The 129,452-nt window shown below is 40.1% G+C and overlaps 10 protein-coding genes across 19 annotated transcripts; 7 read left to right on the top strand and 3 right to left on the bottom strand.

Annotated features, from left to right (window-relative positions):
- The first annotated feature begins 7,901 nt into the window (after positions 1-7,901).
- Positions 7,902-8,723, top strand: LOC103701050 (cytosolic sulfotransferase 12-like). The gene has a single exon (XM_089926787.1). The coding sequence runs from the start codon at positions 7,902-7,904 to the stop codon at positions 8,721-8,723; it is 822 nt and encodes a 273-aa protein (XP_089782913.1).
- Positions 8,724-12,405: 3,682 nt separating this feature from the next.
- Positions 12,406-17,913, top strand: LOC103701042 (14-3-3-like protein). The gene is made up of 6 exons (XM_008782982.5): positions 12,406-12,546; positions 13,210-13,637; positions 13,742-13,820; positions 14,182-14,304; positions 17,456-17,572; positions 17,664-17,913. The coding sequence occupies exons 2-6, from the start codon at positions 13,231-13,233 to the stop codon at positions 17,721-17,723; spliced, it is 786 nt and encodes a 261-aa protein (XP_008781204.1). The 5' UTR covers positions 12,406-12,546; positions 13,210-13,230; the 3' UTR covers positions 17,724-17,913.
- Positions 17,914-19,280: 1,367 nt separating this feature from the next.
- Positions 19,281-37,875, top strand: LOC103701032 (protein CASP-like). The gene is made up of 19 exons (XM_008782970.6): positions 19,281-19,579; positions 24,191-24,301; positions 24,457-24,635; positions 24,911-25,060; positions 27,050-27,138; positions 27,278-27,387; positions 27,524-27,618; positions 29,129-29,181; positions 29,451-29,616; positions 30,510-30,602; positions 31,493-31,621; positions 31,865-31,984; positions 32,251-32,331; positions 34,002-34,106; positions 34,195-34,338; positions 34,425-34,526; positions 35,445-35,524; positions 37,383-37,475; positions 37,566-37,875. The coding sequence occupies exons 1-19, from the start codon at positions 19,498-19,500 to the stop codon at positions 37,630-37,632; spliced, it is 2,049 nt and encodes a 682-aa protein (XP_008781192.3). The 5' UTR covers positions 19,281-19,497; the 3' UTR covers positions 37,633-37,875.
- Positions 37,876-42,805: 4,930 nt separating this feature from the next.
- On the top strand, positions 42,806-51,427 carry LOC103701081 (uncharacterized). 2 transcript variants are annotated; one of them, XM_039130168.3, is made up of 7 exons: positions 42,806-43,304; positions 46,907-47,065; positions 47,217-47,283; positions 47,364-47,444; positions 47,571-47,689; positions 50,165-50,244; positions 50,405-51,427. In XM_039130168.3, the coding sequence occupies exons 1-7, from the start codon at positions 43,171-43,173 to the stop codon at positions 51,142-51,144; spliced, it is 1,380 nt and encodes a 459-aa protein (XP_038986096.3). In that variant the 5' UTR covers positions 42,806-43,170; the 3' UTR covers positions 51,145-51,427. The 2 variants fall into 2 exon arrangements, with proteins under 2 accessions (XP_038986096.3, XP_088565302.2); XM_088709176.2 differs by having other exon boundaries at positions 43,041-43,304; positions 50,486-51,427.
- A 3,777-nt stretch (positions 51,428-55,204) lies between these two features.
- LOC103701057 (ubiquitin receptor RAD23d-like) lies at positions 55,205-72,329 on the bottom strand. 7 transcript variants are annotated; one of them, XM_008783030.6, is made up of 13 exons: positions 72,138-72,329; positions 71,483-72,006; positions 68,937-69,098; positions 66,423-66,479; positions 65,986-66,086; positions 65,748-65,858; positions 65,082-65,253; positions 61,438-61,587; positions 61,284-61,349; positions 61,161-61,208; positions 60,975-61,084; positions 60,804-60,882; positions 55,205-55,672 (listed from the first exon to the last, which is right to left on the bottom strand). In XM_008783030.6, exons 2-13 carry the CDS (start codon positions 71,546-71,548, stop codon positions 55,556-55,558), a joined length of 1,239 nt encoding a protein of 412 aa, XP_008781252.3. In that variant the 5' UTR covers positions 71,549-72,006; positions 72,138-72,329; the 3' UTR covers positions 55,205-55,555. The 7 variants fall into 7 exon arrangements, with proteins under 7 accessions (XP_008781252.3, XP_089782925.1, XP_088565299.2 ...); XM_089926799.1 differs by having other exon boundaries at positions 71,483-72,171; XM_088709173.2 differs by lacking the exon at positions 72,138-72,329 and having other exon boundaries at positions 55,205-58,252; positions 71,483-71,962.
- Positions 72,330-75,943: 3,614 nt separating this feature from the next.
- LOC103716278 (uncharacterized) lies at positions 75,944-80,454 on the top strand. Of its 2 annotated transcripts, XM_088709172.2 has the most exons (3): positions 75,944-76,128; positions 79,789-80,023; positions 80,185-80,454. In XM_088709172.2, exons 1-3 carry the CDS (start codon positions 76,114-76,116, stop codon positions 80,238-80,240), a joined length of 306 nt encoding a protein of 101 aa, XP_088565298.1. In that variant the 5' UTR covers positions 75,944-76,113; the 3' UTR covers positions 80,241-80,454. The 2 variants fall into 2 exon arrangements, 1 of the variants encoding a protein (XP_088565298.1); XR_015972267.2 differs by having other exon boundaries at positions 79,435-80,454.
- Positions 80,455-82,294: 1,840 nt separating this feature from the next.
- Positions 82,295-84,525, bottom strand: LOC103716279 (zinc finger protein CONSTANS-LIKE 16-like). The gene is made up of 2 exons (XM_008804214.4): positions 83,000-84,525; positions 82,295-82,879 (listed from the first exon to the last, which is right to left on the bottom strand). The coding sequence occupies exons 1-2, from the start codon at positions 84,365-84,367 to the stop codon at positions 82,580-82,582; spliced, it is 1,668 nt and encodes a 555-aa protein (XP_008802436.4). The 5' UTR covers positions 84,368-84,525; the 3' UTR covers positions 82,295-82,579.
- Positions 84,526-91,246: 6,721 nt separating this feature from the next.
- LOC103716280 (3-ketoacyl-CoA synthase 6-like) lies at positions 91,247-93,280 on the bottom strand. The gene has a single exon (XM_008804216.6). The coding sequence runs from the start codon at positions 93,056-93,058 to the stop codon at positions 91,565-91,567; it is 1,494 nt and encodes a 497-aa protein (XP_008802438.3). The 5' UTR covers positions 93,059-93,280; the 3' UTR covers positions 91,247-91,564.
- Positions 93,281-104,395: 11,115 nt separating this feature from the next.
- Positions 104,396-113,875, top strand: HMT-1 (Homocysteine S-methyltransferase family protein). Of its 2 annotated transcripts, none has more exons than XM_008804217.6 (7): positions 104,396-104,698; positions 111,129-111,185; positions 111,470-111,675; positions 112,000-112,129; positions 112,585-112,788; positions 112,930-113,001; positions 113,328-113,875. In XM_008804217.6, exons 1-7 carry the CDS (start codon positions 104,399-104,401, stop codon positions 113,469-113,471), a joined length of 1,113 nt encoding a protein of 370 aa, XP_008802439.4. In that variant the 5' UTR covers positions 104,396-104,398; the 3' UTR covers positions 113,472-113,875. The 2 variants fall into 2 exon arrangements, with proteins under 2 accessions (XP_008802439.4, XP_088565297.2); XM_088709171.2 differs by having other exon boundaries at positions 104,420-104,698; positions 112,570-112,788.
- Positions 113,876-116,098: 2,223 nt separating this feature from the next.
- LOC103716282 (HMG-Y-related protein A-like) lies at positions 116,099-117,235 on the top strand. The gene is made up of 2 exons (XM_008804218.6): positions 116,099-116,283; positions 116,382-117,235. Exons 1-2 carry the CDS (start codon positions 116,233-116,235, stop codon positions 116,835-116,837), a joined length of 507 nt encoding a protein of 168 aa, XP_008802440.3. The 5' UTR covers positions 116,099-116,232; the 3' UTR covers positions 116,838-117,235.
- Positions 117,236-129,452: the final 12,217 nt, after the last annotated feature.

Raw genomic sequence — 129,452 nt, 5'->3', positions numbered from 1 at the left:
GCTTGTTTTAATCCATATAAGGATTTTACTAATTTACAAACTTTGTGCTCATTACCAGGAACAACACAACCTTCAGGTTGTTCCATGTAAATTTCTTCATCTAATTCTCCATTCAAGAATGCAGTTTTTACATCCATTTGGTGAATTACTAAATTATGAATGGATGCTAATGCAATGAGTACTCTAATAGATGAAATTCTAGAAACTGGTGCAAAGGTGTCAAAATAATCAATATCTTTTCTTTGTGAGTATCCTTTTGCTACTAATCTTGCTTTAAACTTATCAATTGAATTATCTGGTTTTAACTTTCTTTTAAAAATCCACTTACAACCAATTGATTTAGCACCTGGAGGCAAATCAACTAAGGTCCATGTATGATTAGACATAATAGACTCTATTTCATTATTAATAGCCTCCTTCCAAAAAGGTGCATCAGCTGAAGTTATTGCTTCTTTATAAGTTTGAGGTTCATTATCAACAAGAAAGGTGTAAAAATCATTTCCAAAATTTTTCTCTTTTCTAGTTCTTTTACTTCTTCTTAAATCAATTTCATAATTTTCATGTGCCTCCTTTTCTTGTTTATTATGAGACTGAGAGTCAATTTTTTCTTTACCTAGTTTCATAGGAAAGATATGTTCAAAGAAATCAGCATTTTTAGATTCTACTATAGTGTTGGGTTCCATAATATTAGATTCACATTTTAATACCAAGAATCTATAAGCAGCACTATTTAATGCATAACCAATAAATAAGCAATCAAAGGTTTTAGGTCCCAACTTTCTTTTCTTTGGTTCAGGTAATAGAACTTTGGCCAAACACCCCCACACTTTAAGATATGTAAGGTTAGGTACATGACCTTCCCAAAACTCATAGGGTGTCTTACCAGATTTTTTATATGGTATTCTATTTTGAATGTGACAAGCAGAAAGAATAGCTTCCCCCCACAAATAAAGAGGTACTCCTGAGCTTATTAACATAGCATTCATCATTTCTTTTAGAGTTCTATTTTTACGTTCAGCAACTCCATTAGATTCAGGAGAATATGGTGGGGTAATCTCATGGATTATACCTTTATCTTCACAAAATTTATTGAAGAGATTATACTCATATTCTCCTCCTCTATCAGTCCTTATTCTTTTAATTTTCTTATTAAATTTATTTTCTACTTCAGTAACATATTGCTGAAATTTTTCAAAAGTTTCATCTTTAGTCCTAAGTAGATATACCTTAGTGTATCTAGAATAATCATCAATAAAAGTTATGTAAAATCTTTTTCCTCCTCTAGTTGGAGTGTTTTTCAAATCTCCTAAATCAGAATGTATTAATCCAAGTAATTCAGTTTCTCTTTCTATTGACTTATGACTCTTTTTAGTAGATTTAGATTCTACACATACTTCACATTTATCATTCACATTTCCAAAGGTAATATTATTTAACAAGCCTAGGTCTTTCATTTTCTTGATATAAGAAAAATTAACATGTCCTAATCTACCATGCCATACATCAACAGAATCAATCAAATAAGCAAAAGATGATGCATTTTCATTCATAGTTTCGGTTACATTCAAGACAAATAAACCCTGGTTACAATAACCCTTCCCAATGAAAACATTGTTCTTAGTCATTACAATTTTATCAGACTCAAAATACACTTTAACTCCAGCCTTTCCTAATAAAGAAACAGATACTAAGTTCCAACGGATATTAGGAACATGCAGCACATCATTCAGGGAAAGGACTTTTCCTGATGTTAGCTTGAGGAGTACTTTTCCTTTGCCAACCACTGGCGAGGGTCTCGAATCACCCATGAACACTTGTTCCTCGCCTTCATTCAATGGAGTGTAGGAAGTAAACGCACTTCTATTTCCACAAATATGTCTGGTAGCCCCAGAGTCTACCACCCAGTCCTTTGCTCCCATAACCATGTTGGTTTCAAACACAACTGCTGCAATAATATCTGTCTCCACCAAGTTAGCATTTGGTTTAGCAGATATATCATTCCTTTTTCTAAACCTGCATTGATTAGCATAATGTCCAGGTTTTCCACAAACAAAACAAGTTCCTTTTCTTTTAAAACCTGGACCTTGGAACTTAGGTTTCTTATCATTTTTGAGATAAGGCTTCTTGGACTTTGAACGAGACCCACCTGGTTTGCTGACTATAACATTGGCTTTTGAAGTCATTTCCTTGGCCAATTGTTCTCGGTCTCTGACTTGATTTTGTTCTTCTATTCTAATATGAACAATAACATCTTCAAGACTCATATGTTTCCTTTTGTGCTTCATGCTATTTTTATAATGTTTCCAAGACTCAGGTAATTTTTCAATCAAACAGCCGGCTAGGAAAACTTCTTGAAGCATTATATCTTCATTTTTAAGATCAGTGACTAATCTATGAAAATCATGTATTTGGGATGACACATCCCTATCCTCGGACATTTGAAAGTGCAGAAAATTTCCTATAGCATATTTCTGTACTCCAGCATCTTCTAACACATATTTTTTATTCAGATTTTCCCAAATTTCTGCAGCTTCTTTGTATGAACAGTAGACATCAAAAAGTTTATTGGACAGTGTACTCAGAATTGTGTGTCTACAGATTTTATTTCCATGTTCCCACTCTTTGAATTTAGTGTCAAAATCTTCAGACCCTTCTATCGGTTTTGACTGATTTAAATACTGAGCAAAATTAAGCATATCCAATGCAGAATAAACACGTTCTTGCCATCTCTTAAAATACATACCATTGAAACTCTCAATTTTAGAAGTATCAGGAATTGATCTAGCAGTAATCATAGCAGAATCCATGCCGAACTATTCTTAAGATTGTAAGAAAAATAATAGATGAGAAGAAAACAGGGAGACTCTTCTCGGGAACAAGAAACAGAGAGAGGATAGGTTAGATTACTCTATCGGATCTGATAGGGTTTAAAAAGAAATGAAGAGGCGTATTTAAAAGACACGACCAAAGAGCTGTTTTAAAGACGCGACGCGACGTTTTATTCAAAACAATTCAAAAAATAAAACGGCAAAAAGAAACCTGGCTCAAGCCCACACCCGCGCGTGATAATCGCAACGCGCCCGGTTAAACGTTTCCGGATCGGATTCGCCAATTTTGGCTTGGACCTCCATTGGGTTCATGCGCGCGTGGGCTACTTTCTTTCTTTGCTTCACCAAGTTAAAATGTTGAATACTATATAAAGAACTTTTGAGTTTTGTTCCTTTCCAATGTGGGACTAAAGAAAGTACACTAGACAAAAAGACAAAAGAGAGAGAAGGGCAGACTCGGAATTTTGAAATATTCCAACACGATGCACTCAGTCATTTAATGAACACGACCCAAGACGATCTCCGGATCACTGAACCATCAGAACGTATGGCTCTCCCTGACCGCCGGTTCATTCGGTAATAAATGCACTTACCATCCACGGACCCCAGGCCCACCACAGCCGGCGGTTCAACCACTCCAACAGGTCCGATCGACCGTGACAACTCCCTGATTCCGGTCTGATCCGGTCCCGTTCTCCATTACGCCATTAATGGGCCAAATCGTGCCCAATTATTACAAAACAGGACAAACCTCCTGTCACCTCCCAGGTAACAAAAATCCTCCTATAAAAGGAAACCTGGGGGGAAAAGGGAGGGGGGACCAAAAAACAAGAGGACAACAAAAACGGAAACAGATCCCCGGGACTGAACCCGCCGGAAAGCACAGACACAATTGAGGACATCATCCTCTTCGTCTTCTTTATCTTATCCAAATGTTCTTGCTGTCTTCTCCATATACTCTCTTTCCTGCTCTCTCCACATACTTGCCCCCTCTGACTTAGGCATCGGAGGGCCGGTGCCGGGGAGCCCGGCCACCGGTTTCCCTTGCAGGACTTGCACACCCCCCCCGCAGCGGAGGACATAGCCAGCCGGCGCACCGCCGTCCGCCCCCTGCAGCAGCGGAGCTCCTTCTTCCCCGGCTTCACGGCGGCCCCCGGGTCCAATTTCCAGCAACATCTCCCATCCCAGATGGGGCTCATGCCTGTGAACTTTTGTCAGATTGTCCAAAACTCCGTCTCCGCCTTCAAATGGATAGGAGAATTGGTACGGCAAGTGGTTGGTTGAATGTCAGAGTTGCTTAGTCTATAATATACGGGCCCAGATAACATTTATTGTAGCGGACACTTAGCAAGTAATAAATGTTTGTGGGGTCACAAAATCTTTCACGAGGGATGCAATATTTGCCATGCCTTGTTGTTATTTGTCACTTCAGATCGAGCTGACAGGATTGTACAGGATTAATGGCCCAATTACATTTCATGCTGCCCTGCCGTAGCCCCCGACAATTGAAAGATGAAACACCTAAGCCATAATAAGTTGTGCTCGCCGGGTAATCATGGAGTTTGTTTGAAAAATCAAATAGAATTGGACTGAATTTATTATAAAATTGTAGATTATACAGTATATTTAAGTAAGCCACGTATCAACTCAATTCTATAGGAAGAAAAAAAAAATTATAAGTTTTTTAATCCTATAATCCAATAGATCTATAGATAGAATCAGGCCAAAACTAGGACATTTCTTTAGAAGAAAATGAGCTGAGCAGACTAATATGTTCGATTTCTATAAAAAAATCTAGCCTAGTTTTACTGGATTTTTCAAATAGATACTAACTGGGATCCGCAATGGTAAGATGGTATGTTAAGTGAAAATGTAGACATTAAATTGATGAAAATTCAGACATGTGGTTAATCTAGAGGAAAAAGGAGGCCAAGGATACCCCACAAAAGGAGTCGACGATCTCATACCCTCCCTTTCAAATAGGAAGAATGCTATCTGCTAGCAGGAATGTATCAATAAAGGCTCTTGTATGCTTGATGACTTCATTCCATATGTGATTATCATCCAAGACCATGGAAGGATGTGTACTCCGGGCCGAGCCCCAGGGAAGGATTCATACAGCAAAGTCGAAAATAAACAAGTTGGCTAGAAAGAAGTTCTCATCTTTCCTCTTACTCGTTGCCTATCCCATCACCTATGAGATTAAATAACATAACAAGGCGGTCCATTTGATGAGCTTACCTTCAAATATGGAAAAACGCGTCAATGGTTGCCAGCCAACTCCTTTCAATATGATGCTTAGCAGATTCAATAAAAAAATATAAATGAAGCGTCAATCACGAAGTAGGGATTTGATTATGGTTAACTTGTTCCGATAGATAATTGTGAACTTTGTCTTTTCCTTAGATTCGAGCAGCTGGATCGAATATACATCAAAAATATTTTTAGAAGTTTAAAATATAAAAAAAAAATTAATGGTGTGAAACGTGTGTGGTATTTGCTAATTATAGCAATTCAGGACACTTCGAGAGAAATTTTCAAAAATGAGGACTGTCTTCCGCCATCATCAGCCCTCAGGTCCACCGCTTTCTCCTCCATTCCCGAGACTTTCTAGAGGTCGCCTACCCGTTCTTCCAAGCAGCCTTCGTCTGCTCCCCGCCGACCAAATAAAAGAGAAAAGATTAAATCAAAATAAAAGAAACGATTCAAACGTTAAGATAATAAGCTGATCGTCTTCGTTTTTGAAACTTCTAATACTCAATTTTTCAAAATTCAGGACAAATCACAACTTTTGGAGAACGGAATGGCCAATCGATCGTTTTGATTTGGATAGCATGGGCAAAGAAACTTTTAGATGGAAAGGTAAAGGGCTTGACGTCGACGATCAACCATCCTCCTCCTTAAACTTCGATAACTCATTCTTGAACTTCTGAAAGTCAACCTCGAAGACGTCGTCAATCTCTACCATGGGCTGGTATGTCATGTAGCTCTTCTTCACTGCTCCATTCTTCCTGAAATCCGATCAGAAGTAGTCAACAATCATCCATCCAGACCTCGCAGAGGGGTGGGTTGGCCTTGTGTCGACCGCCGAGAGTGAGAGAGAGAAGAGACGAGGGAGAGATCCCATCGAAGGAGGGATGCGCTACCCAAAAAATAAAAAATAAAAAATAAAAAATAAGGGTGAAAAATTCTGAAACGGAATTACATCCTATGCAAAAAAAAAAAAGGCTCGGGGACAGGCCTTGCGTCTCTCTCCATCATACTCAAAGAAAAAAAAGAAAAAAGACAAAAAAAAAGAGAGCGAACATTAACAATCAATTCCATCAAATCAGACCCCACTGATGGCGCAAGTAATAATATTCCATCCCCGGGCCATGTGTGAGGACTTACGCGGGTGTTTGTTTAGTCCTACATTCGTAATGCCTTAAGAGATCATTGGGTACATAGATTCTTTAGATAAGATCTTGATTGTTACGAATGCTATCAAAGCTAACCTATCCTATAATTCTTGCAATTATGGGATACTGAAAGTTGAGCCTCTTTAGGGTTAACTACCCACTCATCATACAAAAAGGTCATGAGGAAGTGTGGGAGATCCTATATGAGTAAGTTTTAGTAGCACGTCAATTGGGCATAAAGAAGATCTTAGATACATGAGTCATGATCCTCAATAATATTTTTTGACTAGTCTTTTTTCGATGAGATCCTAAATCGTTACAACTTGAGTTAGAGGTATAATTGTACCTTCAAAACTCTATCCACAACCTTTCAGACCTACTAGAGTAAATAATAAGCATAAGCAAGACAAATTTGATATGGCAGGAGAGAGATTAGGCCAAACCTCATTAGTAGAGAAACTCTATATGACGAATTTATGACAAAATAGGTTCCAAAGGAAGGTAGATATATACTATTGAATGCACCTCTACTTTCTGCACCCAACAGAACTTGGTGTACAAAGTAATTATCTAGTCAATAACATCTCTTTATACCTCCTGAAGTACACTGCTCTGGCGATGATTGGGTCCCCAACACGACACTTCCTTATGAGTGTAAAGTTGCCTCACAACATATTATTACTATGATTAGTTGATTACCTATCTTTCACAAAATAATGGGTACACGAGTATCTACTTATTAGCTAAATTCTCTTTCCAATGTAGTTAGATACCCAATCCCCTTCAATATGCAGGAATCGGCTTCTTATCTAAAAGCTTTCTTAGACGGCAAGGATAATCTAGTCTGAGTTTCTTTTGCGTCCGTTGACAAATTCTCTTACCAGAATAAATATAACATGATGTAACATGCGCCACAATAGGCAAACCTGCCCCATGCTGCAGAATTTAATTAAATAGCAAAAAAAAGAGAGTAGATTATAGGTTGATAAGTTTCTTATGAGTATCTAGTAAATAAATACATAAAGATTAAAAGCAACACCAAACAAATAAAGTAATCTTCCACCCTCATCAGTCCTCACGTCCTCTGCCTCATCCTCCAATCCCACGACCTTTTTAAGGTTGTCTTCTTATTTTCCTGTGCAGCCTTCGTTTGCTCCATGCCAACCACATAAGATAGAAAAGATTAAACCAAAATAAAAGAAATGATTGAAGTGCTAAGATAATATGCTGTTCATTTTTATTTTTGAAACTTTTAGCACTCAGTTTTTCAAAGTTCAAGAAAAATCGCACCTTCGGAGAATGAAATGGTAAAAATTCTGTTCACAAAATATATTATTATCATGATTAGATAATTAACTATCTTTCGCAAAATAATGGGTGCACGAATATCCACATATTAGCTATATTTTCTTTCCAATGCAGTTAGGTAGCTATGCTCCGTCAACGGGTGGGAACCAACTTCTTATTTAAAGGCTTTCTTAGAGAGCAAGGATTATCAAGTTTGTGTCTAATGGATTTTTCTCTTCCTTCCAATCCTCAAGAGGAGAGAGGCGAAGTCTCCACCAAGGAGCACAGCGATCTGCTATCCTCGCTACCAAAACATAAAGGATTTTTTGCGCATCCCCTCAGAATGTACAAAGGGTTTTGGGTCCATGAAAATATGCTTCCACGCGTGATGGCCCTCCAAGATCACTTCAAGCCTCGTCCCTCCGACCTCATCCTCGTCACCCAGCCCAAATCCGGCACCACCTGGCTTAAAGCACTTCTGTTCGCTATCATGAACCGCACCAACTACACCTTCGCTCAACACCCTCTGCTCACCCGCAACCCCCATGCATGTGTGCTCTTCTTAGAGGTCCCCTTTCGCCATCGATTCCCCGATCTGGAGGCGATCCCTCCGCCGAGGCTCCTCGCCACCCACTTGCCTTACTCCATATTGCCGTCCTCTGTGGCCGACTGCGGTTGCCGGCTAGTTTATCTCTGCCGAGACCCCAAGGATGTGGTGGTCTCGTTGTGGCACTTCGCGCAAAAGCTCAAGCCCGACACCATGGGGCTGAGCGAAGCCTTCGAGTTGTTTTGCGACGGGTTCTCATTTTCCGGGCCGATCTGGGATCATATGCTCGAGTACTGGAGGGAGAGCCTAAGGAGGTCGGAAAAGGTGCTGTTCTTGAAGTACGAGGAGATGATGACCGAGCCGGTGGGGAACGTGAGAAGGCTAGCCGAGTTCGTGGGGCGTCCCTTCTCGGAGGAGGAGGAGAAGGATGGGGTGGTGGAGGAGATTGTACAACTGTGCAGTTTTGAGAAGCTCAGCAATATGGAGGTAAATAAAAAGGGTGTATACGAAGTAGGGGAGACAACTGTGCCGCACGAGTCGTTTTTCAGAAAAGGTAAGGTTGGAGATTGGGCAAATAATTTGAGTCGTGAAATGGGGGAGGCGTTGGACCGAATTGTCCAAGAGAAGCTGGCTGGATCCGGTCTGACCTTCCAAGCATCGTGAATTCTCAGAGACGCTTGCCTGTGCGCGCTAGGTATGCATGCAAAAAAATTCTCCAGCCTACTGATGATGGGGTGGCACCTCAATATTCATCTCTTTTTCATGTATCGCATCTAATCCCATAAAGCATTAAAGCTGTGCTTCCCTTCTGTACGTGTGCGACCATCTTCTTACTTATTCAAGATGCCTTTTCATGCGGCAAGAATCGTCTAGTTTGAGATTAATATTTAAACATGAATCTTAAAATAAGTTATTAAACTAGCTAGTTCTCAAACTGATGCGGTGAAAGGTTGCTATGATTTGTTGCATGGGGGTATTCATGAGTGACGGACTAGAGGTTTCGCCATTCATGGGTGCCGTACGATTGGAAATCTGCCTGGGTAACTAGCTTGTTTGAGCTATTCATGGAACGGATCTAAGGTAGAACCATCATCAAATTTCTTGCCTCTGTTTTCATATTTTATTTGGTTACTCTTTATCTTAATTTTAGTTAAAATTCAACTTTCTTGGATCAAGAATTCTCGTCTCCTTCTTCCTCTAAACATGCAGAGGAGCATTTGGCTGCAAGCTAAGGATTGCCCATGCCTCCCCTCTCAGATGGGGCCATGCCTGTGGACTTTTGTGAGATAGTCCAAAACTGTCCCCACCTTTGAATGGAAGGAGACTAGTTCAACTTATTAGGGGAATTGGTGCAGTATGGAGGAGGTTGAATGTCCGAGAATGGAACATACTTCGGATCCAGCTGACAGGGTTCTATAGGAATGGCCCAATTACACTTGATGCTTCCTTGGCGTAGCCCCCGACAATTACAAGACCGATCACCTAAGTCATAATAAGTTGCGCTTGCCGCGTAATTGTGGTATACTAAGAGTTTGTTTGAAAAATCTAGTAAAATTAGACTGAATTTCTTATAGAATTATAGATTACACGGTCTATTTAAGTAAGGTCTACATCAACTCAACTCTCCTCCAGCCCAAATTCTGTAGGAACAAAAACAATATCTTTATAGACTTTTTTTTTAATCCTGCAGTCCAACGTGCTTATAAATGAGGTACGGGCCAAAACTAGGACATTTTTTTAGAAGAACATGGGCCGAGCAGGCTAATACGCTCGATTGCTATTGAAAATTCAGCTTCATTCTACTGGATTTTTCAAGTAGTTCCTAACTGGGATCTACAATGTCAAGAGGGTATCTTAAATTAAAATAATAGACATCAGACTGATGAAAACTCAACATGTGGTTAATCTAGAGGAAAAAGGAGGCTAAGGGTACCGTTCCTTTCCAAATAGAAAGGATGCTATCTCCCAGCAAGAATGCATCAATAAAGGCTTTTGCATGCCTGAAGACTTCTTTCCATATGTGATGGCCATCCAAGACCATAAAAGGATGTGTACTTCTTGGCCGAGCCTCAGAGAACGATTCATACAGCAGGATCAAAAATAAACAAGCTCGTTAGAAACAAGTTCTTATTTTCCCTCTTACTCGTTGCCTGACTCATCATCCACGGGATTAAAAAAACATAACAAGGTCATCCATTTAATGAGCTTACCTTCAAATATGGAAAAATGCGAGTGGTTGGGAGGGGATACTTAAAATCAGGTTGACTCTTTTCAATATGATGCCTAGGATATTCAATAAAAAAATATAAATATAGCGACAATCACGAAGTAGGGATTTGATTACAGTTAACGTGTGCCGATAAATAATTGTGCACTTTCTCTTTTCTGTAGATTCAAGCAGCCAGAACAAATTTACATCAAAAATATTTTTAGAAATTTAAAATATAAAAAATAAAATTAATGCAAAGAAATATTTGCAGTATTTGTTAATTATTGCGGTACAGGACCGTTTGAGAGAAATTTTTGAAAATAATTAAGGACCCAAGCGATCTTATTCTGCACCGATTCCGCTTGATATAGGATGAGCTAGACGGTTCGGACAGTTCGACATACTTTGACCTCATCTTTCTACATTTGGAACTTACTATACAAAGTAATCATCCGCAACTTTATTATAGAACTTTCTATATACCTCCTAAAGTACACCCAGAAAGGAAACCATCATCCAAATTTTTTTTTGCGAATAACGATGTGCGACTAAACACACGCCCGTATAGATTCTTACATACTCCTTTCTTTTAAGTCCTGACGTCCTCGTCGGGATAAGGGTTCAAATCTATTAAAATCTAATCACAAGTATTACGATCGATCATTGGTCAGTCTTTATAAACTCAGTCTTTACATAGGCTATAAGCCGAGTTCGCTCTGATACTATTTGTCACAAATTTTTTGAGTTTTTTGGTTTTATATAGGTACTCAAAATTTTTTCGGCGAATAACCGATACGGGATTAAACACGCGTCCGCACGGGTCCTCATAAAAATAGATTGTTGGCATAGTCATGTTAATTTCTTTTAACTCTGAAAATAGGATTCAGTTATGACTTTTTCGGTCTCACTGGAATTTAATTCCTTGAATTAAAAGAGAAAGCAAATGCTTCAAATCTTATTTAATAAGACAGGGTAGTTTCTTGCGAGTAAATGAAGCCATTTCTCTTTCTTTTCCCCCCTTATCATCTCACATGGACTGCTGCTGGGAAGGTTAACAGAGAACATTGGGACCCATTTCAGCGTCCGAGAATAACCAGGTGGCTTATTCAAGTCGGGCCTGATTCGGAGCCCAGTTTAGGCCCGAAGATGGTAGTTGTCAGCCCAAAGTCAGCCCTAGGCCCACTTGGCCTGTTTGGGCCTAAAGGTTAGGCCTGACTTGAATGCCGATTGATCCAAAATTCTTAACCCCAATACTCGAGCGAGGCTAAATTAGAAAACTTTGAAGACCTATTAATTAATTGGGACCAAGAACAGATGGATTCTAAGTTTGAGGACTCGTGCGGGTGTATGTTTCGTCCCACGTCAGTTATTTGCTGGGTAGATCTTAGATACTTATACAGAATCAAAAAAACCCAAATAATACCTTTCGGCTAGTCATTTTGGGTGAGGTCTTGAGTTATTATAAATGGTATCAGAGCGAACTCGGCCCATAACCTATATGGACTAAGGGACTCTGCAGCACGGATCTACTGAGGTTGATCACAAACTGATCATAGTGTTTGTGATTAGATTTGAATATATTTGAACTCTTGGTCTGATGAGAATGTCAGTATTTAAAAAAAGGAAGGATACCAGGACTCGTGCACCTTCTTATGGGACGAGCACCAGAAGAAAAAAAAAAAAAAAAAAAAGAATAGACTTTTTATTTTACAATACCCGCCAACGCTAATATTAAAGAAGAAGCTCGAAAGTTAGAAATATTTTTTTACTAATGAAGTCCTTTTTTTTTTCCGGTAAAATCCCTTCGTCCATATGATAAAATAGAATTCCGGTCGTATCTTCTCGTGCCGGCCCATATGATTCTTGTCTAAGAAGAAGAAACAATTTAAAATTCCCATCAACCCTCGCTCTTCCTCGTCGAACAGCGATGGGTTCGATCATCCAATCGCATCTCTCGATGCAGTACCATCAGAGGCATGGACGGCTCTGATTGGAATGGACTGCGTAATCGCGCACCCGAGAATGAACCAACGCGACATTCGGGTTGCCCCGGTTGAAACGCAGCGCCAGCGTGGCTGTGTCTGAATGAGGAACACCAGATGCCGGCCTGTCGACCCACCACGTGTCTGTTGGTGATTTGACCGAAGGTTGGCGAACGTTTTAGGGCTCCACGCCCCCTCGGCCGAAGAAAACTGAAACAAAGGGAGGCCGACCGAGCGTCGAAGTAGATCGGAGAAGAAAGAAAGAGGCCGAGGGTTTTGTTTCGGAGGAAGGAAGGTGGGATTCTCGTTCTATTTATTCATTAATTTCAACGATTTATTCGATTTATTTTTGTTTCCGTGCGTGGATCGATCCGATCTGACGTTATCGAGTCTCGATTTCATCTGAGTTTTGGAAGATTCGATCTTATATTTGGTTTTCATGTTTTGTTTTTTAAAGTTTCTTTTTGATGGTGGTGTCCTCTCCGCATTTTCCAGAAAAAAAAAGAATTTATGCATCGATCGTATTAATTTTTTTAAAAAAATTCGATGATATATTGTGATCCAGTGATTCATCGGAGGAAGTTGAAAGATTATCAAACGAAAAAGGAATAAATAAAAAATAAATAAATGAAAATCGAATATTTGTTCACATACATCTCTCCTTTTCCTCTATTTTTTTTATCATTATTTTTATATTTTGGTAGATAATTTGCTATACATATTCCTTTTCCTTCTTAATTAAAATTCCATCGGAGGATCAGAACGAGATCGAACATATTTAAAACTGGGATTTTTTCCGTACATCTCTCTCACGCCCTTTTCCACCTCAATAGATTGGGATGAAAGGGGCCATGGACAAAAAAAAGAGGAAGGATCTTTTATTGGTTCCCTTCTTTTAATATTAAGAAAAAAATCGGGATGAGGACGTGAGTTTGATCTGGATCTGGTATACCTGCAGAGTTTAGGAAACAGAATTGCTATGTCGCCGGCCGAATCGTCCCGTGAAGAGAATGTCTACATGGCCAAGCTGGCCGAGCAGGCCGAACGGTACGAGGAGATGGTGGAGTTTATGGAGAAGGTAGTGAAGACGGCCGACGTGGAGGAGCTGACCGTCGAGGAGCGCAACCTCCTTTCCGTGGCTTACAAGAATGTGATCGGTGCTCGCCGGGCTTCGTGGCGCATCATCTCCTCCATCGAGCAGAAGGAGGAGAGCCGTGGGAATGAGGACCGTGTCGGCTTGATCAAGGAGTACCGCGGCAAGATCGAGGCTGAGCTTAGCAAGATCTGTGATGGGATCCTGAAACTGCTCGACTCCCACCTCATCCCCTCGGCCACTGCTGTGGAATCTAAGGTGTTCTACCTTAAGATGAAGGGGGATTACCACAGGTCTGTTGAAATCATTCGACTGAGGAAATGTGTTTGTAGAAGGAAATTGTAAGAAAGGGAATTGCTGTTCATCATTGGATTATAATCTTATTCTGTTTGTGCAGGTACCTTGCGGAATTTAAAACTGGAGCTGAGAGGAAAGAAGCAGCTGAGAGCACACTGTTGGCATACAAATCTGCTCAGGTGGGTCCTTCTGTTCAGATTTGCCATTCTAGTCCATTGATGATAATTTCGTGACTGTCACTTTCTTACTGTTTTCATGGTAGGGTATGCTATAAGAACAAAAATCCTCCTGTTGCATCAAATCCTGGGTCCTATATTTGTCCTCTTTTTCGTTGAATTTTCTTTTGATTGCTACTTCCTTTCTTTTTGCATGCTTAACGTAGCTAAAAGGTCTCTTGTGACGTTGCTGAATGAGTTTGTATACTATTGGCTTTTCCAGGGTTCTAGTTGCCCATCTTTAAGTTTGCTGTAGTTTGTGATTTTTGCTATATTGTATTTGTACGAATATTATCTCAAATTCTGACATTTGATGGATTAATAGGATATTGCATTGGCTGAATTGGCTCCAACTCATCCAATAAGGCTTGGGCTTGCACTCAATTTCTCAGTGTTTTATTATGAGATCCTGAACTCACCAGACCGTGCTTGCAGTCTTGCAAAACAGGTTTGTTCCTGTACTTCATTTGCTTTGCTTATGATTTTTCATTGTTCAATTGATAATAGACAATCTTCACTCTTATGCTTGAGTTGTTTGGCTGGTAAAATTGTGTTTTTTATTCATGCATTTTAAGCATTATCAAAGGCACCATCTTTTGGAACTTTAATTGCATGCTGTATAGAATACAACCTTAATTATACAATGTATGGAACAGATTATTCTGTGCGACTAAGCATTTAATGCATGTACAGGGATTGCACCAAAAGAACATGAATGCTGCAGTAGGCTTTGCTCTGCATATTTCTGCAGTTTGATGCGTTTTGGTCAAGTGCTTTTAGTGTACACCGAAATTATGAGAATCTCCTATAATAAACTTGATCTGGAGCGAAATTTTATGTTGTGTTTTGTGCCTAAATAGTCTGACCAGTTGATAGGTTTTGCTGTGAGTCTTGATGGAAGCAGTCTTACCACAACATCTCCAGTACATGCAGTTCTATATATTTTATGTCCATATACATTTTTCAATTGTTACTTTTAATGGAATATTTAATTGTATATGCAAGTTCACCTTGTAGAAGCACATTTGTGTGTGTGTGGCTTTGTTCACGAGTCAAGAACACACACACATATGCGCATAGCTGCATGTATTGTTTTTACAAAAAATATATATTACATACATAATTGCAATGTACACAGAATTTGAGCCATGTACTAATGTATTCACATACATCTATATCTCTTTCTATGTATATTTCTAAATGAATACCAATATGCAGTTACAGCATGGTATGATATCGTTGTAAAGAAAATATGATTGTGTTCTTTCCATACTCTTTTCTTCTAAGTTAAATCTGGTTTAAATCTGATATTTTGATTTATATATTAGATAGTCATTTGTGCAATGACATCTTAGGGTCATAGTATGATTGTATACTTTGTTCAGGAGAAAGTATTTGAAGGGAGAGAAGATAAGCAAACAATGCTTTAGAAATGAAGTCTAATGACTTCAAAATTTGGTTGCACCTTTCTTTTTAATTCCATAATAAAGTCTATCATTTTCTGACAAGTAGTTTGAATATATTAAAACTAAAATGACTGCTTTGAGTTGAGTTAACTGGCATCCATGATCCATTGGAGTTTTCGGTGCTTAGCATTTTCCGACACTTGCATATCATGATATTTCTTAGCACTTGAAAAAATATGGTATTCTAGGCACCTGAGAAAATAGTCTTGGCACATTTAGGCTTATGACACAGAAACTTGTATTGCTTCAAGTGCTAAAGAATGTTGAAATTTTGTGGATGCTAATAATGAGTTGTTGCACATTTTTTTTCCATTTACTTCAATGGAGCATATCAGCAAGAAATACCAGACTATTCAACATAATTTAATTTCTTCAATCTGGACATCCATCCTTCTCTAGAAATGTTGCCTTTTTTTTAAAAAAAAAAAAAAAATAGGTCGAACTGTTGGAAGTTGCTGGCTGTAAGATAACATTGCTGGCTACAGAAGCAAAAATTTTTTTGCTCATGATTTAGATGTTAAGATTAGAATGAGACATGAAAGGTAAACAAGAAAGTAAGGAGCAGAAAAGTATCCGTAGTCGACATTCTATGGATGTAGAATAAAATTCTTATTGTAGGCCCATGTTTCATAAGACCATGTTGGTTCTGGCAGGTTGTGGCAGTTGGCTACCACACTTGGTTTTTTTTCTTTTTTTTCTTTTTTGAATTTCATTGGCGTTTCAAAGTGGGGGTGTTAAGAGTTCTCCTGGTAGACAACGAGCATGTAGGTGGGAGGGGGGCAGTTATTTTGGCTAGAATTTCAATTTTGGGGCTAGAAATATTTGGTCAAAATGCTTAGTTCTGGTAGAGAGTGAGCGAGTATAATTTCTCCGTACACCATGCACCACGATCTGGGCCATGGTAACATTTGATCAACTTGGGCCCTGTCTGACATTTAATCTGTTTGTAGAACAGGCCTGGCCCAACCTTCTAGGTTAGAAATCCAAACATGCTCATAGATGATTATTGCGATGGCCAGTAGAGCAGATTTTGTCAGGCTCTAGTTGGGAGGTTTTGGGTGAGAACAAACTATATGGGTTTCGAAATGGGTCTGGGATGGATTGGTTGCCGAACTTAACTGATAAATCGGAGAATTAGATATCAATATCGAGAGATCAGATTTGTAACTTTGACCCTAATCAACTAAGTTAGCCAGCTCACTATAAGATTCCTACAATCAAGCGATCAGTTGATAACTCTGGCCTCATTACAATTTTAATATAGGAGGGTACATAGTTGTTTGACTAATATGTGTATTTTAATATATGAGCTGGGCCATGTACAGGTTTGAAAACCTAGACCCAACCTGAAATAGCTTCAGGCTTAGAATTCTAATTTGGCCTGATCCACTAGGCCAAAAATGACCTGCCCTGACATGTTTTTCAGGCTGGCCTGATGGGCCAGCCCTGCTCATTTTCCTCAGTCTTATTTCTGGATCCTTAATCTTTAAGTTGTGATCTAGATGGGTCTGATGGATACATCTTCACCGGGCTGGCCCAACATGGCAAATAAACTTGCCCGGTTCTTAACCAAATTGATACTATAGTCTGGGGGTGTTTATCAGACAGGGCCTAGACCTCACTTGGCTTATGCCATGCTGTATACAAAACTTAATGAAGTGCTTATTTCTACGTTATCTTGTATGTAGATCTAACTTTCTACTGTGTCACCTTGAAGATAGCTGCATACAAAATCGTCTTAGCTTCAATTATTAATCTGAAGTGGCAGATTCTTTGAGTTGATTTGCAATAATGTGCAGCAGGTGTGAAACAGAGTAAAAGATATCCATTAGTATTCCTGTTAAATTTGTGTCCATCGTCACACATATAGCAAAGGTCTTACTAACTTGACAGCTTATTTATGTTGGAAAAAACGTAAGGATTTCTATGCTGTATTTTTTCCATCAGTTGTTTCGCTTAAAGTTTGTACAGTAACAATTCTGACTGCCTCAAATCATTTATTAATGCTTCAGTCTGCTTAGAATTGGGCTGTTGGTACATTTTTCCTACCTTAAATTTAATCTTATATTCATCACAAGGGCACATCCTTTCACACTGTTGTCTGAACCATATACTTCTCCTGTTGGATCACAGGCTTTTGATGAGGCCATTTCAGAGCTTGACTCCTTGGGTGAGGAATCTTACAAGGACAGCACCTTGATCATGCAGCTTCTCCGAGACAACTTGACACTGTGGACATCCGATATCACAGTATGTCCCTCCCTCCTGAGCCGATGATATTGTAAATTATGTGGTTTTCATTTTGTTCATTTTCCCATCCTTTTTGTCTTTTGCCTATCAGGAGGACGGAGGTGATGAGATCAAGGAAGCTCCCAAACGGGAATCAGGAGAAGGGCAGTGATGAGAAATCAGATGTCTGGCCTATGCTGCTACCTTGTGCCCTAAAATTGGTGTTTTCAATCCTAGATGTAGTGAGAATTCATGTGCTTGGACATTGTTGCCCTTTTTACTGCTGTGGCGTGTGGATGAACCTCTTATCTATCTTTACAAATGTTTTAATGGCTGGATTGTTCTTGCTTGTTAGTGTTTCATTATATTTTCTTTATTTCATAGTAGTGGAAGATTTAAAGCTAGCAGATGTTAAACAAGGTACAAACTAATCAAGTCTAAGTAGCATCTCTTAGCTTGGTGCTGTTTTTTACCATTGAAGTTTGGGGAAAAATATTTCATTCAATGCATAGTATGGAACAGGCTTGTGATAGCCCTTGGGAGGAGCTTCCTGCTGTTAACGTGCAACTATATTTACTGTAAGTTATGGATGATATTGGATGTCTCATGATTCCTTTCATTTGCCATGTTAATTAGGAGGGTCCTTTTCAGTTTTGGGTTCTGAGGTTTTATGCAAGCCTAGAGGTGAAGCTAGATGATAGAGGGTTCCGGTGGCATACAAGAATTCTGCTTGTAGGCCTCATGATGTAGGCCTCGCCTGCATGGTGGGATTTGTTGTGTAGCTACCGGGTTGAGTTCCAAGTGCAACATGGTTCGATACAACCTAATGGTTTTCTAGGTACCAACCTCTTCAAAGGCTGTCTTATTGGGATTTACACTGAATTTAGCACGTAGATCCCTTGGGGTTGGCTGTGATAAGATCAAACTCCAGGAAGCGGATTACTATCTACTGTTTGAGTGTAATGGAATTTATCTAAATCTTAAATCTCATCCAAATAAGTTCGTTTTCCTTGAGTTGAATCTCAGAGCTTCAATGTCGGGTCAAAACAATAATTGTTAAATTTTGAAAATTTTATTAAAATTTTAGAAGTTCATCCATCTTAATATTTTTCAGCATTTCCAATGCCCAGAGATCCGAGAAGAGGAGTCTTATATAATGATTGGATATGTTCTCAACTAATATAAAATTAATAAGCAAATAACATTTAGAAATGCCTTTATGCTTTGTTCTTTTCAATTCTTTGTCCTCAAAAAAATCGCATCTTTCTCTCCCAAAAAAATTATATTATCTTACGGGGAAAGATTCATACAAGAAATTCTTTTAAATAGCATTCAATATTGGGTTGTCAAGCTTAATTTGAGAGAGAGAGAGAGAGGAGGTTTAGTCTAGAGCTGTATAATCCTGGATGGCCAACTTGTTATCCGATTATAGAGATGGCTGGAAAACCCAAAAATTGGTTTTGAATAACAAAATGGCTATATATATATATAATTCTAAAATTATTTAGATATAAAATAAAAAATATCTTGATGTAAATAAATTTAATAAAAATTAAATAATCTATATTTGCATATATCTAATAAAAAATAAAATTAAAATATCTGGGCTATCCATCCGTTGGCCGTGTGGAGCCATCCGCGGTCATCAACAGGACAGAAGAGGATCCGAACCCACGGTGCGCTTCCCATGCACGACTGACGTTATACAGTCCAGGCGTCCAGCCAAATTACGATATTACCAGTTATTGCACCTCAAAGACGGATGATGACTTATTAAACATAATTCTTTCTCTGCGGAAAACAAGAAATTAAAACCTAGAAGTAATCCTTCCCTCTTCTTCTTGTTCCACCATAGCGATCTCGGGCGAAGAATCCCAAAACTCGTCAAAGGAAAGAAGAGAGAGAGAGCGGGAAAGAGAGTCGCAGATCCCATTCTTCCCCCATACATGGAGGTGAACCAGCCGGGATCCGAGAGAGACAAAGGGAGCTTGCCGTCCCCCATCGCCGTCGTCTGCGGCTTCTGGAGAGGTACTTCTATCCGCCTTCCCTCCAATTCGATCTCGTTCTTTCTCTTTATTTGTTTTCTTGGATCTTTAGCGGCGATGTGTCGCCGAGAGGGCCTTCTTGGAATCGAAGGCGAGTCGGAATGTGGGAGGATTTCAACTATAGATTTCGCGAATTAAACGCAGTTTTCTATAGGCAAGGTATGGAATGAATCTGGCTTCGAGATGGGATTCGCTACAATTCTCCAAGAGCCCTTGAATTGGGGTGTCGGAGTCTTTTGAGGTTTTCTAATTGTCAGGGGCCCGGATCTTGTTCTTAGTAGGAAAACTATCAGGGATTACCCATTAGACAACCGAACTTATGTACTCCTTTAGTTGGAGCGTAAAGTTGAAATCTTTCTTTGATTCGGATGATTGTAATTGTATTTTACTGATGCAAGGATGGGCTCTGTTGAGAGGCCTTATTGTGATCCGATGATGTCCACTGCTGAGGTTTATCTGATGGCTATAGCCACTGCAGCACTAGAAGTTGGTTTTAAGAGCTACGAAGTCATGTAGCACAATTTGAAATAGAAGAGACTGAAAAGTGACTATTTTCTTTCCAAGGAAGAACATTGATATTGAAAATTTTGTTTGTGCTTTGTGCTGTCGTGCAAACTTTTTTCTCTTTATCTTTATTCTTATTTTTTTCTCGATTTATATGCTTCAACGATGAGTGCTTCAATGTCTAGTCTGTTGAATGGTACTCCAAAACTTGAACCTTATTATTGATTTCACATGGGAAATAACATTGCCAGCCGCCTTTCATATGGTAGGAGAATTCTTCAGGGTCCGATCCCTACATGGTTATTAGGAAAGCCCGTAATATCATGCATGCACGTGTGCTTACCTGTATGAGGGTATTTATGCGGTGGTGGTTATCATTGTATTATGCTTAAACTTTTATTTATGATTTGGATGTACATAATGTCTTTTTCTTGTCTCTTTCTTTCTTTCTTTCTAGGTAATGAACCAGACAACTTTGTTTAATTGGTTGAGTTGATAATCTTTCTGATTTGGCAAATTTTTTCTATGTGGCCATTCGTAAACAAATACAAAAATCGTAGTGCAGGTTTTTTTTTTTCCTCTTAATTGTTTAGTAAAAGCTAAAAGAGGGCATCCTTTTATTCCCTGAGATCTTTCTGGAGATTTTTTTTCATTGTGTAAGTGTACGGACAGAGCTAGGATTGTTCCCATGGGGGACCAAGAAACATAAGACATTCATATGATGGATTTCTCACAAGGAGAAATTTTGCATATTGCCATACTAGATCTCGAAGAGTTCTAGATGTTTGGATCTGACTTATTTCTTCTAGCACATCACTTCTCTCCTCTCCAAGTCTACTCCATCAATGTATAGGAGCTTACCATAAATTGACATATCTCCATAATATCAATAGCAAAGCATCAACTTATACTAAAGATGTGGTGAAGGAAAAAGGGAAGTCAATAAGGTTCGCCTTGGTTTCTAAATACTGCAACAATGGAGAAATTTATGAATTGTCAATAATATTGAGGCATATACCGCCCTTACCAAATACTATATTTCATTGTTGAATGAAAATTGGCGGACGCTAGATCATATCCATCACATACAGGAAAATTTAAGAAAAGGTAATCTCTTTCTCCTCCTTTTGAAAAGGTATATTCTGTGTTAACCCTTGGTCCAGCTAGTGGACGAGATACTGTTGTTTCAAATCTTTTGGAAATAGGAGCAATTTCCTTTATGGAGGTATTTTTTTATATTTTTTAGTTAGTAAGTTACAAGGCTTTCCTTGATGGTATTACTTACCATGTATAGTCGGATTCGAGGGTGATGTGAAGGAAATTGACATTGTGACTATACTGTGAAAACTGGCATCTTTGCCTTACTTTAAGGAGGGTGCCATATTTCCAGGTAAGGCCCTTGCTATTTAACCTCACCAAGATCAAAGGGTGTTTAGAAATTTGGAATGGGAACTTAGCTATGGTAACCAAGAAATATGGCATTACACAATCAGGATGATTATTTAATCATTATTGATATTGATATTAATATTATTTTTCAGGGGGCATCTGATTTTTTAAGGAGGGCTTTACGATAGAATTTCAAAAGGATTAGATGGAGGACTTGAAGTAATTCTTTACTTTATTGGGGACAATCACACCCACTGTCCCCCTTGGCTCTGCTGGGCAAGTGTGTGATTAGTCACTACTCACTATACTATTTATACCTAACAACTCATTTCGGATCTGCACTGTGAGTTGGCAATGCAATCAGCTAAGGAGATAGTGCTTCTAGACTATGGGCCATAAGTAAAGAATGATATAGGAAGGAGCAAATGTAGAAGCAAGTAATACAAAATTCAGGAGGAGATGAGTACATGAAGTCTATCAAGCAAAAGCACCTGATTCATTATTCGTTATTGTGTGTGTGAGAGAGAGAGCATGTAATGGTTCTGCATTCATCTTTTTTCATTTCCACAATAGTAATTATGTTTGGCGACTTCTATATGCCTAGGCCAAGGATACCAGAAGTCTAGAAGAAGTAATGCTAGTTCAGACCACAGCCATAAAATTGGTCTTAACGGGCAAAACGAACAACAGGAGATTAAACAGATAAAGAAAGAAATAGACCAAAAAATGCTGAGACATTTCACTGCTTTGGCTGCACAAGCCTCCCTTTTTACCCGGTGCCGTAGAATGCTTTTCTTGTTTTTCCCACACTGAACCTCCATGTGTTGCTTGGCAGCTGTATACCTCATTATTACCCTTTTCTGATAGCTCAACTTATGCTTAAGAAGCTAAGATCTAAATAAGAAGGTCCAAGAGAGGAAGCAAGTTACAGAAATGAGAAATGATTCTTTGGTTAGGTTGTCCACTCTGTGTCAATCATTCCCACATTTTTTTTAGTGAAGAGCACCATGAGATGAAGTCACTGGGGTTGGGAGTCCTTCTTTGAAGAGTTTACATCTTTCTTCAGAGCAAACGATTTCAGGAAGAAGCATGAAGAATAGATTGAAGAAGATCATTAGTCCTTGCTGATTGTCACATATAAGGCATGTAAGTTTTAGAAGTGAATGCTGGAAGGAAACCAATTTTATAGTCGTGGCAATTCTGGCAATGGGTATCTGTTAACTGATTGTGATTACAACAATCGGTGGGAAATGGTCGAAGATCTAGAGATTTTGCATTGGTTGATTCCAACAAGAAGCATCCAGTCTAGCAGAGTTCTGCCTTTCTGAGAAGCTGTCCTGACCCACGTAATTACCAATAAATTGTCCGGTAGAAGCCATAACTAAGAGACAAGTATTGGTTTCCTTTGAACTGAGGCAAGTTTTAAGTGGTTGGAGGAATTCCATCTGCTGTCCTTCCTTCTGAAAAAGAAAAAGAAAAATGGAAAAGGACATAATTGAATGCTTCAACTGATCTCTAGTTATAGTTCTGATACCACCTATATGTATATGTTGTATGCAAATTCATTATACCACATTTGTATATTCATAAATCTATGTCTACATATCATTTTTTTTGCCCATGTTTTGCTAGAATAAACAAAAGCGGTTCTCCTCTTATATTTATAACTCTACATTTGTAAAGTTGCATAGTATTATACTACCTTCTCCTTTCCTCTGAAGAAAGGACATAACAGCTATTTATTGTTATATGAGGATGGTTGCTTCTTATTTGTTATCAGTCTCAAAGCATTCATTAAGCATTATCTCATCCATTGCAATTAGCTCTAATTGCTATCCTTACTTGTTAATAATTTTTGGTGCTTTTTTTCTTGCAAATTCAAGCCCTTTAATGAGTTTTCTTCTACTCTTTGTGGGACATGGCTATACTATTTGAATCCATTGTCCATCACATAATATCTACTCATCAAACTCCTAACTTCTCATATGATGCCCACTGCTTTTACCAAATAAACACTAAAACATTGGCATGTGGTTAGGCCCATCTTCTATGCTTGCTCCACATTTATATGTCCATGGTGATCCATGCAACTTTGCTAACATTCTTGCTGTCCTGCAAGGTCCCTCTTTCGTGAAATTCTTGCAATGTACAAGGCATATATGTTTAAAATCCATTCATAACCATGCTGCATTACTCATATCCTCTATAAATATGATATTTTGGCATTTGGGGCATGTTGGGTGTTACATATCCTTGGAATGAGCAGTATCTGCATCAATGTGCACTACATATAGTAACAGAATCGCTGCTGAGATCTGACAGTATGGATGCATTATCATATTTTTCATTGCTGCTGTCAAAGTTGTTGGATGTCCAATATAATATTCTAAAATACTTAAGAACTATATATATGCTGTCAGTTCCTCATTTACTTTTTATGCTGATTATATCCACAAACTAGTGTGAATGGCATATGTTTTGTTCGTGTTTAGGCATGCGACTATTAATGATGTGAAGATGACATTCTTTCTCTTGCACTATTTTTTTCCCCCTAAATGCTTTCTTTTTATGCCCTATAGACAGCTGAACGCCGAGTTTCCTTTGCCTATTGCATTCATAGTCTATGATTGTTATAGCGATGAAGGTTCTGTCATTCTGTGACTAAGTTTTCTTTACCCTGTTTTTTTTAATGTGGTAACAGATTTTGATTTAGAAAAGGAAAGAAGTGGGCTTGATGAACAGGGACTAAAAATTGCTGAAAATCAGGAAGTTAGTCAGAAGAACAGGAGGAAGCTAGCAGAGAGTACTCGGGGTATGCTGCATGTCTTTCCATCTGCTTAGTACTATTTGCTGGTACTTTTTTTGTTCTGATACCTGCAAGTTATCGGCTAAACCAGCATCTGAAAGTTTACCAGTGGAACTTTGTTTCTGTCATTTTCTGAGACATGCATGTAAATTACTGCACAGATTTCAAGAAAGCATCAGCAGATGAGAAGCTAAATTTGTTTAACTCCTTGCTTAAGAGTTATCAAGAAGAAGTTGATAATCTTACAAAGAGAGCAAAGTTTGGAGAAAATGCATTTCTTAACATCTACCAGAAGCTTTATGAAGCTCCAGATCCTTATCCTGCTCTTGCCTCAATTGCTGTAAGTTAATTCTGAATTAAATTGGCATTTTTCCTTCAGAAATTATTGCAGTTCTCTGCATCTTCTCCCTGCTATTTTTGCTTTACGCTTATGAAGTTGTTAACCCTTGTGGTCTCTGCTGATATAAATTTTGTAGTTAGATTATCATGTCCACATTTCCTAAATTTCATCTCTCCCTGTCCTGGATTACATGTTTTGATGTGGCTCTGTGTAGTTCTTCTAGAAGTTTTGCATTTTGAATGGTTATCCTGCACTATAATTGGTTTTTATTTTAGGAGCAAGATCAAAAATTGTCTGAACTTGAATCTGAGAATCGAAAAATGAAGCTTGAGCTTGAAGAGTACCGGACTGAAGCTAGTCATCTAAAGAATCAGCAAGCTACTATTAGAAGACTTGAAGAGCGGAACCGCCAGCTTGAGCAACAGGTTAGCGTCAATGCTAGAATCATGTTATTGACAGTACTAACTTTTGTTTTCCCCTAAAATTCAATTGTCTGTGATTCATGTCAAGGCATAAGGTTTGTTGTATATTTGTCTTGTTCTCTGCATTTCCTTTTTCTCTGATATACTAGATGGTGGGAATTAAATTTGACTTTTCTTGCCCATGTGCCTACATTTGGAAAATTCGATTTCCTTTCTGCCTCTGGTTTGTTTGTCCTCATACAAGAAGTGAGATATTTATTATGCCCTTTTGCTCTCAGGATTATCTGGATGCTCATAGATCATCAATTCATTGATGTTTAGTCCTGTTTCCTGACAGTAGCTTTATATATGAATTCCTACTGGATTTGCAGTTGACTTCAAAGAACCAAATAATGGACCACCCTTACTGAAATCTTGAGGTCATGATATGCATAAAATGCATCCACAACAGCTTCTGTGCTGGTTGAGTGAAGCACTTAAACATCTTTTGCCCATGTACTGATAATGAGAAATTCTTGGACATAGAAACTTTTCGTTTTTCTTGTTTTTTTTTGGTGAGAGAGAAACCTTTCCATGAAAATTTTTGCCTTATGACACACTGAGATTTATCCTATGTTGGTTTGTTGCAGTTAAGAAGAGAAACAACAATAACAAAATAACTGGAGAGATCACGATAGATCAGTGCAATGCTATTTGCAAATATAAGTGATTAGGATGCCAAACAGAATTAAGATATGTGGAAGGTGGAATTTAGATCAATCTCAAGGGAGCTCCTATATAATTTAGGGATGTAAATTTTGGACTTGTGTATAATACATGGACATCTCAATCCAAATTTCATTTCTTAATCTGTCAGGATTTGAAAATTGAATTAACTGATTGGCTTCAACTCAGATTCAGATCTGTTATCAAAATTCAAATAGCTCTTTAATTGATCTTTGAAAAATGTTTCTTTTAATAATTTTTCCTCCATGTGTTCATTGCCTCACCGGAGTATTTCTTTCATCTTAAAATAATGTTATGTCAGTGGAGGAATTACCTATTATATATAATGCTGATGCCTGTTTGTCTGTGTCTACAGCAATGTCTGTGGGGTGTGGGGTGAAAGAAATTTGTTAAATTCCTTTGTTATTTCAGTATATGTACTCTTTCTTTGTTCTTTCTCTAGATTATCTTGAAGAAAGAAAAATAAGAAAAAATGGGAGTGTGTATCAGATGAATAGGAAACATTTTTATCAAAACAGTTAACAACTTGACACAATCACAACCATCCTTAAGATGTTTCCTTATGAGTATCCACTTGCATGACAGTTACCAACTTCCACTGAAGTCGTAATTTGAAGTTTCACGTTAGTAATAATTATTTTCCCCCATTCTTCTTCTGATTTTGAGTAATTTCTAAGATCCAGACAAATTATTGTCAATTGATACAGTCAGGCTACTGGATTTCCAGGTACTACTTATAACCTTATATACAATGTTAGGATTTAATATCCTAGGGAATTTAGCTTTGAAACTGGTTTCTGCAGTCCCTTTTATAGATGTTCGTTGCATCTACATGCAGCTGGTTGGAAGCCCCTTAAAGAAGCAAAAAATAAAGAAAAAAGGTGAGAAAATATTGTAACTTAAAACTGGTCAGAAACCTGTCTATAACATCAAAAAAGTAAATAAGTTTATAAAATTAACATACTCTTATGACAGCAATTATAATTAAACAGTAACTTTTTTAAAATCAAGATGAGAATATAGAAAGGGATAATTAGATATAGTAAAATTGGTACTGAAACATCAAGTATCAATGTTAATGTCATAGGCTTGTAGTATGTACATTTAGACCATTTCTCTACTGAATTCACATTCCTTCGTTTCTCTCCATCATGAATGCCATTGAGTTGCTATTTAGACTAAAACATGTGTCCTGTAATAGAATGTCCATCCAAACTTACGGTCTATATTTGTTTGATGCATACTTATTTTTAATGAGTTTTCCAGATGGAGGAAAAAGTGAGAGAAATTGTGGAAATGAAGCAGCGTAGCCTGGCTGAAGAAAACCAGAAAACTCTTGATGTCCTGAAAGAGAGGTAATCCGATTCAGTCTATAACTTTGATAATTGATTTCTCTTGTATTTTTCTAATAATAAATGTCTGAGACTTCAGAGACCATCATCGTAGCCATACATGCTGAAATTTGTAACTCGCGCCATGCTGGTACGGTGGCAGGGAACTTCTATTGCAGGATCAACTACGACAAGCCAAGGAAAGTGTGTCAAATACACAGAAACTACACGAGTCTGCTCAAAGCCAGTTGCTTGAGCTTCGTACTCAATCAGGTACAGTGCTTACTCTGAACCAAATGAAAATGAGATCTTCCTTTCTGTCCTACGACAGTATGAGACACTAGTAGCCTTGTAATGTTCGATAAGAACTAAAAAGGTGTATTTTGGCGCATTTTTTGAATGATTTCAGAGGAAGAAAGAGCAGCAAAGGAAGCTGAGGTCAATCTTCTAATGGATGAGGTTGAACGAGCTCAGGCACGACTACTTAGTCTTGAGAGGGAAAAAGTATGTCTTTAATTTGTGTCTAAATTCAAGAAGTTTATAATAGTTTCTGAATTATTATGTATGAGTTTGGCTTCCTCCTCTATCTTTTGATTCAGATTCATCTTATCTTAATGTATTGTGAAATTTCTCATTGCTTTTTATTATGCTTCCATTACTTGAACATGTGACCTTATACAGCGTGAAGTTCATGGTCTTCGTCATTTTGCTTTTAGATTTTAAGAGATCTTCTCATTGACTTACTCATGTTATATGACATGCCTTGATGCAGCTAATAGATTGCCAGATTTTAACTGAACCTAGGTTATATATAAGCAGCCTTGATCAACAATAGTCTAAATCTTGCCTTGTTACCTTTTTGTTGATATCTTAATCTAGTTGTTCCAAATACAGATAACCCATCAGGGGAAATATTGGTGTCATTATGGTATCAGATCAAATCCTTCCTAGTATGGTTCTTTCCTATGTCTGAAACAGATTGCTATCCTCATCAGAGCCATGCGACTAGGCCCACAGCCCAAGTGAGTTTAGCATCAAGCTACCCAAAAAAACTAGAGCACCACAAGGACATGTTTAGACATGTATCAGAAAAAAATCCTGGGCCGTAGAACCAACAGGAACCCACATAAACATGGGATTCTTCTCCACTGGATATGACTGGCCAAAATAGATTAATGACCATAACAAATGATGGCACATAGACAGTAAAAAATTTAACTGTTACATATCTTGCATATGGAAAGTCAATCATGACTGTTTAATGAATCAAGACCCACTCTCTAAAGATCCACTAGCAGAACATTCTACAGTAGGATATCTACAAGGATTCTATGACTGAAGATCTGCCTTTCAGGTTCCACAAGTTTAAATTCTTCATTTAGCAAAAAGTCAAAGAAGAAGAAATGGTATACAAGTCAAATGTTGATTCATGAGAATACCCTCTGAATGATCTTACCATTCAGGAATAGACAATTGAGATATGGTCATCTAATGGCATGTAATATGGTTAATTGCAAAACTGGATTGTTGAGTTGATGAAGATCAAGTTCAGGAGCATCCAGTTAGCTGGTTCCTTCTTTTTGTATTTAGTAAATTTTTTTTGGGAAGCTTTCTTTGAAATAGGTGCTTAGAGATAAATATGTTGCAAAAGAGGGTTATCTATGTTAGGAACGGATTCGAATAGAATATTAGCAAACAGGTCTTAAACAATGCAAGCTTCGGTTTCTAGGATTTTTAGGTATGATGTTGCAATTGATCTTTGGGGAGAATAAGGCAGATTAATAGTTAATTTCTGATCATAAGTTTATTTGGAAAACAGAGAAATAGGAAAGCTATTACAATGAGAGGGAGAGAAGAGGAAGTTTTATGGTTGTGGTGGTTATGAACTTTTATGTTTCCGAATCCTAGTCATGACTTTTGGTACTTTCATTGATGCGTCTTGTTATTGTGCTAATTCTTTTTCCTTCAAGTTGCTTGTGGACTGTTAACATTTCCCATTAATAATCCCATGCAGGGCATTTTGCGTTCTCAGTTGCAGTCAACAAATCAGGAAAATGAAAATACAAGGTCTGATTGTGCGGATTTTGCTATATCTTCCTAAGGTTTTATGCATCATCTTTTCTCCTATGTTTTTGAATCCTTTTTTAACTCATCAAGGATGTCAGGTTCACTAAGTTGTTTCTAAGTTCTTTTGTTATTAGACTGCTTGCACAAATAGCTGGGAACTAATAAATTGAGTTGCTAACAGTAATTTTAGTAGATTTTATTTTTCTAGGTTGAGTTTTTCTTGCTTTTCAGTTGGCTTCTTCTTGATCTTACCAAGTGCTTGTTTCCAGTGATTATTTGGAGTCAAGCAATGTCCTTGAGAATTCCTTGAATGCAAAGGAGAAGATAATCTCTGAGTTAAACGCGGAACTCCATAATATGGAAACTGCTTTATCTAATGAGAGAGAGCAGCACATGAATGAGATCAAGAAGTTGAATGCATTGCTCAATGAAAAGGTTCTGAACTATTACTGATTCTATTTTTCATCATAGCTTGAGTTTTACAACTATTGTTTAGGTTTGATATTCCTGAATAGTTCGAGTGTCTTTAATGCAGAACGAGTCTATTATGTTATATATGCATTTGATGAACATTGTGATGTATAGGTAAAGACAGAACTGTAAGATTTTTGGTACACCTATGCATAACCTCCAGAAAGTTCTAAGAAGAAGACCAACTGCTGACCACTACTTATTAAGTGATAACTTAGGCTGGCTGCGTTCAGTGCAGGTTAAAGGAGGCTTAAAGTGTTGATTATTGAGTCACTTGTTTTGGCAGCCTCACCTTTTGGTTCCATGAATTGTAGTCCACATGAAACATAGATCAGAAATATATGAAAAATATACTGCCACATTTTTAGCCATCAATTAGTAGATGTTGATAAATGTTCTAGATTCTCAATAAGGTTCACTGGAATCCTACATAGGATAGTACCCTGAGCATGTCACAGATGTATGTATCTGTGATGAATTTTGCACCAAAAAGTCCCCCAACCCCCCACCCCGCCCCGCCTCCCCGCTCTCTACACAAACATGACCGTGTCCCAACATATGTATATTTGTGTATATTTGTCTGCACATTCATTTTCATGATTACTAGTCTATGTATGTGTGAGCCTTGAGAGTTCTTAACTGTACATACATACACTACACGTATGTTAGTTTTATTATAGTATATGATGTCAATGAAACATTCCCATGCAATTGCAACCTGAACTTTAACACAATGTCTACTGTTTCATGTGTGCATATTAAGTTGTCAAGAAATCAGTTGGAACCTTCAACTAGCAGTGTTTGCAAACTTGCAGTTCCCTTTAATTTTTTATTTTCATTGTTTCATTTGTTGACAGGAGACTGCTCTCATGGAGATGAGAAAAGAGCTTCAAGAAAGACCAACTGTAAAACTATTGGATGATCTGCGTAAAAAAGTCAAAATTTTGCAGGTGCTTCTACTAGGTTGATATATCATCAAATTTGGTGCATCTTATTATTGATTGTATTTGGAAGCTGTAGATTGGTTGGAATTTGTTGAAACTTTAGTTCGTGCTTAGTTCTTGCTGCTGCCTTCTGACCAGGCCATTAATAGTGATGGCGTGAACCATATACCAGGGTACATATAGTGCTAATTAACTTATGCGTCATGTTAGAGAAATGCATGGAGTAGTTATAATTATGTGAGTTTATGATATGCTGCTTAAAGAAGAATAGAAAATAGAGCTTTCTTTGTATTGTATGAGCTCTGTTCAAGATGTAGTTGAATTTATCAGTCATGTATTAACCTTTTTTTTTTTAAAAAAAATATGATTCATGTATTTACCATTATCCAACTGGTTCTGATATTGTTACATTATGTTTTTCAGGATGTTCTTTGAATATATTCATTGTTATATGTTCATTTTAATGATTTATTAGAAATGTTAGCACAATCATTATTCTGAAATTCTTATTCCTCTTTCTCCTGGCCATAATTTTTTGACATGTAGGATAACTTATTGAAAACATAATGGCGGTGTTCTTGAAGGAAAATGGGAGAGGATTTAATGTGCCAAAGCTAAATATCATTATGTAAATAACTGTAGACTTTTTGAGAGGTGTTCCAAAGTTTGAGCATGGGGCTCATGGTAGCAGATAGATCTTTTTATGCGGTGTTATGTCAATGACAAATTACCTGTTTATGCTTTAAGAAATTATATGATGCCAATCTAATGCAGCTGATTCTATATTATTTCTGAAGAAGAAAACTTATAAAAAAAAGAAATAAAATAAGCTTCAAAGAAGAAGAAGGAGAAAAAGTTTTTTACACTTACTAATCTTTGAGTTCCCCATTCTGTAGGCAGTTGGTTACAACTCAATTGAGGCTGAAGACTGGGAACTGGCTCCCAATGGGGAAGAGATGAGCAAGTTGGAGTCCCTGTTACTTGATAAGAACCGAAAAATGGAGCATGAATTGACACAATTGAAGGTCTGAATTAGCGTTGATACATGAATATTGCCATCCTTTTTTTCCTCAAATTTTTGTTTTTAAGACACAGAGAGATGCCTGAATATAATATGTTGAGCTAATTGCATATGAATTTTTATATGTTCCAAAACTTTTGATATGTAATAGCAATCCTTTCAATCGCTGGTTGAAGGTTGCTGCTCTTCACCATTATCAGTTCCTAACTGCTGGCTCTATTTTAACATTTTTTACCTTATTATCAAGGTTAAAATTTCAGAGAAAACAACTTTGCTGGAAGCAGCTGTAGCCAAGGTTGCAGAACTAACTGCAAAGGTGGATGAACAACAGAAGTTAATTACGAAACTAGAAGATGACATACTAAAGGTTTTTTCTTTGTCCATTTCTGGCTACAATCACTTATAAAGTTGCTTATATATTTTTCCCTTTTTTGCAGTGTATACCTCGTCTTAACATCGCTTACGTAGTTCATCTAACTTTTTGACAAAATGTGGACATAATTTTCTTTGATACAGCTACAATGCATATGCATGGATACAATTGAAATTACATATCCAACAAGTAATTCAAAGATTCTATTTCATTCTTAATTACTATCCTTGAGTATTACCTTTTCTCCTTTTCTGATACAGGGTTACAGCTCCACTGAACGGAAGGGCTCACTTTTAAATGATTGGGATTTTCAGGAGATGGGTACAAGTGAAGTTTCTGAGGTACCAGTCATTAGCTTAAATTTAAATCGTTCCTAGCATGGTTTTTCAGACAAGTTCTAGCTTTGATACTCTGCAAATTTCCTTTTTTTCTGCATTCAAGTTTTTCTTATTCACTTTTTTTAATTATATATCTTACTCAAATTTGGTATTTGAACACTATGTTCAAAAATATGTATGATGTTTCTGAATACTGTTGTGTCATCGTAAGGCATTAATATGACATAGAGGAGGTATCAATATTGGCATTAGCAAGTAATTTGCTGTTATTTCGTCATATAAGGAAATAATCATTTAGTTTTTGAGCATGTAAATGTGTGGGGTTCCAAGCTCTTCTATATGTGCTTCTTAAGGAAAATAACTAAAGTTGGCAGACTACTGGTTTCACAATCTGAGATTTTCTTCGTGTCTTCTTAAACATTATGGCGAACCTATATTTGGCTTATCCTAGTTCCTCTATAATTTGGCATCAGTTCCTCCTTATGATGTTTCTTTCTAGGTACGTGCTCTCTCTCTCATGATCTGCCTGCTACTTTATAAGAAATCACATGGGTTAAAAGGCGTAGTTTTAAATAGTCTGTTGGACATTCAGGAAGAAAATTAGGTTATAAGATTGATATAGGTAAATATTGTACTTTTTGTATATAATTTAATAAATGTCCAACACTGTTTGTCATATCTTCATTTGATTATTTGATGATGCTAAATAAAATATATGATGTGCTAGTACATTAATCAACAAGTCGGAGCATGTATTGATTCTATTATATGGAGCTTGATTAAAATAGAGCTACTGTTGATAAATGATGCACTAATGCATTAATTGCAAATTGGGGTATGCACTGGCTTCATTTTGTGGAACATCCAGTTTTATCTCAACATGAGTGTGTGAATTCATAGGGATGATTTACCATGTTGAGAGAACTATATGTTGCACAGGAGTTGCGTCCTGCAAAGCTGGCCTAGCTAGGTGTAGAGGCTGGAAATCGGGTCCATTTTGCTTAGCTAACTTGAAGTTGACAATTTGAAGATAAAGACTAAGACCCTTACTATATATACGTATCAGTGGCCATCTGTGCCTCAGAAGCAAGCCCAAGCCTCCTGTGCAAAGTGAAATAGTCCAGAGTCATTGTTAACTGCTTTGCTACTGGAGAACTTAAGATCACAATTATACTTGCAAAGTTGAATTGTGTCAAAGTTGAAACATGAAAACTGAGAATGCTTCACTTGTAAAATGATTTCTGAAAGTAATGATATTTATGGTTAGTCTAGACTTAACTAATAAACTTTGAAGCTAACTCTCACGTGATAATCATTACTACTTGGTGTGAAGTATGAACTTCCCTTGGCCGGTCTTGGATGTATGCTAACTCTAGGCCTGGAAAACTACAGCCAGTAGGAATAATTTGCATTATTGGTATTTAATACTTATTTTCTGGTAGCATGATTGCGATATTGAACATCATCTAATGAATTCATTCCCATCAAATGCATATTCTTACTTATTTACCAAAAAGAAACTGCATATGCTTATTTTGCAGTGCATCTATGCTACATTTTTCTTTTTCTTTTTCTTTTTTTTTGAGCAGTCAATTAGAATAAGGAAATTATTGATGTTTCATTTACAGCCTTCTGTTTTATCATTTTATTTTTCTCTGTTTATTACACAACAGGGTACGGATCAGAGGCATAATTCAGATCAAGATCAAAATTCAATGCTAAAAGTAATTTGCAATCAGCGTGATCGTTTTCGAACACGCTTACGAGAAACAGAAGAGGTATGATTCTGATAATATAACAAATGCAACTATGCATTTAATTTTCTCCAGTCTGTTTTCATCCTGTTCTTAAGGCCATATATTGTAGGAAATGAGGCAATTGAAGGAGAAGATGGGGATGCTAGCTGTAGAACTGGAGAATACTAAAGCTGATAATGTGAAACTCTATGGGAAGATCCGTTATGTCCAGGATTATAGTCTTGAGAAGCTTGTCTCTAGAGGACCAAAGAAGGTTGCTTACAGCATTTTATGATCTATATGGTTTTTGTATTGTGGTATTTTCTTGTGTTAACCTTTTTGTTCCATGATCCCTTCCAGTATGCAGAAGATATTGAAAGTGGTTTCAGTTCGGATGTTGAATCCAAGTACAAGAAGATGTACGAGGATGACATAAATCCTTTTGCTGCTTTCTCAAAGAAGGTAGGGAATTGCTTCTTTTTATCTTTAATTTCATGTCTGTAGGCCAAATATAGATATTTGATACAAAGTCAAGCTACTGTTGTTATCAGAACCATCAAGCGTTGTCCCAGTTATTTGGGGACTTGGAGCCAGCTTAATGAATCCTCATTTGCCTGGCCTTCCTATTAAGGGCTACCTCTGATATTTATTGCAGATGTTTCCAAACCCTTTTTAGACTATGATGCAAGCTAGTGTCAGCTTATTCAAAATTGCCAACCATAAGAATTTGCCAGAAGAATTTCAAACTCTTTTCTGGCACAATTATCCAAATGTCTTTAGCTCTTATGCTTGTTAGAGGATTATTAGAATCTTTCCTTTCTCTTCCTTAGGAACATAAGGACAACTTATAAGTATAATTTGTTACTGTCAGTCCTCTGTTATCATCCTTAGATGTCAGTTTAGTTTGACTTGTTGCAAATCAGTTCAATCCTGAGATATCCTCTCTTCATTTTATCGAGCTTAAATATTTCTCTTGAAACTTAATTTGAAAATTAAGATTGTCCTAATATTTATGTGCTTATCATGTTCTTGGTTTATAACAGACATTATTAGTTCTTGAAGACTTATTACCAGCCCAAAGCTTATTAGTGATATGAAACAGTAGAGACCCATATTGGTTTTGGCATGTAAGAGATCATCTAGTTCATTGATTTGATATGAAGCATACAAATCATGTGTCGTATTCCGTTTACTTCTATTGCTTATTCCTTAGAATCATACCTTACTGATTCTAAGTTCCTAACGTGCAACAACGTTGGAAGTTGGTCCAGAGTATAGAACATTCTCCCATGTATTGATATCATTGTTTTTGTTTTTCCACTATTTGTGTTCACTGTTCCCTGTATCTTCTGATATACCAACTATATATAATTGATTCAGGAAAGGGACCAAAGGTACAAGGAACTTGGTTTAAGAGATAAAATTACACTAAGCAGCGGCCGTTTTCTTCTTGGCAACAAGTATGCTTTTAACATACTCCTTTCTGTGTAAATTTATTTTAATGTTTGCTCAAGTTCTCTATGCTTTGTATCTTAAACTACTTTTCAGGAGTTTCTAGTTTAATTAACTTTGCTGTTGAATTAGATTTCAGGTTGTTAAGTCTACTCCATGCCTGCATGGAAAGATGATGTCTCCATCCTATTTCATCCACTGTTTTGTCGACATCTAATCCGCCTTTGACATCTTCTTTCTTGAAAATCTTCTTACAAAATTCTGGAAAATCATAAAAAAAGAAAAATATCTTAATAATTTAATTTAGTAGGTGAACCAAGTTTGCATGAGGGGGTCAGAAATACTTTGTCTGTGCATGTGCATACACTAATATATGTCCAGTATTCATATCATGGTCTGCAAATAGCCCATGCCATCATGTCATCATAGCAAGTAGAGTGGTCTGTTTCCAAGTTGAGTGACTTGGTGCAAAGTCGATCAATATTTCATTCAACTAGATTTCATTTTTCAACTTACATTCTTGAATAAGCTAATATTTCTAACATCGCACCAGGGATATTGGGTGAATTGATTGTATGGGTGCTCATTAAGAATAAAGGACTCGTAGATAAATATTATGATTTGTATACTATACTGATAGAGAAAATATTAGTAGCAATACTGCTGTCTTAGCTCAATTGTAGAGATTGTTAAGCTTCGCTGGATGGTCCAACTTCCAAAGCCTAGGCCTCTGGTCTAGGGAACAAATGTATTTGCGGGTTCGTGGATGATATATTTCAGTCCCTTTCTAGCATTCATGCATCACTTAAGAAACAAAGCTATGGTAAAATACTTCGCAGATGCACATGTGATGTCCACAAAGTACTGCTCAGAGCTTTGGTAGCTTCCTAGGATTTTGACTTGTATCATATGTGAGAGGATCATAGCCTATTCTAATTGTACATAGGGGCTAACTGCCTCCAAAGGTTTTTGTTAATAGTGCACTTGCACAGTTGCACCACATACGACTTTACACAACTTTCATGCACAACTTGGAGCAACTAATTACATGCTTCCTTTATTATTTTGTTCCTATATTTATGTGGACATGGACAATTCTAGAAAAAGAATTTTTACTAGCTTTAGAGCAAGTATATTTAATCAAATGCCTGTTAGCTGGATCTAATCCAGTGATTTTATAGTTCAGGTTGGTCGGGGGTAGGTTTAGTATGTCCGATCTGATTTCTTGAACTAACTTATTTTTAGGTCTCATCAAGTGGTCATATCTGATCAGGTCGGTTAGACATTCATATTGGATCCAGTTGTAGTCTTGGTCTCAATTATAGACTCATGTCTCCTGCGAGTGTAGACAAGTTAAAAATTGAGTTGGGTATAGTAGGACCTGGATCCTACTAACCCACATGCAACCGTAATTATATGCATTACGTTTCTAGTCATAGACCTTAATTTTGTAACAAAGACTGGTTTTGCTTGTGGACTACATTCAGAGGGAAGGCATGACCCAGGAAAATGTAGAGTTAAAATTCAAAACATTTTCACTTTCAGAGTTTTCAATGTTTAATCGATTTCTTCATGTCATGACTTGAGATAAAGAGGCCATCTTGTTGTTACATATATTTGAATATAGTTTAGCCTGACAGGATGATCCTGTACTGCAAGTTATGAAACCACCACGTTCTGTACCTTCTGTAATGCTTTTTTCTATCTGTATCTGTGTTGTTTCTGAGATAAAATGAAATGCTCATGAAAATTGCAAGTTCCACACCTATTATCTTTCTTTCTTTTTGGTCCATGAATGTTATGATATCCTATCTATTATTGATTAAGATGTCAAAATCACTGTTGGCTTTCTCATCTCTGTCACAGATATGCCCGAACATTCATATTCTTTTACTCTATTGGGTTGCATCTTCTTGTATTTACATGTCTTTACAGAATGTCTGCATTAAGCTATCTCAGGTAATTTGAGCTTACTATAAATCTACTTATAATTTATCTTAATTGATCCATTAAAATTATGTAAATTTGAATTTTGTGTCCTGAGTGCAGCACCACCCATGGCCATGACGAAGTTGTTCTTGATGCTGGGGCTCATACACTATCTCATGCACTCTAAGCAACTAATTGGGCGGTGTGCCTGTATTTTACGAATTTAAGTTTTTCATGTAAGAGGTGCCATTCTTGTCTCCGATTTTGAAGGGGCAGCAATGTACATAAGATCAAAACAGCATTCTGATTCAGTTTCTGTGGCCAAGTAATGTGCAGCAGTTCACTTACAGGTATAGATGAGAAAGGCATCTCTGGAACATGCACATGAATTGGAAATTCTATTCCAAGCACTGATTTCGCTTGCAACAAACGTGCACCAGCCCTAAGTTTTGGTTTTGTTTTTTGTTTTCTTTCTTTCTTTTTTTTCTGTGTGCGTGTTGTGAGCGGGGTTGGATAGTGCAGCTGTTCAAACGACTATTCCCTTCTACAAATCCCCGTTGCTGCTGATCTTTTATTTTGAGAAACGGATGTAAGCTCTGTGGAAGCTCAGTGACGCCAATCAGATGTTGGGAGACGCCCGCAAACTGAAGTTACCGTAGCTGCGTGGGTTAAATCCTCGGTAATTCTGAAGAATTTTAGAAGACTTTTGATATTGGGAACCTCGAGGTTTCAACATGAAAAGCAAATACGTTGTATATTGGTTTCTCTCGGCTGACATCGAAGGCAGAAAGAAATTAATATAGATCCATGATGGCCCTGGAATGTCGCCTAAGAAAACATGATTAAGGCCGTCTTATACATACAAAAATTCCTTATTAGCACCAGTTTCCCGTCATCGTTGCTTTCTTTCTTTGTTCCTTGTACTCTTTTAGGTGTTCTTTCCATCTTTGCTTGTATATTAGGAAAAGCTCTCTAAACTTGGTGATCAACGAAGGCATTGGAGAAGTAGACGCCTCCAATGTCGAGGGATAGAGGTGGTGGAAACTGATGTGGATGAAGATAATTTGAAATCCGGCATATGACGGCATCAAGAAGCTTTACCTAGCATTGAGATCCCTCAGTTTATATCGGTCAAAGATAACATTCCGGTATTTTATAAATGTCGCATCAGTAGGCATCTGATAACCGGTAACTTGGCCGAGATAAGGTCCAACCTTCCTCTGCCTCGTAGGGGCTGCTGCCATGCTCATGTCCTCAAGTCTCTGAACCCCCCACCCCGCCCGAGCCAACTCTCAAATGCGCATCTAACAGCTAGTGTTGGTGATTAGGTGTGTGTTTCATAGAAATCATGAGGCAGCATTCATATGTTATCAAGTGCTTGTCTTGCCAAAACGTTGTGAATGTATTATGTAGGTATGTTCGAACATATCAGATATTGGAAAACACAAGTATAAACCATCAGATGTGCTTTACAAGGTCTAAAATCCCATCAAAAAATAGTTTATATTTGCATCTTATACCCTCAACATTGAGTTTTCCAGCAGGTGGAGAGTCTTTTCTTTACACTCAAGTGATAGATCAAGATATTAGGTGTGGTAAAGACCCGCTAACTTGTCCAAGCCATCCTAAATAAATAGGTTTGGGTAAGGATAAGGATTTTTCGTAGTCAGGTTGGATTTGATTTAACATAGATCAACTTGTTCATAAATGGGTCAAGTATGGCTTCACCCTCTTATTTGAATGAGCATAGATTGACAAATGTTTAAATTTATATACATAATTTTGGGATAGTGGCGATTGTGGAACAGACCATGGCCTAGCCAATGATTTGTTTGATGATTAGATATGCTATGCAATTAATGGTCAAAAGCAAGCATAAAATATAACGTTGAGAAAAAGGTGGAGGGCATAGTATATCTATGGTTTATCATGTTTTATTCTTCATTCTAAATTTTCTCCTTGCTCTCTCACTTTAATAGATGCCCCACTCCAAATCTTATGTTTCTTGGACATATTTTATTTCATTTTGCGAAGGTATGTAATTGACAAGTAAAGCATTGTTTGGTTGGTGATCAGTATGGAATTACTTATTCCAATTCGAATATTAATAGTTCATGTATGATTTTTTTGACTTGATCCAAATTTTACTCAATTGGAACCTAATTTGGCCCTAGCTGCCACCTCTATGCTAAAATAAGTATAATATAAATTTTGAGCTGCTACTCAATCAGCAGCTTGATTAGCTTGTCGAAACACATGGGATGCGTGGAAAGTGATGGCAGCATACTTCCATTGCCAAATATCCTTCAAGAGTGGATTTACATACAACCTACAAGGAGAAGACTTTAGTCAGGAGATGATAGAGGCCGAATCCCCTTCAACCCACACCTTAAGTGCTTTGTAAGTATGAAGGGCTGTATAAATGCCATATCATGCTGCAAGAAGCTCTGCATAAGCTACTGAAATTTAGGAATTAATTTACCCGATACTATGATCGGCTGGCCATCCCTACTAACATACCATGTTGTAGCCTTATCATCTGGACTGAGCCATCAAAGTTGACTTTTAAAACACCAGGGAGAGAGGGTATCCTATAAACAGTAAGAGAAGTAGAAGAAGATAGTGAAGAGGCAATACCCCAATACCCAAATTGTGCTGTAAAAGCAACTTGAGAACAACCAAAAGATTGAATAGATAAATAACCGAGTAACTATCTTACCAGCTGGTTTGGAGAGGAAACAGTAGCTTGGAACTCTATAATTACCAACAACCATACAATGCCCCGGCTATGCAAAAGTTGTTTGCAGAGTATTCTTTGCCACAAGAATTTTCAGCAAAACATTTTAACGGACATAGGAATAAGCAGCCTCCAAACGCAGTGCAAGGAAGAGAGATCACTTGGAGATGGAATGGCTGCCTGTGTAGGAGTAAAATCAGCAGCAGAGATAGAAGGTAGCCTGGATGAAGCCCATGGCAAATTGATTAGGCCAGTGTCCCTAGGCTATAGGAATAGCAAGGATTTGTGACAACATGTCAGCTGGGAAAATTGTGGCTAAACTCCCTTTTGCAAGTGCGGTCAGTATTTATGAAATCCGCCACTTTCATACCCTGCAGAGGAACATCCATATTAATAAATATGGACCATGAGTTAGGAGGAACTGAAGAACACCACTGATACTGTAAAAAATCCACTGAAGTGCCATCTTTAAGATTTCAAATAAAATTATGCTATATATGATATGTTTGAGCTACAATCCATGTGCCATGAAACTTATATTCTGCAGTGAGAATCTGTGCCCACGAAGGGTGTTGATTAAGCATTAGTTGGGATGTAAAAATTTCAATAGCTAAGCTGCCAAAGCGCTTGGGAGAGCAAATAAGATCCCAAGATAAAAGATGGCAACCTCTGCCATTGGATGAGTGGGCCCAAAGAAATACTCGAAACTCTTTTTTGAGGTGCCGGCACACTGAATTGGGAATGCATAAGGAAGACAGAGTAAATAGGGATTGAGGATAGGACCATTGAAGCAAGCTTGCTCTCCCCTCATATAAGAGAGCTTTCCATTGCCAACTGCATATTCTCTTTTCCACTTTATCAAGCAAGTATATAAAATCAGCCATTTGAAGCACAGCTCCGGAAATTGGAACACCTAAATATTGCAGTTGATGGATATGTCTTTTAGTGGATAGGATGATGGATGTGAGGATCCGTACGGGCATGTGTTTAGTCCCACATCGATTATTCGCCAAAAAGATCTTGAGTACTTGTACAGAACTAAGAAACTCGAAAAATATCTTTCGGCTAGTCATTTTGGGTAAGATTCTTTGTTGTTATAAATGGTATCAGAGTGAACTCAGATCTATAGCCTATGTGGATTAGGAGATACCGTTTGTATTATTCGCCGAGGAGATTTTGGATACTTATATAGAACTAAAAAATTTAAAAAAATATATTTTTTAATTAGCTTTTTTAGGTGAGTTCTGAATTAGTTACAATGGGATTAAACTTTAGATAAGATTTGGATAGATTAATAGCCTGAATTATTGTGTTTGACATATACATTTGTTGAATAGATAAATAACCTAGTAACTATCTTACCAGCTGGTTTGGAGAGGAAACAGTAGCTTGGAACTCTAAAATTACCAACAACCATACAGCGTAGGTTACAATATAACTAATCATCCCTTACAGTGCCCCCGCTATGCAAAAGTTGTTTGCAGAGTATTCTTTGCCACAAGAATTTTCAGCAAAACATTTTAACGGACATAGGAATAAGCAGCCTCCAAACGCAGTGCAAGGAAGAGAGATCACTTGGAGATGGAATGGCTGCCTGTGTAGGAGTAAAATCAGCAGCAGAGATAGAAGGTAGCCTGGATGAAGCCCATGGCAAATTGATTAGGCCAGTGTCCCTAGGCTATAGGAATAGCAAGGATTTGTGACAACATGTCAGCTGGGAAAATTGTGGCTAAACTCCCTTTTGCAAGTGCGGTCAGTATTTATGAAATCCGCCACTTTCATACCCTGCAGAGGAACATCCATATTAATAAATATGGACCATGAGTTAGGAGGAACTGAAGAACACCACTGATACTGTAAAAAATCCACTGAAGTGCCATCTTTAAGATTTCAAATAAAATTATGCTATATATGATATGTTTGAGCTACAATCCATGTGCCATGAAACTTATATTCTGCAGTGAGAATCTGTGCCCACGAAGGGTGTTAATTAAGCACTAGTTGGAATGTAAAAATTTCAATAGCTAAGCTGCCAAAGCGCTTGGGAGAGCAAATAAATCCCAAGATAAAAGATGGCAACATCTGCCATTGAATAGAGATGACATGTACGGGCATGTGTTTAGTTCTACATTGATTATTCGCCGTGGAGATTTTGAGTACTCATACAGAACTAAGAAACTAAAAAAATATCTTTCGACTAGTCATTTTAGATAAGATTCTGGATTGTTATCAATGGTATTAGAGTGAATTCAGATTCATAGCCTATGTGAATTAGAAGATACTGCCTGTATTATTCGTCGAGAAGATCTTGGATACTTATATAGGACTAAAAAATTTAAAAAATATATCTTTTAATTAGCTTTTTTAGGTGAGCTCCTGAATTAGTTACAATGGGATTAAACTTTAGATAAGATTTGGATAGATTAATAGCCTGAATTATTGTGTTTGACATATACATTTGTTGAATGAAAGTCATGCTTTTACATCAACAATTTCCGATCCAGACCTATTAATATATCCAAACTCGTTCAACCTAATTATAAACGGTAGGATTTGGTTTTGGCTCTCTTACTCAGTTATGGACTTATAGTCTGTCTGATCCATCTTTCGTATTGTTTGTCAGGTCAAACCCGGAGCTCCTAAGCCACAAAAAAAAACCCGGAGCTCGGATATAAACGTGGGTTGTCTCGGTTATTGGGCCTTATGGGTTAGTCATCTTTTGATGACGTAGTGCCGGGCCGTTACTCTTCCCACCCGATCAGCCGATTGCGACGTGGCGTTTCACCCGCCGTTGGATGTCACATCCCCCGCCCATCTTCGTTACCAACGAGGCATTTTTTTTATTTTTTCCTCCATGCCAGCGAGGCCCGAACAGGGAAAGGGGCGCATCAGAACGAGCGATCCCCCTCGCCCTTTTCCTTCGCTCTCTCGCTCTCCCTCGCTTTCCGACGCCTCTTCTCCGGCAAACCTTCTAGTAGAGGGCTCGCCATGGATGCGGGAAAGAAGGAATCGGAGGACGGGAAGGTCGACATCTACTCCCTCTTCTGCCACTACAACAGTCTCTACTTCGACGAAGCCCTCGGCCCCTGCGTCGTCTCCTGGACCGACTCTCAATTGAACAAGTCTGCCCCTCCCCCTTCTCTCTCTCATCTCTCTTTTTAATGCTCTTGTTCATGTTTTACTTTATTATGCCAATGTCATCTCTATTCATTTTATTATGCGCGTAAACTACTGCTTCACTACCCCAATTTATTTATGCATTAATGGATGCCATTGACAATATGTGTTGGGCTTTAGAATTCATCCTAAAACGAACAGGTGACGTGCATTGCAGTCTCAAACACGCTTCCATCTCTAGGGTTCTTGTTGTACTTCCTTTCTATATTCTAATTCCTTGCAGCATCGCTGTTGCTATCTGGCACCTAGCCTATCTGCCACAACTTCCCGAATAATGCACAACATATATTTATTAGGTGTCCGCAGTTTCCATCCTTTATCTTTACTTTTCCTTTATACACCTTACCTTAATCTTTTACTTGGAACTTGAAGATCCCTCTGTTAAGGTCCGCGCCAAGGTGCGCAGAGTGATCGATCCTCATGTTTGATGGCCACCTGACAAAGTAGGAAGGCAATAGGTGCATGCTAAGTTGTGTCGGATGCCTATGCGAGCATGGTGTCTGTAGAAGATTAACAAGTCAGTTAGGGGTTGACTTTGAGTGTGAAGGAGTGATTGAATGCTCAACTGAACAATGCCAGTTGTGCACCAATTTTACCTAAATTTGATTTACCAAAGAGGGGCAGAATCTGTGAATCTAAAACAAACTGCTCTTCATTCAATCCATCCAAAAGTGGTCAATTCCACATATTTTTATCAATCCATGCCAAATTTTTGTAGGTCTAATTTCCTAATTGTTTTCGTTTCCTTCAATCAATCTCTAAATGCGATGCATGAATCCTAGCCAAAGTAATGGACCCAAAGGCCTGCTGAGGATTTACGCTGATGATGTGGTGGATGCAGCATTGCTGGGTACATGCCATGGCATAACAAGCCAAGTCATGCCAAAACTTGGCAGGTGCTACCACAACAGCATCCCAAGTATTGGCATGCACCAGGATCCATGTCAGTGCTGCGTTCTGGTAAGGTATACATACCATGCATGGCATGTGGTGATGATTGGTATTTAAACCCATGGAGCCTACAAATAAAACCCCTTGCTTCCCTTTTTTTAAAAATTGAAAAGTTTATTCTTTGGTGTCTTTGAGCTCCTTTTTCACTAGTAAAGTTTTGATTCATCACCAATCCTATAGTACTAATTCATTAAGCATTAAAAGATGTCTTGGAAAGCTGATAGGCAATCCCTCCGCGAGCCATAGTATGATTTCACATGCCAGAAAGGGTCTTGGTGAAATCATAACAATGCTGGTTAAATTCTTTGTAGTTTGCCTGCCTCTGCATTTTTCTCTCTATCGCTTTCTCTTCCACTGAACTCCTAGTTTCTGCTATGCTGCTCTCTGTTCCATGTGACTTGTAAACCTTATTGTGCCTTGCCATATCTACTACGTGATAACTTCATTCTGATGTTGTTTTTCTGTGCAATTAATTTGCATGTACATGTATTACATATATGTTTGCATGTAAATATGCCTGCATTATTCGCCAATCAACAACTGAAAGTGAAATCTTAAAGAAAGGCATGTAACAAATATGGAGAATCTTAAGAATAACTCTGAACATGGTGCAATTCTTTGCCAAATGACAATGGTGTCCTTTTATTTCCTGCTGAATGATGCTCGAGTTGTTCAGTTGGAACATTTTAATCCTTGTCCTGTTCATTCATTATGACTACTTTCAATGCTAAAAGTCAGAGCAGCTAATCAGATAAAAGCAGCTTTAGTATTTATTAAAATGTTATAACTCTAAGTATTGCTTATTTGGGACCAGCAGAATGCTTACTTTCTTATTGTATAACTTGCAAAAAGAAATTTCCTTGGTCTTCAGTACCTTACAAAATTGTTCGAATCCTCATTAACTATATGGTCCTTAAAATGTCTAAAAGAGACTGTTTGGCTCTTTTTGTTGGGTATTAAAACTGAGTATTGAAATGCAAATTCACATCCCTTCTAGCTATTATTTCCAGAAAAGAGAAGCATCGAGAAGGTTGATAGGTTGAAATTGCCATCCCTTTCTCCTCCGGATTAGCTAAACAGAGAAGTAGAATGTCATCCCTATTTCGAAATTCAGAAGGAGACTATCATCTACAACAGTTTCTTTTTCTGCCCTTCAAAAATTTTCCATCATGACCTTTTCTGCCCAAACTCCTTTACACAATTAGCTGCAAAACCACGAGGTATAGTGGAAATGATGAGTTATTGGTCTGTAGCTGACAGTTTTGTCTACTATGATGCTGATATAAGACAGAGCAATTTTAATGCTTTATGTGATGCCTTCTAAAAATCAACCGGCAACTAGAATATGTAAATTTTGATTTTGTACACACACAGGGGGAGGATTTCTTTTTTTTTTCCTTTTTGGTGCTTTAGAAAGTTAAGCAATAGCACTTATTTATGTTCCACTAGTATTCTATTTTCTTCTGTGAGTCAGTTAATCATCACTCAATTTTTTTGCTTTTCTTCAATATTTAGTAAAATTAGCTATAGACTTTCTTTCCATCACAAAGTAAAATTTATTTTTTTGTTACAGCAATCTACAATCAGATTTATCTAAAGCTTTGGTTGTTTCGCCCTTTTCACAGTAATACTTATTTCTCTTGATCAGTACTTGGCTCCAGCCAAATGGATTGACTTTTCAGTCCAAATTTCCTCATCAGCCATCATCAATTTGCCCATGTCATCTCTTATAATCTTTTCTTGCTATTACTATTTAGCCATGTAGATCCATTGATATTGAGTTTGCGTATCTAACACCTGTAGCTTCTACATATTTTGCTTGGTATGAAATGTGCAGTCCATAGAATGGAGTGGCAGGTTGCTAGCTCATTGTAGGAGAAGCCAAAACTATAAAATAAGTCACAGTTGACTTTTATTGATAGGTTCTAAATCTCTCCCAGATATTTGCAAGGGGCTCTGGATATGCAATCTAGTTTTTCACTTGTCAACGATGAATATGGCAATCTTTGATATTTTTAGCATCTCTTATCTTTTTGTCTTCTTAGGTGATCTTGTGGTGTATAGTTGGTTTTTAAGGCAGTGCTGCCTTTATCATCACTTATATTTTTTCTGTTAATTTAGCAATACTCTCACTTTTTTCTTCATATATCAATGATGATGATCGGCTCTTTATTTTCTGATAGTCAGTTCTTACATAAATTACTCTGTTGTACTGCCGTGCAATTCTTACATAAATTATTCTGTTGTACTTCCTCTCATTTATAACAGGTCCATATTTCCTTTATGACCATGCATTCAATATTTATCCTCTTATCTTTTATTATCTTCGGTGGAATATGAGAGATGGTAATCCTGATATTTGACAGTTGTATAACCATGTCTGTGAGATAACAAGGCATGCATTCCTCAACAAAAGGGCTGGTTGATTGTTTCCTCATCATTTGTGAATTGATACTAGTAACATATCAAACTTTCTATGTATGTTTATTGTATGCAACTCTACTCAATTTGTATGATGATATATATAGATATGAAGTTTAACATGCTTCTATTTTAATAGAAAAATGTTGGGTGATCTTTTGTTGGCTCAATGCAGCTGCACTGGTTCTTGCCTTTATTATTCAGATGGTAGCTGTGAAATACTTCTTAATGAACTCTTGTTGAAATCTCGGCCAACTGCTGATCTCAAAAATGCTTTACTACATGAGATGATTCATGCGTTCTTGTGGATTAAGAATAAAAAGAATGAGCACAGGTAATTCATAAATGGTTATCATGTCATGAAATACATATATAGCAGGATATTTTGATAACTTGCTACCTTGTGATATTTGGTAACTTGCTACCACGGTGATGTTTGATAACTTGCTTCCATTGTGCCTAAAATTCATGTTGTGATTAAGCAGTGTGCATGGTCCAAGTTTCCGGGAAATGATGGATTCAATTAATGCCAGCTCAATGACAGATCATCAGGTTAGTCAGTAGCTGGCATCACAAAGAATAATATTTATATTGTGGGCTGGTGTAATTATTTAATTGTTTACCTACTTCAGAGACCATCTGGTGGCTACAACATTACCATTTACCATGAGTTCCAGGAGGAAGCTGACTCCTGCAGAGCTGGCAACTGCATTGTAATACAAATCTCTCACTTTTAAGAAGATATTCTGAACTTTCCTTTTGAAGTTCAAGTCAAGTCTCTGAGCTTTTGAACACTTTAATTTTTTTCTGTATTAATGTCTGTTATAATTTTTCTGCAGTGTGAAGCATGTGGGAATTTGATCAAGCCAGGCACGAAAAAGGAACATTCAGCTAGTGACTGCATTGAGAATGTGGACCCTGAAGGGTGTTGTGATAACCCATCATGTCAATGGCATAGGTAAGGCTCCACATGAGGAATGCAGATTCTTAGATGTTTGTCTGTCAGTCATACCAAGTGATATGCTAGGTGCTGATATTTGCTGAATTATCTTCGAATGTTTCTGAGGCATGTATCTAGTCAAATATAGAAATATAGATGAATTCTATTGTTAGCTAGATCTTGTTCTCTTTTCTACATAAAGGTTTAATTGAGTTCAAACTGTACCTTAATTTATGATGTCTGCATTCAGCTTGCCTCTTTATCCCTTGCCTCACCCTTCTAGACCCAGATCTTGCTTACGATCCCTTTATTCTGTTTCTTGTTTGCTGTCCACCACCTAAGCCCTGACATCTTTAATTACTCCTTTATTAGAAGGAATAGTTCTTGGGTTGGAAGGGGCAATAAGATGGCAGAGTTGAAGGAGGTGTTTGAAGGTGGAGGAAGTCGGTGACTGGAGATAATGAGGCTCTCAAAGAAGGGGTGGGTGGATGGTTAGGTAGTGATGGTGTAACAGGAGTGCACATGGTGTATTAGATGGACATAGAAATGCAGAAGTAGGAAATAGATTATGATATGTGCTGAACAGCTGAAGAATATGATTCATCTAGCAGAGGAAATTAAGATCTGGGTACTCATCCATGCATAAAAGATTAGAATATTTGATATAGTGTATATGTATGACATTGTTGTGTGGACACTTTATAATAAGATAAAGCATGGATATTATGGATTCTCCATTGGGTTATTTAATGGTGTGTTTTAGACAAGGTACACGGTACCGACGTACCGGTGGAGACCGATACCGGTACGGAACCGGTTCAGAAAAAAATGCGCGGACGTGCACCCGTCCACGTTATGCCACAGAGTGGCATTTAAAAGCCCACGCGGGCTGCCTCGCGCGGCGAGCTTGCATGGGGAACCGCACTCTGCATGGGATGCACGGTTCGTACCGTGTGGAACGTGCGCGAGCGCGAGTTGGGGACGCGTTTCCCAACTCGTGCCCGCACCCCCGCGCGCGGGTGTGCTGCCCCGGCCTCTCTTTGTTTTTCTTTTTTTTCCCTTCTCTTCTTCTTCCCGAGCCGTTCTTTTTTCTTCCCTTCTCTTCTCCTCTCTTCTTCTCTCTTTCCCCCCTTTTCCCGCGAGCAAGGGAGGTCTTCTTCCAAGCGAGGTGCTCGGGAGGAAGAAAGAGGCTCGGTAGTCTTCATCCCCGCAATAGAGGTCTTCTTTCTCCCTTCGATGGGTAGTCTTCTCCTCTTTCTTCCTCTTCTTCCTTTCTCTTTCTTCCTCTTCTTCCTCTTTCTTTCTTCCTCTTCTTCCTCTTCTTCTTCCTCTTCTTTCTTTCTCTTTCTTCCTCTTCTTTCCTCTTCTTCCCCTTCTTCTTCCCTGCGAGTACCGGTGCGAACGGTTCGCACCGCTACAGGCAAGAAACTGTTCGGCTGTACCATACCAGCACCGGTACAGTACAGGCTGAACCGGTCGGTTCCGACCGGTTCAGCAGACCTTGGTTTTAGAGCATGTGTGAAGTCTTCATCAATAGATTCTTTTTGTTGCTGTCCTTTGGTTTGTTTACTTCGCTGTGGCTAGTTCCTTTCTTAGTGCTTGTACATACCAATATTTTGATTATCGATTATACACCTTTCCATTTGTTTCTCCTGTTTAAGAATTTTCAAGAACTCTTGACACAATTTTCTATATATCTGCTCAACTTTCCAAAATTTCGCGATACCTAACTCACAACATGGGAGTGGAAGAGATGCGAGGGACAACATTATACCGTGCCCCTCAATTATACTGTTTCAACAAGAAACAATGTGGTTATTATGGACTTTATGGTGTACCCTAGTGCTTGATTCACCACCCCGTGTGATGTTACACTTAGGTTGGAAGGGCTGGGGAAAAGAGGCAAGGGGAAGACTATGGTTCCTCCCATCACCACCCCACCCCCCCTAAAATAAAAATAATAAAAAAAAACCCTGCCCATACTCCTCCTTGCAACATCCCTAAGCACTTCCCATCTGTTTGAGACTCTCTCTCTCTCCCCCCCCCCTCGCTCCCTCCCCCCTCCTTCTACCCATTCTTCTCCTTGTCTCCTCTCTAAGCACTTCCTATCCATTTGAGATGGATCACATGGACATAGTAGTTGTGTCAAAAGCACATAAAGTTGCAGGTACCTCTCACCAACTTAAAAACAGACCCAAACTAATAATGGTACCTCGAATTGGTTCGTTCTATCAGTGACAATCTACATGAAGACAGTTATTTCCCAGTTGCATGTTATGTGAAATTATGTAATTGAATTACATTTTATAGGGCGTTATGTCAATTCCAGGCATGTGTTCATATTAGGTTGCAACTATTGCACCATCTGATTCTTGTCTCACCCCCACGCTTGCAAATAATGTCTTATTCATTTGTCACCTTATTACAGGCAACTGTGGATGGTTTCATGGCATATCAAACTTGCTCATCATGTGTTTCCTCTTGCTTTTGCAGCAATAAGAAGTATTGCTCTGGAAGCTGCATTAAGATACAAGAACCAACTGAATGTGGTAACAACAAAATGAGTTTGAAAGGTGAGACATTCAAACTACATAAAAAAATAAATTCAATACTGTGAATGCCATTGTAAGTTTTGGTGATTGTGAGTAGGGTCTTTTTCTGGCCTGCAAGAACCTCCCCTTGAGAGTACCCCATGATTTCATTCATATTTGAAAAATTACTTATTTGTTTTAGATGAGGAGGAGCTTCATGAGGGCAGGTATAAAGGTTTGCACTATATGACCAGACAAAGAAAACGAAAATTTTGTGAAGCAGGAACAAAGGATAATTTGGATGGCAAAAAGAAGGTAACACTCAAAGATGGAGGAACGGAGGAGAATTTGGATAGCAACAAGGTAATATGTGAAGCAGGAGCAAAGGACAGTCGAGATGGCAAGAAAGTGGCATTCAGAGATGGAGGCACAGAGGATTATTTAGATGGCAAGAAGAAAGGAGCATTTAAAGATGGAGGGATAAAGGGTCATTTGGATGGCAAGAAGGTGGCAATGTCAGACTTCTTCGCATCCGTGGGTGCGCCGGCTGGAAACTTTGACGAGCTCAAGGGCATAGAATCAAAAAGTAGCAGCTGTCCAGTGGCTCCAGAAACCTCTAAACGTGCAAGAACTCCAGCACTCAAGAAGCAGCAAGCATGCACTTGCCAGAAAAGAAGAAAACTAGGAAGACGCAGAAATGATTACACAGTTGCAAGTGAATGGTTGGAGTATTTTGCATATGAGGAATCTGAGGAAAATGTTGAACCTCTAGTAAATAAAAGAACAGAGAGGAGGAAAAAGCAAGGACTGCTCAGAAGACTGAATGGAGGCGGCCCCAGCCTTGCTGTGGGCAATAAGCAAGAGTCTCAGAACATCCAAGCACATGAAGCAGGCAAAAACACCAGTGCTGCCATGACCATTGTGGAAATCCCGGATGACTAATTGAACTGGTTTTGGATTTGACTTATCAGAGATATCATGGCTGTGGTACTGGGTGATTGTCTTTTTTTCGTTTTTTTGTTGGGGGGGTGTGCGGTTTTGACATTATAGAGGCCATGCTATACTGTGGCAGATGGGAATGCGAAACAGTAGTATCAAGGATAAATAGCAAGCATAGCAAAAATACTTGTACAGTGGAAGATAATTTAAGAGATACATACTAGGTGTCCTTTCTGGGTGACCGTTTGCACGTTTTTTTCCCCTTAAATGAAGTGACTTTCTAAAAGATATATGTGTCTTCGTTGTTTGTAAACATAAGTTTAATCTGTTTTATTCCATGTCTTTTTGATGAGTGCGAGCGGACCAATAAGTTGGAGGGATGACGTTCTGATGTCTAGACGTGGACACGGAAAATGGAAGTGCCCGGTTGGGGGAAGTGACTCGTTGAAGGAAGTGGCCGCTCGAGATGGATGCAAGCAAGAAATTAGTGTTCAATATTCATCCCAAATACATTGAATAGGGCTGCAAAGGTATAGAATATGGATTAGATATTTCGTGTCCATATCTTTTGGCAGATAAGAATATGAAAATAGATATTAAACAAATACTAATATAAGTATTCGCATTCGTTATAAACAAATAAAGATACTAATGGGATATCAAGCATATCCTATACTTGCTCTAAATAGAAATAAATACAAGTTAGATATTAGTTGTATTCATAAATTTTTTATTTAAAGATGGATATAAGTCAGATATTATTTCTAATGCAAGTAAAAGTCTAAACAGATTTTAATAATAAAAACTATTATCAATGACATAATCATAAAGGATAGAGATAGGATCTATTATCTATATAATGCACGCCAAGCACCGGTGACTAGATACGGGTCTGAGGTATGGTTATTAAACCTGCATAGACCAATTTGGCCAAGTGTCTAACTCTCTGGGTCACTGATTTGATTATCGGATTAATTGGTAAAACCAAATGTTTATTAAAAATGAGTTAGATAAATTAAAATTCATTGAAAATTGAAATATAGTATACAATATTAATAAAATTTCTATACTAAATACCATCCTCTAATCACGTGGATTAATATTTCACAATACCTTTTAATTGGAGCATAAATTAAAAACAATCATGAATCATCCATTTTTACAGATTTTTACAAAAACAATATATATATATATATATATATATATATATATATATATATATATATATATATATATATATATATATATATATAATTTAGGAACATGTAGAATTTATCGATATATATTAACTTTTTGAAAATATTATAAAGAATAAAATGAGGTATACTCATTTTCTTAATTTCTACCAAAAAGGGTAATGGATTGATTTTTTTATGAAAAGAATAAATTATTGAAATATCACAACATTAAATAACTCCATTTAATGATGTGAATAAATTTAAATAAGTATGAGAAATCATCATTGTGAAAGATGAATGCCTATGATAATCTATTCAAACTCCAAATAAAAAAATTCTTAAAATCTGGATTCATATATAGAAACATAACCAATCTATTCGTAGAGAAGTAAGTAATTCTTTCAATTCTTTCAATTCCCTCAACTAAAATCTTTTAAAAAAATTAGAAAAGTTAGAAAATTGGCGGCAATTGAATCTAGATCTCTCTTTTTTCTTTTTTAATAACGAGTCATAAAACTGAGTTTTAAAGTTCCTATTTATACTAGTAAGACTTGTCTTGCACAATTCGAATCAAATTTCTTATCTAATTAAAAAAAGATACAGCTTTCTTGAAATAGATATGACTAGTAGATCTCGACTTTTATATCGACTTTGCTTTCAGCTACTTTTTTTAATTTTTCTAGGATTGAGATAAATGCCCAGTCAAAACTTTTTCTGATTTTTTTTTTTTTTTTGCATTGACCAGATCATTTTGGGGCCAAAAGCATCTTACTCTTAAGGGGTGGATCCATATTGTAAGGCTAAAAAAGTTACTCCATTCAAAAATGAATCATATAGGCAAATTAAGGCCTCCAAAAGTTTGGTACACGATTTAGCTTCTCGATATAGTAGATTTTGCTCCTAAACTTTATCCAATCCTCACCATAGTAGCCACCTCCCTATAGTAGCCACGGGTGTCTACATCAAGTCCGGCAATCCTCCTAGATGGCTGGATTAGGGCTCCCCTTGTATAGATGATTAGCTCTTACTAAATCAGAATTAGAGATGAAGAAAAGTTTGTTTCCAATCTCATGGTTGATTATTTAGTTTTGCTAAGAAACTGACCTTTCCATCCGATCTTTTTTTCTCGTGCCTAGTTTTTATAACCTCCCTCTCAATGATAAAGTCCCATGGCTTTCCTACTCCACTCCTTTATCACTTAATAATGGTAGCGCCGATTCATGATCTTGGTCTTATTTACTTCCGAATCTTAGACTCACTTGCCTCATTTCTGTTTCTGGACCTTGTGGTAGGGTCACTCCTTACCACCCTTCATCATTGGAGATGGTGATGGAAACTCCTCCATTTTGGTCGATCAATGAAGTTGAGAGACAAGAACTTAACCTCTCGCGAGGGGCATGAGCTTTCAATATCATCATCAATATGAATTTATTATAGGTACCAACAAGTCAATTTGCCTAGAAGCAGTTGCAAGATTTATATTTTGTTGCTTTTTAGAAATATCGATCTTTTTCTTTACGAGTTGATTTTTTTTTTTTATACTGATAAACCTTTGAAGGATGATCTTCCAAATATCCAAAGAAACTACTTTACTCATTAATGTACCTTTTAGTTATTACAAATTTAGAAAAATGCTACTTGCTTTTTTCAAATCCAACCGAGATGATAGAGATACAGAAGAAGCATGATCTGCAATTAAAGCTTTTTAAACCAAACTTTTAGACATGAGATTCTTCAGCTCCAACGCCTCCGTACCTACCTCCACCACTAGGTCGTCATCATCCCTCTCAGCTATTGCGCTGGCATTGCTCCTCCGCCACCTCCCAATCAACTGCATCCTTGTCCCAATTCTCGGCCTTAGCATTCAAGGTCTCATCTCCGCATCGGCCTTCACCTACTTCAACCTTCTTATTCTCTTGGTTTGTTACCTCTACTTCTTTGGCATCTACCACAGCACCATGGACGATGGCGGTGAATTCCGTCTCATGGAAGACAGCTTCATCGGCTAGAAATCTCTGCCCGGCCTCGTGACACCAAGCTACATTTCGGTCTGCCTCGAGTGGCGCCTCTAGCCTCCTTGTCGACTCTTAAGCCTGCAGTTGCTCCCATGAGCATCCTTTTCCAGACCACCTCCCTCCGCAGCACCTTCTTCCTCTGATCTCTGAGTTATGACATCGAGATCATGAGCTCGAAGGAAACAAGAATTCTAGAACTAAATACAACCACCGAACCACAAATAAAGACTATCATGAAATTTCATTTTCCATGTTTGGCTCTTTGCTCAACACAATGAAACACAATTCAAGGACCAGCATAACCAAGGGCTTAAAAGGAGACCGACTCATCGTCATATCTCATTTCTTACTTTTCGTACAACCACAGGAATGAACATGGGATCTAGCATGAGATTTCATTTTCTAGTCTCATATTGTGACCATAAAATGAATGGAGTCACCATGTAAACTACAAAAGGACTCATTTTGACATATTTAATCTCACATACTTTACAAACCAATAGAAGCAAAATTTGAAAATTAGATAGAATTGATGGATCAAAGGACTGATTACCAAATTCCATTTCCCATATTTCATGCAGTAACCACAGAATAGTTCGGGTCACCACACAAACATGAAATTGAGAAATAAGTCCTCCAAGCACAGCCCAGACACCTTGCCACCATGACCACACGGGAACGCCAAAAATACAGAGACTATAATTTTATCATGGGACCAAAACAATGCTAAACGCTAAAAATGCAAGATCACCACATTCCAGTGGCAAGAAAATCATATTAGGATATAAAATATCTTCTGCATTTTGCATGCTTAGTTTTCTCCATTTCTTGATAGGCATCGTGAATAATATAAGAAACTATACTATCACCGAAAGTAAATAAAAAATAATTTTATCATGAAAGTAAATAAGCAACTGCTTTCATGTGCTATGCTGCTGACATGGTCCAAATTCCAAAATATAATCATTATACACAAATTGCATTCTCCTGATACTTTACTATGTACGGGGATTATGTCTTTATGAAAGAAGCAAGATATAAAGAGGAAAAACCATATAAAAAGCTCTGATTGCCCAAACATTCTTTGTCCACTACGAACAGTAATCCACAACCACACAATTCCTGTGAACCCGGAGTTGCATGCACATACTACACAATTGCTGTGAACAGGAAGTAGCATGCACTCAGTAAAGCTGCAGGCCAAGCTTTTACCTCCTTCAATCAGTCTTCAAATTCGTGCATGTGGTCCAAAAGATAGTTCGCAGCCAACTCCTCATTCTTGTTGCAGGCAAAGAAGACCTCTAACACAAGAGCCCGATCGAAGCCCATTGCCTCAAGCTGACACAATAGAATGAAAAAAAAAAAATTATAACTGTATTTCAAAAGCCTTGCAAGATATTGTGCCAAGGAACATGAATTTTGTGGATTTCAACATGCTGAAATTTTAAATGCACATAATGTAAGTATAATATAGGGACAATTCTTGCCATTTATGAAAATTTTAAGAAAAAATTAGATTGTTTTGGTGAAAAGAAAAAAAAGGTAGTTCAAAATATTGTTTGGAAAGTTAACTAAATATAATATGGGGCCATTTTTTATTGGTAGTATCCACAAGACCAGTTTAATGAAGTTTAAATAGCTAATCGTACATGTCTAGCACCCAGTAACTGCACCTTCTCTGATTTTCACACAAATTCCATCCAAGTTATCTTGGAGGCATCCATACCAGTTTCCTCAAAACCTTTCCAGACATGCCCAGACAATTAAAACAGGTTTCAACTATTGCATTAGCATTTTATACCATGCAACATTGAGCACTTAACTTTTGCCTCATAATTTCACAAAACTTTCTAGAGCACGAGATGATACAAATTTGGGAAAAATTTCTCCCATCTGTCCTACCTGTTCATTTCTGCAAGATGTTAAGATGCATGTCTCTCACATTACTCCCCAATGCATAATACATCTAGGAGAATGAATACAATCAGTGCAGTAGCTTTTGATCATGAGAGCCTTATTTCATGATTGTTCCCACTAGAATTTCTTGATCACTCTAATAAACAAAACAACTTCCAATTAGTTTTTGGCATCCATTTCAGGTCAATTTTGTGAACCCTCTTCCAAATGGTGCCAATTAGCCAGGTAGCCTACCAGCATGACAGGCAAGAAAATGCAGCCATTATAGAACAGGTTAGGCTTGGAAACTTGCACCAGCTTTTACATCCAATAGTCCATAAAATATCTGAAAAAAAAAAAGAAAAAGGATATCACCACAGACACGCACACACTGATTTTTAGGCTGCTAAGATTTAGCTTCAACAATTACACATCAGGTTTTGGCCATAACCAAAATGTTTCCGTTGCAATGTTCCACTTCAATTGAAACTTCAAACCCTGCCTGGCCTATTGACACCCCAACCTCTTCCAACACAGTTCCCATTCACATGGAAAAAGTGTCTAAGAAACAAGCTTTCTCCTAACAGCTTTTCCACAAGTCCCATCTCTATTTTATATGTTTTGCCATCCACTTCTTCCACTACTCAAATTTGAGATGATCTCTTAGTTGGTGCATCATGTGAAATCCCATTGCACCATTTAAACTCTATGTCCATATCTAGTGTCCTACATGACAAATTTAATGACAAGCTTTTTGTCAAGTGCACACCTCAATACTCACCTGCAGTCCCTATATCTAAGGGCTCTTTCCTATTTCGTGGCATTGTCTCCTTTTAAGACCATCTGTTTCCAGGATAATTCCTAGTTAAATGCTGAACTAGTCCGTACCGGCCAGTTCAGCTCGTACTGAACCGATACCGACTGACCGGTCCGATTCGATGTTAAAACCGGTACCCGACCCGTACCGGTCGGTACTGGCCCGAAACTGCCCATACCGGTTTCAATTTTTTGGGGCTTTTGAATGCGTGAACCAAGCCGAACCAATGGTACCGGTTCGATACCGGCGCCCACTGGTACGTCGGTGCGGTCGGTACGGCGGACCTTGCATCCAAGTAATTAGCCAAATGCCACTTTTTGGGTGGTTAAAGTTAGCCGGTCAATGTCAATTTACCCTTTTAACCTCGTTAAAAATATTTCAAAGGGGGTAGGGGTGGGACCACCCAACTCAGCCCTCCTCTCATTTTTCTCTGTTTTTCCCTTCTCCCCTCACTTTTACCCTTCTTCATTGCTGCCATTTTTTGTCCACAACCCAAAAGGTGGCATTTAACCACTTAACTCATGCCTTTCTCAACCAAACAGCATTTTTGCCATATTGGCAAAAAAAGGCCGGCTAAGCGAGCAGCAACCAGCCAGCAATTTTTTCAGCTTCATGGTTAACTGGTCAAGCGGTCGATACCAATGGTTATGGTTATTCCACCCACTAGTTAGCTATCCAACAACCAAAAGCAGACTCAAAGAATTTGGTTTATAAAAGCAAGATGTCATAATTTCAGGCCAGTAGCGAGCAAAGCAAATGTCAACCAATATTGGCTAAAAGATGCATTATTACATAATATCCTTAATTGAATTTAAAAAATGCAGGCTAAAACTATAAGCAAGATCCATAGACTAGTTTCCCAGAGAATTAAAAATCATTTCACTCAACAAAAGAATAGGCAAAGTGCTGAAGATCTTGCAAAGCTGGAGAATGTCTGAGCTGGTTGCATCAACAAATGTGCGTCATGCAAATTCTCAGATTTGCCTAAAACTAATTTAGCCATAGACACCCTGCTCAAATGGAATACAGGTCCTGGTCCTAGTAAGAATCTATTTTTTGTTTAATAATGGAATTTAGGTAGTTCTTAAAGTTTTCTGGCTGGTGCTTTCAGCATGATTGCACAATTAAGGAGTCCCATACTGTCCTCCCTGTCCACCTGCTCCATACATTCTCTTCTCTTCTCCTTCATCAATAAAATCTCCTCTCTACATCAACAGGTAACAGAGCTTGAAGGCATCTTTAATATCAAAAGCCTCCCATGATATTAAAGTGATTACACAAATCCCAATAAGATTGATGTTTGTTTAATAGAATTAAATGATATGATTTCTGGAATAGTCTAATTCTAGATCATGTTTGACAAAAGAGGAGAACAGAGAGGATAAGGATTTCGATGAACTACACCAACAAAAGTTAAAAAAGAGAGCATTGAAATCAACATGCTCTTACACTCATGAATAATTTAATATCTGAAAACTTCCTTTTGAGTATCAACCATGATGAAATCTATGCATTCCTTTCCTAAGGAGTTGTAATTCTTTATAGGCCCCCAAGTAAAAGAAATTGAAGGAAAGAAAGACTTAAAAGCAATCTAGAATGTTCTTCCTATACAAATAAAATTGAAACTAAAGCAACCTATTCAGCTCCTTTATGGATAATCAAAAAAAGGTTTTTAAATATAACCGAAATTAACCACTTTGAAAGTTGAAACCAAACTCCTAATTCTTAGATAAACAGATGCATCTAGAAATAAACCAAAAACGACCGCACGTAAATTAACAAAATTATTGTTTATTGTATTGATAACCATAAGACTTTATGGTTTCAAGGTTTAACCAAAATGGAATCGCGTTGAACCTAAAACATATAAGTTTTCTCAATGCACTTATTTGGTTGATGTTGATAAAAACCTGTTTTAGAGATACCGACAGATCACAAAACCAACAAAACAAATTTTATGATAAACAAGTTCCCTAATTCATTTCCATCATCTAAAAAAAAAACAAAAGAGACCACACGTAAATTAACAAAATTATTGTTTATTTTATTGATACCCATAGGACTTTATGATTTTAAGATTTTACCAAAATGGAATCGCGTTGAACCTACAACAGATGATAAGTTTTCTCAATGCGCTTATTTGGTTGATGTTCATAAAACCTGTTTTAGAGATATTGACAGATCACAAAACCAACAAAACAAATTTTATGAAAAGCAAGTTCCCTAATTCATTCCATTCTTCAGCAGTTCTAATTCTTTACAGACCCCCAACTAAAAGAACTTGAAGGAAAGAAAGACTGAGGCCCTGTTTGACTGCCGGCAAGATCATATCATTCTGTTAAGATCCTCCTGGCAGGGTTGCGGCAAACTTCTGTATTGAGATTACAACTGGAGGGAAGTGGTACAAGGCGATGGGGTTCCACGGCGACAAAACCAATCCCTAGTTTTTAGGAATAAGTCACCTTGGAAAGGAGATTTGTTATCCCAAAAAAATAGCAATTAGTTGTTGACCAGCAGTCCCAATCTCCCAGGATCCAAATAAGCCCTTGAAGGCAACCTAGAATGTTCTTCCTATACAAATAAATTTGAAACTAGAGCAACCTCTTCCTCTCCTTTATGGATAATCAAAAAGACAAATTTTGAAATAAATCCAAGTTAACCATCATCTTGACTCCTTCAAAGTTGAAACCAAACTCCTAATTTCTAAACAAATAAATACATCCATAGATAAACTAAAAAAAAAAAAAAAAACAATGGCATGCCATGTTAAAATTATAGATAATACATTGATGCCCCATCTAAAATTCTAGTTACATGATGGGTCTTTATGTTTGCCAGGTTTTACCAAAATGGATTGCACCAAACATAAAATAAGTTTTTTCTCTCAAAGCGCATGTTTGGTTGATGTTCATAAAACCTATTTGAGAGATATGTCAGATCATGTAACCAACAAAATGAGTTTTGTGAAAAACAGGTCTCCCTTATTCTTCATAAAATAAATCTTTATTTATACAAAATCTGCATATAATTTTTTTCTCAAAGCGCTTGTTTGGTTTATGTTCATAAAACCTGTTTTAGCAATACTGTTATAACCAACAAAAAGAGTTTTGTGACAAACAGGTCTCCCCTATTCTTCATAAAAATTCATTTACACAAAATCTGCTTTTATCATCTTATGCTCGTCCATTTTTATAGAATTCACAAACGAAGTGCCCCTAAACTTGCTTTCTCTATGGATTTCATCCTAAGATTGCCCTAGTGATCTTCACACCCAACAGTGGATCTCCAAGATCTGATGGAAATCAATCTGATTGCATGAGGAAGATGTAATGTGACATCATACGCATAACTAATCTGGCCGCCAATCATGTCATTCCCCAGTTAAACATTTATTCTTTGTAAGCTGATTAGAAACTACCCTCCTGACCTTCTGTGGAACCTCATTGCCCCAGACTAACGTAACAGATCATTTTTGCAAACATTAAATTTCATTGTCATCTTTAGTTTCTGATTAATTTTCAAAAATTCACCAATAAATGTCATCGAAGTTTATAGGACTTCTGTTGAATTTTGTGCTCATACCCACTTGTTATTTTTAAACATCAATACTAATTTGACTGCTTAACATCAATATTGTCCCAATCCATAATTTGTCAATTTACAGTTGAAATGCTCAGCAACGAGCCTGTCTAGCCCGTATTCCATACATTAAAAAAAATGACAAAACTTGACAGACAAGGGATATGAACAACTTACACGTTCAATGGCTTCACGCTCCTCAGGAGTAACTGTTAATGCCTGTGGCATTGCACTCGCTAATTGTCCTAGTAGATTGCTGGAGTCACAAAAGTTAGAAAAATAAGAAGCCTTACATATTCAATAGTACCACAAATAGATGAGATATACAACAGCACAACAGCTCCACACCTCTCTGCTCCCTCAGCTGGTTCATTAAGTAAACGAAGAAATTCAGCTTGATGATCCTGAATGAGCCTCATAACCTGAGGGTTTTGTTTCCCTAGCTCTTGAAGCATTGGCTGTGAAAAGAAATGAGAATACTGTTAAAGAAAAGTATAATAAGAACATTTCATGATGTAAGGAATGAGACGAGACCTGTAATATTTGAGGGTTTGCCTGCACCAAAGTCTGCAAGGCTCGGAACTGCACCAGGAAAATGAGAATCATAAATTATGGTTAGGCACTTCAGTCTTTATTTCTTGTAGAAATTTATGGTACCTGTGGACTGTTGCGAAGAAAATCAAGGCTGCCTGCACCAGCATTGGAGCCCATGCTGGGAAGACCCTGCTGGAAGCAACAGGTAATTAGATTAACATAAAATGCTGCACCAAAATCTCTAGCAAGGATAAGCCAGTAATTTTCATTTTTCAACCTGAGGAAAGAGGTCTAAAGGATTAGCATTCGGCCCACTTGAAGGAACAGCTGGCTGGGCTGGTTCGGGAGCCTGGACTGGTGGGTTAGCCATCTGCCCACTTGTTGGGGCTTGGGCCGCAGGTGGTGCATCTGCTTGCTCAGGAATCCCCTGGTAGCATCTTAACATAAGAACATACATTGTGAAATGCAAATCTGGAGATGCATGCAACCAAGCTAGTGCATGCCAAGCACCCGTACTCCATGATATGGCATGGTAACTAGGCTGTTGCCAGCCAGCATTCGACATGCCAGTCCATGTATAATAAATTACATGAAAAAAGCATAATAAGGAAAAGCCCATCTAAATGAATTAAGCTTTCAGATATGCAAGACCTGCATTCTTTCCTTCCGACCATACTTGGTGCTCTTTCATTTAAACAAGGTTTGGAAAACTGACCATACTGCAGTATGTATGGCACTGAATCACCCTGTATTGGTAAAACCATAAGCATATACAAGGTACCATAGTATGTAGTATGTACCATACTGATGTAATGGCCAGCACACCCCCCTTCTGCAGTATTTCTTTTTCCCCCTAAATAAACCCATACTGCAGTATTCCAAACCTAGTGGTTAACAATTATTGAATTAATGGTACCAAAGGATGACAAGAAATGGAGCATCCCCCCCCCCCCAAAAAAAAAAGAAAAAAAAAAGATTCAAACCAAAGCAGCTGGTTTAATCAAGCTTGAGTCCAACATATTTATCTGTTACAGAAAGTAGTAATGCTACACAATTCAACCCGACCCATATTTATCTGTAACATATTTATCTGTTACAAGCAGCATCAGCCAAAGTTTACTTGGAATCAGACCTTGACTTGACACAACATAGATCATCAAATCTCTCTCTCTCTCTCTCTCACTGACTCTTCTACCCTTCATTCCTAAGCAATGTAGATATTACGCCGCACCCCCTCAACCAGCAGATCCCTTCTACAGCCCTATCCATCCCCATCTCAGTCCAGGTAGAGTCCATGAATTGCAAGTGTATATTACATGCAACTAATAACACATCAACAGTGTAACCCAGCACTATTGACAGGTTGATTATGTATCACCTTATTAGAAAGACTTCTTTAGTACAAAACTATGTGGGACCAGCCATAGCTCAGACAGGTATAGGAAATTTGTTAGGCAAACAACAAGTTAAAACAATAAACAACGAAAATAAGAAGAGAGGTAATACCAAAATCTACAAGAGAAATTGTGTAATCACCATGAGAGAGAAACAGAGTAATTGAAAGTGATATCAGATTCCTGCCTGCTGATGGCTGACTTTTAGACTGCCATATTGTTTTTAGTGGGTAAAATATGCCATGTTTAATGACAGCCACGCAATCTTTAAAACTCAGAAGTAAAGTCCTATTAATCCAAATACTCAATTCAACTCTGACGAATTTTCAGATTTAGATCCAAGGCCATATCAAATTGGATCCAAATTAGTAAGACAGCTCCAGAAACATACAAATAAGATTCAATTCTTTTAGGTCCAATGTCACCAATAATAATAAGATGGCCAATATTTTCACTATATACATGTGAAAGAATATAGAGATAAAAATCCAAACTTAGGTAACCAAGGTCCTTGCAGCATCTGAATTTGGAACCTAATTTGAAATTCACAACTCATATGTTAACTAGATCTAAATCTGGATATAGATTTGGACCCACCAATTCTAGCAACCTCTGCATTCATCCATATAGAATACTGACCTAAAGATCGACAATTGTCATTCATATATTTTCAGAAAGGCACTAATGGATAGGAATGGCATTGCAGGAATATTTATAGGATATAGCAGGTTTCATATACATCTGCAATGACTTTTAACAGAACACATCATCATCATTGCAGATGGAGATTTGATCGAAACATGATGTTCTAAAATTATCTCATGTATTTAAACCCATCCTCAAAAATCAGGATTTGGACTTACTGGGTTTTAGCAGAAACATTCTTCCATTTTCTTTTCAATTCACAAGGGTATGAAGTAATATTAAATAAATCAAGAAACATGATACTATCAAACAGCAAAATTCTTGATCCCCATGACGGAACCGTTCGTTCTTTTAAATCCATCATCTTATCTGGTTCATCACACATACAGCAAATATAGGAAAAAATTTCTTTTGCCAATATCCATTAGACCAAGAAAGAAAAATTTGCCAATTACCAGCACACAGCAACTTTCCAGAAGGAATAATTTTTCTCCTGGCTATCAGATTGCAGCATTCTTCAAAACATCTGGTGAAATACAATAAACATTGGCTAGTTCTGCCACTTTTTAGGTCAACAGCTGGTCAAATTCACAGTTGTGATTAGTTAACAACTGATCCTAAGTATGTCTTCCCAGCGTGGGCTCCAATTATGACAGTTTTAAAATAAGAAAACATGGAGAAAATCATTCTCAAGTATGACCTCTGTGTATGAGTGTGCATCAGAGAGAGAAGGGTGTGGGTAGATTGTGAATATTTGTGTCTGTAACCCTAACTTCCCAACCCCTCAAAAAAAAAGAAAGAAATCCAAAAAAACCTTTCCTCCGAGGTTGTTTTTTTACTCTTTTTTTTTTTTGGCGCGTGGCAGGGTGGGGTGGGGGGGGGGCGGGGGTAGGGGCGGGGGGGTGTACGGGCAAGGATGTTGAGTGAGTGAGTGAGTGAAGAAATATTCAGAAAATCATTTTAAATGCAACAGAATGCCGAGACATTGGAATCAGGCCTCATTCATGATATAGTTTGCAAGTCTTGCCAAGAAATTTCCACTGAATCCAAATACACCCATATCAATTATTGGTTAGAAAGTAGAAACTATATGCCCCGCCACCCCCCCCCCCCCCCCCCCCCCGCCCGCCCCCCGCGCGGAAAAAAAAAAAAGATTGCTGGGTATAAGATGGCTGCAACTTAACAAGGCTTCACTAGTTAACGACACCAGCTTAACATATGTCGTCCCTCCATATCAGACCTTTTAGGACAAATACCTAATCATATTTTACCATAACCTGCCAATTGTTGCAACCTACAAACCTATCGTACAGAGCATACAACTGCATCGTACAAATGCCATACCAGCATAAAGTAAAAGTTGTTTCAGAAAAATAATCATAATAAGGATATAGTCGAGCTAATTTTCAAGCTTCCATATTAAAACAAATTTCGTGCTACATTTAGGCCAAAACTTTCAGATGTTACATTAGCTTCTGGATAGATACAACCAAAATGCAGAAAAATCAAGGAAAACAGAGGAAGCCATCACGATTGATGGAATATAATTACCACATCTGATATTTTAACTGGTCTTGAATCATCAAATAACAAAATCAAACAAACAGCATAATCATAATGAATAATAGTTAAAAATTAACATCAGTTATCAGTTATCAAAGTCTTTAAAATCACTGATCACTTGGGTATATAATTTATTTGAACATTGATTTTCTGACATCAGGATCAGATCAAGTTGAAGCAGAAACATGTCTAGTGAAGTATTTCCTTTAAGACATGGGATACAAGGGCTTATTTAAAATTATGCTATGCCATAAACAGAAGATAGCATTCACAAAACAGTGGCACAAATAATATGAAATTTTAAGCAAGTGAAGCTTACTGAATATAAGTATTCAACAGCTCTCTCAGGGTTGTTATATGCAGCACGTAAAGCACGAATAACAGTGTCCCTGTCCCAAGTGCCTCCGCCCATGTCAAGAATATGTTGAACGGTTTGCTCAAGGGCACTGCCTGCAACAAGATTGGATGCTGCTTGACCATAAGCATCGGCACTGCTTAAAAATACAAGTAAAAATACAGGTCAATAAAATGATTGATTGTCACCTAAATTAAAGAAAACAGAGATTAGATATGGCTTGCAGAATTATATATACCCAAAAAAATATTAAAAAAATTATATTATTGACAATAAAGCATTAAAATTTAAAAAATAAGAAAAACGCTTGTTTATCCTCTCAAAAGAAAAATGCTAGTTTAACTTACTTATTATCATAATTTTTATCCTTAACATTTACCTCATTACCTTACACTAATCAAGTTGTGATATAAATGTCGTAAATAAATAACAAAAGATATATCAAATGATTAAACAATGCCAAAATAAAGTTTGAGGGTGAGTTATATATGTAAAACAAACAATGACAAAGAAAGGATCCACACAATGGAAAACCAATAAATGGCAAAAAAAAAATCTTTCGCTGAAGTTCACTTAAGTGGCCAAAAAAATGTATATAGCATTAGTTACAAAGTGACAAAAGTAGCTTACGGTGCGGTAACCGCAGAAGCTGGTGTAGTTGTCGCACTTGGAGCAGGTGTGGTTGTCGCACTTGGAGCAGGTGTACTTGTCGCACTTGGAGCAGGTGTAGTTGCAGGGACCCTGTGCAATGGTCACAGTTTCAACTAGGTAACAGCACTCACTTGCATAAAGGTATATGTCTCAGTAAAGGTATGACAAAAAAAGGAGCATTATGAAGGTTTTGTGGGTGGGGTGGAGGGGAACTTACGGGACCAAACTTGCCGGGGGTGCTGCAGCTGGAGGGGGTGCTGCAGCTGGAGGGGGTGCTGCAGCTGGAGCATTAGGAGTCACAGAGCTAGGAGGCAAGGCCTGCAAAGAAAAGCAACTACGATAATGCACTAAAAAAAACAATTGATTCTACGCACAGTACCAATTAAAAATGAATGCATCTAAAAAGAAATTCAACTTAAAAACATTGCCGAATAGGTATCCTGGTCAGATTGAATAAAAGCAGAAACAAAAACATAGAATGCACAAGATGCACAGATATTTATCGATAATATTAGCTAGACTGCAATAATATTTCACTTAGGTATCGTTTCAAGTTTATATAACAGCAGCAAAACAAGAGAGATATGGAGAAAAATTAGGAAACAAAAAGATACTGGAGGCAATCACATAAATCTTATTAAATTGCCTTCTTACCTGACTTGTAGGTGTTGTTGCGCTCACTGTTGAAGCTCCACTTGATGAACCTTTAGTCTAAAAGATTACACAGCATCAAGTAAATCAAATATAGGCATATCTAAAACTTATACAAAATTATGGCTAATTTTGCACATATCATACCATTCAGAGTTTCTCATTATACTTTATAAATATTTCTCCACTCAGAAGCAAAACTTTGAAAATAAAACATAAAGAAAAAAGTATTGAACTAAAGATATTTTCTGAAGATATTCATTTTCCTGGAGAAACAAATAAAAAATTCAGGCACGGTGGCATTTTGATATCACTAGAGATTAGAGTTGATCACGGGCCTTCTGGCCCGCCTAGCCCGCCCAGCCCAGCCCGAAATTTTTCGGGCTTGGGCATTAAAAAAAGGCCCATGGGTCGGGCCTGGGCAAGAAAAGCGGCCCGACCAAAAAAATCAGGCCGGGCATGGTCGGGCCATTCTGGCCCATTTTCAGATTCCAAACAAAGAAAAAATCGGGCCTGTCGGGTCGGGCCTATCGGGTCGGGCCGGGCTAGACGGGCCTAGAACCAGATTTACGAAGTCGGGTCGGGCCTGGACAAAAATTTAAGCCCGACAGTCGGGCCGGGCCGGGCTGGGCCTGGGCATAGCCATCGGGCCTAATTTCTGCTGTAGAGCCCGGCCCGGGTTTTGATCAGCTCTACTAGAGATAGAAAAAAATACTAAGAAAGCAAAATATTTGAAAAATTGGATCTATGTCCAACGGATCACACCCCTCAAGAAAAGTATTTTGTTTCAGGTCCATAGTCACATATGAAATAGCTGATGGGATAAATTTAGCGGCACTTTACCTCGAGATCTCTTGCAAGAAAGGGATAATGTCTATCTTAGAGTTGTCAATTAGACTCCTTATGGAAATGGCAAGTCAATTCGAAGAATTTATCACAAAAGCATTCAATTAGTTTGGACTTGCTTAGTATTGAATTAGGACCAAGAAAAAATGTTTCTATAGAAGAGGTTCATGCTTCCTTTGTTGAGGGAGGACAAATGATCTGATCCGCAATTTTATAAGAATTGAGTTAGTCCGGTCCACTATTTCGTATCCCAGAAAAAGGGCAAGTTTCGGCTGCATGTCTTTCGAGGCCAGAGCCTTTTATCATAACTTCTGCCCATTGCATACCCTAATCAACTATTGTACGAATAGCATTAACCGTTGCGGCTTAAGCAGCATAGAGTGTACCTCTTCTTGTGTCACATGATAAATGATAAATCAAGTAACATAAAAAGCTTATAGCAAAGGGACAGATAGACAATGTTACAGTTGGACGGATAAAGTGTAGATATGCTTCTGGGCATGCATGCCTTTGCAGCTCCTTATTTTTTTAATAAGAAAATAATGCATCACACATACTTGTATATACAAAATGTTGAGCAACAACATCGAAGCACATGAGCATAACTAACAATGTTCAAGATGATACATAGTAGAACAAGGTGATAAAGAAAGATATGGTTACATATACAAAGACAACCAACTGCGATGGTGTGGGCATATGCATCAAAGATTAAAGAAGAATAGAGAGGTTCTTTTGTGTGTTAAGAACAAATGGACATAAGATATAACACGGATGGAAGCAGACAGAAGAAGTTGGAGAAAGAAATGATGGCAATAAATATAACTCTAAATAGATTGAATGGATAAGGAGTCACAATGTGAACCCCAAATGATGCAGATAAGGTTTATTTGCTTAGGTCGATGATAATACATAGTTATTAATATATAGAGAAGAGAATTACCTAAAATACCATCATATTTAAAGAATTAGCAGATATGCTTAAAAATGTAAAATAGCTAACTTACTAATTTTATAAGAAAATGGTACAGCAAAAACCAAACCACCAACGCTTAAACATTACATGTGTGTATATGCAGCTAGTTTTGTGTAGCCTGACTCAGGGGAAAATTCTTACTGACTCAATTGGTGAAATAATGATGTTAAGCAAATGATCTTGTAATATAAAGTAATAGATCGCTTTCTGTTTCTGTTTAAAGGCCTCAAGCGGAAGATGTGGGGTGTGTTTAGTCGCAGGAAAGCTTGCCAATCAGCACAAACTTAAATGGTCAATGCATACAGGAACAGCATACCCTTCTCTCCAATACACCCTCAGACATGCGATAGCACGCTATTGGCACTGCATGACATGGAAGAACAATGCAGGGAATGCAGTGCCAGCCCCTGACTAGAAATTCCTTAAACCTTGACTAAAACTAAACAAGCATTTCAGCCGTATGGTACATGTCACCATGAGGTCTAAACAGAAGAATTATTTTACATATCTAACAATAATAGGGCTTTTATATATGTCACAAAATATATTAAGTTAGCACTCAAACGGAACATAAGTGGGATATTGATAATAAAGTAGAACAGCTAAGGTAGCATTTTGATAGTATTCACATGTACATAGGGCACCAAAACAATGGGCACCAAGTATACATTCCATCAAGGACAAAACGGACATACCTTAGTCAACATTATAACGATAAAACTGTTCTCCGCAACTCTATTATCCTGCAAAGTTGTATCATCTTTAAGAATTTTCCCTTGATGTATCAGCATCTGTTGTTCAGCTGGGTAAACACCTTGCCCTTGAACAGCTTCTATATTCTTTTTGACATCAGCAACCTGCAAAAAAACAAATCTGTGAGTTAATGTTGTCTGCACACCCCAGCATTAGGAAAAAAAGAAAAAAAAAAGAGAACAGAAAGATAATTCTGAAAATTGTGAAAATTGCATAACCCTGACATTTATGGTCAGCACATGAGACAAGAAGTTACAGAAGGAAATAAAGATTACACAACAATGCAGACTGGAGATGCTCCATCAGTTATGTATTCCAAATTATTTGGAAAATTACATCAAACTTGATACAGTCTTACATCAGCCTAGAAAAGATCAAAATACGAAACAGCTATCCTCTGAAAGAGCTGACAATGAGAATCGCATGACCTACTTGTGTAAAAAATTTCATAATTCTATAATACTTTCATTAAAAGAATTGCTAATTACTACTTATACATGCATGCCAGCTACATTGTTTTCCAGCCATCACCACCACCTTTGCTCAACCAAAGATCAGTCTTCAGAACGCTGTTGCACTCTCCTTACAGATTCTCAACCTCAGACTAAGGCCCCTTGCAGTTATAAGTTACTCTTAAGGGCAGGAGGAACTTGCTGACTCGATATTGAGTCATACTAGAGGCACGATAAGCAAGGATCATCTCTCCCAAATAACCTTCAAGAAAAAAAAACACTGCTACACTAAATCTTCATAATATGTGCATCAGCACCTGGGCACATACAACTTTTGGAGTTCTGAATGGCACAATCACCAGTCAGAAACAGCCGAAACATACATCCTAAGATGATAAGTAGATTTTATCCTTGGCACTTAGAGTCCAAGCTGGTAGAGGGTAACCTCATGCATCGAAGATACATGTCCAACCAAGTGAAGGACTAAAGGCATCACATTATCTGTGGGAACTATCTGAAACAAGTAGCATCCATGATAATACTGACATCCCAGATGTCACAATGGTTTCAACTTGTGATATCTATGGTTGCTCCTCAGTAACCACCAGTCCACAACAGAGCACCACAACGAAAGTTCAAAGCCCTGCACAACAGAGTGGACCACTTGCCTTCCATGGCCCTAGACACCACTCTGAAGAAAAATAACACCTAGAATTTGGATCAGCATTCAAGGGAATAGGAGATAAGGCTAATACTAGCAAATTAACACATACAGACATATGGTCAGATATATACATTAATAGCTCATAAATCTACATCTAATAAAGCACCTATCAGCCAAGAGACTGAGATGTAAACCTTAACAAACCTGATTGGTTGCATATCAGTAAGATGATTAGCTATAATCGTCTATACCTGAAAGTGAAGGAAAAAACAAAGCAATTCCTCGATAGGACATGGCATAAACCAGGCATGCATGAAATCAAGGCAAGAAACATCATAATAGTATGGTATTGATCCTATGTATCTGATTGCAGCTAGATTTAATATAAAAAATTTTAAAAAAGTTTGGATTGCTCTTCGATGTGACAGTTTCTAATACCTATTTGGTTCCACGGTTAAAAGCAACAGCGACTATCTACCAACTACTTCAGTTTTAAGAAATGCCACATTGTAGTCCAAATCACGCTACTCGCAGGATGTCTTTTGACTGGTACAAAATAAGGACATAAAATCAAGAATTACTCTTATTTCTATGTAACAAAACAAAAACAGGAACTTTATAGCAATTGAAACATTAACAAGGCCTTCAACTGCTATATGAAACAGCATAACACCATCTATAGCCGCATAAGCTTTCTTGAACACCACGTAAGGACTCTTAATCTAAAGCAGGATGAGCAGAAAAAATACAATTCCCTTTGAAATCACATCTCAGATCACAAGAAACAAAAAAAGAATCCAAATTGAAAAGGACCCAGAATTCAGGCTAGTCCAAGTCCCACTAAGAATTTGCAAAAAAGAAAATCCCACTTTTCCCAACACTACAAGCTTTCTTGAAGATCGCGTGACAACTCCTAATATAAAGCTGGACGAGCAGAGAGAAAGCGATAATTTATGAAATCACACGATTCATTATGAAATTGCATCCCACGTGACGGGAAACAAAAAGAATCCAAACTGAAAAGAACACAGAATTCAGATTAGTCCACAACCCACTAAACCCTAAAACTGAGAAGGAAAGGCCCAGTTCTAGAATAATATTAACGAGAAAAGAACCACCAATTTCGCTAAAATATCATACTGAACATCAAATTCGCTAAGATCGATCTACGCTGCAGCTCAAGAAAAAGGAAATTTTCAAGATCAAAAAACGGCTTCAGATATAAAAGCAACAAAAGCATCCATCTGCTCTAAGATTCGGCTCAATCGGTCGCTAGAACGCAAGCCCTAATCGCCCAAGAAACAGGTAAATAATAGTAAATGTCCAGAAAAACTAGAAATCCAGCGAAGAGAGAGGGGGGATTGAAAAGTACGGCGTCTTCGGGCTTCACTTCGATCTCGAAGTGGGTTCCCTTGAGAGTCTTCACGAAGATCTTCATCTCTCCCCTCTCCGCGGCGGCGGCGGCGAAGCTACGGCTCTTCCTGCCCTCTTCTCTCCAGGTGGTTCGAGAATAGGGCTGGGTCGATCCGGCGGCGAGGAGGAAAAAAACATAAAAACCCAGTAATTATCGGAACGACACTCGGTATTTAACTCCGAGTATTGCCGACTCCATCGCCCCGGATCTGGCTACAGCTTTATTGTCGAATAAGATACTGACACGTATAACAAGATGTTGGACTGGGACACGTGGGCGGAGAAATCGACGCACGCAGTACTTGTGCACTCGCAGCCTTTCGGCCTCTCATGGAGGGCAAAAAAGTGAGAAAAAGGAATTGGGAAAAAAGAAAAAGAAAAGAAAAGAAAAAGGGGAAACCCCGATTGCAAGTAAAGCAAGAACCACTCTTTCATCCACAAGGCCCCGGCAAGCCTTCTCTGAAAATATAATGGCAAATAAAACTGCAAGAAAAGTAGAAAAAGTCAGTACTAATCCTGCTGTATCTCACATGCAAAGGTGTATATGGGATGACAAATTAAAAAGTTTGATCGAAAAGAAATGTTTCAGCGGAAAAAGTCTCAAAGTTACAAACAACAGCTTTGATTTGTGAGGAAGGCCTAGGTTCCTCTCTACTGATGTTGGGTCTCAACTTTGTATTGCAGTCCAGTGTCCACCATTAAAATTAAAGTTCTGTCTCTCTTCTTTCTTCCACCTTTCCATCAATGCAGACCCACCTCACCACCACCTATCATTCGTCTCTCCTTTCTATCAGCCCACCTACGACACACCCCAATTTATCACCCCCAGTTCATCACTTGCACTAAAACCCCAGTTGTTTCTATATACTAAAGTTAGGTTGCAATGCAATGATGGTCCAAAATTTTATTGGTTAGCCTTGGAGTAACTTCAATTCAATACAAACATTATCAGCCTAGAAGTTTTGTAACCCCGGCACGTGTCTCTTAAGTTCCTTGTTTTCCCGCTGTGCTTCAAAGGCAGCTCTTTACCTTTATTAAGGGAATTAATAAGAACCTCTTATTGACCATATCAAGCAACGAGGATACCTGAGGTAGGTTGTGGTGATGTTAGTTTAGTACGAGTAACAATGGATAGAGATAGAAAATTGATAATAATAGAAGCTGGTTAATGTTTATATCTGATTCAGGGTTAACCGGAAAGGTCTAATCTTTCGGTCATAATCTTTCATGTATTGCACGATAACCATGATTCATTGAATTCTGCAAAGTTTATATAACGCATTGTCTCATGTATTGCGTGAACTCAATCAATTTTATTTGTCATGCAATACATAAATAGACATGATTGAAAGATTACATCTATCCAAGTTTAGAAAACAAAGATGAAAAAATAATCAATCGAAATTTGGGATAGGATGGAACTCAAGCCCAGATCTTTAGTACCCTCAAAGGCTTCACTAGCTACGCAAGTTGACACCTGCATTAAACCTTTCCGATTCAATACCAAATCTATTCTACATCGAACGTTTGAATATAGATCAAGGTAAGAATTCTACATGTATTGCACGATAATCATGATTGATTGAATTCTACAAAAGTTTATATAACGCACTGTCTCATGTATTGCATGAAACTCAATTAATATTAGTTGTTGTGCAACACATAAACAGATATGATTGAAAGATTGCATCTGTCTAATTTTTGAAAACAAAGATGAAAAAAACTCAACCAAAAACTGGAATGAGGATGGAACTCAAGCCCAGATCTTTAGTTACCTCAAAGGCTTCATCAACTATGCAAGTTGGCATCTACATTGAACCTTTCGGATTCAATACCAAGTCTATTCTAAATTGAACGTTTGAATATAGAACAAGGTAAACGTTTGAATATAGACTAAGGTAAGAATTATCTTTCTTATTCTTCTTCAAGACTCATAGGTGATGAGCTGTAAAATGGGAAGAATCTCTCTAAGACTTATAGGTGATGGGCTATAAAATGGGAAGAATCTCTCTAAAAATATCCTTGACACCCAACCCCTGGTGGAAGATATAGTTGAACCTAGATATCTAGTGCAGCGATTAAAAAATTTAATCAGCTCGATAAGTTTGCATTTTTCTATTTTCTCTTTTTCAAGCTACTAGAGGTCACCTTGTTGAAAATGAGGAAAGGAATAGCGGGCAACATCAACATTGTTGTAAACGGTCAGCTCAACCAAGAAATTGGATAGCCAAAGGATGGAGTTTATATACGTGGACGCAAATTTGGTGAGGAAGGTTAGTCTCCAGTTTTAGCATTTAACTTTGTCCAAGTCTTGGTATGACTCTTTATTTTTAAATAAAAGAAAGGGCATTATACTATAATTGACTTCTCAAGTCCTCGTACTCTTCTTCTTCAAAAAAAAAAAAACCCAAGTCACAGATAATCTAGTCCTTTTCTTTTTTATTTTTTTTTTGGTTCTCTTCGCATTACTCCATGATATATTCTTAATTCAGCACTCATACCTCAATTCTTTAAATTTACACAAAATCTCCACCGCTATATCTATTAGTCTTTATAGCTGCCTACATCAATCAAATTGCACAGTGATCTATATGCCTTTATCTCATTTTAGAGGGAGACTTGAGTTTCAGACATCAAACTCAGGGCATTAGGAGCTCAACCAATTACTTCTTAAATAGCTATTGGCAAACATTTTAGCAAAAAGAGATACAACATTTGATGTGTGGTTTAGGGGATATAAAACTTAATTTCTAACTAGTTAGCTATAAAACTATGAGTTCTAAGAGTTGCACAAGGTTTGTCAAAAAGATGAATAAGTTATCCTTTCCTATCATTGTTGACTTAAAATCAATAAACATATGTGCAATAATTATTTATTAAAAGGATCAATGTAAATAAAAAATCAAAAATTTATGTACAGAAGCTCATCATATAATATAAGGTAAGATAGCCTAATTATTCTTTTGCTAACAAAAGCATATAGCCTAAGTAGTGTTATCAAGAAAATGAGAATACAAAATTGAGCTAACTTCAGCTCTACACAGGTCTAATACAACCCACAGGAGTATTGGAGGCCCATTGCTTAGAAATTAGATGGTTTGTTTAGAGAGTATGGAAACCTGTATTTAGACTAATTAAGCTCAACGCCACAGGTCATATCGTCTAAGATGAGAAAACCATTTTTTTTTATTTTTTAAAGAACTTGATGGAGCCGGGCACGGGCCAGACCGACATGAGAATGTTTTCTATCTGAAATCCTTTATCTGCTCTTAGCTTCATCGGGTTTTTTTGGTAAATCCGCTACTCACACTAATTTTACGTGAGCGTAACCGATATTATTAAGAGAAAGTAAACTGCTCAATGATGATGGAACATCCAACTCTTAAGTCCAGAGAATCTTATTGGTGTGCTAGGCAGTGTAGGAGGTGATTTAGCCAGCCGTTTTATTCGTCTTTTGTTATACATGCACAATCTAGAAGGCATCACACCTTCTCATCGGTCATCGAATATCGCCAAAAAGCGGATGTTCTGCCCTTCCGATCTTTCCAGTAGAATCCACTCTACCACTGCTGCCGAGTGCCCTCAAGAATGATGTGCATGCCTCGTAGGAACAACAGTCTGGAGGCCCGATCTCTGATCTCTCTGATCACGAACGCAGCCCCAGCTCCGCCGCCGCCACCGGGCAAGCTATCATCAAACCGGTTTCTTTCACTTCACCGGGGCGGAAATGGCCGCCATCCTCTCCCTCTCTACACCACCCACTCCCACTCCCCGACTCCTCCGCCTGCCCACTTCTCCCTTCAAGGTTCCATTGCTCTCTCCATTCCTTACCCCCTCCCTCCCTCCTTCTCTCTCTTATATCTTTCTTTCTCTTCCTGCAGGGCAAATTAAGGAGTCTCAGACCCCCCAGCTCTTTGCCCTTTCCATTCCTATCAGCACCCAGGTCTCGCCTCGTCGGAAGAGTTGAAATCATCACTTTTCCTAAAAGCTTAAGCTTATAGGATGAGGTAGATTTATTTATATATTTTATATTTTTCTTACACTCCCCCTCCCATGTAGGCCGGACTTTTCTTTAATGGGCGAGCCCAACATGTGAAATTTTTTAAGCTTTTACGAAAAGTGGTGATTTCAATTTGGTATTAGAGTAGAGGTCCTGAGTTCGAACCCTGTCTCCGCACTCTTTAACCTAATTATTAAAAAATTTCACATGTTGGGCTCGCCCATTAAAGAAAAATCCGGCTCACATGTGAGGACGAGTGTAAAATTATTAAGCTGATAGGATGAGGTAGATTTATTTATATATTTTATATTTTTCTTAGGAAGGAAAGCAGAGAGGCCCTCCTCCTCGACGCCCGCACTTGTATGCCGAGCAGCTGCTCTTGCTCTTCCCGAGCGCTCTCGACTCAACAACCTGCCCCCTCGAGCCCGAATCGAGGAAGAGGAACAAGCGGAAGGCGCGGGGAATCGCGGCCGGCCAGGGGAACAGCTGCGGGTTTGGTATGAGGGGCCAGAAGTCGAGGTCCGGGCCCGGCGTCCGTAAGGGCTTCGAGGGTGGACAGATGCCCCTCTACCGTCGAATCCCCAAGCTCCATGGAATTGCTGGAGGTATCATTTTCTTCTGTACCATTTTTTTTCCAGTGTTAATTGATTCTTTAATATGCCGGTTTCTTTTCGCCCCTTCCCCTGACTGAGAACTCAAATTGTTTGAAAATGGTGGAGAAAGGTTAGTTCAATTTATACTCGATATCCTTCTCCACATTTCGATTATATCTACAGATCTGAGCAGGTCTAGAAACTAGACATATTTGAGGAACCGAAATTATCATAGTTAGGGCAGGCTCCAAATTGGTATGAAATCTGTGGCTTGTTTTCGGATGGAATGGGGACAGGACGTGAAGTGCGAGTTTATTGAAGCAAATTTATCTCCTCAAGAATGTCCTTACGATCAATTTAAGATGCCAAGGTATTCATAAGGACTTTGTAGTTTGGGCTCCCAATACGTATGAAGGATAATTATTTGTGTATATGTGTGGTGATAATATTGCGAATGGAGCAATTATAGCTGCCCCTGATGAGGGGTCTTAGTAGAAAGAATATTAGCTAGAGTACATCTAAATGGTAGATGAACATGTTAGGCTTCGCCAAAGGTTGCTACTGACGGTAAACCTGGATAATAGGAATGAAAGGATGCACGCTGGAGATGAAGGGAAGGCTAGGAACAAGAGTTAAAATTGGTCAGCAGAAGGGGAATGGAAAATAAGAAGGAAAGGAGGGAAACCTCTTGCAAAGAATCCTTGGTAGAAGAAAAAGTAGAAACTGACAAATATGAGATTCTTAATATGAAGGGGTTTCACAGGACTAGGAAAAGCCTATCTGAGGAAGTGCCTGAAAAAATGACTGGGCATAAGATATGTGAATGTTGCATACTAAGGTCATATTTATCCCTTATGCTCAGCAGTCTAACCCATGAATGCAGTGACTTTTCGTGCAAATTTAGAGACATGAACAAAGGATTAAGAGATTTTGGAAGTGCAAAGTTCTGAGGGTGAGGAGGCCCCATAATGGGCACATATGTTGTGGGAAGCAAAGAAGAGTAAGAGGAACAAGAGAGGAAGACATGTAGGAAAAGATAACGCAAAGAAACGATGAAGACATGGACAAATGTCCAGTAAAGTGGCAAAATGAGATTATCGGAAGATGTAGATGTAAAGTGATCATAACATAAAATGAAGTGGAAGAGTGCCCGCCTCGTTGAACTGATGGACCTCTGCATATACGGCCACTGAAGGAGATCAAGCTCTCAAAGAAACAGATAAGGTGGAGTAACTCATATGGGAAAATGGAAGGGATCACACCTGACCAAATCAATAATTACAAATTTCTGTAAAATTACTTAAAAAAGGGGGGGGGGGGGGGGGGGGGGGCAAAAACCAATTCAAGGAACAACTTGAAAAATGTTGAACTTGTGACTCATTGCTGGAATGATCTCTGATCAACAAACTAGACATGGATTTATAGAAGCTTTAGAGTTAAGAAGAAAGCCATAAGACAAATTCTGCAATGTGGCAAACTTATTGGCAATTGTTGATGGAAGGATCATATACACCAAAAAATATATACTCACAATGGAAGATAGTAATGTGGATAACCTTGTACGTGGACATGGTTGAAGCACAAATTCAAGCAGGAGATCTAACCTACCAATTAACAGGTTAGCAATGATGAGAATATGATGGATCAGCATGCTTCTGGTCATGTTCTCAATCAAAGAAAAGGTAGTGTACATAGTTGATGAAAATGCATTTCTGATGATAACCACTAGCCTGCCTTTGGGAGGATGGATAAATAAATGATATGTGGTGCATAAAACCAGAATTGTCACTATTACACAAAATGGAAAGATCATATTGATGTTTTGGAATTTCAAAGTTAATTAATGGAGTTCAAGGACCTTAGGAGTAGCGAAAACATTCCATCAATCTCAATAGGCTTCTTGGATTATATCTTGGATCCTTAGATAGCAAAAGAAGTTATCATAACTTGAGAATTTCTTTTTAACTCTTTTTCGTGGGAGCATGATGTAGGATGGATTTGACAATCTAATTTTGAGCAAGATCAACTATAGTTCAACTGCGCCATTAACTTTTTGAATTGTATACTATTACCCAATATTAGATTATGAAGATCTTGTACTTAATGGGAAGATTACTTTGAGATCTATATTTGTTTTGACAAATTGCTAAAGAGGCAAAATGCTCCTGAATCTATAGTTGTTGTTTAGGGACCTTAGACAGGTTCAAATGTTTTGAGGATAAGAATGGCTGAGAGATTTGATTAAACTGTAGGGATAATCTAATTCATTTTTTTTTTGCTTTTAGCTGGCATATCGAATAATCAGGCTTTTAATGGGCATGTTCTATGAAAAGTAATCTGACAAATTCTTGCCATATGTTTCACCTTTTCATTGAGTTGTTTCTATGTTATGAGCCAGAATTACATCTGCCTATGCTACATTTCATTTTTCCCCTCTCTCTAAGCAATTATTTGAAACCATTTTGGGATGAGTAAACTGGATAAGTCAAGTTTTCTGATGACTGGCCTATCATGTCTAGGTACAGGTCACATCAGTTCTAATGTAATATACTTGAGTCTTCAGTCCAAATGATTATGATATTTGGCTTGTAAATAGATGGAGAGAGGTATCTATGAAGATGTTCTGTCTCTCTCCCTCTCTAATGCTTCTTTCCGCTATCCTGCTTAGCCCGTGCCCATCTGCTGGCTGCTCTGCCAATGTTGTGCTGTTATCCTCACTTTTTAATTTTTTCCCTTTGTCTCTGACAACACTACCTCCTTGTTGGTCAAAGATCCTATTACCGCCTGTTTTGCGCTACTGCCAGGCTTACCCTCTCTGTTCATTTCTGGGGCCTTGCTGACAAAAATTCTTGGTCTCTCTTAGGGCTGGTGCTTAAGCACATGTGGTGATGGGGACAATGATCTAGGTGAGGACTGGCTGAGGGGTGTTCGCTGGGGCAGTCACAAGCCCTTGCTAAATCATAGAAAGGCATCATCTGTTGCTGGAATTGAAAGTTCCCAGCAGATAAGAATAAGTAGAGTAACTCGGGCTTGTATATACAGCACAATTATATTTAACCAGTGGCCAAGTTCAAAAAGAAGAAGAATGAAAGGAGACTATATGGCGATTATATTTAACCCAAGTTCAAATTTTAATAGGTGCTTTTCCACATTAGTGCAATTATTGTACCTCTTTATTATTCCCTAATCTCCTTTGTATATGTTATCATGGGAGTTTGTTATGGGCCGATCTATTTTGGCCTCAATGGTTCTTGTTGTTTTGGCTTAGCCATATATTTTTCTGTGTCACTGAATCAAGCTTATGTGGAAAATCTGCAGTGTTTGACTAGGTCCCTGTTGCTAACAACCATATCTGACAGTCAATTTATTGAGGAAAAACTGACTTGAGAGATGCAGAAAAGTACAAGCTTGAAACACCTAAAGTGTTGACAATTCTATTTGCAAGATGTAACCATTTTATCTAGTCTTTTAAAAGCGGCTAGTCATGCTACCTGTTATTTGCTTTGCTTGAACTGAGGTTCCCTCCTACTATTGCTATGGAGTTAAACCATTTTCATGTGTCCGTGGTGCACTTCTATATTGGTATGAATAGCTTGGCATTTAAACATTCTGGCATAAATATAGCATTTTGGTTAGATTTTTATGCTAATCCAAACTTTTAGCTACTTCTAGATTTTGGGAGATGGGGTTTTGTCTGTTAAGTTGAACATAAAGGCACAGGCATTTTCAGCAGCAGCAAAAGAGAAGCTTGAGGCTGCTGGCTGCACTCTCACTGTATCGCCTGGTCGGAAGAAGTGGGTAAGCCATCAGTCGCAAAGTATCTTGCTTGAGCATAGGAATATTTTGCCAAGAAAAGAGCAGCAGCAGCCGTTGCTGCTGGTGGTGGTGGTGTTGAAACAGTCACCATGTGAGCTCCATTGCCTGTTATATTCTCCCAAGTTCCTGTACTGAAAAAAAAGCCTTCTAAGTAGGAATTCTTTTTAAATTGTTTTGTCTTTGCCTTTTGTTTGTGCTGTCGTATTTGATTCTTTTAAGTGATACTTGATCTGATGAGGTTTACATTTGCAGATGTATACACATATCAAGATTTTTCTGAAAATGAAATTATGGGCACCAGGTTTTAAGGCAATTACAGCAATCAATCAATACTCTACAGCCAAGTACTCGCTTAGGAGGGTCTTCTGCTCATGTGGGATCCCCTCATAGTGACTTCCCTTCAAGTTCTATGCAAGAAAGTTGGAGGAACCACAGTTTCACTAACAGAATAATTCAAGACAGTGATCAATTAAAACAGAGGTTCGAATAGGATCAAATTGAATATAACTTGATGCTAAGAAAGTGCATGATAGTTTTGTAACACCTTTCAATCCAAAGTAAGTACCACAGCAAAATGCAACCTGCCAAACAGGAAGTAGTCTTTCACTTGATGCGATCTTTGTGCTCCAGAATTTGCCCTAGCTTACTGCTGGCATCTTCCTGTTCCCTGCTTTTTGGTGCAGAGTAGAGTGCTTAACATGCCATCATTCTATTTCTAGCTTACCAGCCAGGCACATAAAGGGCTACAACGTTCTGGTGTAAACAACAATTTTTTAGAACCTAGGTAGATCTGGAACCTAATCTGATTTAGTTAAATGCTTCTAATTATACAGAAGATAATATTTGAAATCCTGCTGTTTTCTTTTTTCATATATTGTTATTTCTCATGATGTTATTTAGAACCAGAAGCTAGAAAAAAGAATATTGCCACTCTTTTTTGACCTGTTACTCTTCTAATGTTGTGGCACAATAGAGTATTGCCTCATTAATTAAGAGGCTATGCAACAATATAATCTAAAGCAGCTTGAAAGTACTTAGGAAATCAACCAATCTAGGCCATCACCAGCAAGGCATAAATTGTGCCAGCAACAAGATAATGCTTACATGTCAGCATAATGATTCTGAAATAAAAGTCCCTACTTCCTCTATGATGCGCGCCACACTTGCTTGAAGGTGATGTAGAAATTTTCCCATCGAGAACTTGGAAACCCCAACTATGAATAATATTTGATGAGTATTCTTTGTATCCCCCATGGCCGCTGCCAGATCACAATGAAAAATGCAGCCTCATCGCCTCCATAGTTTGTTTTCTTCTTCTTCTCTTTTTCTTTTGTGGAACCTAATATGCAATCCAATAACTTCCTCTCATGGCGACTACCCAACTGTAATTTTAAATTTTTCTTAATGCGAAAATACGCAATTTCGTTTCCTCTCTTGGTTATTTAGACATATATTTCTTAAAGAACTTCTTATACAAAGAAATTTCAAAATTATGCTCTTTGTTTGTAAATGTACTCTTAAGCGTGCTCTTGTTTCTTCAATTTCTGTTCTTTTGCTGCAGTACTTTCTTATCATATTTCTCTCAATATATAACTAAATCCCAATGAGGTTATGTATTAACCAATTATGGTAGAAGGCCACAAGAATCGTACAAGCAGTTATCTAGCATTTAAGGCATATTTAACACTTGCTTAGGTTGTTTTCTAATTACCGGATTACCCGAACACAGTAGTGAAGGTGTACTCATATAACTACATGGATTGCATTTTCAGACTCTCCATTTTCAATATTACTAAATTCAAATGAGGTTACGTATTAATCAGAGTAGAAGGCAAGAAGAATCATACAAGCTGTTATATTAGATTTCCCACTTGCTCAGCTTGTTTTCTAATTACTGGATTACTTGAACACAGTAGTGAAAGTGTACTCATGTAATTACTACGGATTGCATTTTCGGACTCTTCATTTTTATTTTATTATCACTGCCTACTCAAGTTTCTTGCAACTAGATACAGTGCAAGAGCCTTGAGTCTTTAATCTGGAAAAAAAAAGAGAAAAAACCAACAAAAGTATCACCAGAATGGACTCTTTAATATACTAGTTTCGATAATGTCAGATGATTCACATGCCGTCAAGACATTAAACTCCAGAATAATATCTTGTTTGCTTCCATGTATATAAATAAGCAAAACACCAAGTCATCAAACGAATGCATTGCACACTTCATGTGGTATGATCTCCATCATCAATTTACCAGGTCCCTGAAAAGAATGACTCAAGAAGCAAAATTTAATACTAATTAGACAGTCCCGAAATTCTCTCCTCTCATCATATATCTTATCATTGTGTAAATACAAGATAATTTTAGAAAGGAAAACACAAGTCACCATCTTGATTTATTAGAACTCAAATTCCTTCTATTATTTCTAGATCAAAGGCATCTTTACAATGACGACATGAAAATGGCACCAACCGTGCGTACTAGCAAAAAAACTAGGCACAGTTAGCCGCATCTGATTAAGGTTTGGTTCCATAAATAAGCCCACCTATTTCACGGCAGTAAAAACAATAAAAACAGCAAATCTGGAGCGGGAGAATAAAAAGGGTCATTATTTCTAGAGTTTTTACTAAGGGCAGCGAGGCACGGCTACCAGTACTGCATTACCGCTCCTCGGCATGCGTTTTGCTCCCCGGAACCGCCATCAATGAAGGGAGATGCCGCAGGCCCCGCGGCGGAGAACGCCGTGCGCTTCACGAAGCGGCCCTTCATCCGTGGCCGCTTCTCCGCATTGAGCTTCCGCACCTCGTACCGGATCTTCTTCGAGAACAGCCTCGTCCTCCGCTTCTCCCGGTATCTCGCCACCCTCGCCTCCCTCCCTCCGCCCCCCGCCATCATCCCCACCTCCCCCGCGTCACCTTCTCCAACGCCGCCGCTCCACATCATCCCCTATACATTCACAACAACAACAAGAAGAAGAAAACAATAAGAACTAAATTCAAGATGATTAAATATTCTACTGCTGGTTGCTGAAGTTGTTGTTGTTGTTGTTTGGATAGGGAGGCGTACCGTGAAGATGGGGCAGCAATCGTCCGGGTTGAATTGTGGGCGCTCCCCGTCGGTCCATGGCGAGCAGCCGTTGCAAGACCAGGCGGCGATGACCGCCTCATAGTCCAGCTTCAGTATCATCCCCCTCCCTGCCGCTACTGTCTCCACTCCGCAGCCACCACCTGATGCCATGGCTGCTTCTTCTGCAGCTTTCTGCTCTTCAAGTTCCTCCCCTGCTGCTGGCGACCGGAAGCCAAAGTCAAGGTCGAGCGTCTTCCTAGAAGGATTAATCTCCATATCTATGTTGCAGGCCATGACGTCGCTCCCCGCACCGATGTCCAGCTCCACCTTCACTCGCCCTTTGCCATCATCCTCTGCTGAATTCATCAGGCCCAGCCCATCGATGCGGAACGCGCCATCATCGAGCCCTCGACCGAGGAGCGTCTCCACATCGGCTACAAACTCCGCAAGGTCCAGGTCGGTTGAGTGGAACCCAGCGAGACTGTCAGCAGCGGCTGCGGCAGCAACATGTGCATGCTCCGGTAGCTGCACCACCGGCTTTGCCTCGTCGGCGAGGGTGTCGGCGTCATTGATTGCCGGTGGTGAGCAGAATTCGGCGAGGACGGGGTCGAAGATGGGCACGCGGTAGAGCAGGTACTCCTCCTCAGCGTGCAGCTTCTCATCTGCCTCGAGGTCCGGCACAAGTGGCTCTAACTTCGGAGGTCCAGCCGTTGTCGGCTTGATGCGGGGAGTGCGGGCCCTGCGTTTGAAGCCGTGGAGCCAAGGTGGGAGTGCATCGTCGGAATTAGAGGATGAAGGAGGAGAAGAGGAGGAGGAAGAGATCTTGAGGCGGAGGCGGTGGTGGCGGCGGGCGAGGGGGTTGGCGGAGTGGACGGATGCATCGCAGGCCATGCAGAGGAAGGCGTCGTCGGCAGCGCAGTACCACCGGGCTCGGCGACGGAGGCAGCTGTCGCAGGCACGCGCCGTCTTCGCGCCGAGGGCGCGGGCGGAGCGCTGCTCGTCGGAGTGGTGGCTCATGGGCACGTCCAACGCGATGCCAGGATTTTTTACTACTACAATTATGCCACGCCAAAAGCGAGCGAATCGAGGGGACAGATCAGTATGGAAATACCCGGGAGGTCCGTTATATTGAGGAAGAAGAGCCGGGACCGCGAGAGGGCTAGGGGGATGGGGCCTTCCATCGCTCGAGAGAATGCTTCGAGATCTGTGCGGGGTGCGATCCAACGTCGATGTTGCGGAACCGGAGGGAATGATGGGACGGGGTGGTCCACCGGTTGCGCTTTTGGGGTCCTGGCGCATGGGAGGGACTTTTGGGGCCCACGGAGGGGCCTTATCTCGAAGTTGATTGGGCAGGCGGGAAAAAGCCATCCATTTCTCTGGAATGCCATTGGCCGAGGGTTATGTGGTGGGATTTCTGGTGGACCCCGCGAGGACGAAGGGGACAGGTCTGGTAGAAATTATTACAAGGACCACAGGTCTCGTGGATGCGCCCGCCGCCGTCCTGCCCTTGGGGTCCCCCTCTCGGAGAGAAGAAAAGCCTACGTATGGATGTGGCGGGTGGGTGGGGAGGTCTAAGTAAGCTTGGAACAGGACGGTATATCTAGGTGGCAAAGCCTTATCTTGGATGAGATAACGTTGGAATTCTCTGTCTAATTCCCTTCGATGAGCTAACAACAATATACTTTTTTTTTAGGCATACATGAACAATTTCTTTGGTTTTTGTTACTAAAGACGTGGATTGGTTGATTATGGAGTTGGCGAATCAGTACTTATGGGCTCAATAAAAAAAAGATACTTAAAAAAATTGTCCTCTATATGCGTGTTGCACATCCATAAGCTGATCCCTACAAAAATTCAGAATTTTAGTAATAAATTTTTAGTGACAAAATGCACTTCTAGCCATAAAAAAAATCTCATACTTGGTGTTGAAAATAAGAAGTAGTCACAACGAACCATTTTGCTCTGTATCTTTAATGATGAAAAAAAATACTGTTACAATATATATATATATATATATATATATATATATATATATATATATATATATATATATTGTGACTATTTTTATTTTATCTCAAAAGATTCATCACCAAACAAAGATTTTTTACGCTGAAAATATAATTTTTGCACCAAAATCAATTTTAGTATCGACTCTTTTTCTTTGATAGCAGTAGTGATCTTTTCAATGCTATCATCAACTTACTATAATCTAGTATTGATATTATCATTTTATCTTTTTTTTGTACATCGGCAACTTACACACAACGGGTGCATCCCAAAAAGTCATTTATCATTTTCTTTGATAGTAGGCACATCAACTCTTTTTCCTATAATAACTGAAAAAATCAAAAAGAGTTGATTTTTAGGTACCATTTTTAGGTAAAAGTTGATTTTTAATCTTTTTCCATCATACTTTCACATGGGGAAAAAGAAAAAAATACAGGAACAAGAAGAAATGCCTATTCCTGCCCCTTTGATATAGCAAAAAGAATACTAGATTAATTCCTAACTGCAATATCAACTTATCATAATATTGAAATTACCAAAGTTACCTGCATTTATCTCCTCCTGCAAATCCCTCAAATGTGGAACTTCCTCAAGGATTCAATAGTATAGGCCTCCCCTATTATCTCATTTTTCTCTAACAAAACATTCCTAAGTTTAGACCTGACAACTCGTGCGCCGAAGACAATCATCAATTCCTCTTTTAAACTTTGGATTCCAAGTGTTATAGAGGATTGACACTTTGGGTGAGATTTAGGTCTCGATTATAGGTTCTGGTGCAACGCACGATAGGTTTTTTTATTTGTTTCCAGTCAACAAAGTAGGAAAGGGTTCACCGCTATATATACCTGGCATTGTCAATTGGACCATGCCTAAACTCCAAGTTCACCATGTATTGTGCCAGGGCTTTGGTTTTTCTAGCATGATAGACCTAGACCATGTATGCCGTTGAGTTCGAGCGTCTCAAACCCTAATGGGGTTATATCTTTTGCATGAAAGAAGGATTCACCTTCCTTGACACGGATCCACCATTGGATTGCATAATGGCTGCTTAGAAATCTGTGTAGGTAGATGAATGAAATGATTTGGAGTGCTTTGAGATATGTGCTAGATGTGATCCAATGGTTAGTGTTGTAAAAGAAAATCAATCATTCTTTTGTGCGAAAGATACGAGCAGAACCTTTCAGACCCACTTGTAATTACCTATTATTAACTACTATGAAGCATTTCCTTGCTTGGAAAAGAAATGCCAATGCGCTTCTATGAGCTAGGTAGACATGCCATCGAGAGATCTCGGGCATCCAATGAAACCATGTCCGGGCCATAGCCAGACATACAACGAGCTCTACAATCGTTACAATAGTTTTTATCATACATTAAGGACATGTTTGAAATTTCAATAGAATTGGACAGAACATTCTATAAGATTCATAAATTAGACCGTTCATTTAAGCATGGCCATATATCGACCAAATCTCATCCAACCCAAATCCTATGAGACGAAAAAAAAATCTTCATAAATGTTTTCTTTTCTTAATGCAGCCCAAAGACTAAAACCTAGAGTGAGTTTGGATAAACTCTTATAAAATATAAGCTAGCTAGATAGACTAACAAGCTCTATTTCTACAAAATATCCAAACATACTCTAAAAATTAGTAGAAATGGCATGCAACTAGAAGTCCATGGACTTGTATATGATTTGATAGCCAAATCCTTGACAACCTTAACATCGCTTGTCTTCGTCTTTACAGGGAATAGCATTCGGATATCCTAATCAACTAAAAGAGTCCACATGAACAGTAAGGCTTGTAACAGGCCACGCAGCCTTGAGGGGCTGGTGGACCCCTGAAGCCTCCACCATTCCGGGCCTTAGCCAATATTTTTCATTAGGATTCTTGGTAACAATTTTTTCTTACAAGAAAAAAAAATACAGTGGAAATTAAGCAAACCTGAAATTTTTCCTGGTGCATGGGTTGAGGAAAGGGATGCCAACCCACGAACCCAACGGCAAAGGAAGCAAGCTGTTGAAAGGCTAAAAATACTTGACACACTTGTGGCTAATTTGTTCATACTAAGAGACTGAATCGTGTGGCCCGTCTTTATCTTAGATGGCAGCAGATGGGAACACCTACAGGAGTACTGATGCCAATCAGATGGAAGAAACTAAGAAAATAAAGGCCATGGAAAACCATCAAACATCTGAATCAAAGAACCAACATTCTCTCTGTAAGACCTCATCCTCATCATAAAAATAATAGATTCTTTATCAAGAAATTTGGAAAAAATTGGGAACCATGTTACCATGTGCAGGCATTGGAAGAAAAGGTTTGAGAAAACAACGATTAAAATATTCAGAACCCCAACTCAGCTGAAAATTAAGCTGAGTCAAGTTGGAAGACTCTACAAAGTTCCAAATAATGTAGATTTTAAAGTCTACAAAATAATAAATTACAAATAAATAAAAATATCAAAATTTATATCATATACAGTCACAAGCAAGCATATCATTATAAATGTAAATCTCTATCTACAAAAATGACCTATAAGTTTTTTTTTTTATGAAGAGGGAGGCAAAGCCACCCGGCCTTTATTGGAAAACGAGAGTTTATAGAAATTATTTATAAAGAATTTGCAAGAAAAAAATACAAAACAGTAATAAAAATCTTATACAAAATATTATGGTTTGTAAGTAGCCTTGTTAATCTATTCAACAAGCTGAACAATTTCATAAGTAATTTGAGAAATCTATATCTTTAATGTGCAACTATATAAGCTCTATATCCTGATGTGAATCATTTTTTTCTAAGAAGATAGATCAATGTCTCTCAACATGCGGTACCAATGTTGCAAGGCTATTCTAAAATTTGAGGTAAGGATTAACTACAGAGATGACCTACAATCGATGTCCATGTATAGATAGTTGCCAATAGTAAGATCAAGCAGCCGCTGGGCTTCAAGATATGCCTGAGTTAACAAAAATTATATATAAAGAATTCTTGGGAAAGGAAGTTAAGTGAAAGCGCCGTGCACAAAGGTGTTGATAGGATTTGCTACGGTATTTCTTTATTGTTTTTTTTATCAAAAACTGGCGACTCATTCTAACCATTGGTTATTAGTTAGTGGGTATTCAGGAAAATTTGCCTTAACCGGCTTCAATGAAGAGAGTTTAAACGTAAAATATTAACCATATAGTCTAATGACGTGAACGGAGTCTAAACATACAATAGTAACTATCCATGGGCAAACCATCAAATGGCAGCGATGGAAGACTATAACAACTTATGTGTTAAATTCTGCTACATGGGATTTTCGTTGGTTAGGGTCAACTATTACTTTGTCGTCCAAAAAAGATGGATTGGGATCTTCTTTAGTGCAAAAAAAGCACCACAGGGAGTGGTGCTGATGCTGGAGTGCCTAGGGTGCACATACCGCCACACAAATCATGTTCATGGGTCCCAACTGCACCAGTCTTCGAACCCAATAGAATGAGTTTTGTTAGAAAAGTTTGATGCTAGTTTTGATTTTTATAATTTTTTTAGAAACTTTTGATGTTATTAGGAGAGTTAGCAGTTAAGGATTTCGAGTTAAAATAGGACTTGGAATCCTACGTTGAAAGATTGAAGAAAAGAGCCCTCTTGTATTACTTATAAATACCATCATTAGGATTTCTTTTATAATCATACTTAAAATCCTAATGTTATTGATCAGTGAGAATTCTCGTGTAAATTATTCTTGCCTTCGCTTTATTCTTTTGTAGATTCATAGGATTTGCGAGTGAGTGTGCGAGAGTTGTATCTTGGTGTAGCCGATGAGGATGGTATTTTCAGCTTTAGAAGAGAGTGATCCACCTTTGCTCCTCTTCCAACTACCGTCCGCCCCTGTGTTGTACATATTATAGTGAGGTTTCTAGCTGGCTATAATCGATCGCACCAATATACCCTTTTTCCTTCAAGTTTTTGGCTAAAGTTCAATACCTTCCTGGTGTCAAGTGCATTGATGGATGCATGCCACATCACATAACTTAGATCATAAGATCTCTAAAATTTGGAGTAACCAGATAAGAATGGACATAAAATAGATTAGGACGGCATTCCAATTTTCTATGTAAAAAAGAAAAAAAAGTATTAAACTATATGAGGCAATAAAACTTATATAAAGATGAAAGTATTTACGCTTTGATCTTCAAAACCAGCTTGACTATAATCATGAGAAAAAGATTCCAATATGCTCCTCCCGTCATAAGTAGCATATTGATTTTTCCCACTTAGTAAATTAGTCATCTAGAACCGAATACACACTTCCAAGCAAATTGATACATAGTTTTTAGAACATCATGTTCACCAGTACATACTACATGGTCAATGATACAGACTCATCGATTTTTTTGATATATACTGCAAGTTTATCTGATACACATCTAGCATTGATTCAGTACACACATCTAGGTAAATTGATATAACGTTTCAGAATATACTTTTTACCAATATACACTATATGACCAGGTGATACACCAATAAATTAGTTATCTAACAATCCAATTTTCAAAATATAGTATTTATCAGTATCGGTACACTATTTTCTAGCTTTGTCTGATATAAGAAATTATATACAAACCATTCCTTAGATTTCATCAACTCTTAGGTGCAAAGATCTTAGAAAAAAGAGAGATTTGAAGGAGGAGAATGAAACTCGAAAGGAGAAAGAAGAGCTCATGGATGGGAAAGACGACTTGATAAGAAATAGAATAGATGGAGAGGCTTGTTGAGGAAGAAAAAAGATGTGGATGGTCTCTCTTTGTGGACGATCTCGTGCATGCAATTTTTATTTTTATTTTTTTAAGTTACAAAATTGACGGACTCTGTTACTAGAAGGTGTCCTATCTCTATTTAATGTTTGGATTTTTTCTTTAAGATGGGCGCGAGAAAAAATGTGACAACATGGAAGTTTCGTCCATATGTATTCTATAGTGCCCGCCTCATATGATTTTTGTTCTAAATATATGGTTTCTTGTCAATTTTCATCTTTATGAGTCTAACTAAAGTTGCGATTCCCGACGATAAAGGGTGATAGATAAAGAGAAAGCAGTATGATATAGGAGGGAAGAGAGCATGATGGCGACTCAACATTTTTTTGGACACCTTTCAGTTTCGTTTCACGTCCCCTTCTTATTATTTACTTTAAAATTTTGGAAGACCATCCGGTCTAAAATTATGCGACATGGCTTGCATTGGCGGTTGCATGATATAGTGTTTATCTTTGCACTGTAGAGGACGTCTCCAAAACTAATCTAGTCTACAGAGTTATGGTGTATACATCATAGCTCGGGTCCGTACAGTTAGTAAAAAAAATTAATCTAAAATTCACCTTTGCTTTTCGAAACCAAAAATGAATCGAAATAGTTTAAAAAAATTAGAATAACTGCAAAACTGAAACCAAAATTGGAAAACCAAAAACCACTTAATTTTTTTGCTCATTTCAAAATTTTTATATATAACTAATTAAATTAAAAAATATCATCCATAATTTTTATAATTTTCACAATATAAATTAATTTTTACAATTTTTATAATATAAATTAATATTTATATATAAATTAAAGATTTTTTATTATGCGAAAGAGGAGATAGTCTAGATATTTCATATAGTTTTTAATTTGAATTTATACTAAATACAAAGGGTATTGAAGGTATTAACTATTGGATATTTTGGATTTTAGGTTGGGTTCGGACCGTAAAATTCTTCAAAATTGAAACTAAATTTAAAACCTGATGATTTTAAATTTTTAAAATTACCATTAAAATTATTTCTATTTAGTTTTGTTAAAACTATCCGATTCTAAATATTCGGATATCCGCGTCTATTGATATCCCTGATCATACACCAAGTCGGTGCCTACATGGAGCAGTCCAACTCCCGGGACACGTGTACGGTGAATAATAAGCACCTCTTATTTGATTTTGAATTATCTAAATACAACAAAAAAAAATAAAAAAAATGTGGCGAGTGACTATTGGACCTGATCATCTAATAATTAGACCTTAAAAAAAAGAAAAAAGAAAAGGCGTTCACGCGCGGACCTTCTTCGCTGTCACGGCGTTTATGGCACCGCTCAACGGACAACCAACCTCGTCAAGCCGGCGCATTTAAGCCGCTCATCTGTAAACCCGCACGGCGTAATTATTGATCCTAGTTGACCGTACTCACTTCCAGCTCAAAGCAAGCCCGCATTGAAAGCCAATGACATGCAGAACCGACCAGGCACGTATCAAGTGCATCTAATTACATTACAGTCGGACGCCACAGGTCCTCTTCTCAACACCCCATCTCCAAATTTATGATGCTTAAAACTTAAACCCCAATCGATGCTACAATTAAATACCAAGTATACCGCTAAACCAAATCCAAGCACAGAGCAGATACCGAAGAGGAAAAAGGGGGGGGGGGGGGGGGGGGGAGAAGAACGATGAAATCCAAGAATTTGCTGATGGTTTGTAATCCGTGATGGATCCGTGTTTGCTGATTAAGTTGCTTCTACTGGTATGTGGCAATGGAGTTGCTTCATTAGAACTTGACGACCTCCGGGATGTCGACCGGGTAGCGGTGGATGCAGTCGGCCCAGGGGCCATCGACGGGGGTCTTGATGGTGCGGATGCACTTCCAGACGGCGCTGTTGCACTTGAAGCCGCTGCCGAAGCCGATCTGCCACACCCGGTTGCCGCGCCGCATCCGGCCTTTGGACTCGATGTAGTTAAGCTCGTACCAGAGGGAGCTGCTGGAGGTGTTGCCGAAGCGGTGCAGCGTCATGCGCGACGCCTCGACGTGCTCCGGAGACAGATGGAGGTTCTTCTGCAGCTCGTCGATCACCGCCCGGCCGCCGGCGTGGATGCAGAAGTGCTCGAAGGCCAGCTTGAAGTCGGGGATGTAGGGCTTCCATTTCGGGTTGATGAGCTTCCGGCCGACGAGGGTGAAGAAGAAGAGCAGCTGCTCGGACACCGGCAGCACCAGCGGGCCGATGGTGGTGATGTTGGACTTGAGCGCCTCGCCGGCGATCGCCATGAGGTCCTTGGACAGCGAGATCCCCGAGTGGCCCTGGGCGTCCTCCTCCTCGTAGACGCACTGGTAGGCCCGGTCGTCGGCGCCCTTGTGGGTGCGCACCACGTGGACCAGTCGGTACTTGGCGCGCCGTGCCTCGCGGCGGCGGTTCGAGAGCAGGATCGCCGCGGCTCCCATGCGGAAGAGGCAGTTGGGCAGGAGCATCGACCGCTGGTTGCCGGAGTAGAAGTTGGGCGTGATGATCTCCGTCGAGATGACGAGGGCGTTGGAGTTCGGGTGCACCTGAAGAAGATCGCGGGCGAGGTCGATGGAGATCAGTCCCGCGCTGCACCCCATGCCGGAGAGGTTGAAGCTGCGGATGTTGCTGCGGAGCTTGTACTTGTTGATGATCATAGCAGAGAGCGACGGCGTCGGCGAGAAGAGGCTGCAGTTGACGATGAGGATGTCGATGTCTTTGGGCTTGAGGCCGGTTTTCGTGATGAGGTCGTCGATGGCGGAGAAGATGACCAGCTGGGCCTCGGCGCGGGAGGCCTCCATGGTGGGGTTGGGGGGGATGAAGTGGTTGGCCGGGGGAAGGCAGGTCTCCTCGCCGAGGCCGGAGCGCTCGAGGATCCGGATCTGGAACTGGACGCTCTTGGGGTCGTCTAAGTTGAGGAGCCGGGTGTGCTCCATGAAGGTGGCGAAGGGAACGCGGCAGGAACTGGGGGGCTTGAAGCAGGCGTAGTCCACCAGGAACACCGGCCGGGGCCGCGACATCAAGTAGACCGTGGCGGCGAACACTATCAAGAACCCCGAGGAGAGTATCGCGACGAGGTCGAGCTGGAGGGATCGCCACAGCGCGAGGATTTCGTCGGGGCCGAGACGGACTAACTCGAGCGCCACCGTGGCCATGACCGGCACCAGGAGGAAAGTCAAGAAGTTATTCACAAGATACTGGTATCCCAGCTTGACATACTTGAGCTTGACCGAGCTAGAGAACTCAGGCAGCGGCGCCGCCGGCATCTTGCGAAGTTGCTCCTTTTTTTTCTTCTTTCTTCTTGGATTTGGTTTCCCTTTCTACAGAGACTGCCTCCTTTCTGGCAGTTTCTGCTGCTCTTCCTGTTGGAGAAAAAGAAATGGAAAGGAGCTAGAAGCTTGCTTGAGGTGGTGGAGAAGAGGAGTTATGGGGGTTGAGTTGGGGTGGTGGTGGAGGCGGAGGAGGGTGGGGAATTTAAAGGCTTGTGAGCGGGCAATGAATGAGGGAGATGAGTAGTTTAGATGGGGACCAACCAGGGCCCGGGGCTGATGCTGACGCCTTCTCCACTGGCTGTCCTCCGGGCTTCTTTCTCTCTCTCTCTTCCAAACACCCTGAACATGTCGCGTTCAAGTGCGGCCCGCAGGCTTGTGTTTTTACTGCAGGGGTTTGGCCAACTGTTTGCATTGAATTCTGAGGATTGGGCTGAGTAGATGGAAGTTGGGACGGTTGGAGGGGGTGACCAGATCGGTTTTTAATTCCAGGGCGGAGATCTCAACATCTCCGCTGATTCCCTTCTTTCGGCTTGAGTTTGAGTCTTCTGCTCGACCAAGGCATTGATTGGATTATTTCTACGTACGTTGCCAACTTTCCAATCTATAATCCATATCGAATGCCCAACAAATCAACCCGCAAATTTTGCCCATATTTTGGATGGAGCAGCGATCCAACGAGCTCAATTCTCTAAAATTGTTCTTATAAAATGTTTGGTTTTTCTTTTGCAATCTTAGGTTTGGAATTTTGTAGCGTAAAATATAAATCTTTCTTGAAGAAATAGTGCAAAACATAAGCTGCCCTGTTATTTAGTTTGATTTTTAAATGATTATTTACTAGTTTGCAAGTTAAACTTTTTTGGGTGATGAATGTCTTGAGCCTGAACTTAGTTTAGCTATTTAGCCCTCGTGCTCTTATGGACAACTTGCTTGTCCTTCTGAGCATCGCTTCCTAGAGGGCTTCGAGGTATTTTTGCTCCTAGAGCTCAATAAAAAATGCTATTGACAAAGTCCACTTCTTGATTTTTAGATTAGAATCTTAACATTAATAGCAGAAAATTATATGTTTCTTTAATTATTTATGTTCTAATATCGACCAAGCTGTTTTAAATCCAAATGCTGACTCGTTGGCTCGAGAAGTTGTTCAAATAAGTTGAATTTTAAGTCGACCATAAAATTTTTTTTTAATTTAACGGCTCTATGAGAACTTATATTCTACCCAACGCGCAACTACATGGCCGTGCATGCCGCTAATCACAGCCTCTCATTTTTGCGGATCTCATTCACAGAGCACTTATTTCAGTGCAATGCTACAGAAAAAATGGTTGTGTTTAGGGGCGTGCACGGCTGTATGGTTAGGATATAATTTCTCCAGCACTAAAAATAGCTGAACAAACCAAAAGAAAGAAGAAAATTTTCTTTTTTCAAAAATAATACCTTCCATGTTGGTGATGTCGTTAATTTTTTTTATTGTTTGATGTTCAGGTGCATGGCTGGGTCGTAAAGGTCCCAGGAGAAACTAGTTATTGGCTTAAGAGTGACAGATGCGATTAACAAGAGGCTTTGGATGGCTTGCTATGTTGGCAAAGCGTACTTTTACCTGTCTAGTTAATATGGTTTACAAGTTATTGGATATGGTCAACGTTGATTAGATGCATTGGATTGCCAAATTTAGCACAACCGCCCCAACTACTTTTTTCCCTCGCTTCTCCTAAAATACTGCCATACGGTATATCTCTATCCAAACTACCAGGTGGAATCCTTTGGTTATTGATATATCTTCGAAGGAATTACGTCATGGGAAGCAAACATTCAACTGATCTGGTGGCAAGTTTACCTTGTTTCTTCGTTCTAATGAACTAAAAGAGAGACTATCCATCAGAGAAAAACCCTATATACCGAGTCTAGATTCCCATGTACTGAAATATCAGTTGAGAAGGCTGGCTTCCGCTCCTACTTACATCTGATTGCTTCTCTCAAAATGTAGATGCATTATTGCTGGTCTTGTTGGCCAACCAAAGGTGCAAGGCAGCGGATAAGAATATTTAATTAGAAATTTCGAGTTCACAAAAGTATACGAACTGCATACAGGTACTTAACCTTCAGTGGTGCACGCTTTTCAGATCGGACTCGAAATTTTTGGATTCGCTCCCTGTAGTTACTGTAGTTTCCATGGATGTTGGTGGTCTTGTTCCCCTTTTAGGCGATGGCTAAGACCCAGGTCAGGCGCAGCAAGGTCATGGGTTACCTATTGAATCAAGCATCGAGGAGGCCAAGGCCTCTTCGGTCGCTCTTCGCCGGAGCGCTAGGCTACAGGAGGCCATCATAAAGTGGGGACAGCCGGTGGAGATCTAAGGTGGCTTGTCGGAATATCTTGGAGGTATCTTAGTCGGCAGTCGGCACCAACCTTGTCAAGAAAGGTACAAAAAAAAAGAAGGCAATTCTTGGCTTTTGCTTGCTTATGCTAAGAGAAAGGATCGGAAAGTTGCTGAGCACGCAAAACATCGCGATACTTTTTTTTATGCAAACGTTGATGAGTCTAACCTAGAAATTTCCAGTTCTTTTGTGGAAAGCGTCGAGAAACAATTGAACAAGAGGACACGGATGGCAAGCAACGTAAATGCATAGCTGACGTGGTACACTTCTTTGGCGCCTTCCATGGTTGGCGTCTAGGGTTTAATTTTTGACACCTATGAACATCGGCAGGCGTCTTAACAAGTGCCGACTTCTACATATTTTCGACTTACATTGCGGCCTCAATGCACCGAGGGGACGAGGTACCGGCTGGACATGCCATCAACCTTCTTCTTCTTCTTTTTCAAAACGACATTTCATTTCCAATAAATCAAGTTTGAGTACATCCTGCTAAATCAAAAGAAAGTAAATAGTGCAACAGATGGAAAACACCTGCTAAACTCTTCCAGATGATGTCCCCAGAATGACGTGCCACGTATGAGGCGACCCAATCCGCAACTCGATCTGTTCACCTCACGATACACATGACCAATCTGGATGGCGAACAGCTCCTGAACCAGTCTGCAAATATTCTGAATCAACGGGTAACCATCGCCATACCTATCCACTCTTCGTATTCAGTCAATCACCGTGGCAAAGTCTCCCTCGATGCACAATCTGTCGATACCCAGCACACATCTTGCATGTCGGATGCCCTCCCAGGCTTTTCGTAGCTCCGCTCTAACAACAGTCAAGCCTAGTATTCTCCGACCACTAGCTGCAATCCATCTACCATAATGGTCTCTAACAACAAAGCCCACTCCATCGGAAGCTCTATCTATCGCCATACCGCTATCAAAATTCATCTTAAGATAATCAGAGGGTGGGGGTACTCAAGAAAGAGAAGTATACCTGGGCGATGCAACAACAGAAAAGGTATCTTAAATATCCCTAGCCAACTCAGATGAAGTCGATGGAGTTACCGAAGAGACCTCCGCAGCCTGGGTCACGGCTCTGTCCATCACAATCCTTGGGAGCGACCCTCTCCCTTCGAGCAAACGTCCATTCCTATCCAGCCATATATGATAAGCCAGATAGACCACCACTCCCCCCAGCTCGGCTGTGCTAGGCCTCTTGGAGGAGTCCCTCAAGAATAGTAATAAATCCTCCATTGACTTCCACCTCGAGGGTAAAGATGCATATAAACAGCTCCAAATCTGTACAGCCCTAGGATAGAGATGTAAGACGTGGCAAATGAACTCCTTGATATCCGGGCATGCATCGCAATACTGGGTCATCTTCACCCCCCGTCTAACTAGAACGTTTCTGGTCGGAAGATAGCCCCAAGCTACTTTTCAAAGGAAGAGCGCCACACAAGGATGTATGGTTTCCGGCGTCCATTCGAGCTTTGAGCGGGCTTGGGCAATAGAGGTGTGGTGATTTCTACCTCAAAAGCAGTTTATAGAGCTGGCAGTATGGCTTCGAAGGATGCATTTTGGGGCGAGTTTGATGGCATCGAGGGGAGTTCTTCGCTGCCATGGGTGATTCGCGGGGACTTCAACGTTACGAGGTCTATATTAGAACGTCATGGGATCGAGGTCAGGGGTTCGTCGAGATACGGCTCAGCATATTTACGGCATTAGAAAGTCTTGAGCTAATTGATCTCCCCTCCATTTCTGTGATACCTTAATGTAGTAAATCTGTCCAAAGAGTTGTAAATAATACATCAAAAAATAATGAAACTCGTACAAAAAATACATCGAGTAAACACAGTTCAAAATCATTTAGTTGGATCCACACATCAACTTGCCTGGATTGGGATCTGCCATGAAAGAAAACCTGGGACAGTTTTCAAGTACCAATCAAAATCATTTAGTTGGATCCATACATCAACTTGCCTGGATTGGGATCTGCCATGAATGAAATCCTAGGACAGTTTTCAAGTACCAATCGTTGTCCAACAACAGTATGCAGATAGAATTTATTGAACGAAACCCACGGTTTGCTTTCCACTAGAATCCCTCCAGACTTAATGTGCTCGTTATTAACGAAATTAAATGCCCGTGCAGCAACCTCGGGCGACCAAGGACGATCAGGTGCAGATACACGTTATACGCTTCCTCGGACGGTTTTGCTTAATTAAATAACGGTCAATAATTACTTAAAAGAGTAATAGCAAATGGGATCCTCTACAATGCAATGCGTTATAACGTCAATGACACCGTCTATGCTCTGCTTCCTGGTAGAGCTTCCCCGGCTCAGCGACCAGCGGCCGGTCCGCTTCGGACTTCTCCCTCGCTAAGCCCTCGGTGGGGGCCATGGGAGAGGGAGCAGTCCGCCTCAGGACGAGACTTCCGAAGGCCCAGGTGGCCAAGCTTGTTGAGGAGAGTGGCGATGGCTGCGAGGCAGCAGAGAGGATCATGGCGCTCTGTCTCGCCAATGGAACAGAGTCGAGCGTTGGGAGCGCCACGGAGCGGCCGAAGGAGGTGGAGTAACTCACCAGCATTGTTCATAGGAATTTAATCCTCAAATGAAGATTAAGACACAAATAACCATACGCATGCCATTCGATCAAAATCCTTATTTTTCTGTTTTCTCTATTGCTTTATTTCTATTTACCGTATCAAGTTGAATACTCCTGACCTGTTATGTCTTGTCACCAAATCTTGAGCTCAAACAGCTGCAGTCTAGCGACCGCAACCAAATTGCTCGAGCCAGCAACCTCCTATCCAGGATGAGGAGATAAGTCTAGGATTGAAATGCATCAAGCTCGCGAGTCCAGCCGAGACATGCATATACCTACAAGATTTTAAGCAAATAAACAGTTTCAAATGATGCAGATCTTCAAGCAGCGATTTGTTTCTACATGATTTTTTGAGCACAAATTCTCCAACTAAGTTGATGGTCAACGCTTTCTTCCGTATTATTTGACAAACTTATGGCTGTCCATGCAAATTCTCCAACTAAGTTGATGGTCAACGCCTTTTCCTCTCTTTCTTCTCTTCTCCCAATCTCTCTTTTCCTTCCCCTTGTCTTCTCCCGCAACGGGGAAAAAGGTAAACTCGGGAGGGACCGAGCCACAGCTGGCGGCACCTGCAGCCGACGCCCGCGGCCGAGCCCATCGCGTCCCCGACCGAGCCTGCGGTCGGAGCCGATGGCTCCTTCGTTCCCACTGCGGTGAGGGAAAGGAACCCACCACCGCGACTATGGCTGCGGCTGAACTCGCCGCGTCCAAGGAAAGTGGCGGCCGGGCTCACCGTGCCCAAAGGAGGGGAGGAAGGGCCTCCAACCATCGACAGCTACGACCACGACTGTGGCTAAGCTCACTGCTTCGGATCCGCGGCCGAGAGCACCGGTAAGTTCTTCTCTCTTCCTTCTCCCTTCCTTTCTTTCCGTTATCAAAAGGTAAACGACGCTTATCATATATGGCTGGATCGGAACGGACGCTTGTTCGATGGAAGAGGGTCGCTCCCGAGAATTGTGGTGTACAGAGCCGTGACCCAGGCTGCAGAGGTCTTTTCTGTGACTCCATCGACTTCATCTGAGTTGGCCAGAGATATCTGGGGTACCTTTTCTGCTGTTGCAGCGCCTAGGTATGCTTCTCTCTCCTGGGCACCCCCCACCTGATTATCTTAAGGTGAACTTTGATGGCGGTATGGCGATGGATAGAGCTTCTGGTGGAGCAGGCTTTGTTGTTAGGGACCATTATGGCAGATTGATTGTAGCTAGAGGTTGGAGCATACCTGGTCTAAGTGTTATTGGGGCGGAGCTACGGGCTGCTTGGGAGGGCATCCGGTATGCGAGATGTGTGTTGGGTGCCGACAGATTGTGTATTGAGGGAGACTCTGCCACAGTGATTGACTGGATACGGGGAGTGATAGGTATGGTGACGGTTATCCGATGATTCGGGAGATCTGCAGATTGGTCCAGGAGATGTTCGCTATCCAGATTAGTAATATGTTTCGTGAGGTGAATAAAGCTGCAGACTGGGTAGCCTCATACGTGGCACGTCATTCTAGGGACGTCATCTGGACGAGTCTAGGGGGTGTTTCCCACTTGTTGCATTGTTTATTTTCCTTTCATTTGGCTGGATGTACTCAAACTTACTTTATTGGAATTGAAATGCCGTTTTGACCACAAAAAAAAAAAAAACGGCGGCGAAGGGGACGCGGCAGGAACTGGGGGGCTTGAAGCAGGCGTAGAATGCGCAGTCCACCAGGAACACCGGCCGGGGCCGCGACATCAAGTAGACCGTGGCGGCGAACACTATCAAGAACCCCGAGGGGAGTATCGCGACGAGGTCGAGCTGGAGGGACCGCCACTGCGCGAGGATCTCGTCGGGGCCGAGACGGACTAGCTCGAGCGCCACCGTGGCCATGACAGGCACCAGGAGGAAAGTCAAGAAGTTATTCACAAGATATTGGTATCCCAGCTGGACATACTTGAGCTTGACCGAGCTAGAGAACTCAGGCAGCGGCGACGCCGGCATCTTGCGAAGTTGCTCCTTTTTTTCTTCTTCTTGGATTTGGTTTCCGTTTCTACAGAGACTGCCACCTTTCTGGCAGTTTCTGCTGCTCTTCCTGTTGGAGAAATAGAAATGGAAAGGAGCTAGAAGCTTGCTTGAGGTGGTGGAGAAGAGGAGTTATGGGGGTTGAGTTGGGGTGGTGGTGGAGGCGGAGGATGGTGGGGAATTTAAAGGCTTGTGAGCGGGTAATGAATGAGGGAGATGAGTTTTAACCAAAAAAAAAAAAAAGAAGAGGGAGATGAGTTTGTTTAGATGGGGACCAACCAGGGCCCGGGGCTGATGCTGACGCCTTCTCCACTAGCTGTCCTCCGGGCTTATTTCTCTCTCTCTCTTCCAAACGCGTGTTCGAGTGCGGCCCGCAGGCTTGTGTTTTACTGCAGGGGTGTGGCCAACTGTTTGTATTGAATTCTGAGGATTGGGCTGAGTAGATGGAAGTAGGGACTGTTGGAGGGGGCGAGCAGATCGGTTTTTAATTTATGTTCTAATATCGACCGAGCTGTTGTAAATCCAAATGCAGAGTCGTTGTTTCGAGAAGTCGTTCAAATAAGCTGAATTTTAAACTGATCATAAAAGAGATTTTTAATTTGATGGCTCTATAAGAAATTATATCCTACACAACGTGCAACTACATGGCCGCTAATCACAGTCTCTCATTTTTGTGGATCTCATTTACTAAGCACTTAAATGCTATAGAAAAAATGGTTGTGATTGGCAGTGTGCACCGCTGCATGGTATATGTCATGTAGGATATAATTTCTCTAGCACTAAAAATAGCTTAAAAAAAAAAAAGGAGAAAATTTTCTTTTTTCAAAAATAATACCTTCAATGTTGGTGCTGGCGTTAATTTTTTTATTGTTTGATGGTCAGGTGCATGGCTGGGTCGTAAAGGTCCCAGGAGAAACTTGGCTTAAGAGTGACGGATGCGATTAACAAGAGGCTTTGGATGGCTTGCTACGTTGGCAAAGCGTACTTTTACCTGCCTAGTTAATATGGTTTACAAGTTATTGGATACGGTCAACGTTGATCAGATGCATTGGATTGCCAAATTTAGCACAACCGCCCCAACTACTTTTTTCTCAGGCTCCTCCTAAAATACTGCCCTACTGTGATACCTCTATCCAAACTACCAGGTGGAATCCTTTGGTTATTGATATATCTTCGAAGGAATTACTTTTTTTTATGCAAACATTGATGAGTCTAACCTAGAAATTTTCAGTTCTTTTGGGGAAAGCGTCGAGAAACAATTGCACAAGACGACACAGATGGTAAGCAACATAAATGCATAGCTGGTATCGTACATAATTATTATTATTTTTTGGTTGAAAATGGTAATTCATATAGCTCAAATGTGAGTACATCCACCCAAATCAACAGAAAGTAAAGAATACAAAAGAGTAGGAATGTCAGCTACAGATGTTCAAAGAAGCTCTCCGGAATGCCGGACGACGTAGGAGGCGACCCAATCAGCTGCTCTGTTCATCTCACAATACTTATGTGCTGCTTGAAAATCACCCATCTTCTGAACCAATCTCCCAGTCTCTAAGATGAGAGGATAACCGTCACCGTACCTGTCCACATCCCAAATCTAATCGATCACCGCAAAAGAGTCCCTTTCGAGAAGCACCCGCTCGACGCCGAGAGCCCTCCTCAAATAGGATAAACCCTCCCAAACAGCCCGCAGTTCTGCCCCAACAACGTTGAGCCCTGGCATGCGACGGCCACCAACTGCTATCAGCCTGCCGAAGGAGTCTCTGATCACAAATCCCACACCTCCAGAAACACCGTCCATCGACCGGCTACTATCAAAGTTCATCTTGAGATGATCAAAAGGTGGGGCATCAATGAAACATGGGCAAATCTGGAGGCTGTAATAGTAGAAAGAGTATATTATACAGTGACCTTCCCTTCTTGGACGTCTTCCGTGGTGTGGAGGGTTTAATTTTTGACACCTCTAAACATCGGCAGGCGCCTTAACAAGTGCCGACTACTACATATTTTGCGGCCGCAATGCGCCGAGGGGACGAGGTACTGGCTCGAAATGCCATCAACCTTTGCTGTGTTTCCGGCTTCCATTCGAGCTCTGAGCGGGCTGGGGCAATGGTGGTGTGGTGATCTCTACCTCAAAAGCAGTTTATGGAGCAAACAGTATGGCTTCGAAGGATGCACTTTGGGGCGATTTGGATGGCATCCAGGGGAGTTCTTCGCTGCCATGGGCGATTCGCGGGGACTTCAACGTTACGAGGTCTATTTTAGAACGTCATGGGAGGGCAGGGGTTCGTAAATCCGTCCAAAGAGTTGTAAATAATACATCAAAAAATAATGAAACGAGTACAAAAAATACAACGAGTAAACACGGTTCAAAATCATTTAGTTGGATCCATACATCAACTTGCCTGGATTGGGATCTGCCATGAAAGAAATCCTAGGACAGTTTTCAAGTACCAATCGTTGTCCAACAACAGTATGTAGATAGAATTTATTGAACGAAACCCACGGTTTGCTTTCCACTAGAATCCCTCCAGACTTAATGTGCTCTTATTAACGAAATTAAATCCCCGTGCAGCAACCTCTGGCGACCAAGGACGATCAGGTGCAGATACACGTTATACGCTTCCTCGGACGGTTTTGCTTAATTAAATAACGGTCAATAATTACTTAAAAGAGTAATAGCAAATGGGATCCTCTACAGTGCAATGCGTTATAACGTCGATGACACCGTCTATGCTCTGCTTCCTGGTAGAGCTCCACGGGAGAGGGACTAGTCCGCCTCAGGACGAGACTTCCGAAGGCCCAGGTGGCCAAGCTTGTTGAGGAGAGTGGCGATGGCTGCGAGGCAGCAGTAGCAATGCTCAATTTTCGGTCGGACCCTCAAGCTTTGATGTGGACTACACTGGAACTTGATCTCTGGTCTCCTCTCGTTCACTGAGAGGATATTTGTTCATCATTTATCATTCAGCACAATTGCCAGCTAGGTGCTATACAATGATCTGACAGACAAAGTCTTCTGCCAGTTCTGTTGAAAAATGAAAAGATGATAGAATGCTGATGATAGAATGGACAACTTATACGGAGTAGGCATCATTCAATCTTCTTAAAGACATCCATATTTTCACTTGCATTCACTCGCAAATCGCTCCGATTCCTATGTTCATAATGTTCAAAAGAAAACTGTTCACTTATAAAGCAGTCTTATCAAACCATGTGTTATTGTTGTTGTTTTTTATTTTTTGAAAAAAATGAACAGAGGAATATCACCACTTGTATGTTACAAATTGTGCCTTCACTTTATCTCATTCTTTTCTTATTGCTGCTTCAGAAACGAGCAAGATTTGTGTCGAAGGTTGATGAGATAAGAGGAGAAGCTGCCCAGAGCTTCCTACCGTCTACAATCGTTGTGTGTAATTTTGTTGTTACTCAGTTGCTACATAGAGAGGATCCTTGATGGTCAAGAAGCCAAGGTGTAATCCCATGTGATGAGTTACATAATGGGATGCTATAGTCTCAATTTCTATGAATGGTGTTATAATTTCTCTCGCAACCATGATGCTTCCATCCATCCATCCCTCTCTCTCTCTCTCTCCCTCTCTCTGCCATATGTGTGTGTGTGCATGCATGCGTATCAGCTCTGTTAGTTAATGGATAAGGCCGAGTTCAATCTATTAGCCTAGTTCGAAGCAGGTTTAGTTGGATTAATTTAAATTTGGCTAGTATAGTTATATGTTGGATTGGATAAATTAACTATCTCATCATATAAATGCTATAAATCAAAATGGTATAGGTATTAGAGCAAAGAACTAGTCATCTTCATTATCATTTACTGCAAAATAAATGTTAGGGAAATGTTGTTTTCATAGGGGTAGGTATGGTGCCTCTCCGCCAACTTCTTCCATTTGACATACATAATTTTTTTCAATAAAGAGATTTGATATTTTTTTCTTATAAAATTTTTTTGACATTCTCAGAGAGGGGACTATAAGCCATACATCTCCCTTTCATCTTGTATACATCCTTCTTATTAAATATATTTTTCTTTACTAGATTTTGTATAAAAAACTAACCCATCTATTTTGCAAGAAAAGTTCAAGTTTTTTAATCTTTTGCGCAACAATGCGTATTTAGAATTTGGAATCCTGCACACCTCTCAAAGCAGCCCGAAAACCTTCTTTCTGCCAACTACACAGATCTTAAAGTGATTATTGTGCGGTTCAACGGTGGATTCGCACGAAGGAAGGAGAATCCTTCTTTCGCGCGAAAGATACAACCCCTGTCCCCCTCTTGAACCCGACCGAATCGGGGTCAACGCCCCACACCGCCAGAACGTACCCCCGTTTCGTGCCCTGGTACGCACCCGACCGCGAATGGGTCCGCATTCCTCCTCCCACCTACCCTCCCGGACTTCCCATCGTCCGAGTCCATCCGTTCCGGACAGCCTTCTGATCCTTTTTGTATTCTCTGAAACCCGTTGGAAAGTTGGAGGCTTTCGAAGGGAAGCCATGGGAGTGAGAACGGGGCCGTTGGAAAAGCTGATCGAGAGGGCCGGAGGCTGCGCCATTATCGACGGCGGCCTCGCCACGGAGCTGGAGGCCCTGGGAGCTGACATCAATGACCCCCTCTGGAGTGCTCTTTGCCTTGTTTCCAAATCCGATCTCATCAAACAGGTCCTTCTCCTCTTCCCCTCGCCCTATTGTGATGCGACCTTTTGTTTTATTCCTTCTCATTGGATTTGAGGAGTGTTCATGGAGTTGTTTGCGTTGCCACTTAATTTGTGTTTTCTTCACTGCTTCGAGTTGTGTTTTTCTTTTTGTCCTTGAGCCTTGAGATGCTCTAGTGTTATATTAGCATGTACAATTGATCAAAGTGTGGAGGGACTTTTCCCCAATAATTGCACGCAAATGCCGCACTAGCTTGGGGTTTTAATGCAGCTCGGAACCATGGAAGTGTTGGAAATTAAACTTGTGTTGTTGGATAGCAAAGAGATACAAAAATGAAAAAATAGCTGGATATGTGAAATTAGAATTTACTGAAGGTGACTGAAAGCAAATTTGACGAATCAAGAGTCGTGATGGATTGCCTGGTTAAAGGTCTGTTGGAAATATAGAAAGAGAGATTAGAGAGGAAAGATGGAGAGGAAGAATATTTCAGATTTTTTTCTATTCACTTTGGCTCTTGCCTTGCTTACAAAACTATAAGACTTACATGGTATTTATAGAACTTCTAGGTACATGAATAAACCTAAGTACATGAACCACTTAAATGCACATAGAAAACCCAAAAGACATAAACCACTTAAATGCACATAGAAAACTCAAAAGACATGAACTACTTAAATACATATACATGAATCACCATTCTCAAGGTGACCCTTCACATATTCATGAATCCTCCAAAAGTCATTCATTAAATTAAGTTTACTTTTCAACACCCCCCTTTAAACTTAATTTGTTGTAACTCCAAGCATCATCCTCAACTTGCTAAAAATGTCATACTTGAGAGGCTTAGTAAAAATATCTGCAACTTGATCATGGGTCTTCACATACTTCACTTGCACTTCATTCTTTGCAATGCAATTTCTAAGAAAATGATACCTTGTATCTATATGCTTGCTTCTATCATGAAAAACCGGGTTCTTTGCCAATGCAATGGTCGACTTATTGTCAACAAAAATCTCCGTGGCCTCCTCTTGTGGCATTTGTAACTCCTTCAATAATCTTCTTAACCATATGGCATGACAAACACAAGAAGTAGCAGCAACATATTCAGCTTCACAAGTAGAAAGTGTCACGATTGGTTGCTTCTTCGAACTCCAAGTAAAAGCTGTATTTCCCAAGTAGAAAATGAAACCGGTAGTGCTCTTCCGGTCATCCATATCTCCGGCCCAATCACTATCACTATAGCCCACAAGCTTAAATTCATTAGAACATGAATAAAGCAAGCCAAAACTGATTGTACCTTTGATGTAACGAAGAATTCGTTTCGCCGCTTTGAAATGTGTCATGCTTGGTGACTCCATAAACCGACTAATAAGCCCAACTCCAAAAAGTATATCCGGTCTTGTGCAAGTTAGGTATCTCAAACTTCCAACTAAACTTTTGAAGGTTGTAGAGTCTACCTTCTCTCCTTCTTCATGCTTAGACAGCTTTACTCCACATTCCACCGGAGTATTCACAGGTTGACAATCTTTCATCTTGAACCTCTTAAGGATTTCCTTGGCAAAACCTTCTTGAGAAATAAAAATTCCATCCTCCATTTGTTTGATCTCAATGCCAAGATAATAAGACATGAGACCAATATCCGTCATTTCAAATTCTTTAGTCATAGCTTGCTTAAACTCTCCAAACATACTTGGATTATTGCCCGTAAAAATCAAATCATCAACATATAAGCAAATAAGTAAAATATCTCCATTTTCACGCACCTTAGCATAGAGAGCATGCTCATGTGGGCACTTGGTAAACCCATTCTTTTGGAAATACTTGTCAATCTGACTATTCCAAGCCCTTGGCGCTTGCTTCAAACCATACAATGCTTTCTTCAACTTCAACACTTTGTCTTCATGGCCTTTGATCACATAGCCCAAAGGTTGTTCAACATAAACCTCTTCCTCAAGAATGCCATTCAAGAAAGCTGATTTGACATCCATTTGATAAATCTTCCACTTCTTTTGTGCTGCAAGTGAGATTATCATTCGGATGGTCTCCAACCGTGCAACAGGAGCAAACACTTCACCATAGTCAATCCCGGGACGTTGGCTGTATCCCTTGGCTACCAACCTTGCCTTGTATCTCTCTACTTCACCTTTAGCATTCTTCTTTTCTTTGAAAACCCACTTCACACCAATGGGCTTTTGACCTTCTGGTATAGTTGCTAGCTCCCAAGTGTCATTCTTCTCAATTGACTTGATCTCTTCATCCATGGCAATTCTCCACTTCTCATCTTTGACCGCTTCTTCAAAAACTATGGGCTCACAATCGGCAAAGTGACAAAAAAGAGTTAAATCATCACTTAAATTTTCTGTTACCTCATAAAGATCTTGAAGACTCCTCATTCGTGGTTGCCTTTCACTAGAGCTTCCACTAGAAGATGAAGAAAATGTACTAGGAGTTGTTGGTGATCGAGGTGTTATGGGCTCTTGAACTTCTCTTCTTTGTTCCTCTTCATCAAGGAATGGAAAGAAATCATACCTCTCCTTATCTTCATTACTCCAATCCCAAGAATCTTCTTCATCGAACTCCACATCTCTACTAATAGTCGCCTTGCCAACACTTGGATTGTAGAGCTTGTAGCCTTTGGAACGTTGATCATACCCGATGAAGATCTGCTTCTTGCTTTTATCATCAAGCTTGGACCTCTCTTGATCAGGTACATGAACATAGCCAATGCTCCCAAAAACTCTTAAATGGGAAACACTTGGCTTTCTTCCGCTCCATGCTTCTTGAGGAGTTTTGTTCCATAGGCTTCTAGTTGGACACCGGTTGGATAGGTACACTGCACAGTCAACCGCTTCCGCCCAAAATTCTTTTGGCATCTTCTTTGTCTTCAACATGCTTCGAGCCATATTGAGAATGCTCCTATTCTTCCTTTCGACGACACCATTTTGTTGTGGAGATCTTGGAACGGTCAAAAACCGCCGAATGCCATTTGCTTCACAAAACTCATTAAACTTGTTAGAAGTAAACTCTCCCCCTCTATCCGTTCTCAAGGCTTTAATACAATAGCCACTTTGTTTTTCAACAAGTGCTTTAAATTTTCTAAAAGCACCAAATACTTCAGATTTTTCTTTCAAGAAATAAATCCAAGTTTTTCTACTACAATCATCAATAAAGAGAAGAAAATACCGATTGTTACCAAATGAAGAAGGCTTGATTGGTCCACAAACATCGGCATGAACAAGTTCAAGTGGCTCCCTTGCTCTTGAAGTAGTTTCTTTTGGAAAACTCTTTCGGAATTGTTTGCCAACAAGACACCCTTCACATAGTTGATCCGGTTGGTCAATAGTTGGCAAGCCCTTCAACATCTCTTTTTGTTCCAACAACTTCAAGTCTCCAAAATTTACATGCCCAAGCCTCAAATGCCAAAGCCAAGATGAATCTTTCAAACAAGTCTTGAGACATTTAGCAACATCAGTTTGGATGTCAAGCAAAAACATCCTATTTTTTGTCATGGGTACCTTAGCAATCACATTCTCCCTATCATCTTGAAGTAAGAGACTACGATTTTTCATATGAACCTCGTAGTTCTTCTCCAAAAGTTGTCCCAAACTCAAAATATTACTTTTCATACTTGGAATATAATAAACATTACTCATAAGTTGATGGCCACCATCTTTCATACGAATTAAAATCGTACCTTTGCCTTCAATTGGAACTTTAGAGTTATCTCCAAAAGTGACAAACCCGGTCACCGATTCGTCAATTTCCACAAATTTGCTTTTATCTCCACACATGTGATTGCTTGCGGCATTATCAAGATACCACAAATCTTTCTTGCTTCTTTCTTCTCCTTTGAAGGCTAGCAACAAAGTGGCCTCCGCTTCTTCATTTTCAACATGATGAGCCTTCTCTTCAACATTGAAAGGAGAACTCCAACACTCCCGAGCATAGTGCCCAATCTTTTGACAATTGTAACACCGAACTTTGGACTTATCATTTTGCCTTGTGTAGTTTCCTCTACCACGGCCTCTTGACAAATACCTCCTTTCTTCATTGTTGGAGTATTGATTGCCTTGTCCACCTCTTCCTCTTCCTCTTCCTCCTCTCCCTCGACCTTGTCCACCTCCACGTCCTCTTCCTTGTTGACTTTTCCCAAACTCCCTTTCTTTCTCCTTCACCGAGAGCTTAGTGGCTAGAACTTGCTCGATCGGCTCCTCCTTCTTCTTGTTGATTCTCTCTTCATGGGCTTGTAACGAACCCATAAGTTGATCAACCGTCATAGTCTCCAAATCTTTGGACTCCTCGATGGCTACGACGATGTAATCAAACTTCGAATGCAACGAACGAAGAATTTTCTCAATGACTCGGACATCCTCCAATCTTTCTCCATACCTCTTCATTTGATTTACTATGGCCAACACCCTCGAAAAGAAATCCGCAATAGACTCGGATTCTTGCATTCGTATGCCTTCAAAATCTCCTCGTAGCATTTGAAGGCGTACTTTCTTCACTTTATCAACTCCTTGGTAGGAGTTTTGTAAGATCTCCCATGCTTGCTTGGCGGTGGTCGCATTCGCCACTCTCTCGAACATGACTTCATCCAAACATTGATGGATGAGGGTGAGAGCTTGTTGGTCCTTCTTCCGCATTCTGGGTAGAGCCTCCCTTTGAGCAGGACTCATCAAAGCTTCTTCACGAGGCTCCTCATAGCCTCTATCCACGATCTCCCACACATCTTGCGATCCAAGCAAAGCCTTCATACGAATGCACCAATTCTCATAATTCTCTTTTGTAAGGCGAGGGAATTGAAATGGGAAGGTAGAATTGGCCATCTCCAGGATCAAGAAACTGGAGCTCTGATACCAGTTTGTTGGAAATATAGAAAGAGAGATTAGAGAGGAAAGATGGAGAGGAAGAATATTTCAGATTTTTTTCTATTCACTTTGGCTCTTGCCTTGCTTACAAAACTATAAGACTTACATGGTATTTATAGAACTTCTAGGTACATGAATAAACCTAAGTACATGAACCACTTAAATGCACATAGAAAACCCAAAAGACATAAACCACTTAAATGCACATAGAAAACTCAAAAGACATGAACTACTTAAATACATATACATGAATCACCATTCTCAAGGTGACCCTTCACATATTCATGAATCCTCCAAAAGTCATTCATTAAATTAAGTTTACTTTTCAACAAGGTCAAATCATGAGGAAAAGAACAGGGGATCTTGTTCAACGGCTATGGATGGCGTGTCACAAGATCTTGATCACTAGATTGGTTGCATGAGGATCACAATCGGGGCAATTTTGTAAGAAAAGAGAGAGAAGGAAAACGCGCAGAGAGGTAAAGTAGGGAGGTGGGATGAGGTACAGGAACAAAGAGAGGTCTCACCACTTGGCAAGTTGGTTGGCTACTGGTATTTGCAAAATGGCGATTATTATTAGTTAAACAAAAAAACCTTTCACCTTCACTGCATTCTTTTCTATGGTTGTAAGGTATCATCTTGCTGAAGACATGGACTGAAACCCAGATGGCTCTGATATCAGTGAAATGCTGGTCAAGGGGGCTTCAGGTTGCCTTCAGCTTTGACATGTGCAAACCATGAGCTAGCTCATGCATTATGATCGTTCATAAATGCGAAAAATCTGCTTTATGGCCAAATTAAATTAGTGCTCCTTTTGCAAACAGGCCAGCCTCTAGTAGATGAAAACACGGCATTATTGGATTCAAATATAACTTTTAAGGTCAAATTGCTCCACATGAACTAGATATTTGTCTTGTTATATCAGCATTAACCCAAGTACAGATTCTGAGATGATTAAACTCCATACAATCAACCAATTTTTTAATAGATTTTTGAGTAAATCTGAATTGTACTTATATAGATTTTCATTGATAAATTAAAGCAGTGGACAGCTTGGGTAGATATGAAACCAAAGTGCTAGACCCTAGAAGAAAGTAAGTCCTTACTGAGCATATGAAAAAAGAAAAGGAAAACATGTAAAACATGAGATGCATCAAGAAAGCAGCAGAGATAAAGATAAGTTAAACTGAGGTGAAAACCAGCAAATGTCCAGATATAAACAGTTAACACGCTGTTTATAGGTTTTCTTCTCACTTGTTGACTATCAAAAGAGCACACTGTTTATAGATTGACAAAGTGCATCCCCCAGTATATAAATTATTTTATTCACATGCCACTGATACATGTAACTTCTGAATGGCACACTGTCATGGAAAGTAAAATTGATATTTATGTGCAGGAGGCAAATGATATTTTACTGACTAAGTGCCTCTAAGCTTCTTAATGGTTTCTATTCTATATAAAATCTTTATAGCTGATTGTGTTTTTTTTTTGTTTATGCTCTTCCAATATTAATTTCTCTTTTGATCATGCATTTTAGTGCTTCTAATGTCATTCACATGCAGGTTCATTTGAGGTACCTAGAAGCAGGTGCAGATATATTAGTAACTTCATCTTATCAGGTTCGTGATTCTGAAAGTAACTTTCATTCTGCTCATTCCATAACTTGTATGAAGTGTACATGCCTAGAATAAATTTCTCTTTGTGAATAAATTTCTTTGAGCTGCTAAGGTTAGGTTTATTCATTATTTCTAAAATTGTTTAGAACTCACTTGGATGTTTAATTTAACCCACTTTTTGAAAAAAATGAATTATCAAAACAAAAGGGAGGGAATATAGTGAATCTTTGTTTTTGTATATTATGCTAGGTGCTCCATGTTTACTAACATTTTTTTCGATTGTATAGGCAACTATTCCTGGTTTTTTGGTGAAAGGGCTGTCAATTGAAGAAGGAGAATTTTTACTCAGAAAAAGTGTCAAACTGGCTGTTGAAGCCCGAGATGATTTCTGGAAGCATCTGCACAAGAATTCTAAACATAACTACAACCGTGCTTTGGTGGCAGCTTCTGTTGGGAGCTATGGCGCTTATCTTGCAGATGGTTCGGAATACAGGTGCTTGTTTATGAATATAGTCTTTTGAGTTTTCTATGACCCCCACATGAATTTATACTGTATGATAAAAAATGATTTGCTCACTGCCATTTATTAATGTAAGCAATACTTTTTTGAGTCTTGAGATGAAGTATTCTCTTGTAGGAGCAGGTGTGACATCCTAGATAGAAGTTCCAGAGTTCACACACTTTCAGGGATTTAGTATAGTCAAGGAAATGTTACTTTTGATCTACCTTGTTAAATTTTCTTCTGTTGCTTTTAGTGAATGATCATGTTCTGAAAAAGAATTTGCTTGTGTGATTGGTATATGGGCTATCCAACCAGTGGACATTATGGAACAGATGTGAACTTGGGGAAACTGAAAGATTTTCATAGGAGGCGGTTGCAGGTTTTGGTAGATGCTGGCCCTGATTTGCTCGCATTTGAGACCATTCCCAATAAACTTGAAGCACAGGTCTGCTCTGTTTCCTCTTTTTATTTCACTTCCATATTATTGAAGAGAGTATGTGATATAATTTGAGTAAGTGAGTTGTCTTTTGTTTGATCTCAGTTGAGACTGAGTAAATTACCTTATTAATATTTAAGATGTGAATTTTCAAGTTTTTATTTGTTACAGCTGTCAGTTACGGGCATATAAATTTCAATGTTTTTAATCCCAAAAGAATTTCAAAAATTGTGAATGATTTACAAAATGCTGTTGAGTTTCTTGGTTACTTCACCTTCATCATTGCCTTTTAGGAGATAGCTGCTGAATTTCTGCAACTTCAATTTAAAGTTCAGTTGTCTAAATCCTTGTAGCAATGTTATACCACCCCAATCAGGTTAATTTATATCACATGCTGGCGATGCTCTGACATTAAGTATTAAAAATGAGTGCTTTCATATTTTGAGCAGTTCACCTATTTTCAGGCTTTAGCTGAGCTTCTTGATGAAGAAAACATACAAATTCCATCTTGGATTTGCTTCAGCTCTGTAGATGGTGAGCATGCCTCTTCAGGAGAGAGCTTTAAAGAATGCCTTGATATTTTAAATAGGAGCGGCAGAATCAGTGTTGTTGGAATAAATTGTGCATCACCTCAGATCATAGAGAACCTCATCCTTATGTTTAGGAAGGTAATAACTCATTGAAGCTTTTAATTGAGAAATAGTTTAAGCCAAGTGGTTATCTCGTTTTCTTGTGATTGTTTCTTCTTTCCTCCTCATGTATCTAATTATAATATTTAATTTGTATTTCTTCAATTATATGCGTTACAGCTAACAAAGAAAGCAGTAGCTGTTTACCCAAATAGTGGTGAAGTATGGGATGGTAGAGCCAAGCGATGGCTGGTGAGTAGAATCTTCTTTTGTTAGTCTTTTTGTCTCTTGACCTTAACTCCAATGTAGTAAACAATCTCTAGGAATAATGTGGAGAGGGCTTTGGTAGTTTATGTTTGATCTTCTTGTGTTAAAATGTGTCAAGTAAGCTCCTGTTTTTTGGCCAAAAAAAAGAGAGAATAGATCAAATCATGGGGAAATAGAGTTGAACTGTTATCAACAGCACAAGAAAGAAGTACAGAACACGGCATATACAACTGTAATATCAAAAGTTCTTGTTTTTTTTCTTAATATTTGATCACTCAATCTGAATCTTGTTTTCTGGTCTTTATGGACAGCCGTCTGAATGTCTTGGAGATCACAGTTTTGAAGTGCTTGCAAAGAGATGGCGGGACTCAGGTGCTAGTCTTATAGGAGGATGTTGTCGGACAACACCTTCCACCATCCAAGCAATTTCCAGGGTCCTGAAAAACGAGTCCTGACTTGATTCCAGATCTTCTTGTTGTTTAAAAGAATGTTAGTCATTACAGGAAAACAAGGAATGTTAACCCACCAAGCAATGGATAATAATGTGCCAATTCATATATCATTGTTTTCCTTTTGTGTTTGGTAGTATATGATGTCCCTTTTAGGCTGGCGTGCCGTTGATGGGAGAGACTAAATTAAGCTAAAATGGATTTGTTCTAGGCTATTTTGTATTCTTTATCAATATTCTTTGGGTCTTTTTGTTGTCCTGAAAAAAAATTTGTTCATGCTGGGCTACCGAAATCATTTTACTTGGTCTGTAACAAGAAAAGAGATACCATTTGACTTGGTATCTTGTATTGAACATTACTCCAATTTGTATCGGGTGTCTCTGAAAAGAATGATTTTATTCTTTTCCTATCCTTTCCTGCTTTGGTAACCCATGTAGACTTCTTGCTTTTGTCTGTTTAATTCGGATTTGAGGGTGGATATTGTGGGCAAATCTTTCACAGCATTTGGAAGTTGGTCCCGGCTTAGTTTGGCTGAATTAATTCCACTTTTGTTGGGTGTCGAGCCTCTTTTGCTGGGAGATGCATTGGTGACTGTAATTAGTGAACTTGGTTTGCTGGAAAATTGCTTGGATCTGATTTTCTGGTGATATGGATCCAATTTTATGATCTACATGTTTGACCTCCGTGTGCTTGCATGTCTTGCAGAGGATCTCTCCAACTTTGTGGGAAAAGTCTGCTAATGATAATGCAAAATAGAACATCAGAAATTTGATTGGTGAAACACAAGTAGTTTTTGGTCTACTCTTCAATGTCCATTAGTGTACTAGTTTCATCTTCGAGAGATACAAAAATACCAAGCATACTATAACTCCTGGATTTTTTTGCCATGAGAAGTTCCACCACTTACTAATGCCATTATGCCAACGAGGCTCAGTAGGGTGCTTCTCAAATATCATGATCAGCATTTTTGAAGCTCAACAAGCTAATTTTACAGTTTATAAATAAAACAAAGGCGGGTCCAACCTCCCATTCAACCAAAAAACAAGCTAATTTTGCAAAACATCTGTCTTCAGACACTAATTTGCTAACACATGCGTAACCTGTGAAAACAAAATACAATATATTGTTAAATCAGTAGCAATAGCTTATGCTTGGCTGAAATAAGGAGATGCTAAAATATTGGAAACTCAGAATGATATCTACCAAGATTCGCCATCTCAGTATTGATGCCATAATATTGTACGATATAGAATTTTTTCAACGTACCGAATATCAGAAGACATCTGTACTAAATATCGAACCGATATGGTATGGTACGGTATATTTTGTACCGTCAGATTTAAGCTAGTATGGCGAACCATGATATCAACACCACAAACTATACGACATGCATTGTCAAGATATCCGAAGTCATGCTATTGTGCAGCTGCACTTGATATATGAAAGGAGAGAGATCCGAGTAACCATGTCATGTAACTAGCCTACTGTCTTCGTAGAAATCCACGCATCTGCCTGTGTGGTGTTTTGCTACCTCATGGGTCATCAGTGCTACACATTATCAGAATGAGATTAGGATGATGATATAATCTATCCTATGTCCACTTCATTTATTCTTCCAAAATAATTCATTTTTCTTTGCCCACTTCACTAATAATCTCTCCTTTGACAAATATACTCCTTTATAAATTGCATTTATTTAAGCGAATATGCAGGGTTTTTGTTTATTATGAGAGAAGTGAGTATAGAAGAAAAGGGAGGCACAGTTATGCATGAATGCTTTTCCTAGATCTATAGGAGCAGATGGAATTGGGAGGAATCTTGGAGGCAATGGCTGCGATTAGTTTTCATCGCGTTGCTTGGCTCACTGGGAAACGCCGAGAGCCTCACGGGCTTTATGGACAAGTGGCTCAAAGAAGCTTTAGTATGACGGTAGAGTGGCGGTCCCCTCGACTAAAAAAAACTTTAGCGGCCTTAAATTTCACTGTTCTCGAGCAACACGCAATCATCATCTCGAAGCACACACTAAAGCAGATTTTGAGACGTCGCCGGGAGAAGTTCATCCCTTTCTCTCATTCTGGTCGAGACGGCGGTGAGAATTGAGATGCGTTTTGGCGTAGAAACCAAGAGGATGATTGAAATGGATACTCTTCCTGGCACTATGTGACAGATTCTATCGTGCGCTCGCCTTAGTCGCCATCTGGTCTTGTGTCCGAAGTGGATCTGAGACATGCCCGCGCCGTGCACCTGCTGTAAACGAATGGGTCCAAATCTAGATCACGGCAGCTTTCAAATGGGATTCATGTGGATCTTTCATTAATTGACTCTAGACAAGTGTTTCACGCTGGATGGATCATATGAATGCTTAACACGACATGATACTGCATGAGACCTCAAATTAGATCCCAGCTTGACCTGACCTTGAATCCATCCAAAAATTTTTTTGGCAGTCCAAATCTTGGACCTGAACTTTGATCTGGATCAGGTCTATCTTACACTGCCGTCCGTCCGTCCGTTTTCAAATCCAACCGAGCGTTGACTCGTGGGAACGCGGTAGATCCGTCGGCGACCGCAGGAACCGGCGAGGCAAACCGAGTCCTTTTTTTTTTGTTATTGATGGGCAAGTCCTTTCCTAAAATCCCACCTTAACCTCTCGACTTAATTACCCTTCCTCATTTCAACGCATTGCAGACCAAACCCATCCCATCGCCTCTCTCGTCCCCCACCTAAACTCTCTCTCTCTCTCTCTCTCTCTCTCTCTCTCTCTCTCATGGCCACTGACGAAGACTCTAGTCTCCCCTCCCTCCCCCCGTACCCCGAGGTCAGTCCAAAACCTCATCAAAATGCCAAACCCTAATTCTCCTCCTTCTTTGTTAATATACTTCATCGATCTTTTTGTCGCTTTTTTCTCTGTTTCAGATGATTCTGGCGGCGATCTCGGCGCTGGACGAGAAGAGCGGGTCGAGCAAATCGGCGATATTGAAGCACATCGACGCGGCGCATGGGGATCAGCTGCCGCCGTCGCACGAGTCGCTGCTGGCGGCGCACCTCACCCGCATGACGGAGGCCGGCGAGCTTGTCTTCGTCGACAACTGCTACCTCCGCGCCAGCCCCGACGTTCCGCCGCCCCCCAAGCGCGGCCGCGGCCGCCCACCCAAGCCCAAGCTCTCCCTCTCCCCCGACGGTCCCCGCCGGCCGCGCGGCCGCCCTCCAAAGCCCCGAGACCCCACCGCTCCCGTCAAGGTGACCCGCCCCCGTGGTCGCCCCCCCAAGAAGCCCAGAGCCGCCGCGGCTTCCGCCGACGCCGGTCCCAAGAGGCCGCGCGGCCGGCCGCCCAAGGTAAGGCCCCAGTTTGCCGAAGTGGGGTTTGTATGAGGCCTTTTGAGAGGGTTATCGAGGGGAAATGGTACCAAGTTGGGAGCTTTTGGTGTTTTCCTTGGGAAAAAGGTGAAATTGGCGCAGACGTAGGAGTGTTTGTGCTTGAAGGATCGTCGAAGGGATGGTTGGGTTTGTTATTTGCATGTATGTTAAGCAAAGATGATGTTTTCATTGAAAATCGGTAATCGGTATTTTCTGACCTTTACGTTCCTTCAGTGAGTCTGTTTTCTGTCTTTATTTTTTCTTTTTTTCCATAATTAAGAAGAGTACTTGCTCCAATTGTAGCCACCGTGCCGATGAATTGTGTTCTGTTGTAGTTAAGATGCTAATTTTAAGTGATGACTGTGAGGCATGATGTTACTTAGAAGAAAAAGATATTTCCCTACACTTTAATATGCTATATTTACTTTTCTAAGCCATGGATTTTGGCTGAATTTGGCTTAGTTGCTTAGAATCTCTTTGTTGAATTTGTGTGAAGTTGGAGCCGTGGTAGTGACATATGGAAGCAGACTGCATATGCTGCTAAAATATCAGATGGGTGGATTAGTTGGGATCTGTTGAAAATGATATGCTTGTCACACTTTATAGAGGGAAAGGTATGTGGTATTTGACTTTACATCCGAGCAGAACATGTTTCTAAGCGCATAATGTTGGATATAGTTAAGTGATCTTGCTTATGGTAAGTACATAATGCAGATAGATTATGCTAAAATAGCTGGTGTGGACGTACTGATAATTGTGTTCAACCTACTTATGGTCATTGCTATTTTTGGAGAAAATTAATTCTCCCATTGAACACTTAATTTATTATGTCCAGGGGATTTCATGCTTTTACTAGTTATGATTATCTCCCCCCACCAGATATTGCTGTGCCCTTTTTTGCTTGTTTTCTTTGCTAGTAGACATATAGCTGCTATCATGTCTTGTAGATTCCTTATATGCATGTTAAAGGTCATGTTGGTAGATTTTGCACTCATTCCTTGCTGTGTTCTATATATTTATGCTCCCCAGAAACTTATTGGATGCATCATCTTTAAAAATTGTTATGTGATTAACATACTTTTATTTTAGCAATTAGAGCATTGTTTTAACTGAAGCAGAAATCCAATATCTCAAATATGCATTCTTGCTAACTGCAAGAAGTTAGGAAGAAATTTTTATTCTATGATTAACAGTTTTGTGTGTTACCCAATGTTGAATGATGCCTAATTTTCATGTGAAGACCTATGCGTGGTCAGTAATGTAATTGCTTTTTCATTGTTACCCATTATTTGGATTTATTAGTAGAATGTCGTTAGAATTTTAGCTGCAAGTAATAGGATTTTAATGTTAATATGTTGGCCTTTTGTTCTTTGTTACTTGATTTTCGGCTACAGTGCTATATATACAGCATGTTTGAAGTCGCCCTAAACAACAGTTGCCAGCCCCATCTTGCTACCTTACTAGTGCAAAAGGCCAACAAGCTGCAGACCTGATCTGTGCATAGGTCAGCCGACTTGACTTGCGCTAGGGGTTCAACCTGCCACCATATAAATCCCTTTTTCCTTCTGTTCAACCCAAAGTGGTAAACTTGCTGCTAGAACAGTCCTTACCAGCCCTTCTTTTTGCCCATCTGATCATCTTTATACCATTGAAAAAGTTTATAGACTGAAAAAACAGCAAACTTCCACTAACTTCCTGAATCCTCTGTCAGACTTGGTAACTTGAACCTTTGACCTGTCCTTTCATAGACCTGAATCCAAACAGGGTCCTAGTTGCTTAGTACTTCTAATTTCAGCTCATCATTGAATTCTTCCATCGCATTGAGCTATTGCCCTTGCATCATAGCTCTGTTCCATGCTTTTAGGTACATTTTAGTTGGGTGTGCTTGTTTTGTATTGTCATTGTAGTGCACTAGCTTGTTTAGTTTTCACTATTTGCATTGTTTAATTGATGCACAGCAAACCTCTTTATTAAGTCCATGTATAGGCTTTTTTCTCAGGTCTGTCCTACATTAAAATAGTACGAATGTATAGTAAGAGAAATGGGAAAAATTTAAAGAGAAGTCCCGGCAAATTGATGTTTTATGTGGATTGTGGATCCCAATCCATTATTACGGATTATTCCTTCAATGTTTGTGCTTGGTAAAGAACATAAAAATCAACTTCGAATGTTTCCTTGCTTTCACGTGTACTTATTGGTTACATGATGGCTAGTTGCATGGAGCATACAAAACTAGGTGCACATGCTTTTGTTGATGGATAATACAATATTGTCTATAGAACTTAAAGCTAATTGAAAACCACTCTTTTTGGTGTGAGAACTTGACTGTCTAGTCGTTTATGATTTGTGGTGGATATTTTAGGGATAGTGCAGGATGTCATGGATATAATTCACGAAGCCTTCATATATGCGAAGTCAAATATATCATTTATACAATATGAAACTTTTTTGGTTGTTAGTTGATATAGAGGTTGCTTAGAGCTGGTTTTGGAGCTTTAGATAAGGATGGTTATGGCTGGGGTTTAAGCAATAGAAAAAATTAAAAGGAATAGAAGTGTTGAAAGGAAATTTGATACAGAGAAGGAAAGGGAACTTGAATATTACTGAACTTACTCCAGTCCTAAGAATTACTCCTTTTATTGCCAAATCCATGCCTTACATACCATATTCGTAAGACAGAGAAAATTTGTAGTGAAAATTAACATGAGTAAAGAATTTTCAGTGGAGTGTCTTTAGTGTGTTCATTCTTGAAGTCATTGGTATATTGACAATCTAGATTTTTTGAAATTTAACGAGCCCATTTAACCTGCTTTTGTAACCTATATTACTTTGGCAATTTCTTTCTCTACAATTGTCTTTTTAAGTGTGATTTTAGGAATTTTGATGGGATATTGGTGATTTTAATGGTGGCATGTGCCTAGACGCTGTCGACAATTGATATACAAGCAGAAGGGCTCTAGCACTCATTATATTACCTCCAAACATTAATCATTTCAACATTTATATTACTGAATTTATGACGCTGAAATAAGTTTTATCTGATATAGCTTTAAATTATTTGATTTCTATTGTATGTGCAAGACTTATTATTATTAACATCTTTAATGATGGTTAGATTGTTGTGATGTGGGTAAGAATATGTAATTTAGACAGTATTTATAATTATTGTCACATTTTATTGTTTATTCATTTTTTTTACCAGCAATATGTTTGCAATCCCTGCATTTTCTGATTATCATTGTTTTTCTGTCAGTTTAGCTTCATGCGTGACATGGAGCCCTCGATACGAAATAAAATGTTTATAATGGTGAGCATGAATAATATAGAATGGTTCTCTGCTATTGACTAACCTCATCTTATGTGCGAAAGCAAGTTGTACTTCTTGAATGGACAATTAGTAGAAACGTACATAATGGAGTTAGATATGTATTGCAATTCAGGATCTTTCTATCTACTTTTGTGACATAATTTTATCATCTAGTTGTCTTATACCTATTTATTCATCTCTTATACTTACCTGTTTTGTCAGATTTGTGCATGAATTTTTCATAATTTATGTGACACTGGAGAATGATGTACGATGGTAATATCTTTCAAATTAGAGTTCCATCTAATTTTCAGCCTTCCAAAGATAGAACAACAGTAATATCATCCTTGGGATTGACAACATGAGTACAGTGGATACGATCTAGATATTCTGCATCTACAGTGTAGGATTGCAGCAATTCATTCAGCTCCCAGTGACAACACAAATGAGGCCAAGTACTTTAACCACAAGCTTTCTGGTGGCCGAAGATCTTTTATTTTGTTCCTGTCTGATGTGGCATCCAAAAGAGGATACGGAGTCTTTTTGCTCATGAAATTTTCATGGCGTAACAGTTTCATTCCTACAAGAGCAACCATTTTGATGATATGTTACCAGCTTACATCCGGACAACTGCTCGCACCTGACCACGGCGATCGCGTACGATGTATCCAGCCCCAGCTTTACCTTGTGAATGCTTTAACGGAACACTGTCGAATCCGTAGGTCTCGCCTGTCGAAGAGAAAACCATGTTGGCCGCTGCCACTGTTGATCCTGACTCTGGGAGAGCCTCGGACCGGCTGCACCAGTGTTGCACCAATTGCCGGTGGGAGTATCCTATTAGGGCATGTTTGAATAAATGATTGGACTGAAAATTTTATGAGATTTATAGATTAGCTAGTCAGTAAAATCATAAAATTATAGATTGGGCTAGGTCTATATTTATAAATACCTAGAAGCAGCTTTAGAGTGGGCCGGTTCGAATTTTCTAGGTAGAAGCAAAAACCTTTGAATGTATAAAGATCTTTGAGGTCTAATTTTTGTCCCTATAGCATTCAGGCATGTTTACTCCAAAGCTGCTCTTGGATATTCATGAATATGGATTTAGTTCAACTTATAATTCTATGATTTTGCTAGCTATACTGGTCCTGTTGTGGGATGGGGTTCTCAGTTTAGTCCCACATCGGCTAATCAGCGGAAAGGTCTGTGCCTTATAATGAGGAGGCCTAAAACCTTTCCTCACGAGGCGCTCCTACGGGGGACAAAACCGTGAGGGACACCTGTCCAGCAGCCACGCGCCTGCAGGTGGGTCCGCCACCGTGTGAGCCAAAGCGCCCACGGTTCCCAAAGCGGACAATACCATATCGCTCTGCCGAGCTGAGCTGCTCCAGCACTCTCTCGTTCAGACGAGGCGCCCCTACGGGGGACAAAACCGTGAGGGACACCTGTCCAGCAGCCACGCGCCTGCAGGTGGGTCCGCCACCGTGTGAGCCAAAGCGCCCACGGTTCCCAAAGCGGACAATACCATATCGCTCTGCCGAGCTGAGCTGCTCCAGCACTCTCTCGTTCAGACGAGGCGCCTTTTATAGGACAAAACCGTGAGGGTAGGGGGCAACCTCCGCGGACCCCCGCGCCGTCAGGGCTCGGGACTGTCATTGGGACTGTCATTGGGCTCCGGCCCTGGGCGACCTCCCGCAGACCCGAAGCGGCAATCCCAGAGCGGACAATACCTCGGGAGGGACGCGGATGCTTTCCCTGCTCGGCCGGTGTGCGGGCTGGTGTCGGGGTTCCGACCCCACATCAGATGGCGCTAGAGGAAGGGCCTGAACCTACGGGGGACAAAACCGTGAGGGACACCTGTCCAGCAGCCACACGCCTGCAGGTGGGTCCGCCACCGTGTGAGCCAAAGCGCCCACGGTTCCCAAAGCGGACAATACCATATCGCTCTGCCGAGCTGAGCTGCTCCAGCACTCTCTCGTTCAGACGAGGCGCCCCTACGGGGGACAAAACCGTGAGGGACACCTGTCCAGCAGCCACGCGCCTGCAGGTGGGTCCGCCACCGTGTGAGCCAAAGCGCCCACGGTTCCCAAAGCGGACAATACCATATCGCTCTGCCGAGCTGAGCTGCTCCAGCACTCTCTCGTTCAGACGAGGCGCCTTTTATAGGACAAAACCGTGAGGGTAGGGGGCAACCTCCGCGGACCCCCGCGCCGTCAGGGCTCGGGACTGTCATTGGGCTCCGGCCCTGGGCGACCTCCCGCAGACCCGAAGCGGCAATCCCAGAGCGGACAATACCTCGGGAGGGACGCGGATGCTTTCCCTGCTCGGCCGGTGTGCGGGCTGGTGTCGGAGTTCTGACCCCACATCAGATGGCGCTAGAGGAAGGGCCCCGGCCACGCACAGACCTTCCCACTGAGGGGGCTGTGTTGTGGGATGGGGTTCCCAGTTTAGTCCCACATCGGCTAATCAGCGGAAAGGTCTGTGCCTTATAATGAGGAGGCCTAAAACCTTTCCTCACGAGGCGCCCCTACGGGGGACAAAACCGTGAGGGACACCTGTCCAGCAGCCACGCGCCTGCAGGTGGGTCCGCCACCGTGTGAGCCAAAGCGCCCACGGTTCCCAAAGCGGACAATACCATATCGCTCTGCCGAGCTGAGCTGCTCCAGCACTCTCTCGTTCAGACGAGGCGCCCCTACGGGGGACAAAACCGTGAGGGACACCTGTCCAGCAGCCACGCGCCTGCAGGTGGGTCCGCCACCGTGTGAGCCAAAGCGCCCATGGTTCCCAAAGCGGACAATACCATATCGCTCTGCCGAGCTGAGCTGCTCCAGCACTCTCTCGTTCAGACGAGGCGCCTTTTATAGGACAAAACCGTGAGGGTAGGGGGCAACCTCCGCGGACCCCGCGCCGTCAGGGCTCGGGACTGTCATTGGGCTCCGGCCCTGGGCGACCTCCCTGGGCGACCTCCCGCAGACCCGAAGCGGCAATCCCAGAGCGGACAATACCTCGGGAGGGACGCGGATGCTTTCCCTGCTCGGCCGGTGTGCGGGCTGGTGTCGGGGTTCCGACCCCACATCAGGTCCAACTTACGAATTCTATAGAATTTTCAGACCAATCATCCAAATAGACTCTTAGTGGTGTTATATGGTTTCTTCAGTAAAAATGCACAGAAGACAATCAGTGCTGAGCAAGGGAGTCTCTCCCTGCCTACTTTAATTCCCCCAAAATAAGCCAGTGAGTTCTGGCTAGCCGCGCTATTGCATGAACAAAAACCTGATGGGTGCTCCAAACCCCAACGAGCCTGGAGGCCGAACCCACGCTATCTGGTGCCTATGGATCACGCTCCATATATAAAGAGCAACCGCCGTGTCGGAATCGCAGGGAGTGAAGGGTAGTGTGAGGACAAGGCATGCACGTGGAAAGGGAGTCGATTGCGATGGAGCTGTGGGAGCGGGAGGAAGAATCGTTTTGGTGATGGTTCTATTGCGAAGATAAGGAAAGCGGAGCACGTTCAGGACTGGGAGCGGACGCCATGCACTCAGCTTCCATGCGAGGACATGGAAAATGAGTTGAACGGACGCCATGCACTCAGCCCCCACGTGAGGACGTGGAGAACGAGTTGATGAAGTGATGGCCCAGTCTTTCACAAGTCAGTTATCAAGGAGTTATGGTGGGAGGATAAAGGGAGATTGGGTGAGTGAATATGGGAGGGAGATATTTTTTTTATTCCAATGTACAGTAGTTCGCTCTCACCCGAAGAAGAGTTTTGGTCTACCAATTCTTTTCCTTTCTTCCGTTCGACTCCCACGTCCTCTTACCTCCTCCCCAGCTCTTAATTACTCCCCTCCTTAGACGTGAAGGGTGAGCCATCACCCATCAACTCCCCACCACTTCCTCGTCTGCTTCGGAGCCTATCAGCTCCCTTCTTCCCGCGTCGGCGTGAAATACGGGCCATCACCCATTGACGCCTTTATCTCACTCCGCTCTGAAGCCCCTCGAATCGCTCCCTCCTTCGTCTGCGTGTGATTTGGGCCATCACGCGTCCCCCCTCCTCGTCCCGCGTTCGCTTCGGAGCCCATGCACGTCTTCGTTGTTGGGTTACCCCTCGCTCCCCATGCTTCCGGCGCTGTAGCTTGCTTGCATGGGCAGTCCAGAGACACCAAAAAGCATGGGTTCGGCTTCCAAGCTCATCGGGGTCTGGTGCACCCATCATCCCTCCCCCCTTCAAGCAATGCCTTGTCCACAAGGCTTGCTTTTGGGTACTGTTGTTTCAGCTGATCATATTCTTCCCAGACGGCATCTTCTTCCGATAGCGCTTGCCATTGCACAAGAACTTCTTCGATAATCCTCCCTTCTTTTTTTAACCTAGTGGTAATCTTTGATAGCTGCTGGCTCCATAGCAGGATATCCGTCTTCTCGGATGGGTGGAGGATCCCGGCAGAAAACTTGCTCGTCTTGTCACGCCCCGGACCCGGATCCGTGACACGGCCGTGCTATTGCCGACTACCGCCCACAATAGCACGCAGCCTCATGAATTTTGGGCCCAGGTATTACACGTCTCCTATCTTTCATTTAAGAAGATATACGTGAAATAACGGATGCACCTTGGCACCCTCAGGTAGCGCCAGTCGATAAGCCACTGGCCCTATGCGTTCAATGACCTGATAGGGCCCAAAATACTTCTGGGCAAGTTTCTGGTGCGCTCGCCGGAAGATGGTTTGCTGCCAGTAAGTGCGCTCTGATGCCAAGATGTTAGGTCCCAGCCAGTGGAATAAGGAAAGTAGATGCAGCAATGGAAATGCCTTATTCAAGACCTCTCTTCGGGTGAGTGAAAATCCATACAAAGAAACCTCTACTTTGGGTTAGAATAACCCATGCACCATACCAAAGAAACAAACAAGTAAAATCCCACATCTTCGGAAATTGACTGCATAAGCACCGGAGATACTGTTCGACGCATCTGTTGATAACCTTCGTTTGGCCATCGGATTGAGGATGGTAAACTGAACTCATGTTGAGAGTCGTTCCCTGCAGCTTGAAGAACTCGCGCCAGAAGTTGCTCATGAACACGGGATCTCGATCACTGACTATCGATCTTGGCATCCCATGCATATAACCGATTTGGTTTACGAAAAGTTGAGCCACCCCCCTTGCAGTATACGGATGGGATATTGCCAAGAAATGAGCATACTTCGTGAGTTGGTCAACGACGACCAAGATCACATTCTTCCCTCCTGACCATGGTAAGCCTTTGATGAAGTCCAACGAGATATCCTCCCACACCCGAACGGGTACCGACAGGGGTTGTAGGAGCCCGACCGGAGCTTGGGCTTCGTACTTGTGTTGTTGGCAGACCACACACTTAGCCACAAACCTTTATAAGTCTTTCTTCATAGATTTCCAGTAGAAAGCTTGAGAAACCCAGTTGTAAGTTCTTAGAGCTCCCGAGTGCCCACCAACTTTTGTGTTGTGGACTCTTCCATCAACTTCACTTTTAGTGGCAATCCAAAAGGAATCAACACCCGGTCCTTGTAATATGGTATCTCTCCTTTGAGTTGATAATTCCTCATGCAGTCTGGCTCATCTTTGAGGTGCTGAATTTTTCGTTACAGATGATGGTCTTCATGGTGGGCAGTCCTTATTTCCTCCCAAATGTCAAAGATGGGGCGGCTGAGGCGTTGAGCACAACTTCTTCGTGTCGACGCGAGAGAGCGTCTGCGGTTGTGTTGTCTTTTTCGGGTTTATAGACAATCTTGTACTCGTAAAAAATGCTCACCTGTTGTTCTAAAAAATGCTGGAGACTCTTCTAATCCATGCATATTTGGAACTTCCTTCCCAGCACATAGGGCCGTCACAGCCGGACTGCCTCCATGATTTCCAGCATCTCCTTGGCATACGTAGACCACCCCTTCTTCGCCATGCCTAGGGCCTTGCTCATGTAAGCGATAGGCCTCCCATTTTGTGTGAGAACCACCCCAATCCCTTGATTTGAGGCGTTAGCTTCTATCACAAACATCTCTGAAAAATTTAGGATGGCGAGCACTGGGGTTGTCGTCATAGCTTGCTTGAGGTAGTGGAAGGCTTGCTTGGCTTGAGAGCTCCATTGGAACTGCCCTTTTCTTAATAATGTTGTCAAGGGTGCGGCGATGATCCCATAATCCTTAACAAACTTTTGGTAGTAACCCGTCAATCCTAGCAATCCCCGGAGCTCTATCACCGAAGTTGGTTGTGGCCATTCCTGCATAGCTTGAATCTTCGTGGCGTCTACCTATACTCCAGTGGCCGAAACAAAGTGGCCGAGATATTCAACTTGTTGTTGCCCAAACAAACACTTGGAGGGTTTGAGGTAAAACTGATGTTCAGCAAGGATCTTGAGGGTGGTGTCCAAATGAACTAAGTGTGTAATTCCCGAGTAGCACTGTACACTAGGATGTCATCGAAGAAAACTAAAACAAACTTACACAAGTACCTCCAGAAAATAGAATTCATGGCCGTCTGGAAGGTGGATGGGGCATTGCACAATCCGAAGGGCATGACTAGGTATTCAAAGTGTCCACTATGTGTGTAAAGGGCTGTCTTCGGGGCATCTTCAAGATGAACATGGATCTGGTGATAACCTGACCTGAGATCAAGCTTGGAGAAGTATCATGCTCCATGAAGTTCATCGAGCATGTTGTCAATTGTTGGAATTGAAAATCTATCCTTGACGGTGTCCGTGTTGAGTGCTCGATAGTCCGTGCAGAATCTCCAGGTGTCATTCTTCTTCTTCACTAGGAGCACCGATGAAGAGTAGGGACTTTGGTTTTTCCGGATGATCCCAGCTTCTAACATGTCCATCACCAATTGTTCAATCTCATTCTTCTGATAATAGGCATACCAGTAAGGCTGCACATTGATCGCCGAAGTTCCTTCTTGCAGGGGAATTCGGTGGACGAATTCTTGCTTCGGTGGCATCTTTTGAGGCTCTTCAAAGAGTGCTAAATACCGGCTCAACAACTGTTGAAAGTCCGTTGGCGGGTCCTCCTCCTCAGCTGCAGGTTGGTGGTTGCCACCTCCCCTGACAATTATGACAAATTATTGGTTCTTCCTTTTTATTTCTTGCTGCATCCCCAGCAGATCGAGAGCTTGGGCAAGTTTAGGAGGTTGTCCAGACAGCTCACACTCTTGGCCGTTCTATCAGAATGCCATCATCAGTTGCTTCTAGTCGCAGAGCACCGGCCAGAGCATGGCGAGCCACTGTACGCCCAGAACGGCATCCAGCCCCACTATCGGCAACGTATAAAAAGTTACCAAGAATTTCTTGCCTTGCAACTCCATCTACACCGGTCGGAACCTTTCTTGGCATTGAAGAGTTTTCCTATTCGCAACTCGAACCCCGAACTTCTTTGTGGCGTCTACTGGAAGTTGAAACAGCTGGGCTACGCAGTCGCTTATGAAGTTGTGGGTCGACCCACTATTGATAAGAATGGTTAATGGGTGTCCCCGAATGTGAGCGGTTACCCGGATCGTCTTTGGCCCACTCCACCCTGCTAACGCATGTAGAGAGATCACTAGTTACGAGTCCTCTTCTGCCTGGTCTTTGCCGTGATGGTCATCTTCGCTTCCACTGGGTCCTTCTGCAACCTCATCGGGGTCGGCTTCTATCAAATAGGCTTGTGGAGTCTTACACCGATGCCCAAGGGTGAACTTCTCGTTGCATTTGAAGCAGAGTCCATGTTTTCTTCATTGCTGCATCTCCTCCCATGAAATGCGTTGAATCGATGTCGGAGCGGGGAGCTGCGGTGCGGAGGTGGATAGGTTCAGAGGTCGAGTGACGCCGATTCCTCGTGGTGCAGCGCTACGGGCTGCTGTTCGCTTTTGCTTCAACCTCTCCTCCTGCATTCGAGCAATCGTAATTGCCTCTCGCAGGGAATGAGGTCATCTTATGCATACCTCCTTCGCGATCTCCTCCCCGAGTCCTCCAACAAAAGTGCCAATGAGCGCATCCGGCGACCATTCTCTGACGCGGTTAGCTAGCTTCTTGAACTCCTGCTGGTATTCTCTCATTATTCCGTGTTGCTGGATGCGCGATAGCTTCTCGTTAAAATTTACATACTTGTTGGGCCCAAACCGAGCCAACAGTTCACGCTCAAACACCCTTCAGATGATCAAGGCTCCCAAATCTTGATATGTTCGACGCAGCCACTGCCATCAATGATTGCCCTTCTCATCTAGGTAGTACGAAGCCGTAGACACCCGTCTGTTGGCTGGGATGCTTTGGCCATCGAAGTATTGTTCAGCTCGATCGAGCCATACAATGGGGTCATCCCTCGTGAATCGTGAGAAGTCCATTCTTAGACGGTGTTGGACCTCTACGATTTTCTCCCTTCGCTCGAAACCTTCTTCTCGAGGCGACAGCGGAAGTGACGCGGCCTGCTCAAGCGGTGTCGGTGGCGGGACTAAGATTTGAAGGTGGCGAATGGCCTCCAAGACCTGCGTAAAGCGCCCCTTCACTCGAGCCTCCAAGCTACGCAGCTCCTCCTGCACGATGAGGGCAAAATCGATGCAGTTTACGTAGATGCCACGTGCGATCCGGCGTCTATAAGCCGCGAACCCGGCTGAGGAAATGAAAAGGACGGTAACCTACTGAATGGAACAGAGATAGAGCGCATGCCTCATTGGAGATAAAAAGCTTTAATGTGCTGTGGTTGGATGCATCGCAGCCCGGCTTCAAGTGAAAGGCCAGTCACCAGCTACATCATGCTTGCTTCTCACCACTCGACACCAGAGATTACCCGGCTGAAGGAAACACCCTTGCGGCCAACTTTGCCGTAGATATCCTTCGCCTGAGATGAAGACGAGGTACGCGACAAACAAGCCTGGTCCCAACTCCCATGCCACCATGTCAGCTTTCCGTGCGTACGTGGTTTCCCGGCCCACACAGGAAGGATCCGTAGGTCGGCCTCCAACATCAACGAGTGCAGCAGGCACTCAGGTGTGTGCTAAAATATAAGCAGGCATGGCGGCAGCAACTGACCGTGTCAAGGTCCTGAATGAGGCACAAATCCTGTCGAGCAGCAGTGAATAGAATGCCCAGAATATTGCAAGTGATGCTTAGCATCATAATAATTTCAAGATCATTTTAAGGTTTTCATGAACATTCATACCGGAAAAAAAGAAGGTATACATGTAACAGGCCTCGTTTTTGTTAAGTTATTCTTTGCTATAAACCTTGCCTCCATCTGAGCAACAGGCTTATAGTTAATTATTCTGCCTTATTAACATTTGTCCTACCTTTCAAATCTTCCTTGATCCGCAGCCACAATTCCTTCCTTGCTGCGATCTTC

This window comes from Phoenix dactylifera, chromosome 12, assembly GCF_051530095.1.
Source record: "Phoenix dactylifera cultivar Ajwa chromosome 12, Ajwa_hap1_PhDact_Kaust_v1.1, whole genome shotgun sequence".
Classification (NCBI taxonomy): domain Eukaryota; kingdom Viridiplantae; phylum Streptophyta; class Magnoliopsida; order Arecales; family Arecaceae; genus Phoenix; species Phoenix dactylifera.
Note: the sequence above shows the minus strand (reverse complement) of the source record. Positions and strands in the feature narration are given on the sequence as shown.

What these genes read in the sequence shown, in the direction of transcription:
- LOC103701050 (XM_089926787.1), top strand. Translation starts at nt 7,902, where the DNA reads ATGGCCCTCCAAGATCACTTCAAGCCTCGTCCCTCCGACCTCATCCTC.
- LOC103716278 (XM_088709172.2), top strand. An exon ending in GGTGTTGAAACAGTCACCAT is followed by an intron (nt 80,024 to 80,184) that starts GTGAGCTCCATT and finishes TTACATTTGCAG; the next exon opens with ATGTATACACATATCAAGAT.
- LOC103701081 (XM_039130168.3), top strand. Translation starts at nt 43,171, where the DNA reads ATGGATGCGGGAAAGAAGGAATCGGAGGACGGGAAGGTCGACATCTAC. An exon ending in GCAGAGCTGGCAACTGCATT is followed by an intron (nt 47,445 to 47,570) that starts GTAATACAAATC and finishes ATTTTTCTGCAG; the next exon opens with TGTGAAGCATGTGGGAATTT. An exon ending in CCATCATGTCAATGGCATAG is followed by an intron (nt 47,690 to 50,164) that starts GTAAGGCTCCAC and finishes TTGCTTTTGCAG; the next exon opens with CAATAAGAAGTATTGCTCTG.
- LOC103701057 (XM_089926798.1), bottom strand. Translation starts at nt 71,548, where the DNA reads ATGAAGATCTTCGTGAAGACTCTCAAGGGAACCCACTTCGAGATCGAA. An exon ending in TCGTTATAATGTTGACTAAG is followed by an intron (nt 66,480 to 68,936) that starts GTATGTCCGTTT and finishes GTAATCTTTTAG; the next exon opens with ACTAAAGGTTCATCAAGTGG. An exon ending in CCAGCTGAGGGAGCAGAGAG is followed by an intron (nt 60,883 to 60,974) that starts GTGTGGAGCTGT and finishes TTGTGACTCCAG; the next exon opens with CAATCTACTAGGACAATTAG.
- LOC103701032 (XM_008782970.6), top strand. Translation starts at nt 19,498, where the DNA reads ATGGAGGTGAACCAGCCGGGATCCGAGAGAGACAAAGGGAGCTTGCCG. An exon ending in TGAGCTTCGTACTCAATCAG is followed by an intron (nt 27,388 to 27,523) that starts GTACAGTGCTTA and finishes GAATGATTTCAG; the next exon opens with AGGAAGAAAGAGCAGCAAAG. An exon ending in TCTGCATTAAGCTATCTCAG is followed by an intron (nt 37,476 to 37,565) that starts GTAATTTGAGCT and finishes TCCTGAGTGCAG; the next exon opens with CACCACCCATGGCCATGACG.
- LOC103716280 (XM_008804216.6), bottom strand. Translation starts at nt 93,058, where the DNA reads ATGCCGGCGGCGCCGCTGCCTGAGTTCTCTAGCTCGGTCAAGCTCAAG.
- LOC103701042 (XM_008782982.5), top strand. Translation starts at nt 13,231, where the DNA reads ATGTCGCCGGCCGAATCGTCCCGTGAAGAGAATGTCTACATGGCCAAG. An exon ending in TGGCATACAAATCTGCTCAG is followed by an intron (nt 13,821 to 14,181) that starts GTGGGTCCTTCT and finishes ATGGATTAATAG; the next exon opens with GATATTGCATTGGCTGAATT. An exon ending in CTTGCAGTCTTGCAAAACAG is followed by an intron (nt 14,305 to 17,455) that starts GTTTGTTCCTGT and finishes GTTGGATCACAG; the next exon opens with GCTTTTGATGAGGCCATTTC.
- LOC103716279 (XM_008804214.4), bottom strand. Translation starts at nt 84,367, where the DNA reads ATGGCTTTTTCCCGCCTGCCCAATCAACTTCGAGATAAGGCCCCTCCG. An exon ending in ATTGCTGCCCCATCTTCACG is followed by an intron (nt 82,880 to 82,999) that starts GTACGCCTCCCT and finishes GTGAATGTATAG; the next exon opens with GGGATGATGTGGAGCGGCGG.
- LOC103716282 (XM_008804218.6), top strand. Translation starts at nt 116,233, where the DNA reads ATGGCCACTGACGAAGACTCTAGTCTCCCCTCCCTCCCCCCGTACCCC. An exon ending in CCCTCCCCCCGTACCCCGAG is followed by an intron (nt 116,284 to 116,381) that starts GTCAGTCCAAAA and finishes TCTCTGTTTCAG; the next exon opens with ATGATTCTGGCGGCGATCTC.
- HMT-1 (XM_008804217.6), top strand. Translation starts at nt 104,399, where the DNA reads ATGGGTCCGCATTCCTCCTCCCACCTACCCTCCCGGACTTCCCATCGT. An exon ending in AATCCGATCTCATCAAACAG is followed by an intron (nt 104,699 to 111,128) that starts GTCCTTCTCCTC and finishes ATTCACATGCAG; the next exon opens with GTTCATTTGAGGTACCTAGA. An exon ending in TCATCCTTATGTTTAGGAAG is followed by an intron (nt 112,789 to 112,929) that starts GTAATAACTCAT and finishes TATGCGTTACAG; the next exon opens with CTAACAAAGAAAGCAGTAGC.